The following is a 144,179-nucleotide window of genomic DNA, read 5'->3' as shown; positions in this document are numbered from 1 at the left end:
TTAGATTGAATCTAGACAAATTAAGAAATCAAGATACACATTTAGGATTCACATTGAAATTAGATCATAGGATGCATGTCTCGTAGTTAGCACATTAATAGAGAGTTGAATGAGCCATTTAAAATAAATTTAAAAGAGTTAGCTTTTGGAATCGAAGACCGATTATCGGACAAGAATGGTGCATGTGGTGGATAAATCCCCATACCTTCCATTTTTGTAACCAGGTAGCGAGTCTAGATTTCTGGTTAATTATGGGTCCTAGATCCCACATCTAGGTGGCGACTCTGTCAGTCTCTTTTGTGTGGAATTCGGATTGTCTTAGTGATCCCAAGTTCACATAAAAGATGAATTAAAATTAATAATAATAAGCACACGCCAATCGCGTGGGTACGAGAGACCAAGAGGGATCGTGGCGGCTCGCGCCCCACCCCTCTCCGGGATCGGGTCCCACACATGGCTACAGCACAGTCCTAGTACACTTATCAGTCTGTCTTGAGTCGAGATTTTCTTGACTCAGCTAGATTAGAATTAGGGCTGGTGCCCCTGGTTAGGATTTGTGTGTATGTGTATATACCTATATATACTGATTATGTATATTAGAGTTCTCCTCTTAGGTAGAGTTCCTTATTCATTTCAATTGGTTATATCCATTCCTTATTCAGATCTAGATCTAGTCAGTAACTTTTGACCGTCATTACCTTGGCCAGGTTTAGTCCTTGATCTGTAGATTATAGGGTTTGACCCGTTGTTGTATATTCTCACCTTTGGTCAATCCTTTAGTTGATTACCTTTTTCTGGTAACCGTTATTCACATACCTTTGGTTGAGCTGTGGGAATCCTTTGTATAACTGTTATGCTGCCGGATTTTATCCAGAATATTTTGAGCATGACCGCTATCTCTTAGAGTTAGGAAAGTCATGAGTTTACCTTACCTTACTTCCTTGTTTAGCGTCGTTATGCTGCCGGATTTTATCCAGAATATTTTTTAAGCATGACCGCTATTTTTTAGAGTTAGGAAAACCATGAGTTTACCTTACCTTGACCTCCTCGTATAGCCGTTATGCTGCTGGATTCTATCCAAAAACATGTTAAGCATGATTGCTATCCTTTGGAGTCAGTCTACTTTGTCTTGATTCCCATATATACATTGCTTAGTAGGATTAGATCCTTACCTGTTTTATCTTGAGATCTGGTCGATAGCTCGTTTGCTGTCCTTATGACCGTGATCTATCATTTCTGATCATATTGATCGTACAGTTGTTGATATCCATCATTCAGATTTTAGATCTGGTCCTTGACCCTACTTTTGTCATTCTTATGGCCATGGTCTATTATCTGAGCTATTGATTTTTCATTGATCCGTGGTTACCTATCATATATCTTTTACCCTTGGATCATATCGAAATCATTGATGGGAAATTTTGATCTTACCTGTATTCTTTGAGTGCATGATCATTGCTGAGATCAAAACTTATTTTGATTAGGGATGTTTATCGTTCCTGACTCTTTCATTCCCAAAAGAAGAGCAGTTATACTCAAATGAAACTTAAAGGTGTGGATTGAGAATTCATTGAAACCCTGTTGATGTAGGTCATATTATCACTGTCTATTTTTCTTTAACCTTCATAGACAGTATTTCTTTGATTTTCAGAATAAAATACCCTTTGGTGTGTTTCAAGATTACTCTTTTCTCTATTTGTTCAGAATCTTTATCCCATGACTATTGATCTAGTGTGTATGCTTCCAAGTCAAGAGTCTATGTTTAGCGAAAGACCATTCTTTCTAAAGACTGACCATTTCCAATCATACTTGATCCAGGCAGTCTAATGTTTTACCCACATTGTCAGCATAAGCCTTTGTTGCCCCATTTAACCCAGACATTGTGGAGTTGCCTTTTCTGGGATTCCTACTCTGGGATTGAACTTTATAGTTATTATTATCATGAGGAAAGGTGTATCATCTATAAACTTTCAGTGCCAATCTACTACCTTTGAAGAAGTGTCCTGTGTTTTTAGATTTTTCTTTCATTGAGTGTACATCAACTTTCTTCTCTCTAAGTTGAAAAAGTTCAGTTATGTAGATGTAAAAAAAAAAGAAGAAGAGAGAAGTGTCATATCTGTCAGTCTTTCTTATATAAAGTCAGTGTTCTGTTTTCTATCAGAACTGATGAAGAGCCCATTGAGGTGTGTCAAAAATCATCAATGTACTTACAGTCTTCAATTCAATAAAATTGTTGATTTCGTATCTTTGATACTTATGATTCACTCTTAGATCTAATGTTTAAATAACTAAAGACCCCCTCTTGGATGAGATTGCAGACAAAATTTCCCTCGAGATCTGAAAAGGTCAAACGAGAAGAAGAGCGTCTAGCATAGCCGCTTGAAGAAGAAATCGAAGCGCCATTGATAGTGGTATCGAAATCCGAAACTCGGGAAAGATGGATTGGCAAAACTTTATCTCCCGAGGTAGTCTTGCTTGATCCTCTAAGGATAAACCAGGGGAATGCCCTGTTGTTGAGCAAAGCAAGACTTCATCTGCTTTAGACATCCAGTTGAAGAGTGAAATTTTAAAGAGATAAGCATCAGATATCCTGTGGAGCTGATGAGATATTGAGAGAAGATTTTCAGACAAGGAGTTGTGGAACCTTGAGCATAAATTTAAGATTTTCAAGATGGGAGTGAAGCACAGTGGTTGAAGTTTTGCCTGGCATGCCGTCAAACTCCTAGAAATTTTTTTTTAAGTCTTTGAACCTTAAGCAAAAGAGCTTGTACATCAAATACATCAAGAGGCCATCATTGGACGTTTGAGCCTTAATAGCCAAAATCCTAATGTTTTAAAATCCATTTGTAAACCTTTTGGGCCAAAAGCAAAATTAAAACAACTTCTTTTCAAACACATTATAAACCCGGGGCATTTATGCACCCGAACTACGTCGGACCTGATCCCCAACTCTTCAGGGGTACGTAGGCAACCTGATTTATTCAGGTTCGGTCAAACCTTGGGATAAAATCCCTTTTAAAAATTTTGAAGCTAAATGCTAAACCATTCTTTGAAAAACCCCACAGTGAACTACGCGGATCTGATCCTCCATTTTTGGGGTACATAGGTAGTCTGGCTAGACCAGATTCGGTCCAAATCCTTAGAACCTTAGGTATTCAACCCTTTTGAACCCAAGCCCACCTAGAAAGTCCTTCTGGTGAAACAAGCAAAGGTTCGAGGCGAATGAAAAGAAAAACAGAAAGAAAAGAATGAGAGTCTGAAGACCCGTTAGGTTGAAAACCCGAAAGGGCGGCCTAGAGAAAGTGAAAGTCGTTTTTCTTGCTTAGTCAACAAGCAAAGAGATTGACTTATCAGAAAGTAAGGGTAGTGGTTTGCTGGGTTGAAATCTTGAAGAGACAATCTAGTCAGAGGCAAATACTTCCCATGAAAAGTTGAGTTGAATAGAAGCAGAAGGAGTTCCTCAGTTACGTAGAATTCCCAAGTTTGAGTGCAAGCAAAAGTTGAGACAAGTAGTCTTTTGACTGAAAGCTTGGAAAGCAAAAGTTGAGATAAGTAGTCTTTTAGACTGAAAGCTTGGAAAACAAAAGTTGAGATAGGTAGTCTTTTAGACTGAAAGCTTGGAAAGCAAAAGTTGAGATAAGTAGTCTTTTAGACTGAAAGCTTGGAAAGCAAAAGTTGAGATAAGTAGTCTTTTAGACTGAAATCTTGAAAAGCAAAAGTTGAGATAAGTAGTCTTTTAGACTGAAAGCTTGGAAAGCAAAAGTTGAGATAAATGGTCTTTTAGACTGAAAACTTGGAAGACATTAGTTTTGACTTCTTCCGAAAAGAGAAATCAAGGAGACCTAGAAACAATCACTACACAGGGCAGGATCTTGGAATCCGAATAGTGTCAGTGAGACTTACTTTGACACCTTTTTAAACTAGGGGCATTAAAACCGAGCAATCCGAAGGGGTATAACCATGGCGGATGTCCTGATGGAGGAAACTAGAGCCTCTTGGCATGGTTTTTGAGACTACTCTAAGAGTGGCTGACCTTACCATTTAAAAATAACACATTTTATCTAAGGGTGAATCAGAATTTAGTCAAGTCCTTTGAATAATTGTAAGTCTTCTTTGAAAGAGTCCCCAGGAGTCTATTCCTTGTTTATCATTGTTTTCTTTTAGAATCCAAAGTGTTTGGCACTAGAGCGAATGGGTGTACACCTTTTGAAATGTAAAGAAAAATCTAGAGTAAATCCTGGTTTAAGAATCAAAGAAGGGCAAGAGATTTGTTATTCAGACCTGCCTGAAGCATCAAAGCCTCAAGCAATGAGCAAAATGAAGAATTCTTATGTTCAGCCTTTGTGGAGATGGTTTTACCACTGTACCAAAGAAAGAACCCATGCAAACTCAAATTTTTTCTACTTACCTTGGTTTTGCTTTCTTAAGACCTTGTCATGGAAGCACATCATACTAGGGGCATCTTTTATGACTTGCGTCATAAAAGATATTACACAATGGTAACTGGGATATCTATTCTTAGCGAATAGAAACCAGAGAAGCTTGAACATACTCTTTGAGTTGAATTCCTTGATTAAGTTGTTTCTTTTGGAGTCAGTTTCAGAAACTTCAATTCCCAGCGGAGTATAGAATCTACTCCTGCATCCTTCAAACCTCATCATAATGCTTCTCACCTGTTAAAGAGAGTCAGCACCTAAAAATCTCATCAATCTATTTGAGTTTTGCTTTCAGCAAAGATCGTGCGCTCCTAGTTATTCTCGGTAAGAGATGACTGGCCCAGTAGTGAAATCGATTAAAGATGATAAATTCTTCATTCCTTTTGAAGGTTTTTAATAAGGATAGAAATTGATGGTTCCGTGTTCCACGATTTGGTTTTTCTTCCATGGTTTTAAAAAGTTTTCAATAAAGGAAGAAATTACTATATTCTGTGTTACACGGTTTGATATTTTCTTCCATTATATAAAAAAAAAACCTTTGGTTTGCACTTGTTTTGACAAAAATTTTTTAAAAAAAAGAAGCTCTTTGAGTGATTAGTATGTACTTATCTGATTTGTACTCTTTGAGAGTTTGGTTTTTGTTTACTTTGACAAAGTTTTAATTCGATGACAAAAACTCTTTCAGTGTTTTTAAGAAGTATGAAAATTACCGAACTTGTGTTACACGGTTTGGTCTTTTTGAAAGGTTTTAATAGGGGAAAATTTATGATCCTGTGTTACACGGATTGGTCTTTTCTTCCTTCTCCCGGGTATTTAGTACCCCGATGATTAGTAATGTAATGTCAAGTAGTGACTTACCTAATCATCGTTCCGCAATGTGCAGCTTCCTAACGTGTTAGTAGTCATGCGTATCTGTGAAGAGGTTTGTATGGGACTGTTTAGCAGGACATACGAATTTAGGTTTATGTGGAACTGTTTAGCAGAACCGCATGATCCGGAGTGATTCGCTACCTTGAAAGAGATGAGTCAGAGTTACTCGGATAGTTAAACAGATTTATTTTCAGCAATGATCTGTATAACTATCGCTAGGCTTGAGACTTAGTCTCGCCTTGGGTATTAGAAGTTTGAGTTTAGCTCGAATATTCGAATACCCTAATAATGGTCGAGTAAGTTTTAGATTGATCGACAAGGTAAATTACTGAACCTGTGTTACACGGTTTGGTCTTTTTGAAAGATTTTAACAGAATTGGAAATTACCGAACCTGTGTTACACGGTTTGGTCTTTTTGAAAGATTTTAACAGAGATAGAAATTACCGAACCTGTGTTACACGGTTTGGTCTTTTTGAAAGATTTTAACAGAATTGGAAATTACCGAACTTGTGTAACACGGTTTGGTCTTCTTGAAAGATTTTAACAGAAATAAAAATTACCGAAACTGTGTTACACGGTTTGGTCTTTTTTAAAGATTTTTAACAGAAATAGAAATTATCAAACCTGCGTTACGCGGTTTGATCTTTTTGAAAGATTTTAATTGGAAATAGAAATTATCAAAAATTTACTTTGCTTTCGGGCCAGTCAAAATGTGTTGTCTGTTCAGCTTTGCCATTCACGTGACAAGCACGCTCTGCCAAAGAGGGGCATCTGTAGACACCCCATTTTGACCGGACCCAAGTTCATTGTGTTCGAGCAAAACCCCATCCAATCACCAAGCTAAGATCTCAAATTGCATTACAAGTTAGGATCGAGTCTCACTAGGGTCCCCGCCAAATTTCGTCAAAATCCGAACAGATTTGTCAAATAAGACAGGCGATGTAGGAGGCGTAGTGTAAATCTAAAGGGGGAGTGAATCATCTACAAGGGGGCTGTCCTGGAGTAGAATAGATGAGTCAAAATTTATCATTTCCCTTTGATAAAGCCATCGGACGAAGGTTTGGAGAGGAGGAAAATCCATTTTCGTTTGAAAAGTCAGAGAGAAAATCTCAGATCCAGATCTGGATCTGAGATTTGCGAAAATTAGAGATGGTTTTTTTCTTGATTTTTCAAAGAAAAAAGGGGCAGAGGGAGGAAGAGAAAAGAGGGATTTTGCAGAGAGAAATCACGGAGGAAGAGAGAGAGGCTTGGCGATTTTCCTTTCTTCTTCACTCTCCTCCGGCCAGCCACCTCCGATCACCATCATCCCGGTCATCCATCTGCACCACCACTACCATCTCTGCAACCCCCACCTTCATTTCAAACAGTAAACCCTTCCTCCGACCACCTCCATTAAATCCGACCCCGAGCTCCACCTATCGCCATCACCATCTTGAGCCGCCACATCCACCACCATCAACCGCCATTAAAACCTCCATCTTGCTCTGATTCATTTTCCTTCTCCAAACCCACCTGGAAACCCAATCTCCGGCAATCGCAAACTATTCCGGCAAGGTCTGTTATCTTCTCCGGCCGTTCATTGTCTTTTCCATACATTACCCACCGGATCCCTCAAATCCCCTATTCACAACCACATCTTCCATCCTCCTCTTACCCATCCTTTGATTCCCCCGTCTGTTGGCCATGACTCTGCAAATCTGAAACCCTCTTCTCCGGCCATCTCGTCGTTGCTCCGGCAAGCGCGGCCTCCATCATCTCAGCCGCCACCATCGGAGGGATCTGAAAGAGGGGATTTCATTTTTCTTAGAAACAAAATCAAGGAAGAGAAAGAGAGAGTGTAGGTGAGGGTTTTATCTCCTTTTGTCCTCTCAGATTATTTTCGCCGGAGCTCCAGCGAAGCTCCAGCCGTGCTCCATTTTCTCCGGCTGATTTTGCTGGAATTTGATCTGCTCTCTGAGTACAGCATCAGAGGATTCCAGCGAGATAGAAAGGGAACTTGATTTTCACTTATTCCTGATAACATTTCCGCCCTTTCAGGTAATTCTCCCCCTCTATTCAGTACGTGATTCGAATGACAATTTTGTTTGTCATAGCAATGCCTGGCTTGCGAGGAATTCTTATGATCTTAATTTGAATTTCATTATCCGCAAAAATGTTAAGAGTTGGAGTTTAGATGTTCTTTGTGTTAGCAGTTTTGAAACTCCAGTTTTGGTTTTGTGGTTACTCTTGAGATCATTGTTTTTAACTCTTGAAAATACAATAATTCATTGGCATTATTTTTCTGTTTCTTAAAAATTGATCGTATTATAATTATGTTAATGTGTTTTGTGGGATGATTTGAATTCCTGTTTTATGTTTTAGCTTGTTTTCCTTTGTAATTTTAGTACTGGTAGATCACCTGTTGGATTGCCCAAAGCAATTTTAACAAAGGAAGTGTTCCCTAGCTCAGCACCTGTTTTAAAACCAAAATCAACCTCTCTGTTTGTAGAAACAGCCAGTATTGTCCAATTCCAGGTTATTCCCCTGTTACATTCAATCGTCTCCACTACTCAAACGTGATCTTCGTCGTATGTGTGTGTTGTGGAAAATAGTGATCCAATTGGTCAATGCTCTGTTTTTATGATCATAAGGGTACGATGTGATGCTATATTCTATTTTTATTTAGCTATGAGCTGTGTCTGATTAGAAGTTTAGAACTGTTGTCTTGTAAATCTTTATATTATACAATTGTGAGTTGCATTTGGTTAGGAGTTTGTAGTTTCAAGTAGCACTCTTCTCTTTTATTTGGTAGAATAGTTTAGTCTTCTGTTCGCCTTTAGATGTTATAGCCCTTGTTTATTACAAGACAAAGGGGAGATGAAGGCGATAGCCCAAGCCCATCTTTAGGGGACTCGCTCAATCCAAGTAGAGCTCCCCACTTTTGTTTAGTAGGCCTTCCCAACCTTTTGGATTTCTTTTAACCATTTTTTTTTAAAAGAACCCTTCTCTGGGCAATGATAAGGTTACTTGGAGCCCGTCTTTGTGTTTTGTGGCTCACCGTTTTTTTTGCACTTGAATCTGCGCAAGTTGATGCCCCCTGTTATGCACCAAAATTTATAAAAATCAGAAATATCATTGCATGCATTTATATAATTTGTTGAAAATTTAAGATTCTTCTTTTATGTTAAGTTTTGAGTTAGGTTCTGAAGATGAATGGACTGTTCAGGTGAGACTATCTTGAAAGCTTATCATACTTATGTTTTATTTAAATAAATTGTTTAATTGAAGAAGGAAATCAGATGACTACTCTATTCGATTTTATCGACATGAGTACTGTTTGATTTCAAGGCGGTTTGTAGAAATATTATATGTGTATGAAATCAGATGATTACTTTGGCATCATCTGATTTCGTTGGAGTCCCCGTATTGGGGTTTGTGGTTGGCTTTGAAGTGGTTGATATTGTTTTTACTTCATTAGGCTACCTAGCAGCTGGTCTGGGCTAATTAATGTTGTTTATCATGCTATGATTGCTATTATTACAGGTTGTGTACTCTTTAGTTATAAGTCTTTCTTTGCTTAGTACTTGATTTGTTTATATAAGAATTGAATGGAAATTTGAGATTGCCTAGTAGCTCTTTTCTGCTCTCTTGGTGGACTAACGCAGTCTTCTAGACTTCTTTAGATACTAGAACCTGTGCTAGGAGGCATATTCTGTCTCATTAGGAAATCCTCCTTTGGAGCAAGCCTCATTTTTAGCTTAACCTCAAGGAGGTTGCTTTGATTTTGATAAATGGTATACCCATAGGATGGCATGCCTTGCCTCATTTAGAGAGCCTTTGAATCATTCGTTTGTGTGGTGATGTTATCGGGGGAGTCTTTGACTCATTTGATCTTTATTGATGTTATTAGGGAGTCATCTGTCTTGGCTTTGTAAGTAATTAGCCTTTAGAAGGCCTGCTTGGCCTCATTTGTAGAATCCTCTCTGAGGTTGCACCTCAATTTGTACCTCTGTTAATTAGAGACCAATTTGGTCAATTAGTTCTCTTAGCCTTGCTTACCCCTTGCAAGGGCAATGATCAGGTTACTTGGAGCTCATCTTTGTGTGTGTTTGGGAGACCCGCCCGGTCTCATTCTCTCGCTAGTTCTCCTCTTTGTGCGTCGTTTGGTTTTTGGGAGAACACCCTACTCGGCTTGGCTTCATACTCCTACCCTTATGGGGTACTGGGCGCACATTTCTTGCACCCTAGGGCTAAGTAGCTGTCCTGCACGGCTAGGTGTTTTACCTCTGCCAAATGTGCAAATTCTTGTTCCTTTTCTTTTAGGGAGTCTCTGACTCATTTATCCTTTAGTTGGTGTTAGTGGAGTCTTTGACTCATGTTCCTTTTCTTTTAGGGAGTCTCTGACTCATTTATCCTTTAGTTGGTGTTAGTGGAGTCTTTGACTCATGTTCCTTTTCTTTTAGGGAGTCTCTGACTCATTTATCCTTTAGTTGGTGTTAGTGGAGTCTTTGACTCGTGTTTCCTTTTCTTTTAGAGAGTCTTTGACTCATCTATCCTTTAGTTGGTATTAGTGAAGTCTTTGACTCATGTTTCTTTCTCTTTTAGAGAGTCTTTGACTCGTCTATTTTTTAGTTGGTGTTAGTGAAGTCTTTGACACGTGTTTCCATTTCTTTTAGAGAGTCTTTGACTCATTTATCCTTTAGTTGGTGTTATTGGAGTCTTTGACTCGTGTTTCCATTTCTTTTAGAGAGTCCTTGACTCATTTATCCTTTTAGTTGGTATTGTTAGAGTCTTTAACTCATATTCCTTTTCTTTCAGAGAGTCTTTGACTCACTCGTCCTTTAGATAGCAGTATTAGAGAGTCTTTGACTCATTTCCCCTTTTTTCTATAGTTGTTTTTAGGAGCTTCTCTTTAGTGTTGTCCTTATTCTTGTTTGTTGGAGACTTGCCCAGTCTCATTGGAGCTTTACCTTCTGGGTCTTAGATCCTTTTGTCATCTTTGATAGTTAGCTTGCCTAGTTTAGGGGTTTCCCCTGTTTGCCCGAGGGTTTAGCCCTAGGGTTTTGCTTTGTGTGTTCCCTTAGGTCTTGGACCAAAAGGGTGAAATCAGAAATTAAAAATCTAAAAACATCAGAAATTCGAAATCTAAAAACATTTGAAAAGCTTTAAAACCCAAAAACATTAGAAATGCGAAACTCAAAAATATTGGAAAAACTTTAAAAACATCAAAAACATTAAAAAATATCAAAAATCTAAAGTGTTGAATGTTTTAGAGGTAGCAATTAGGAGAGTTCGTTTCGAACTACGTTGGCTTGATCCCTCTTCCACGAGGTACGTACTGCAGCTTGGGATTTACATCCCAAGTCCAGCCAAACTTTTTTTTTAAATAAATGTTTTAAACCTTCTTCAAAAACCTTTAAAATCTTGTTTTCAAAAGATCTTTCTCTAGAGTTAGGAATTTCTCCTAGATAGAGAGTTTTAGAGTTAGGGTTTTTCTTTTGATAGGTTGTTTGATTGTTTGTTTGCTGTGTGCTTATTTTAGAGTTAGGGGTCTGTCCTAGAGTTATAGGAGCGCCTCCGTCCGGTCAGTCGGCGATCCACATCGCCGAGTGATGACTAGAGTAGGATACGCTAGTCCACCTTTGGTTTTCCTTAGGAAATACAGCCTAGTTACACATAGGTTGTAGGAACCACCTGTATTAGCTTAGGGCTAATCTGCATTTAGTTAGGGCATATAGGGTGTCCTAAAATCCACAATTCACTGGAATTTAAATAATTGTATAAGAAACTTTAATAACTAGTCCGGTCTTTTAGATCGAGTCTAGGAAAGAGGTCTAGGTGTCTTAGTCATCCTAGTTTAGAATAGGCGCGAAGAACTACGTTGCCTTGATTCTCGTGGAGGCGGTGATACGTAGGCTTCTTTGGATGAATACCAGACCATCCGAGGACTCGGGCTAATAATTTAGAGTCTTAGGATTTGTTGTGTAGTTATTGTATGATTTGATATGTTTTATTATTTTTTTGTACTGATCCTATATCTTTAGCTGTAGCTTGCATGTGTTCGCACATCAGAACTTAGACACCTATTAGGCATGTCACTCGTAACCTAGTTATGCTTAGGTGACACATCTTTCACTTTATGTGTGCTCATTATTTGTATTCTCAGGAAATGCTTGCTTAGGTAGACGACTCCTGAGGATTGTTCCCATTTCACATGATTTTTACCCAAACTTCTTTGGAGTTAATAATAAATGGCATAAGAGACCAAGTGCTTGCACTCGGACGAATTGGGGGTGCTCTCAGACCTTCCCCATTCGTAACAAGGCACGAACCCATATATATTTCTGGTTATCCATTGCACAGAGGATTTGATTTTAGGGTTCCATGGCATATCCATGGATGGCGACTCTGAGTTTATTTAAGGTATGTCTCGGTTTCGAGCCTCGGTTCCGGATCAAGACATATCTCTTTCTTTTTACATCGCCACTCGTGCTATGCTATGAGGGTGGCATCCGTTTTGAGAGTTCCTTGGTAGAGCTCTCCACACACGTGGATGATCCAGAGGGTGTCAGGGACCCGTTCCCTCGCCGCCTACCTCGGATCGGGGTCCACACCAAGGGAGAGAGAGAGAGAGGGTCGGTTGAGAGAGAGCTATTTTGTTGGAGTTTTTTCCTATTTTTTCTCTTGCTTTTTTGTGAAACGACCAAGTTATCCCTACCCTTTGTATAAATTGCAACAATGCCACAATTATTCGCAAATGACAAATCTACCCCTCCTTGTAATGTAACACGAACAAATATATTCACCTCCCTTTATATCATTTCCAATGAATGATACGAGCCATCCATTTGACAGTCCATCATGTAAATTAATGTCACCTCTAAACCATTCCAATGAGATGATCTGAACCGTCCAATTAATGGGCTGATGTGTGAATTTCGGCTTTACCAATGGTTACACCCCTTGAATCATTTTCGTGGGCTGATCTGAACCATTCATTCGATGGGGCAAAATACAAAGTAGTTGTACCCACAAATCACTTCCATATCGCAGCCATAAGATAATCTTAACCGTCAAAATGATGGGACACATTTTTAATTGATCGAACCCCATCTCTTGGAACTAATATTTTCATAAAGAAAACTCAGTGGAAAATGATGGAAAATTCTTTAATCTTTGACCTTCTTAGCTCTATTTTCTATGAAAATTCAAGAATAACCCTGAAACACCAAAAATACACAAAATACCTTAGTAGTACCGCTCTAAATATAGAATATGATGTTTTTCCAACCTACAGTTCGCACACAAATGTGCTCATCAGATTCCCTCATAGTTAAGCTTTGTTAGTCCTTAAGCAAACAAAAAAAAGAAAAAAGAAAAACTAAAACTAAACGAAAATAACCTGACTCACTTTCGTAGGAATCATGATTGCACTTAGCACGTGCAACAAGCCTTTAAACAAAATTCTAGAAGTTATGTCTCGTGAGTGTTCGCAGTGAATATACACACAAAATTCCAAAAATTATCTTTTCAAAAACTTTCATTGCAAATTCTTAATATGGAATAAAGCCAAATACAATCCTTCCTCTTGCTTTAATATTTTACTCAAGATAGAAACTTTTAGAATACCCCCATACTTGATCTTTTTATCCCATTCTAAATTGTGAAGTTCGACATATATCTTAATCAAGGAATCATCCTTTATATTTTTCATACTTTTGTCCCCATAGATTGTATTCTAATGTCATCTATGTTACAAAAGAATTTGAATAAAAAATTTGACAGAAAATTGAACACTTACATGGTTCCGCCTTTCTTTCCTTTTTTCCATTATTTCTAAGAATTGAACTCAAGTATTCCTCTACTGCCGTTGGCGTGAATGACATGCAGGGCTTGCACCAGACACCCAACTTACTAAGCAGTGTTGGAATAATTTTTGCAATTTGGATATATCTTTAAGAAATTGATGCAATATGAGTTCAACCTTTATTTTAATCCGTGCAATGTCTTGACCTCTTCAGCTTTCTAGATGACCCTTGTAACGAGCTTTTGGTTAATTACTCTCAAACTAGATAGCTTTAAGGAACTAGGTATATAACACCCCTCGAACTTACTTGCTCGAGTAAAAAAAATGCTACCTCTCAAACTAGATAGCTTTAAGGAACTAGGTATAGAACACCCCTCGAACTTACTTGCTCGAGTAAAAAAAATGCTACAAGTCAAGACTAGATCAAAAAGTACTTTCTCTTTTTTTTCTTTTCCACCTATCTTTCATTTTTCACTGTAACATATAAAGGCCAAAATTCTAATATTGTCTCCTAATCAAATCTTTTATTAAATGATTACAAAAGAAATCAAACATATAAGTAGAAAGTGCTCTTTTTATTTTCTCAAATTTTAAAATTAAAATATAGACTAATTTTCTTTCTAAAAACGGGATAAAAATATATCTAGTTATTTCTTTATTTTGTAAAAATACTAAAAACAACAAAAAATGAAATATTCTACTTTAAACCATAAAAAGAAATTCACAATTAAGCTTTCCAATTATACTACGCCCCATACTAGAACCATGTAGTGTCCTCAATACATGCAAAAATAGAAACAAGGACAATGGAGAGAGGGGCATACCTTAAACTTTTAAGAAAGAGTTGAATGAAGAGGCTCATGGAGATCTATGACCTCTTCGATATTAGTAATTCAACAAAAGGCTTCAATCTTTGTCCATTCACTTTAAATGTCTCACCATTCTTCGGATTTAATACTTCAATTGCACCATGGGAGAAAACTTTGTTCACCAGACCATCCCAACGGGATCTTAACTTACCTGGAAAGATACCCAACCATGAATTTTAGACAAGAACTTTTTCACCTTCTTGAAATGTTTTCTTCAAAATATGCTTGTCATGAAAGGCTTTTGTCTTCTCTTTGTAGATTTTTGCATTCTCAAAAGCATCGTTACGTAACTCCTCAAACTCTGCAAGTTGAAGTCTTCTTTGCTTTCTTACCTCAGACAAATCAAAATTTAGTTTCTTAACAGCCCAAAAAGTTTTATGTTCTAATTCAACCGGGAGATGACATGCTTTTCCATACACAAGGCGGTAAGGAGACTGACCAAGATCAGTCTTAAATGCCGTCTTATGAGCCCACAAGGCATACACTAATCTAACAGACCAATCCTTGCGATTTGGATTAACTCTCTTCTCTAAAATTTGCTTAATTTGCCTATTCGAAACCTCCACTTAGCCACTCGTTTGAGGATGATAAGGGATAGCCAACTTATGAGTTATCCATATTTCTTCATAAGAGCCTCAAAAGGTCTATTGCAAAAATATTTTCCCCTATCACTATTGATGGCACGAGGTGTACCAAAGCGGGAAAATATGTTTTCTTTCAAGAACTTGACCACCACCTTGTGGTCATTGGATTTGCAAGCAATGATTTCAATCCACTTGGAAACGTAATCTACACCTAACAAAATATACAAATTCCCAAAAGAGTTGAGAAATGGACCGATAAAATCAGTACCCCACACATCAAAGATTTCTACCACTAAGATTGGGTTGAGGGGCATCATGTTCCTCTTTGTGACTCAACCTAAAGACTGACATGACCTACACGCTTTACAAAATTCAAAAGCATCCCTAAAAAGACTCGGCCAATAGAAACCACATTGCAAGACTTTATGGGTGATTTTCTTTGCACTAAAATGACCACCACATGCTTGATCATGACAAAAGGATAAAATCGATTGTTGCTCATGATTGGACACACATCGTCTGACAATTTGATCAGAACAAGTTTTGAACAAGTATGGTGAAATTAACAAGAGGGGGGTGAATTGGTTTTAACAATGATTTATATCTTTTTTTAAAACTTTAAGTATTAAACCTAATTTGATTTTTCTTCTCTTGATTAGATTTTGGTTAGTTCAAATAAGATCAAAACAAAATGAAATGCCAAACCAAAACAAGAATGAAAGTGGAAGACAAGGAAGGAACACACCGATGTATAGTGGTTCGGGCAAAGCCCTACTCCACTCTTCTTAAGATCGTCCTTAAGGATTTCCACTATGTGAGACCTCCACGATGCCCGGCTCCGAGGCGATTACACTTCCAAGGGGTATTAAATAAGGATGCCCTTGACACCTAGACACCTTTACACCGACTCTCCTTCTTCGCCGAGTTCTAAGCGATACTCCCTAGGGTATTAAAATAGGATGCCCAAACCACCTTTACAATGAATGGAAGATGAAATGCTTGGCTTCTCTTGAAAGCTTGATGCACGATGTAGTCCCCTTGAGTGCTCTCCACAATAGATTGCAAGTGAAAGCCCTAAATCCAAACTCAAAATGATTTGCAAGTGCAAGGCAAGTTTGGGGAGAAGAAAAATAAAATCTCAAGCCAAAGGAATTTGCAAGTTCTTTAAAATGCTTAAGGGTGTTTTTTAAATAGTTCAAGAGAGGAAGATAATCTTCTTGAATGTGTTTTTATAGCCTTTTGAAAAGATATGACCGTTTGGGGGTGTAAATATCAAAAACCAAATTTTAATTCAAAAACGAACGGCTCTTTTCTGTGCTGTCGCGACGTTCCCAGAACCATTCTCGGAGTTCCGAGACAAATTCTCGGAGTTCGGAGAGAACGGCCAGAATATGAAAAATACTACTGGACAATTTCTCGGAGTTCCGAGAAAATTTCTCAGAGTTTCGAGAGAATGGCAAGAAGTTGTAAAATACTACTGGACCATTTCTCGGAGTTCCGAGGGAACTCTCAGAGTTCCGAGCTCGGAGCTCCGAGAAGCCTAAAATCAGCATGACTTTTCTGTTTTTGTTGCTATTTGATTTTGGGCTTTTGGAACTCAATTCCTATGTCAATTTGGAATGTTTATGAGGGTCCCAACATGTTGGTCCACCACATAACCATTTACTTAACCATTTTAGTTCTTAAGTGGTTTTGGAAACTATTTAGAAAACCTTGCCTTGACTTAGAAATCTAAAGAGAAAAAGATGTACAACGAAATCTAGGTAACTCTCAACTTCTCTTTAGCCTTGGTCTTCAATTGGTCTTCCATTTTGTGTATGCTTGCTTAAGAGATAATGTGAGCTCCACTTAGCTCACTTGACTCTTGTGTGGTACACTTCAAGCATGACCATGTGGTGTGTTGGTTCCTTCAATGATCAACCTATCTTAACACAACACTTCAGGGCAAATTGATTAGTATTCAAGAACATAATCAATTATGTTTAGAATTATCAAAACAAGATAGGAGAGTAGACCCTTGGGCTTACAATCTCCCCCTTTTTGATGATGACAAACAAAATTGATTATGAGGTGTGTGTGGAGTGACATGATAGGCAAGTGAATGTAGGAACTCCCCCTCAATATATGTACAATGATAAACAATAACAATTAAAAGCATATAATGCATATAGGCAAGTGAATAGATAATCAATTTCAAACTTCACCCCCTTTTGTCATCGACAGAAAGGGCGAACTAAAATGTATAGCAAATAGGAGTGGATGAAGATTGAGTTAGGTACTCCCCCTAAATCAATGCTTATGGTATAAAATATGTAGCCAAGTAATGCACATATACCTGTTCATGATTGAGATGTTGACATATTGTCAAATTGTTAGATATTTTAATTAAGGTGAAGGTACCTCTCTATCTTAGCGAACTAAGAAGGCTAAGAGTACTAATTGAGTGATTTTTAAGATTAAGGTTTGACATCTCATTCATGCAGATACTACCAAACAGGGATGATATATATATACTTTATAGATAAGCTGGTGAAAGGCACAAAGTATTGATCTAGCAATTTCTTTGACTTGATCCGCACTCCAAATGTTCAAGGCACTTTGGATATAACATATTCTATCATCACTAAGGGGTTTTGTAAAGATATCAGCCAATTGTTCCTCAGTGTTGATATATTTTAAGCAAATATCCCCTTTTTGTGAGTGATCTCTAATGAAGTGGTGCCTAATCTCAATATGTTTGGTTCTAGAGTGTTATATGGGGTTCTTTGTTAAGTTTATAGCACTAGTATTGCCACATTGGATGATAATATATTTCATTTTAATTCCATAGTCCATTAATGTGCTTTTCATCCATAGGACTTGTGCACAGCAAGCTCCAGCTGCCACATATTCTGCTTCTGTTGTGGACAGAGCTACTGAATTTTGTTTCTTGCTAAACCATGAAACAAGTGATTTGCCCAAGAATTGACAAGTCCTACTAGTGCTTTTCCTATCCACTCTACATCCAGCAAAGTCTGCATCTGAATATCCAATGAGAGTGAAGGCAGTAGATCTTTCATACCGTAGTCCCAGACTTTGGGTTCCTTTTAAGTACTTGAAGATCTTCTTGACTGCCGGTAGGTGAGACTCCTTTGGATCAGATTGAAATCGAGCACAGAGACAGACAGTAAACATAATGTTTGGTCTGCTGGCTGTCAAATAGAATAGGTTACCTATCATACCCCTATACATCTTTTGGTCCACAGATTTGCCAAATTCATCATTTTCTAACTTAGCAGTTGTACTCATGGGAATTCTTGATGTCTTACTGCTATCCATACCATACTTCTTTAATAACTCCTTTGTATATTTTTCTTGATTTATAAATATCCCATTTTGATATTGTTTGATTTGGAGTCCTAAGAAGTAGGTTAACTCACCCATCATGCTCATTTCAAATTCATTTTTCATTAGAGTTGCAAATTCATCACACATTTTTTGATTAGTTGAGCCACAGATGGTGTCATCCACATAAATTTGGACAAGGAGGATATCTTGATTTTCTCTTTTGATAAATAATGTTTTATCCACCTTTCCCATCTCAAAACCTTTTTCCACTAGGAAGGTGCAAAGCCTCTCATACCAAGCTCTAGGAGCTTGCTTCAATCCATATAAAGCCCTATCAAGCTTGAAGACATGATTTGGATGTTTGTAGTCTTCAAAACCTGGAGGTTGCTCAATATACACTACCTCTTGGATATAGCCATTTAGGAAGGCACTTTTGACATCCATTTGATATAGTTTAAATCCTTTATGAGATGCATATGCCAAGAGTATCCTAATAGCTTCCATACGGGCAACAGGAGCAAATGTCTCATCATAGTCTATTGCTTCCTCCTGATTGTACCCATGGGCTACAAGCCTAGCTTTATTTCTAGTGATAATTCCATTTTCATCCATTTTGTTTCTATACACCCATCTTGTGCCAATGACTGGATGATCACTAGGCCTAGGCACTAGCCTCCACACTTTGTTCCTTTCGAATTGACTTAACTCTTCTTGCATAGCCATCAACCAATATTCATCCTTTTCTGCTTCCTTGATGGACTTAGGTTCTAATTCGGAAAGGAACGCCAAGTTGTTACTCACACTTCGATAGTATGATCTAGTTCTTACCGGCGATGTGGCATCACGTAAGATTTGAGATTCAGGATGATCTACTAATATTCTCCTATCCCTAGGTAATGAGTCATCATCTACACTCTCAACTTTCTCACTAGGTAATGTATTACTTGTAGATGCATGGGGAGGAGCATTTGTCTTAGGTAAGAGATGTTCAATAGGTTCATCCTCATCATGTGGCATTTCTTGAGGTGTTGGCTCTCTCTCATCAAATGTAACATGCATAGATTCTTCTACAACTAGGGTTCTTCTATTAAATACTCTATATGCCTTGCTATATGCAGAATACCTTAAGAATATGCCATCATCCGACTTCTTATCAAATTTGTGTAAGTTATCTTTAATGGTCAAGATGTAGCATTTACAACCAAACACTCTAAAGTAGCTTATATTTGGTTTCAAGTTTTTCCAAAGCTCATAAGGTGTTTTCTTAAAAATTGGCCTCATATATACCCTATTTATGATAAAGCAAGCGATGCTAACCGCCTCTGTCCAAAAGTATCTAGGAAGATCATTTTCATGTAACATGGTTCTAGCCATTTCTTGGAGGGTTCGGTTCTTTCTTTCTACAACCCCATTTTGTTGAGGTGTCCTAGGTGCCGAAAAGTTGTGTTTGATGCCATGTTCATTACAATAAGTGTCAAAGTGTACATTTTCAAATTCCGTTCCATGGTCACTCCTAATGTAAGATATGGCAATACCTTTCTCATTTTGGACTTGATTACACAACTTAATAAAATTTTCATAGGTTTCATCTTTATGTGCTAAAAATATGACCCATGTAAATTGTGAGTAGTCATCTACAACGACAAACACGTACCTCTTTCCACCAAGGCTACTTGTCTTCATTGGTCCAAAAAGATCCATATGAAGTAGTTGCAAGGGGTAAGTGGTATAGATCATATTTTTAGGGCCAAATGAGCTCTTCAATTGTTTGCCTAATTGACAAGTTCTACAAATGTGATCTTTGGTGTATTTGAACTTAGGCAATCCTCTAACAATGTCTTTTGAGGAGAGGGTTGAAATGAGATCCATTCCGGCATGACCCAACCTCCTATGCCATAACCAAGAATCTTCACTAATGGCATTAAGACAAGTTACATTTTGGAGTCTAAGATCATCTAGTCCAATAGTGTAAATGTTATTGTCTCTAGAACCTATGAATTGCACTTTTTCATCTATCTTATTCTTAACAATGCATTTGTCGGGGTTGAAGACTACTTCAAAACCATTGTCACACAATTGACTAATGCTAATAAGATTATGAGATAAGCCATCAACATAAAGTACATCATATATGGGAGAGGTAGAGTTACCTATGGTGCCTTCTCCTTTAACTTTTCCTTTCTTATCATCTCCAAAGGTAATATCTCCACCATCCTTGAGTGATAGGGATGCAAATTGAGTGAGGTCTCCGGTCATGTGTCTAGAGCATCCACTATCAAGGTACCATGTGTTCTTCTTGTTAAAGCTTTTAAGGCATACCTACATATGAATAGGCAAGTGAGATTCCTTAGGTATCCAAACTTTTCTAATCTTGCTAAGTTCATTTATTTTCACTTTAGAGTTCAATTTGATTTTATCTTGTTTAGCATACATGCAAGCAACCGTATAATGTCCTTCTAGACCACAATAAAAATAAGTTTTAGTACCACTAGAAGAAGCCTTTACAAATTTGTTTTTATAGTTTGATATTGTAGTATTCCATTTATGTCCAAGTCCACTTTTATCATGTGACAATCTTTGAATATTAACAAGCCTATCCAATTTTAGTGAACCATGCTCAAATTTTTCAAAACGTTTCTTTAACTCATCATATTCATGAGATAGTTTACTATTTTCATGCTTTAGCTTGTTGTTTTCAATAGATAGTTCTTGTCAATTTTCATTTAAAATTTTGATAGTAGCATTTAAATCATGAATTTCAACTTTATATTTTTCATTTTCATCATCTAAAAATTCATGATCTTTCTTTAACCAACCAAATTCTTTTGTTATGTTAGAAAGAGAATTTTCAAGTGATGTATTTTTATCAAGTTCAACTTCAAGTTCATCTTGTGTATTTTGCAAGGAATCAAGAACTTCTTTTAAAATAATGACATCATTTAAAGTGCTTACCTCTTGATTGTCATTTGTTGAGGCCATGAAGCAAACATTTTTTGCTATTAAGCAATCTTCTCCATCATTTGGTTCACCTTCACTTTCATTGTCCTCATCCCATGTGGCGGTCATTCCTTTCTTGCCTTCTCTTCTCTTGAAACGATTGTTTGAAGTAGGCTCATTGTTGAGTGGACAATCCGGGCGAATGTGTCCAAGTTTCTTGCATCCGTAGCATCGGGGTTGAGATGATCCGTCACCGACCTCTTCTTTCTTCTTGAATGGAGGATTGGTTCTTCTATTTTTCATGCCTCCCATATTCCTTTGCAAGAACTTGATCCTTCTTGTTAGGAGGGCTACCTCATCTTCCATGTCTTCATTTGCCTCTTCATCATCACCTAAATTGCAAGCAAAAGCAACACCTTTTCCTTTTTCAATTTTATTTTCAATTTCGAGTGCTTTTGTTTTGAAAATCATCTCATGGGTTATCAAGGACCCTATTAGTTCATCTAGGTTTAATGTGTTCATGTCCTTGGCTTCGGTGATTGCGGAGGTTTTGGATTCCCATGATAAAAGTAGGGATCTAAGGATTTTGGTCACTAAATCTCTATTTGAAAATTATTTTCTAAGTCTCCTTAGTCCATTTACTAGGTTAGTGAATCTAGTGTACATGTCGGCAATAGTTTCATCGGGTGTCATTTGAAAAAGTTCATATTGCCTAAATAGATGATTCATTTTAGATTCCTTAACTTGGTTAGTTCCCTCTTGTGTAACTTCTAAGGTGTCCCAAATTTTCTTAGCCGAATTCAAGTTTGAAACTCTATTGAATTCTCCGGGTGACAAAGCACAAATGAAAGAATTCATGGCTTTTGGCATTGTTGTTTGAGGCTTGTTGTTCGGCTTCGGTTCAATCATTTAGATTTCTAGTGGGTAAGGTGTATCCAAATGGCTCTCCACATTTGGTAATCTTGGGTTAAAAAGATTTTCATTTTGGTTTTTCAAAATCCATAATTTGTTCCATCAAAATAGGGTGGCTAGTGTTTGAGTATCCTTCATGGTGTTGAGGGTAGTTTGCCATTTTTAAAATCTTTTCTCTAGACCGGTTAGGATTTTAAATAAAGTAGAGACGAGGCTCTGATACCAATTGAAATTAACAAGGGGGGGGTTGAATTGGTTTTAACAATGATTTATACCTTTTTTAAAATTTAAGTATTAAACCTAATTTGATTTTTCTTCTCTTGATTAGATTTTGGTTAGTTCAAATAAGATCAAAACAAAATGAAATGCCAAACCAAAACAAGAATGAAAGTGCAAGACAAGGAAGGAACACACCGATGTATAGTGGTTCGGGCAAAGCCCTACTTCACTCTTCTTAAGGTCGTCTTTAAGGATTTCCACTATGTGAGACCTCTACGATGCCCGGCTCCGAGGCGATTACACTTCCAAGGAGTATTAAATGAGGATGCCCTTGACACCTTTACACCGACTCTCCTTCTTCGCCGAGTTCTAAGCGATACTCCCTAGGGTATTAAAATAGGATGCCCTAGCCACCCTTACAATGAATGGAAGATGAAATGCTTGGCTTCTCTTGAAAGCTTGATGCACGATGTAGTCCCCTTGAGTGCTCTCCACAATAGATTGCAAGTGAAAGCCCGAAATCCAAACTCAAAATGATTTGCAAGTGCAAGGCAAGTTTGGGAAGAAGAAAAACAAAATCTCAAGCCAAAGGAATTTGCAAGTTCTTTAAAATGCTTAAGGGTGTTGTTTTAAATAGTTCAAGAGAGGAAGATAATCCTCTTGAATGTGTTTTTATAGCCTTTTGAAAAGATATGACCGTTTGGAGGTGTAAATATCAAAAACCAAATTTGAATTCAAAAACCAACGGCTCTTTTCTATGTTGTCGCGACGTTCTCGGAGTTCCGAGAAATTCTCGGAGTTCCGAGACAAATTCTCGGAGTTCCGAGAGAACGGCCAGAATATGAAAAATACTACTTGACCATTTCTCGGAGTTCTGAGAAAATTTCTCGGAGTTCCGAGAGAATGACCAGAAGTTGTAAAATACTACTGGACCATTTCTCGGAGTTCCGAGCTCGGAGCTTTGAGAAAAATCTCAGAGTTCCGAGAAGCCTAAAATCAGCATGACTTTTCTATTTTTGTTGCTATTTGATTTTGAGCTTTTGGAACTCAATTCCTATGTCAATTTGGAATGTTTGCGAGGGTCCCAACATGTTGGTCCACCACATAACCATTTACTTAACCATTTAAGTTCTTAAGTGGTTTTGGAAACTATTTTGAAAACCTTGCCTTAACTTAGAAATCTAAAGAGAAAAAGATGTACAATGAAATCTAGGTAACTCTCAACTTCTCTTTAGCCTTGGTCTTCAATTGGTCTTCCATTTTGTGTATGCTTGCTTGAGAGATAATGTGAGCTCCACTTAGCTCCTTTGACTCTTGGTGGTACATCTTCAAGCATGACCATGTGGTGTGTTGGTTCCTTCAATGATCAACCTATCTTAACACAACACTTCAAGGCAACTTGATTAGTATTCAAGAACATAATCAATTATGTTTAGAATCATCAAAACAAGATAGGAGAGTAGACTCTTGGGCTTACATATGGGTCATCCCAAAAGAAATACTTTACCTGTGAGTGAAACCAGTATTTGTCTTGGTTGGACCAATGATCCGGTGTCGCACCTGTAACCAAGTAATTCACAATATCTGCGTACTATGGTTCATTCGAAATAGCCAACAATTGTTCATTAGGAAAATTTTCATTAATGGGCCCTTCGTCGTCCTTTGCATTAGGTAATCTAGACAAATGATCGGCAATGAAGTTTTCCGTACCATTTTTATCTCGAAATTCTAAATCAAACTCTTAAAGAAGTAAAACCCACCTAATGAGGTGAGCTTTCACATCTTTCTTTCCAACAAGATACTTGATTGCCGAATGATCGGTATAAATTATCACATGCGATCCAATCAAGTAGGACCGAAACTTCTTAAGTGCAAACACAACTGCTAGGAATTCTTTTTCAGTAGTGGTGTAGTTGAGTTGTGCATCATTGAGAGTCCTACTTGCATAATAGATTACATGCGGTAATTTATTAATTTGTTGGCCCAAAACTTCTTCTGCAAAGTCAGAAGCATCACATATAATTTCAAATGGTTCGGTCCAAATGCATGCTTGAATGATAGGAGTCGTAGTTAACTCATTTTTCAAACACTCAAACGAATCCAAACATTCTTTGGAAAACTCAAATTTTTTATCTTTTGCCAACAAATTGGTAAGATGCCTATCAATTTTAGAAAAATCTTTTATAAATCTCCGCATGGCCAAAAAATGATCGGATGTCCTTCACATTTTTTGGTGGTGGAAGATGGACAATGAGATCCACCTTGGCTTTATCAACCTTAGTTCCCTCTTTTGAAATCACATGGCCTAGAACTATGCCCTCTTTTACCATAAAATGACATTTTTCCCAATGAAGGACAAGGATCTTTTCCCTACTCCTTTCTAAGACCAAATTCAAGTGATGTAAACATTCGGCAAAGGTGGAGCCATAAATGGAAAAGCGTCTATAAAGACCTCTAAAAAGGTCTCCATCATATAAGAAAAGATACTCATCATGCATCTTTGGAAGGTTGCCGGTGCATTGCATAGCCCAAAAGGCATGCATCTATTAGCAAACGTTCCAAATGGGCATGTGAATGTCATTTTTTCTTGATCTTTGGGAATTTGATTAAAACCGAAATAACCATCTAGAAAACAATAGTACTCATAACCCGCTAACCTTTCTAACATTTGATCAATAAAAGGCAAAGGAAAGTGGTCCTTCCAAGTAGTGGCATTAAGCTTTCGGTAGTCAATACAAACCCGTCACCCCGTTTGAATTATAAGCTCATTGGTGGGCAGATTGTATAACGGTGACTCCCGACTTCTTAGGCACTACTTGGATGGGACTCACCCATTAGTTATCCGAGATGGGATATATGTGTGGATCCTGTCCAGAGATGGCCCACGAGGGTGTGTGTTGCGATGATAGCGCATTTGTCCGTTGATTTTTTAATAGGATAGCTTTTCTCGTAAATTTGACATAAAAATCCTAACTTACGAGAGAAGTCATGACTAGAGTCGCCACCTAGGTTAGGGCCTAGGACCAATAATTAACTCTGTTAACATGGTCTACGATTTAAATTCTAGGTAAGTTACCTAGTTACGAGAATGGAAGGTGTACCGCACGAAGTGTACTGCATCGATCTTGCCTAACGAAAGTCAGACTTCCACTTTTAAAAACTTCAATTGTTTAGGTTTAACTAAGGGGGGTGAATGTGAATTTTATTAACCTAAATGCATTCTAATTGTTTAGTCGTTCACAGTTTAGACTTATGCAGGCCAGGAGTTGTTCTTTTTTCCTAAATGCCAAGCAAGGATGCCTAAGTGTCTAGGTGAAGATTTTGATGTATTATGAGGGGATGAGATTAAGTTTTGTAAGCTCATGGGTTCCCATGGGTTAATCATTCATCTTACTTTCTTGTTTTGATGCTAGCAAACCAAATTAATTAGCATTTATGGATAATGTGTTGCGTTGAGGTGTTGTGTTATATACAGGATTTTCATGTCATAATCGCCATTACACAACTCTTCACAACACATGGCTTGTGGATCAAGGAGGAAAGGAACCAAGAGCTTGCACCTACATTGAAGAAATCCTCATTTGAAGATGTTCGAATCAAGAAGCTTAACATGAAGATCCCACAAGTTCCTACGCAAGTGTCAAGAAGGAGCTTGGAGTTGAACATGCCATGGTGACACCTCATGTACCTCAACATGCATTGAAGATTGGAGGACATGTCATAAGAGCCAAGACAAGGTCAAGATGTTCACTCAAGCCGAAGAAGTCCAAGAAAGTGCAAAGGAGCCAAGACATTCCAAGAAGACTCAAGGTTCTTATTTTTAGAATGTATTTGGAGTCCTCTTCATTTTATGTTTAAATGCACTTTCAAAAGGTTTTCAAATGGTTTTTATACTTAACATTTTACATCTTTGAAAACCATCAACACACCCAAAAATGAGTTTAAAAATCTTGAACTTAAGCCCCAAGACCATAGCCCAAAACCTTTGGATTTTAAAGTTAAAATGGAATTTCACTCAAGGCCGGTCGACCAGGCTAAGCCGGGCGACCGCGGGATGGAACCTAAAAATCCAAGCCATCTCAAATTTTATCGGGTCGGTCGACCGGGTTAAGCCAGGCGACCGCGGATGTGCTTCTGTTTCAAGCAGAACAATCCAATTTAGTCTAGGGCGGGTGACTGCCGTGGGTCGGTCGACCGGGATAGGTTTTTGAGCCAAACTTGTAGAGTAGACAGTTAGCCCTCGCCGGGAGACCGCCATGTGGCCGGTAGACCGCGACGGTAGGAAATTTGAAAATAGAATAGGGTGCCCGATAGGGGCGGACTGTCGCTGTAGCCCTGTCGACCGCCGCGGTCGAGCAAACTAGCCATTGGGGCATTTTCTGCTTGACTTTTCAAGCCAAATATTTATAGTTTTACCCCAAACGGTCATATTTTCAAATACACTATATATACATGATTAAAACCTATCTCTACAAGCTTTTAAACATTTGAGAAAGATCAAATCCCATTTCTCTTTGAGCTTCAAGTTTTAATTCAAAAGCAAAAACCTCTTTGAACATGTATTTCCACATTCTTTCAAGAGGCACTCCATAGAGCTTTTCTTTTGCTTATTTCTTTAGAGTGATTGTGAGCTTAAACTTTGTAATCAGCCTCTTAAGAGGCATTGAGAGTTCTTATTTTTATTTGTTCTTTATTGAGGGTCTTCTCTTCAGCTCGGAAAGAATTATGAAGAGGGTCTTCTCTTTGGCCCGTGAACAAAGGTGAAGACGATGGTCTCCTCTTCGGCCCAAGAAAGGTGAAGACGGCATATGAGGGTTTGTTCTCTTGCCAAAGGCTTCGTGCAGATGGGCTTCATTTTGGCCCTTGAGAATGAAAAAGCTTATTGTAAGGGCTTTGAGATTAGGCTTGAAATCTCACCATAGTGGAGTACCCAAGGAGCCAAACTTGGAAGAGTGGAGTAGGTCAAGTTGTGACCGAACCACTATAAATCTTGGTGTCCTCATTGTGGTGTGTATTGTCTCTCTCTTCCTTTCCTTCTCTTGCACGTGTGGTGATTGGTAATCTCTAACCTTACTTATGTTTACGCTTTAATTGAACAAGATTTAGTAAATGCCCTTGTGTTTAATGTTATAAATCCTAATTGCATTATGATTTCCATTTGGACAAGGGTTAGTGAATGTGCATGATTAGAATGTCTAAATTCTAGCTTTCATCGATATACATATTTGAACAAGGGTTAGACTAATTAGTGTTTAATTAAATGGATTAATTTTTAATCTCCCTTAATTAAGCCTAAAATTTCTAATTGACCAATTCACCCCCCCCCTCTTGGATTGTCGCACCTGTATTTCATTTGGTATCAGAGCCTAGGCTCTTAAAGATCATTAAAATTTACATGAGAAAAGATCTGTGACAATCCCTATGGATTTTGAGAAAGGTCGATCCACCCTAATTCCTCCATTCTTTGATGGAAAGAATTATGGTGCTTGGAAAGCACAAATGTTAGCCAATCTCAAATCCATAGATAACGACATTTTAGATGTCATTAAAGAGGAAATTTCTTTTTCAAGAAAATGCACTGAACGTGCTATGATTTTATTGTGTTGTGGTTTAACTCCAAATATTTTTACCAATATTTTAAATTGCATCAATGCAAAAGATATTTGGACTTCATTAGAAAACTGAAAGCCCAATGGTTTCCACCTTGGCATTCCCATCTTATTTTGATGATTCCAATACACAAGTGATTTATGATCACTAATGTGTTTGATTGTCTAAGTTGTAGATCACATTGGTGCTAAAGACAAGATTGCTTAGATTAAGGCCAAAGAAGCTCTCATTGGACCACATCATGAAGGCCAAAGACATCGAAGTCCAAGATGATTGAAGACTTGAAGAATCGCATTGAAGATAGAAGTCAATTTAGATTGTAAAAGATCCAATCTTAATTTAGATTTTAGAGGCATAAATTAAGTACTCTCACACACCCCTAAAATGTATAAGTGTTTGTACTTGTGGTGTTCTAACACTTTGGAACCTTCATAACAATCCCAAGATGGTGTAAAGTTGGAAGCCCAAAAACAAGAAGTGAAAATCTGCTCAACATAGGCTTCTCGGAACTCCGAGAGAATCCTCGGAGCTCCGAGAGATTCCTCGGAGCTCCGAGAAATGGTCCAGTAGACATTTTTTCAATTCTGTTTGTATTCCCGGAACTCCGAGATTTTTTCTCGGAACTCCGAGAACACTATAACGGTCGGATTTTTAGCCGTTGGGAATTTTCCAAGAATTACAACAATGCCACTGAACGGTCATATTTTGGTTTTCCTATAAATATGGGTATTCCTAACATACCAAACATGAATCCTAACACTCTTAAACTTTACTTGAACATTCAAAGAGTGAATCAAAGCTTATTTATGCCTCTCATCTTCTAAGATTAGGATTTGGATCTTAGGCTAAATTTGTACATCTTCTACTTCTTGTAAACCCTTGTGAGGGATTTTTTTGTTCTTTCTTTCTTATTCAAGAACTTTGTATTGGGCGAGTGTTCGGAGAAGCGTAGCCCACTCTCCGTGGTGAAGATCGCCACCAAGGTTAAAGGCGATTGGAATTGTAATCGGCATTGATCTTCGCCGAAGTTAAGAAGATCACTAGTGAAGCCATCAACGGGTTTGGTTGGTAGAGTCGAGTAGGCCTCGCGTTTTGAGGACCGAACCACTTTAAATCTCGGGTGCACTCTCTCTTAAACTCTAGCTCTTTATTTTGCATTGCACCTTTAGATTTAACTTGTGTGCTTGAATTTAATTCTTGATCTCTTAATCTTCTAAATATTGGGTTGAAGTTTTCAAAAGCTTAAAACTCGTTAGCAACCTAATTTTTCACTCCTCATTAGTTGCCAATTCGGGACCACCCTTGGATTCTCACTTGGTATCAGAGCAAAGGCTCTTAAAAGATTTTCTTTTCTATAAATCTTTGGTAAATTTTTCTTTAAAAATTTCAACAAGGGAAAGATCATAAGATCTTTGGCAACTTTCTATTTGTGAAATGGGAAATACAAATGGAACCGGACTTTCAGAGGGCCATTCCACAACTAGACCTCCCTTCTTTGATGGGTCCAACTATGGACATTGGAAGACAAGGATGCGCATCTATCTTCTTTCGATAGATGTGGAACTTGGGCACATTGTTGAAAATGGATACATGTTGCCTTCCAAACCATTTGAAGATTGGAATGTCGTAGAAAAAAGGCATGCAAATTTAAATTACAAAGCTATAAATTCTTTGTTTTGTGCCCTATCTATGGAGGAGTTTAATCGAGTTGCTCTTTTTGATTCCGCCAAGGTTATTTGGGATACACTTGCCGTTACCCATGAGGGAACATCTCAAGTTAAGGATTCCAAAATAAACTTGTTAAAGAGCAAATATGAAATGTTTAGAATGAGTCAAAATGAAAGCATTTCCGAAATGTATACCCGTTTTTCTAAAATTTCTAATGAACTAGCTAATCTTGGTAAATTTTATCCTACTGATGAGCTTGTGAGTAAGTTGCTTAGGTCACTTCCTCCACATTGGGATCCAAAAGTCACCGCCATACAAGAATCAAAGGATCTCAAGGCGCTAACTATGGAAGAGCTCTTAGGATCTCTCATCACCCATGAGATGCTCCTCACTAGGCGACAAGAGGAGAAGAAGCCAAAAGAGAAGGAAAAAGAAAGCCGATCTCTAGCTCTAAAGGTCTCCAAGATAAAAGCGGATAGTGATGAAGAAGAAGCTTTAAGAAAATTTAAAAGCTTATGGAGAAAAAAGCATAAGAAGGATAAAAAGAAGAAGAAAGAAGAAAGTGAAGTTGAGGAAGCTATAAGGTGTTACAATTGTAAGAAGACTGGACACAAAAGACCGGATTGTCCACTTCTCAAGTCATCTTCCTCAAAATACAAGGGAAAGAATGATTGGAAGAAGCATAAGGCTCTTGCCGCTGGTTGGGATGCGTTAAGCACGTCGGGCAAGAGTTCAAATGAAGGGGAAGATAAAAAAGATAATCTTTGCCTCATGGTATTCTCCCATGAAGTTGAGGTAAATTCTAACCCCTCTTGTTATTCATCAAGTAGTAATAGTGAAAAAATATCTTATGATGAATTATGCTCAACCTTGCATTCTCAAATTTCTAAAAATAAAGTTCAAAAGAAATCTATTTCAAAATTAGAAAATGAACTTAATTGTTTGAGAAATGAATCTTCTTCCAAATCTCAAGCTCAATTTGACAATTTTAAACTTGAGATTGAAACCCTTAAGGGTATGTTGGATGAGAAAACGTGCCAATTAGCACAATTTCTAAATATGGCAAGCTCTTCCAAATCTTATGAAGATGAATTTAATGATTCTTTAAATCAAATAACACATCTTCATAATGAAAATGAAAGATTAAGATTATGTCTCCATGGATTCCTAAATGGAGATAAAATAATTGACATAATCTTAAAGAAAGCTAGTCAAAGACCTAATCATGCACATTATGATAGGACTAGTTTATCTAACCCTCATGTTAGATGCCATTATTGTGGAATTAATGGTCATTGCCAATTTCAATGTGCATCTAAGATTAGGGATTATGGTGGAACCAAGAAATCTTGGGTTCCCAAAGCCCCCATATGATCATCTTCATATGTGCTTAGATTAGGGGCTTTTGCTTAATTTTGAATATCTTTTATGGTTAATTAAATATTCCCTCTTGTATTGAAATTATTTTTTTCCAATAGGGGGAGTTCAATGTTTATCTTTTTCCTTGAAAAAAGGGGAGCTTAAAATTGTAAATTTTATCCCTTTAAATTTTTACCCCATCTTTTTTATAGATGCTAAAGGGGGAGAGAATTTAGTATTAGGAAAAATATATGTGCTTTTTATTGGAAAATCTCTTGTGCTTGTCATCATAAAAAAGGGGGAGATTGTAAGCCCAATGGTTTCCACCTTGGCATTCCCATCTTATTTTGATGATTCCAATACACAAGTGATTTATGATCACTAATGTGTTTGATTGTCTAAGTTGTAGATCACATTGGTGCTAAAGACAAGATTGCTTGGATTAAGGCCAAAGAAGCTCTCATTGGACCACATCATGAAGGCCAAAGACATCGAAGTCCAAGATGATTGAAGACTTGAAGAATCGCATTGAAGATCGAAGTCAATTTAGATTGTAAAAGATCCAATCTTAATTTAGATTTTAGAGGCATAAATTAAGTACTCTCACACACCCCTAAAATGTATAAGTGTTTGTACTTGTGGTGTTCCAACACTTTGGAACCCTCATAACAATCCCAAGTTGGTGTAAAGTTGGAAGCCCAAAAATAAGAAGTGAAAATCTGCTCAACATAGGCTTCTCGGAACTCCGAGAGAATTCTCGGAGCTCCGAGCTCGGAACTCTGAGAGATTCCTCGGAGCTCCGAGAAATGGTCCAGTAGACATTTTTTCAATTCTGTTTGTATTCCCGGAACTTCGAGATTTTTTCTCGGAACTCCGAGAACACTATAACGGTCGGATTTTTAGCCATTGGGAATTTTCCAGGAATTACAACAATGCCACTGAACGGTCATATTTTGGTTTTCCTATAAATATGGGTATTCCTAACATACCAAACATGAATCCTAACATTCTTAAACTTTACTTGAACATTCAAAGAGTGAATCAAAGCTTATTTATGCCTCTCATCTTCTAAGATTAGGATTTGGATCATAGGCTAAATTTGTACATCTTCTACTTCTTGTAAACCCTTGTGAGGGATTTTTTTGTTCTTTCTTTCTTATTCAAGAACTTTGTATCGGGCGAGTGTTTGGAGAAGCGTAGTCCACTCTCCGTGGTGAAGATCGCCACCAAGGTTAAAGGCGGTTGGAATTGTAATCGGCATTGATCTTCGCCGAAGTTAAGAAGATCACTAGTGAAGCCATCAACGGGTTTGGTTGGTGGAGTGGAGTAGGCCTCGCGTTTTGATGACCGAACCACTTTAAATCTTGGGTGCATTCTCTCTTGAATTCTAGCTCTTTATTTTGCGTTGCACCTTTAGATTTAACTTGTGTGCTTGAATTTAATTCTTGATCTCTTAATCTTCTAAATATTGGGTTGAAGTTTTCAAAAGCTTAAAACTCGTTAGCAACCTAATTTTTCACTCCTCATTAATTGCCAATTCGGGACCACCCTTGGATTCTCAAAAATACTTTTGAGAAAAATATTTGTCTCTTTTCAAATGATAAAATTTCTGGTAAAAATGAGACTTTACAAAAATCTTTTGCATATGAAAATTCTTTCAAACATTCTATTTCCTATTTGAAAATTCAAATTGAAAGTCTGAAATTGAAAATAAATGAAAGTTTGGAAAGAATTGAGAAATTAAGTCAATTGAGCATATTTTTTATAAATAAGAATATTGACTTATTTCAAAAATGCAATGCCTTTGAAAAAGAAATTAAAAGCCTTGAAATCACAAATATTGAACTTGTTGAAAAATATAAACATGTTTGTGAAAATGAAGAACAACTGAATGAAGAACTCTCTAAAAAGAATCAAAGACTCTAAAAAGAAAAAGACACACTCTTCTAAGTCTTATGATTCTAATTGCTCCTCCTCAACCAATCATAATTATTGTGTTAGAGTTGGGCATCACAATTCTGAGTGTAAGCTTAAAATTGTGAAATCTAATAAGTTTGTTTGAATAAAAAAATGTACACTCCCACAAACAAACTTGGATGGAACCAAAGGGATTTGGGTTCCAAAAGAATCCCTTTAAACTAATTAGTGAATGAGTTAGTTTAGGGCTTGTGCTAAAATGTTTATATCATTCATTCATGCTAGATACTTTAAATTCATTGAATACATTTTGTATCTAGTTTCTTATGCTTAAATGATCACATCTTTTTATTTCTATAATCTAAGTATAATTCAATGATATATTGAAATCCAATAAGTGACTTGGCTTGGCAACCTAGAGGGGGGGCGAATATGATGTTTATAAAACTTTTGCCTTTTAAAAACTTTTACTAAAAGTTCACACTAGTTTTATCCCTTGTTTAATTAAGTTTGAAATGGTTGAAATTAAAACAACATTACAAATTAATGTAAGTTGAAAACCCTTGTTGATTAGCAAACTTCATTAAGTGATTTAATAGCCTAGTTAGTGTGGTTAAGATATTTAGGTTGATTATCAATGCTAACTACTCACTCAATTCCAATTAACAATGCAAGCACAAATAATCAAATAATCAAATAAGAGAGTGAGAGGGAGTGAGAGAAATACCAATCACACAAGTGACACAAAGATTTATAGTGGTTCGGCAAACGGCCTACTCTACTCTTCTCAAGGTCGCACTTCCACTCTTCTCAAGGTCGCACTTGAGAATTTTCACTATTGAGACCTCCACGGCGCCCGGCTCCGAGGCTTTTACAATCCAAGGGAATTAAATAAGGATGCCCTTCCACCTTTACAATGACTCTCCTTCTCTGCCGAGTTCTAAGCGCTTCACCCAAGGGAATTAAACACGGATGCCCTTGCCACCGATCTAATGAGGAAGAAGAAGAAAGCTTTGCCTATAAGTAGGCTACAATGCATAATGAAGCTTCTAATATACTCTCAATGAGAAACAAGTTTAAGCCTAAACCAATCTCAAATAATTTTCTCAAATCAAGGCACAATGAGTTTGGTTGGTGAGAGAAATTAACCCAAAAATAGTTCACAAATGATTTTCTAGGGTTTTTTGAAGTTGGACAATATTCATCACATCTTTTAGACCAATTAGATGGGTATATATAATGTCTCAACTTAATATGACTGTTTCAGGGGCAAAACAATTATTTTCAGGTCAAACATTCAATTAGCCGTTGGGCCTCCAATGGCTATAATATTTTGAGTTCGTAGTGTTCTCGGAGTTCCGAGAAAACAGCCGGAGTATAAAATTTTACTACCTGGACCATTTCTCGGAGTTCCGAGAAAATGTCCAGAGTATAATTTATATTCCTTGGAATATTTCTCGGAGTTCCGAGCTCGGAGCTCCGAGAAGCTTAATTTCAGCTGATTTTCTGTTTTTTAGTGCTGATTTTTTTTTGGCTTTTGCAACTCAATTTTATCATGTTTAAACGGAATGTCATTACGGTTCCACAATGATGGAACACCACATGGTCATTCATTAATCCAATTAGGCTCTAAGGGTGTGTTGTAATCTCTTTGGAAAATATTATTTTTCACTAGTTTTAGGGATTTTAAAACAATGTGCCTGACAAGAGAAAATGGAAGAGAGATAGGAATACTTTCTACCCTTTCTATCACTCTCTTCAACTCTTCTCTTGAGCTGAGATCTTCAATTGTTGAGCTTCCATGCTTAACATCTTCAAGTTGTAGTACAAGCTCCTTGGTTCTTTGCATTGGTTCTTAATTATTCAGGTTTGGCCTTTCTTGATCTTTTCCTTTCTAGCTTGATGCTTTGAGATGATGATGATGAGCTTCTCCTTGGTACCTCCAAGGCATTGGTTTGTCCAAGTATGCTTTAGTTTCTTTGTCCATTAGTAGGTTCATCTTCAAGCATAGGCCAATAAGGTGTGTTATAGTATGATTTGACTTGTGTAGGACCTGTCTAAAGCACAACACTCAAGGCAAAAGACCAGTTCGTAAACGACTAATCAATTTGCATTTGTTAATCATCAAAACAAGGTGATTGAATGAACCCCTGGGAAACCCTTGGGCTTACATATATTTTATCCTAGATTATAGTTTTGTGCTTATTAAATATCTTTTAGAAAAGCCTATCTAAGTGCAAATCACATTACTTGTGCACTTAGCATCCACAAAAAAATCCACGAAAGAAAATTCAAATGTGAAAATCATGTGTACTTCCATGAAAATTAACCATCCTTTTTGCCCTTGAGTTCAAATTGATCCTCCAAGTTCATTTCTTTCATTCTTGAACTCTATTTAGGACAATTTTGGCATCTACTAGATCTTTGAATATTCAACTTAGGAAGAATATCATTTCTAGCAAAATTGAGTGTTAAAAGTCATGTCTAAAGAAATCCACTTAACTCATTTCTTAGACATCTCATTTGCCCTAGGTGAGTAAGTATGTTTATTACTATGCACCTAGTTGTCCTTCTAACCAATTCTTATGTGCTTAATGATAATCATTAAATGCATAAGAAATCATGATGGGTTAAATTGATGTATTTTAAAAATAACTAAAATGAATATCCTCTCATGACTAAGATAAAATTATCTAGTCATAGTAGTTCTTTTCGGAATGCATGTCCCCAAGGTGTTCATCACTTGACATTCTCTAGAAGTCCTTGGATTATCCTCTACAGTCCTTGTTTGTGTAGAGAATTGAAAATGAGCCTAGATTCAATGTATGAAACTCAATTGAGTAAAATTGAAAATGTCATAAGAATTTAGTACCATTGTTATGCAGTTCCTCATTATAGTGGTTACCATGTAATACATAGTGATGGGAACACTTGTATCCCACACATCTTGGTTTTCCATGGGCCTTTTGCACTTTGTGCTTAAATGCCCTATTTTTATATGGTGGTTTGTGGATGTAGGCATAGATGTTTGGACCATGATTCTTGTATCCAAACATAGTAGACTATCCATGAAAGCTCTCACTTGCATGAGCCATGGATGTCTCTCTTAGACATGAGATTCTATTGATCCCTCTTATAATGTCTAAGTCCTATAAAATTGTGCTTAATTGATATTATATATATATTCTATAGTTTTTCCCTTGTATGCTACTGGGTACATGGTAAAGATGGTAAACTTAAATTTAAAAATCACTCAATTAGTACTTTTAGTCCTCTTACCTAGTAAGATGGAGAGTGTACACTCACTTTTAATTAAAACAGTAACTTCTTTAGCTTTTAGCCAGCATCTTAACCATAATAAGCCATATGTGCCGTATGTGTTATATATACATATATATTGCTTGCACATATTTAGGGGGAGCATGGTTTGCTAGGTTGTTACCTCTTTTGGTATCATATGGCTACCTATAGCAACCATGCTTTAGTGTCTATGTGGTTGGAGTGCCTTTTGGATTCATACATTGTATGAGTCACTTTCAAAGGGAGAGCTATACATGCTCAATGTCTGTCCATTCACCTTATCATATGATGTGTGATGTGCATCACATATGATAAGTACACTCATATGGAGCCACATTGCTTCATATGTGTTGTAGTTGGGTCTTGTCGTATTATTTAAATTTGAGATAATCTCTCATCTTTTGACAGGATCCCTTTGCTTGTACCTTGTGCCATATCTTCTCAGGCATTATACTTATCTTGGATAGACTTATATGTTTCTATCTCTGCCAATGATAAGTATCTTGTTTTAGAGTTTGAAAAATCTCTAGAACTCCTCTTCATAGAATAAAGATTGAGATGATCATCCTATCTCTTATGAAGTAATCTCTTATCATGTACTTTTGAATGAAAATATTTTATCATGAAAAGTTCCAATGGCTATGCTTTTACATTCTATCTAAGCCATTGTGTATTGTCAGGCCTTGCATTATAAGAATTATCAAAGGCCAATGACAATCTCTTCGAAGAGGGATGATTTAAAAATATTTTTGAGTTTGTCATGTCCCATCATCTCTTCTAAGATTTTAGCTTCGGAGGACCCCACTCGGATCATATGTCCTTCGTAGCTTGTCTTTGGTACTTGTCTCATTCCGTCGTGGCAGATGTAATAAGATGGTAGATGTACTCAATTTTTCTCTGTCTATCTCTACATTCTTCCACAGTGAAGGATGAATAGAGACTAAGAAAATTGAAGACTCTGTCTAAAGGCTGGCATGTACACTTCATGATCATCCTCTCAAGGATGACCCTCTGATGAAAGAGAAGAGTTAAAACAAGAACATAATCTCTCATCCGAAATTATTTGTCAAAAGATGCTCCCTTACATGGAAGAAAGGGTCAAGCATTGATCTAAGCGCTTCTAAATAATTCATCAGCAGAAGAGTGCCGGATAGAATAAAAGAAGTTCAGTTTTACTTCTTTCGAGAGATTTCCAAATACCATTTCTATCATTTCTTAAAGTGATAAAAGAAATGTGGTATTAATCTTCCATTTTGATCATGTACATTGAGCTTTATGGTTCTCATCTATTTATACATGATCTTTTCATTACCATGGATATGGTATTCACTATTTTATTTTTGTATCCATGTGTTTATTAGAACATCTTCTTAAACTCATATCATCTGTCTAATAATCATCCATTTATATTCAAAGTGTGATTGATTTATGAATGGAGCAATCCGAATGGTTAAAGGTGATTAATTGAATCAAGGGCCTATGTGGTTGGAACTCTAACATTTAGATTAGATGCACAAAGATAGGGACACCCCACTTGCAGTCACACTTGCATATCCCTACCTTTTTGTTGTTGCCAAAAGGGGGAGAATTTTGGGAATTGATTAGGTAGTCTATTTGTGTATGCATCATATGCTTTACATTCATGTATTATTCTTGTGCATATAGTGACGGGGAGCATTGCTTATTTGTTCTTATTTGTTTATGGTATTTAATGCTTATTCATATATTTGTTTAATATCTCCTGCCTCCCTAAACAATTTGTTTGCCATCATAAAAAAGGGGGAGAATGTAAGCCCAAGGGTTCTCATGGGTTAATCATTCATCTTACTTTCTTATTTTGATGCTAGCAAACCAAATTGATTAGCATTTATGGACTGATGTGTTGCTTTGAGATGTTGTGTTATATACAGAAAAATTATGTCATAATCGCCATTACACAACTCTTCACAACACATGGCTTGGGGATCAACGAGCAAAGGAACCAAGAGCTTGCACCTACATTGAAGACATCCTCATTTGAAGATGTTCGAATCAAGAAGCTCAACAAGATGATCCCACAAGTACCTAAGCAAGTGTCAAGAAGGAGCTTGGAGTTGAACATGCCATGGGACACCTCATGTACCTCAATATGCATTGAAGATTGGAGGACATGTTACAAGAGCCAAGACAAGGTCAAGATGTTCACTCAAGCTGAAGAAGTCCAAGAAAGTGCAAAAGAGCCAAAACATTCCAAGAAGACTCAAGGTTCTTATTTTTAGAATGTATTTGGAGTCCTCTTCATTTTATGTTTAAATGCACTTTCAAAAGGTTTTCAAATGGTTTTTATACTTAACATTTTAAATCTTTGAAAACCATAAACACACCCAAAAATGTGTTTGAAAACCTTGGACTTAAGCCCCAAGACCATAGCCCAAAAGCCTCTGGATTTTAATATTAAAATGGAATTTCACTCAGGGCCGGTCGACCGGGCTAAGCCGGGCGACCGCTGGATGTAACTTGAAAATCCAGGCCATCTCAAATTCTATAGGGCCGGTCGACCGGGTTAAGCCGGGCAACTGTGGATGCGGTTCTGTTTCAAACAGAATAATCCAATTTGGTCTAGCGCGGGCGACCGCCGTGGGTTGGTCGACTGGGATATGTTTTTGAGCCAAAGTTGTTGAGCAAACAGTTAGCCCTCGTCAGGCGACCGCCATGTGGCCGGTTGACCGCGACGGTAGGAAATTTGAAAATAGAATAGGGCGCCCGATAGGGGTGAACGACCGCTGTAGCCCAGTCGACCGCCACGGTCGAGCAAACTAGCCGTTGGGGCATTTTCTGCTTGACTTTTTCAAGCTAAATATTTACAGTTTTACCCCAAACGATCATAATTTCAAATACACTATATATACAAGATTAAAACCTATTTCTACAAGCTTTTGAACATTTGAGAAAGACCAAATCTCATTTCTTTTTTAGCTTCAAGTTTTAATTCAAAAGCAAAAACCTCTTTGAACATGTATTTCCACATTCTTTCAAGAGACACTCCATAGGACTTTTCTTTTGCTTATTTCTTGGGAGTGATTGTGAGCTTAAACTTTGTAATCAGCCTATTAAGAGGCATTGAGAGTTTTTATTTTTATTTGTTCTTTATTGAGGGTCTTCTCTTCGGCTCAGAAAGAATTGTGAAGAAGAGGGTCTTCTCTTCGGCCCGTGATTAAAGGTGAAGACGAGGTTCTCCTCTTCGGCCCAAGAAAGGTGAAGACGGCATATGAGGGTTTGTTCCCTTGCCGAAGGCTTCGTGCAGATGGGCTTCGCTTTGGCCCTTGAGAATGGAAAAGCTTATTGTAAGAGCTTCGAGATTAGGTTTGAAATCTCACCATAGTGGAGTACCCAAGGAACCAAACTTGGAAGAGTGGAGTAGGTCAAGTTGTGACCGAACCACTATAAATCTTGGTGTCCTCATTGTGGTGTGCATTGTCTCTCTCTCTCTTCCTTCCTTCTCTTGCACGTGTGGTGATTGGTAATCTCTAACCTTACTTATGTTTATGCTTTAATTGAACAAGGGTTAGTAAATGCCCTTGTGTTAAATGTTTTAAACCCTAATTGCATTATGATATCCATTTGAACAAGGGTTAGTGAATGTGCTTGATTATAATGTCTAAATCCTAGCTTTCATTGATATACATATTTGAACAAGGGCTAGACTAATTAGTGCTTAATTAAGTGGATTAATTTTTAATCTCCCTTAATTAAGCCTAAAATTTCTAATTGACCATTTCACCCCCCCTCTTGAATTGTCACACCTGTATTTCATTTGGTATCAGAGCCTAGGCTCTTAAAGGGATTTTTAAATCTTAAAAATCTACAAGAGAAAAGATTTTCGACAATCCCTATTGATTTTGAGAAAGGCCGATCCACCCTAATTCCTCAATTCTCTGGTGAAAATAATTATGGACCTTGAAAAGCACAAATGCTAGCCTATCTCAAATCCATAGATAATGACATTTTAGATGTCATTAAAGAGGGAATTTCTTTTTCAAGGAAATGCACTGAAGGTAATATGAAATTATTTTCCTTGAACTCAAATGTTATGATTTTATTGTGTTGTGGTTTAACTCTAAATATTTTTAACAATATTTCAAATTGCATCAATGTAAAAGATATTTGGAGTTCATTATAAGACAGTTTTGAGAAAAATATTTGTCTCTTTTGAAATGATAAAATTTCTGGTAAAAATGAGACTTTACAAAAATCTTTTGCATATGAAAATTCTTTCAAACATTCTATTTCCGATTTAAAAATTCAAATTGAAAGTCTGAAATTGGAAATAAATGAAAGTTTGAAAAGAATTGAGAAACTAAGTCAATTGAGCATATTTCTGATAAATAAAAATGTTAATTTATTTAAAATATGCAACACCTTTGAGAAAGAAATTAAAAGCCTTGAAATCACAAATATTGAACTTGTTGAAAAATATGAAGATGTTTCTGAAAATGAAGAACAAATGAATGAAGAACTCTCTAATAAGTATCAAAGACTTCAAGAAGAAAAAGATAAACACACTTCTAAGTCTTATGATTCTAATTGCTCCTCCTCTACCAATCATAATTACTGTGTTAGAGTTGGGCATCACAATTCTGAGTGTAAGCTTGGAATTGTGAAATCTAACAACTTTGTTTAGATAAGAAAAAGGTATACTTCCACAAACAAACTTGGATGGAACCAAAGGGATTTGGGTTAAAAGAATCCCTTTAAACTAATTAGTGAATGAGTTAGTTTAGGGCTTGTGCTAAAATGTTATCATTCATTCATGCTACATACTTTAAATTCATTGAATACATTTTGTATCTAGTTTCTTGTGCTTAAATGATCAAATTTTTTTATTTCTATAATCTAAGTATAATTCAATGATATATTTTATCCTGCATTATAGTTTCGTGCTTATTTAATATCTTTTAGAAAAGCCTATCTAAGTGCAAATCACATCACTTGTGCACTTAGCATCCACAAAAAGATTCACAATACAAAATTTAAATGTGAAAACCATATGTGTGCTTCCATGAAAATTAACTATCATTTTTGCCCTTGAGTTCAAATTGATCCTTCAAGTTTATTTCTTTCATTCTTGAACTCTATTTAGGACAATTTTGGCATTTGCTAGATCTTTGTATATTCAACTTAGAAAGAATATTATTTCTAGCAAAATTGAGTGTTAAAAGTCTTGTCTAAAGAAATCCACTCAACTCCTTTCTTAGACATCTTATTTGCCCTAGGTGAGGAAGTATGTTTATTACTATGCACCTAGTTGTCCTTCTAACCCATTCTTATGTGCTTAATGATAATCATTAAATGCATAAGAAATCTTGACGGGTTAAATTGATGTATTTTAAAAATGCCTAAAATGAATATCCTCTTATGACTAAGATAAAATTATCTAGTCATAGTAGTTTTTTTTGGAATGCATGTCTCCAAGGTGTTCAACACTTGACATTCTCTAGAAGTCTTTGGATTATTCTCTACAGTCCTGCATGAATATCTTTGTTTGTGTAGAGAATTGAAAATGAGCCTAGATTCAATGTATGAAACTCAATTGAATAAAATTAAAAATGTCATAGAAATCTAGTACCATTGTTGAGCAGTTCCTCATTGTAGTGGTTATCATGTAACACATAGTGATGGGAACACTTGTATCCCACACATCTTGGTTTTTCATGGGCCTTTTGCAGTTTGTGCTTAAATGCCCTATTTTTATATGGTGGTTTGTAGATGTAGACATAGATGTTTGGACCATGATTCTTGTGTCCAAACATAGTAGACTATCCATGAAAGCTCTCACTTGCATGAGCCATGAATATCTCTCTTAGACATGAGATTCTATTGATCCCTCTAATAATGTCTAAGTCTTATAGAATTGTGCTTAAGTGATATTATATATATATTCTATACTTTTTACCTTTTATCCTACTGGGTACATGGTAAAGATGGTAAATTTAAATTTAAAAATCACACAATTGGTACTCTTAGTCCTCTTACCTAGTAAGATGGAGAGTGTACACTCACTTTTAATTAAAACACTAATTTCTTTGGCTTTTAGCCAGCATCTTAACCATAATAAGCCATATGTGCCATGTGTGTTATATATACATATATATTAGTTGCACATATTTAGGAGGAGCATGGTTTTCTAGGTTGTCACCTCTTTTAGTATCATATGACTACCTATAGCAATCATGCTTTAGTGGCCCAAGGGTGGTTTGAAAATCATTCACCTTTAAATCCCTTGGTGTCTATGTGGTTGGACAGTCATTTATATTCATACAATATATGAGTCACTTTCAAAGGGAGAGCTATACATGCTCAATGTCTGTCCATTCATTTTATCATATGATGTGTGATGTGCATCACATATGATAAGTACACTCATATGGAGCCACATTGCTTCATATCTGTTGTAGTTGGGTCTTGTCCTATTATTTAAATTTGAGATTATCTCTCATCTATTGACAGGATCCCTTTGCCTGTGCCTCAGTGCCATATCTTTTCAGGCATTATACTTATCTTGGATAGACTTATATGTTTCTATCTCTGCCAATGATATGTATCTTGTTCTAGAGTTTGAAAAATCTCTAGAACGCCTCTTCATAGAATAGTGATTGAGATGATCATCCTATCTCCTATGAAGTAATCTCTTATCATGTACTGTAAGCCCAAGGGTCCTCATGGGTTCTCTCAATCACCTTATTTTGATGATTAACAAACACAAATTAATTAGTCCTTTATGGGCTAATTATTTGCCTCGAGTGTTGTGCTATAGACAGAAAATTCACAGGTCAATCCGGCTAGCACATATATCATTCCATGGCCTATGCTTGAAGATGAACGACATACAATGTCAAGGAGCTTGAACCAACTTGAAGGAGTGATCCATGCAAGAGACCAAGACTTGAAGATGAGCTTTAAAGTTGAAGATGTGAGTAATGAGTCTTGTGTTAGATTGTATAATTTAATCCCACTTAGGTATCCCATGTTGAGGCATAATCAAGTCACTAATAATGTCCCAACCAATATTAGAATATGAGAAAAAGACCCATGGACCAAAGACCTAGTGCGATAGATAGCTTAGAATTGTAAAGGATTTAAATCGGCACACTTAGACATAAATTTTGAGATTAGGGCATAAATCCTATCATAACTGATCCTAAAAATTTTTAAATATTTTTGAAAATATTTTTAACAGAAAGATCTCATCATTTCCGTTCAAATCGAGTATAAGAATGTCGAAATCCAACGAGAAACGAGTGATATATGAATTTTACAAAATCGGGTCTGAAATTTGGAAGATGCCAAAAACGCCGTGAAATAGATCCTTTGGGAAGTTGTCCAGAATTACAGAAATGCCCCTGTAACTGCTAGTTTTGGGTTTTCTCTATATACGGGTTCCCTAAGCATGTGAACTCATCTCTCTCATTCCTAAACTTGTTCTAAACATATTAAAGAGTGGAAAACACCTTTGTGCCTCAGTTTGGGAATATCTAAAGGGATTAGACCTAGGCTTATCTTTGTACATCTTTTGAGAGATCATTTGAGAGCTTTACATTGTATTAGCCTATCTAGAGGCAAGTGAGCAATATCCTTCTTCTCTTCATTGTATTTGGCAACAAAGGGCGCCGTATTTAAGACTTTTGGAGCTTGGATGCTCGAATTGTACAAGGCGAAAGGAACTCCGTATTTAAGTTTCTTGGAAGATAGTGGATACCTCAAGGAGAGCAAACTTGAGAAGCGTGGAGTAGGTCTTGGGTTTAAGACCGAACCACTATAAAAGCCTTTGTGTCCAAGCCTCTTGTCTCTTCCTCTCTACTCTTGTGGTAAGTGCTTAACTCTTGTGGTTGAACATTATTCTTAATTTTATTTTACTTGTATGAACCATCCACAAAATGTTTGTCAAAGGAACTAAAAAGAGAGTAGATGAACTAGGGTTCCACCAAGTGTTTGATAAAAGGCCTAAAAGAAACCATTCATCTTATTCCTTCATCTTGTTGTGGAATTTATAGTATATTTGTAATCTTTAATCACCCACGAAGTATTTTGATAAAAAGACTAAAAAGGAAATAATCAACTAGGATTTTCAAAAGTCACCTAACAAGTGCTTCTTAATAGGTCTAAAAGAGAATATTCATTTAAACTTTTGAAACTAATCTAACAAAAGTTTTTAAAGAGGATAAATTTTTAAAGATACCCAATTCACCCCCCCTCTTGGGTTGCCTATTGGGATTTCACTTGGTATCAGAGCTAAAGGCTCTTATATAGATTTTTGAACTTTCAAATTTCTTCAAGAGAAAAGATCTATATTGGCAACATAATGGCTTCTAGACTTTCTTGTTTTGATGGAACCAACTATGGATGTTGGTCGATCCATATGAGGTCTTATCTCAAGAGTCTAGATAGTGAATTATTGAAAGTGATTGATAATGGTTTTGTCTTAAACTCCAAATCTAAGAGAATTAGTGAACATGATAAAAGATTATATTGCTTGAACTCAAAAGCTATGAATGCCTTATGTTGTGCCTTATCTTCTCGTATGTTTAATAAAATAGCTAATTGTAAAAATGCCAAAGAAATATGGACCTCACTTGAAAGTATTGTTAATGTTAAATATTTTATGGCATTAGAAAACAACAATGAAGAAGATAATGACTTTGATATGGATGAGCCCCTTACAATTGATGAACTTCTTGATGGATGTGAGAAACTAAATAACGCCTTAAATCTTGAAGTCTCCAAGAATCAAAAACTTAAAAACTCTCTCAACTCAATTTCTAAGGAATTTGAAAACTTTGAAAATGACTATCAAAATTTGCTAAATGAATAAAAGAAGTTGATTGAAGATAACAATATTCTTGAAAAGAGAAATTTTGAATTAATGGAGGAACTCAAAATCTTGATGGAAAAAGAAGATGAAGTAAAAACATCCCCATCTCATTAAATAAATCACTTGAAAATGAAAATTGAAGAAATGAGAATGAAAAATAAAAATCTTTAGTTGGAAAATAAATTCCTACAAAAAATTAATGCTAAATATGTTTGTGTGCCTATGCATTTTTGTAATTGTTCATCTAGATCCTCATCTACCTATTCTTATGATTCATGTGATTATTGTGGTAGATTAGGTCATTACAAATCTATGTGTAGACTTAGGTTTGTAAAATCTTGCAAGTATGTGTGGATTAGAAAAGATGATCTATTTCATAGAACAAACTTGCATGGACCCAAGATGGTTTGAGTTCCAAAACTCTTTACTTGATCTATTTATGACTTAGTAGATGTAGGGATGTGCTTCAATGTTTATATCGTATGAAAACGGTTATTTGGATACGAAAATGTCTATCTTGCATGAATGCCATGTATCTATATTTTGTGCTTAAATGTATATTTTTGAAAATCCAAAGTCTATATGCTTAAAACTTGATTTGTATTACACTTTGACACATTGCACTAAATTGTTATATCTATTGGAAAAGGTTCCCTAGATATCTCACTTGATGTCTAGTTTATGTTTGAGCTAAAATTGTCAAATCCGATGGAATGTATACTTTTAGATACAATATGCTTGATTCCCATGTATCTAGTTAATCTTGAGCTTAAATGTCATATCCCTTGAGTTTATTTGGGTGTTAGATGTCACATTAATATTTCCTTGCATCTAGCCTCATAAGTGTTTTAAAGATCACATTTTTTTTAAAAGAAATAACTTATAGATACATTAGACTTATATTGTTTGATTCTTGTATATCTATATATACTACTCTAAGTGCACTCACTAAGACTTAGATCTTTTTTCACTTAGTAGTCATCCACATATAAAACCACAATAGAGTAGTTAATGTGAAAACCATGATTGATCTTACATGAATATCAACCTCTTCATTGCCCATGAGTTCAAGTTAAACCCATAAGAGTATATCTTTCATATTTGAACTCTAATTTGGATAAAAATGGCATTTGCTAAATTAGTATATACTGGAATTGATTTATTTATTTCTTCTAGCAAAATTATGTGCTTAAATGTCATGTTTAGGAAAATTATTTCAAATCCTTTCTTAGATAACTTTTTATGCCCTAGGTGAGAAAATGTGTTTGAAAATCTCTGTGCACCTAGTTATCATTTACACTATCACTAGACTTTCCTATTATACCTAAATGGTTATCATTATATGTAAAGTCTTTGATGAGGTGTAAGTATATGTATTTCCAAAGGTTTTGTTTGGATATTTTTTTATGACTAATGTGAATCTTGCTCTTTACAAGTAATATAAATTATTCATATAGTCTTGAAAATCATTTTTGGAATGCATATGTCCAAGGTGTTCACTTGATATTTATCCTTAGAGTCCTTGGATCCATCCCTAGATTCTTATAAAATATATTTTGTAGGAAAAATTAAAAATGGTCTAGATTCAATGTATTTAAGTAAAATTGAAAACATCTTGTGAATCTACTATCTTATTTGGGAATATTTCACCTTGGTGGTTGATACCCTATACCTTGTGATGGGAACATGTGTCTCCCACACATTTTGATTTTCCTATGGGTTAATGCACTTTGTGCCTAATGCCTTGTCTTTATATTGGTGGTTTGTGGATGTAAATGCAAATATTTGGACCATGCACCTTATATGTCATGTTCTTTATGTCAAAATATGGTAGACTATCCATGGATGTTTTGATATAAATTATATCTTCCTCATGATTACCCATAGTGGTATACTCTCACTCATGAGCCATAGATGTCTTTCTTAGACATTGTACTTTATTGTCCATTCTTCTATGTCTAAATCCTATAAAATTAATCCAAATTGGTATATTTAAATAATCTATAGTTATCACCCCTGGTTAGTAGTATCTACATAATTGAGATGTCAAATCTTAACCTTAAAAGCTACTCAATTGGTGCCCATAGCCCACTTTGACCAAAGGGGGAGTCGGTACCTTCACAATAATTAAAATACTTAATCAATTGGCCATGTGCCACCATCTCAATCATGAATAGGTATATGTATTTGTGTGATCTTCTTAGCTTGTTTGTATGCTATATACTTAGGGAAGAAAATTTGAAATTGTAGAAAATGATATCACACTTAGAGGGAGTATGAGCGAAAAATTGCAAATCTTTTGTGCTATGCTTGTTTATCATGATGAGCTAGACTGTGGCTATCATTTTGATCATGATAAACCGACACTTAAAGAGTAAGTGTCATTGTAGCCCACGGGTTGAGTCTAACTTGGTATCTTTTGGAAAATATATCCAAAAATCCTTGGAGTCTATGTGAGGACAACCCTTTGGATTCATGCATGCATTATTCTTTTTCAAAGGGGGAGTTTTAAAGATAATCTTGTCCTCTATGTCTTATCATATGATTCTAAATGTGTATATTACTTCTCATATGATAAGTACACTCATTTGGAGCATGGTTGCTCCATATGAGTTGTTTTGTATTTTGAGTTTAAGACAAGTAAGCCCATAGCCTAAATTTTAAGGTCATATCCTATTAGACTTACCATAGATCATCTATTTGATTTCATTTTGTATCATTTTGATATCAATATGTGGTAATTGTCATTACAAAGATAAGTTTCCATTCTAGTGGTCTACCTTGTGTATTCCCTAGAATCTCTTTCATAAGATCTTTCTTAGAGTTATTTATCTTAATTCCTATGATTAGACATCCTTATCATGTGTTTCTAAAGTTATTTAGTATATACAATCATGATAAGTTTTATTTTGGCCATGTATTCACTTTTACATTTTTAGCCTATTGTGTCATGTCATGCCTTGCTACTTAGGTTTCACCTAAGGCCAATGATAAATACAAAGGGGGAGAGCTAAATAGTCATATATTTATGTTCATATGGATCATTATGAGATGCTCAAATCATCAATTTTGACATTCCCCACATATTTGTGCTTAAACTTTCATATCTTTTACAAAAAAAGGGTTTCAATGATCAACTATTTGAATTTTGTACTAAAACTTTAATATCATTGTTGATCAACATTCATAGAAGCAAAAGACACTTGCTTATCACAATTTCTATGAATTTGAGTGGTGATCATGTGTGTTTTTACTTTTTCACTCAAATACCCATGATATACCTCACTGTCATGTCATGAATGTGCTAAAAGTTATTCTTACGCATGACAAAACAAAAGGGGAGTTCTTAACTTGTTCTATATCAATTCTTGCTTATCATGATAAGTTTCACCTCATATTATATCTACCTATCACATCATGATAAGATTCTATAAGGAATTCACAAAAAATGAGGCTTATCATGCTAAGTTTGACATTTACTCTATTTTCTTTTATGATAAGTATATTATAAGTTTTATAATGTCATACTATTCATGTTTGAATGGGCCATTGGGTGTATATGAATGTCTTTCATACTTTATATAGTACCACACACAAAACTGTGCTAAAACGTATTGTCTTTGATTTTTCCCAACATAGACTAGATTTCTATTTGATATTCTCTTTCTATGTTGTTATGCTCTTATTATGTGATCTACACTTCATTTATCTTGTATTTATGATAAGAAACTAGGGAGAGCATGTATTTTCATTGAAAATCTTTCATTATTTATGATTGTGCTTAATGGTTAATTCTTCCTTTTGCTTATGCCAAAAGGGGGAGAATTATCAAATTGATTAGATGTCCATAATCCATATGCATGTACGCTTAAACTTGTTAAAACTAACCTATGCATATGTTGAGGGGGAGTTGTTATGCTTATATTGTTTATCCAATCCTCATAAGAGGTTCCTCCCACCTCTGTAATCAATTTGGTTTGTCATCATAAAAAAGGGGGAGATTGTAAGCCCAAGGGTCCTCATGGGTTCTCTCAATCACCTTGTTTTGATGATTAACAAACACAAATTAATTAGTCCTTTATGGGCTAATTGTTTGCCTCGAGTGTTGTGCTATAGACAGAAAATTCACAAGTCAATCCGGCTAGCAGATACATCATTCCATGGCCTATGCTTGAAGATGAACTACATACAATGTCAAAGAGCTTGAACCAACTTGAATGAGTGATCTATGCAAGAGACCAAGACTTGAAGATGAGCTTTAAAGTTGAAGATGTGAGTAATGAGTCTTGTGTTAGATTGTATAATTTAATCCCACTTAGGTATCCCATGTTGAGGCATAATCAAGTCACTAATAAGGTCCCAACCAATATTAGAATATAAGAAAAAGACCCGTGGACCAAAGCCCTAGTGCGATAGATAGCTTAAAATTGTAAAGGATTCAAATCGGCACACTTAGCACTTAAATTTTGAGATCAGGACATAAATCCTATCATAACTGATCCTAAAATTTTTTAAATATTTTTGAAACTATTTTTAACAGAAAGATCTCATTGTTTCCTTTCAAATCGAGTATAAGAACGTCGAAATCCGACGAGAAACGAATGAGATATGAATTTTACAAAACCGGGTCTGAAATCTGGAAAATGCCAAAAATGCCCTGAAATAGATCCGTTGGAAAGTTGCCCAGAATTATAGAAATGCCCCTGTAACGGCTAGTTTTGGGTTTTCTCTATATATGGGTTCCCTGAGCATGTAAACTCATCTCTCTCATTCCTAAACTTGTTCTAAACATATTAGAGAGTGGAAAACACCTTTGTGCCTCAGTTTGGGAATATCTAAAGGGATTAGGCCTAGGCTTATCTTTGTACATCTTTTGAGATATCATTTGAGAGCTTTACATTGTATTAGCCTATCTAGAGGCAAGTGAGCAACATCCTTCTTCTCTTCATTGCATTTGGCAACAAAGGGCGCCGTATTTAAGACCCTCGGAGCTTGGACGCTCGAATTGTACAAAGCAAAAGGAACCTCATATTTAAGTTCCTTGGAAGATAGTGGATACCTCAAGGAGAGCAAACTTGAGAAGAGTGGAGTAGGTCTTAGGTTTAAGACCGAACCATTATAAAAGCCCTTATGTCAAAGCCTCTTGTCTCTTCCTCTCTACTCTTGTGGTAAGTGCTTAACTCTTGTGTTTGAACATTATTTCTTAATTTTATTTTACTTGTATGAACAATCCACAAAGTGTTTGTCAAAGGAACTAAAAAGAGAGTAGATGAACTAGGGTTCCACCATGTATTTGATAAAAGGCCTAAAAGAAACCATTCATCTTGTTGTGGGATTTATATTATATTTATAATCTTTAATCACCCACCAAGTATTTTGATAAAAAGACTAAAAAGGAAATATTCAACTAGGATTTTCAAAAGTCACATAACAAGTGCTTGTTAATAAGTCTAAGAGAGAATATTCATTTAAGCTTTTGAAACTAATCTAACAAAAGTTTTTAAAGAGGATAAATTTTTAAAGATACCCAATTCACCCCCCTCTTGGGTTGCCTATTGGGATTTCATGTACTTTTAAATGAAAATGTTTTATCATGATAAGTTCTAATGGCTATGCTTTTACAGTCTATCTAAGCCATTGTGTATTGTCAGGCTTTGCATTTTAAGAATTATCAAAGGCCAATGACAATCTCTTTGAAGAGGGATGATTTAAAAATATTTTTAAGTTTGTCATGTCCCATCATCTCTTCCAAGGTTTTAGCTTCGGAGGACCCCACTCAGATCATATGTCTTTCGTAGCTTGTCTTTGGTACTTCTCTCCTTCCGTCGTGCCAGATGTAATAAGATGATAGATGTACTCAATTTTCCTCTGTCTATCTCTACATTCTTCCACAGTGAAGGATGAACAGAGACTAAGGAAATTGAAGACTCTGTCTAAAGGCTGGCATGTACACTTCATGATCATCCTCTCAAGCATGACCCTTTGATGAAGGAGAATAGTTAAAATAAGTACCTAATCTCTCATCCGGAATGATTTGTCAAAAGATGCTCCCTTACATGGTAGAAATGGTTAAGCATTGATCTAAGCTCTTCTAAACATTCATCAGCAGAAGAGTGTCGGATAGAATAAAGAAGTTCAGTTTTACTTCTTTCGAGAGATTTCCAATTACCACTTTTATCATTTCTTAAAGTGATAAAGGAAATGTGGTATTAATCTTCCATTTTGATCATGTATATTGAGCTTTATGGTTCTCATCTATTTATACATGATCTTTTGATTGCCATGGATATGGTATTTACTATTTTATTTTTGTATCCATGTGTTTATTAGACCATCTTCTTAAACTCATATCCTCAGTATAATAATCATCCATTTATATTCAAAGTGTGATTGATTTATGAATGGAGCAATCCGAATGGTGAAAGGTGATTAATTGAATCAAGGGCTTATGTGCTTGGAACTCTAACATTTAGATTAGATGCACAAAGATAGGGAAGCTTTCACTTTGATATGTGTAAATCTCTATAAGTAAGAAACAAGTAATATCAAAAAGTTATATTATAGCTCAGAACATATCAATGCTCTGGAAAAGACTTGTCTGCTTATTGTCAAGAGATTCCCTACATGATGCAACCTGTGAACTTGAAAGGTTAAGTAATAGATCTGAGCATATCCTTGCTCAGGTAGATACTTATATGCTTCAAGAGTTGCAAATGAAGCCCAAATATTTTAATCATTCACCTGCTTAACCATTTTATCTCTCAAGCCCTTTCACATAGGTTTCACCTAGGGCTAATGACAAATAAATAGGGGAAGAGCCAAATGGTTACAAACTCATGTTTATATAGACCATTGTGATATGCTCACATAGTCTATTGCCCCCATAACTGTGCTTAACTTACATATCTTTTGAACAAAAAAACAATATGCTTATCATGCATTTTACTTTGTTTTATATTCTGATAAGCATTCTATGAGCTTTATTGTCAAATCATATACACTTTGAATAACTCTTATTAGTTATTCTTCATCTTGACACCCTACTTGCACTCACACTTGCATATCCCTACATTTTTACTATTGCCAAAATGGGGAGAATTTTGGGAATTGATTAGGTAGTCCATTTGTGTATGCACCATATGCTTTACATTCGTGTATTATTCTTGTGCATATAGTGAGGGGGAGCATTGCTTATTTATTTATTGTATTTAATGCTTATTCATATATTTGTTTAATATCTCCTACCTTCCTAATCAATTTGTTTGCCATCATAAAAAATGGGGAGAATGTAAGCCTAAGGGTTCCCATGGGTTAATCATTCATCTTACCTTCTTATTTTGATGCTGGCAAACCAAATTGATTAGCATTTATGGACTGATGTGTTACTTTGAGGTGTTGTGTTATATACAGAATTTTCATGTCATAATCGGCATTGCAAAACTCTTCACAACACATGGCTTGTGGATCAAGGAGCAAAGGAACCAAGAGCTTGCACCTACATTGAAGACATTCTCATTCGAAGATGTTCGAATCAAGAAGCTCAACATGAAGATCCCACAAGTTCCTAAGCAAGTGTCAAGAAGGAGCTTGGAGTTAAACATGCCATGGTGAGACCTCATGTACCTCAACATGCATTGAAGATTGGAGGACATGTCACAAGAGCTAAGACAAGGTCAAGATGTTCACTCAAGCCGAAGAAATCCAAGAAAGTACAAAGGCTCAAGGTTCTTATTTTTAGAATGTATTTGGAGTCCTCTTGATTTTATGTTTAAATACACTTTCAAAAGGTTTTCAAATTATTTTTATACTTAATATTTTACATCTTTGAAAACCATCAACACACCCAAAAATGTGTTTGAAAACCTTGGACTTAAGCCCCAAGACCATAGCCCAAAAGCCCCTGGATTTTAAAGTTAAAATGGAATTTCACTCAAGGCCGGTCGACCGGGATAAGCCGAGCGACGAAATGCAGGCTATCTCAAATTTTATCGGGCCGATCGACCGGGTTAAGCCGGGCGACGGCAGATGCGCTTCTGTTTCAAACAGAACAATCTAATTTGGTCTAGGGCGGGTGACCGCCGTGGGTCGGTCGACCGGGATAGTTTTTTGAGCCAAACTTGTTGAGCAAACAGTTAGCCCTCGCCGGGCGACCGCCATGTGGCTGGTCGACCGTGACGGTAAGAAATTTGAAAATAGAATAGGGCGCCCGATAGGGGCGGACGACAGCTGTAGCCCGGTCGAGCAAAGTAGCCGTTGGGGCATTTCTGCTTGACTTTTTGAAGCCAAATATTTACAGTTTTACCCAGAACAGTCATATTTTCAAATACACTATATGTACATGATTAAAACTTATCTCTACAAGCTTTTGAACATTTGAGAAAGATCAAATCTCATTTCTCTTTGAGCTTCAAGTTTTAATTCAAAAGCGAAAACCTCTTTGAACATGTACTTCCACATTCTTTCAAGAGGCACTCCATAGGGCTTTTCTTTTGCTTATTTCTTGGGTGTGATTGTAAGCTTAAACTTTGTAATCGGCCTATTAAGAGGTATTGGGGTTTTATTTTTATTTTTCTTTATTGAGGGTCTTCTCTTCGGCTCGGAAAGAATTGTGAAGAAGATGGTCTTCTCTTCTGCCCATGAACAAAGGTGAAGACGAGGGTCTCCTCTTCGGCCCAAGAAAGATGAAGACAACATATGAGGGTCTCCTCTTCAGGCTTCGTGCAGATGGGCTTCGCTTTGGCCCTTGAGAATGAAAAAACTTATTGTAAGAACTTCGAGAATAGGCTTGAAATCTCACCCTAGTGGAGTACCCAAGGAGCCAAACTTGGAAGAGTGGAGTAGGTCAAGTTGTGACCGAACCACTATAAATCTTAGTGTCCTCATTGTGGTGTGCATTGTCTCTCTCTCTCTCTCTTCCTTTCCTTCTCTTGAACATGTGGTGATTGATAATCTCTAACCGTACTTATGTTTATGCTTTAATTGAACAAGGGTTAGTAAATGTACTTGTGTTAAATGTTATAAACCCTAATTGCATTATAATATCTATTTGAACAAGGGTTAGTGAATGTGCATGATTAGAATGTCTAAATCCTAGCTTTCATTGATATACATATTTGAACAAGGGTTAGACTAATTAATGCTTAATTAAATGGATTAATTTTTAATCTCCCTTAATTAAGCCTAAAATTTCTAATTGACCAATTCACCCCCCCTCTTGGATTGTCACACCTGTATTTCAAGTTTGAGTTGGATTATTTGATTTGGGATTAATATGGCCTACAATACATGAACCTAGAACTAATGCAATGATCCTAAGTTGCATTTTTAGTGTGTTTGTGAAATTTAGGCTCTAAGAATGTTACTTTGGGAATCTAGAGTGCTCTCTAAGTTTTCCTATTCTTAGATTCTAGAACCTAGAGCTTCCAGGGATTATGATTTTCCTTTCATGTTTAGAATTCGTTGCATTCCAAGTTCATGAAACATCACTTAAACATGCGAATTCTAAGCAAACAATGAAGAAAGCAAGGTAGCAAACAATCATCACGTAAAACATTAGACATGCAGACTAATTAAGGGTGAACGGATGATCACAAGAATAAAATGGGAATGGGGAAATGGGAGAGGGTGTGAGGAAAAGGAAAAGATGGGCGAGGATGTGGCTGGACTTGGTGGTGCCAAGTTGCCTACGTACCCTGGTGGTGGGGATCAAGCTGTACGTAGTTCCAATTGAGAATTTGGATTGGGAGTTAGGTAGTGAGTTCTAGGGGAATGAACAAGGAACCAAAGGGGTTGGATTTGAGGATGAGCTTATAGGATTGAGAGGAATTGGAATGTAACTTGGATGGGATTAGGAACGAGTGACTTAGTTGGGTTATGGTAGAGATGACTCGGTTGTGGTGTAAAGGAGTACAACTCAATTGGGGTGCAAGGGGTATAATTTGATTTGAGTGGAAGAGGCATAATTCGGTGTAGGAACATGATTCGACTAGTATGAGTCAGTTAGTTGAAATGGGTCAATCCGGTTGAAGAGGTGCAACGTAGTTGGGCAAAAGGTGAGGTTAGACATGACTCGGTTGAGTTGCTTAGGTGTTCAATTTGGTTTGGAGTCTATGGACGCAACTCGGTTGGGATTTAGGGGTGCAATTTGATTTGGGGTATATGGATTCGACTCGGTTGGGGTTTATGTGAGTTGGGTTTGAATGAGTTTGGTTGGGGATGTACACTGTGAGGAGTGACTAGGCAGTGGGTTTGTGCATAGATTGTTGGGCATGGTCTAAATTATATGGATTTGGGCTTGATTATGAGATCTGATTGGCTAAGATGGGAGGTAGGAGTTGTTGTGTTCGGTGGGTGGGAATATGGATGCTATCATGTATGATGGAAGGGGTACGGGTGATGAGAATTTTATATGGTATACTGATGGGATTATTGAGGTGAGGTGTGATGGGATTAGCTAAGGTAACAGGATGGTCTGACTATGGGAGGGATGGAATACTTAATGAGATGAAGGGTAGGGGCATGGGTTTTAGATAATGGTTTGATTAGGCATGGGCATGTAAGGGATGGAGTGTACTGTTTATTGTTGGAGATGGGTCATGGGGTGACGCGGATCAGAGTAGGTCGGTTCGGGTTGCGGGTCGAATCTTGTCGGGTAGTGTTGGGACCGGGCTGAACCGGGTTGAGTCAGGGTTGGATAAGATCCGAATAGAATGGGGTGTGGTTAAGGTGTAGGTGCCCGAATGAATAAAGTATTGTGGTTACAATTAAAGAGCATGCGACACAGTTATGGGCATCGGCATTTACATTCGTTTAAACTGTTTTGGACAAGATTTGCACAGTGCATGTGATACATACATGCACGTGCAATACACACATGTGCATGCTCATGTAGATTCGTTTAAAACTTATACACATAGTGCAAATGGTGCATGGGGAAGTCTATGGATTTTTGGTTTTGGATATAACAAGGTTGGGGTTATGGTACATAGGATGGGTATGTTGAAACTTGGGTTCGACTTTGTAGGGTGCAAGTAGGGTTGACCTATGATTCGGTTAAGCCGGATAGGGTCCGTGTGGGGTTGGGCTTGGGGTTTGGGTGGGGTGCGGCAAGGGGCGCGGCTTGGGGTTTGGGTGGGGTGCGGCTAGGGGCGTGGCTTGGGTTGGGCTTGGGGTTGAATCGGGTTGGGTTGGGGCTGAGTTGGAACAAGCAGGTCTAGGTTGACTTGTTTAAAACAAGTTGGGTTGGGTCTTGGCTTGGCTCAGGTTAGGTTTGGGTTTGAATTTGAGTTGGCTTGGGGCAATTTTGGTTTGGACCGGGCTGGTCCGAGTTGGACAATGTTGGGTTCGGGCAGACTCGGGTTGGGTTAAGTAGGGGTTCAGATTGAATTGGACCGTGCGGATCCTGTATGGGTCGGACCGAGCGGGTCCGATTGGGTCATGTCCGAGTGGTGTGTACTGTTGTCAAAATGACTTAGATCAATTTAATTGATGCACATAGTACATATTGCAAAACTCATGGCTGCATGTATATGAATAGGGTGCACATGTAGTCGAACTGGTTGCATGAAAAATTGAATAGAATACATATGTGATCAGATTGGCTACATGCATGCAAGATCGAATTATGAAGTATATGTTGGGTATATAATATAACCCATGTATGTTCTAATATAAGCCCAATAGGTAATGGACCAGGTGTAGTGGGCCCATTTGGGCTGGAGCCCATTAACCTCTTATAATCCTAGTGTATCTCTATATATAGGGGCTGCAGGCAAAAAACTTGGTATTCCAAATTAGATACCTTGGGTGTAATGCTTTAAGCATCCTTGCTTAAACCCTAATTGCTCTAACAATCTTAAAGCATCCTTAATTTTTTTTTGGGTTTCTTACGGCCAAAAGCAAGTACGAAATCTTTCGTTTCTTTCTTGGATCGAGTTTTTTTTTTTCTTAGAAGTGCGATATTGGGTACCTCACGGAAAATCTCTCACCTGTGATTTTGGGGTTCCACGATTCTGCTTGGATCGAAATCCTTACTCCCTTTTTTGAAGGATTTCAAGATTCTTTGGAGGAAAATTTGCTCTGCGCGAGAATCGTGGGTTTCTTCTTCAAACCGATTCTGTTTCTTGGGTTTTGATTGGGAGATTTTTGAAGGAAAACCTGCTCTGCGCGAGAATCGTCCTCACCATCGGCAAGACCAGAAACCTCCGCTTCTCGCTATAACCCTCAAAATCGTGGGTTTCTTCTTCAAACCGATTCTGTTTCTTGGGTTTTGATTGGGAGATTTTTGAAGGAAAATCTGCTCTGCGCGAGAATCGTCCTCACCATCGGCAAGACCAGAAACCTCCGCTTCTCGCTCTAACCCTCAAAATCGTGGGTTTCTACTTCAAACCGATTCTATTTCTTGGGTTTTGATTGGGAGATTTTTGAAGGAAAATCTGCTCGAGCAAGAAGAGAGACAGATTTGGGCGTGGTTTTATTCCACACAGAGACAGATTTGGGCGTGGGTTGTTTTTCCCACAAGGACACGATTTGCTAGTGGTTTCGTCTCAATCCAAATTCTGTTTTGGGCGTGGGTGGTTGATTCTTTCACTCTCATCTTGGTGGTCGAAACCCATCCTTGCAGATACCCTCTTTTGCCGAATCCTTTGGGGTTGTTGGGTACTGACATCAAGCCGTTTGGAGCTGAATTCCGTTGGGGCTGATTCCATTGGTAATCGTTTCGCAATCGTTCTTCGCGGTTCGGTTCGATTCAGATTTTGGATTGGGTTCTCGCGATTTGCCAATCAGGTGCAATCTTTTCACTTTTTATTTCTTATAAATAATACTGTAAGCCCAAGGGTCTACTCTCCTATCTTGTTTTGATGATTCTAAACATAATTGATTGTGTTTTTGAATACTAATCAATTTGCTTTGAAGTGTTGTGTTTGAGATAGGATTGATCATTGAAGAAACCAACACACAACATGGTCATGCTTGGAGATATCCCATACAAGAGTCAAAGGAGCTAAGTGAAGCTCACCTCATCTCTCAAGCAAGCATACACAAGATGGAAGATCAATTGAAGACCAAGACTAAAGAGAAGTTGAAAGCTACATAGGTATCATTGTACATCCTTTCTCTTTAGATTTCCAAGTCAAGGCAAAGTGTTTTCAAAATGTTTTTCAAAGAACACTTAAGAACTTAAAATGGATTAGTGAATGCTTATGTGGTGGACCAACATGTTGGGACCCTCATAAACATTCCAAAATAATCATAGGAGATGAGTTCCAAAAGCCAAAAATCAAACAAGAAATAAAATCTCAAAATATGTGGATTTTTAGGCTTCTCGGAACTCCGAGATTTTTTTCTCGGAGCTCCGAGCTCGGAACTCCGAGAGTTCCCTCGGAACTCCGAGAAAAGGTCCAGTAGCGTCTGGACATTTTCTCGGAACTCCGAGAAATTTTCTCGGAACTCCGAGAAATGGTCCAGTAGAAAAATTCCATTTTCTGGCCGTTGTCTCGGAACTCCGAGAATGGTTCTCGGAACTCCGAGAACCTTGCGACAGCTCAAAAAAGAGCCGTTGGGTTTTGATTTAAAATTTGATTTTTGTTATCTACACCCCCAAACGGTCATATTTTGAGGAGCGACTATTTATACAATATCTAGAGGATTATTTCCTCTCTCTTGATTTTTGAAAAACCCTCTTAAGCACTCAAGCAAACTTGCAACCCTTTCAAGCTTAAGATTTTTGGTTTTTCCCAAACTTGCCTTTCACTTGTGAACCTATTGAGTTTGGATATTTTAGAGCTATCACTTGCAAATCCTTGTTGAAGAGCAATCAAGGAACTACAAAGGGCATCAAGCTTTCAAGAAGAAGCCAAGCTATCAATCCTTCATATCTTGTATAGGTGGCTAGGGTATTCCATTTTTAATTCCCTAGAGAGCAACCGCTTAGAACTCGGCGGAGAAGGAGAGTCTTTGTAAAGGTGTAAGGGCATCCTTGTTTAATATCCCTTGGAATTGTAACCGCCTCGGAGCCGGGCATCGTGGAGGTCTCCAATAGTGGAATCCCTCAAGTGCGACCTTGAGTAGAGTGGAGTAGGCCGTTGGCCGAACCACTATATATCGGTGTGTCATTTCTCACTCTTGCATTTCCATTATTGTTTGGCTTGGGATTTTCACTTTGTTTTTCAATTATATTTGCACTAACCAAATATTTAATTAAGTGAAGAAAAATTCCAATTAGGGTTCATAGGTAATTTTCAAAAAGGCCTAATATTGAGTTAAATTCAATTCACCCCCCCTCTTGAGTATTTCAATTGGTATCAAAGCCTCGTCTCTAATTCTTTTTAGAAAACCCTAACCGGTCTAGAGTAAAGATTCTAAAAATGGCAAACTACCCTCAACACCATGAAGGTTATTCAAATACTAGGCCACCCTATTTTGATGGAACAAACTATGGTTTTTGGAAAACCAAAATGAAAATCTTTTTAACCCAAGACTATCAAATGTGGAGAGCAATTAATAATGAATACATCTTACCCACAAGAAATTTAAATGATTGGACCGAAGCCGAACAACAAGCTTCGAATTATAATGCTAAAGCCATGAATTCTCTTATTTGTGCTCTATCTCCCGGAGAATTCAATAGAGTATCAAATTTGAATTCGGCTAAGGAAATTTGGGACACTTTAGAAGTCACCCATGAGGGAACGAATCAAGTAAAAGAATCTAAAATGAACCACCTTTTTCGGCAATACGAACTCTTTCAAATGACATCCGATGAAACAATTGCCGACATGTACACTAGATTCACCAATCTTGTAAATGGATTAAGGGGTCTTGGAAAACAATTTTCCAATAGAGATTTAGTGACTAAAATCCTTAGGTCCTTACCTTTGTCTTGGGAATCCAAAACCTCCGCAATCACCGAAGCCAAGGACATGAACACATTGAACCTAGATGAACTAATAGGGTCCTTGATCACCCATGAAATGATTTTCAAAACAAAAGCACCCGAAATCGAAACTAAAATCGAAAAAGGAAAAGGAATTGCTTTTGCTTGTAATGTAGGTGAAAATGAAGATGCAAAAGAAGACATGGAAGATAAAGTTGCCCTCCTAACAAGAAGGATAAAATTCTTGCAAAGGAACATGGGAGGGATGAGAAATAGAAGGACAAACCCTCCATTCAAGAAGAAAGAAGAACTCGGTGATGGATCAACTCAACCACGATGTTACGGTTGCAAGAAGCTTGGACACATTCGCCCGGATTGTCCACTCAACAATGAACCCACTTCAAACAACCGCTTCAAGAGAAGAGAAGGCAAGAAAGGAATGACCGCCACATGGGATGAGGAAATTGAAAGCGAAGGCGAACAAAATGATGGCGAAGATTGCTTGATAGCAAGGAACGTATGCTTCATGGCCTCAACAAATGACAACAATGAGGTAAACACTTTAAATGATGTTATTGTTTTAAAAGAAGTTCTTGATTCCCTACAAAATGCAAATGATGAACTTGAAATTCAATTTGATAAAATTGCATCACTTGAAAATTCTCTTGCTAACATGACAAAAGAATTTGGTTGGTTAAAAAAGGATCATGAATTTTTAGATGATAAGAATGAAAAATACAAAGTAGAAATTCATGAGTTAAATGCTTCTATCAAAATCTTAAATAAAAACCGACAAGAACTCTCAAATGAAAACAACAATCTAAAGCATGAAAATGGTAGATTATCTTTTGAGTATGATGAACTAAAGAAACTTTTTGAAAAATTTGAAAATAGTTCATTAAAATTGGATAGGCTTGTAAATCTTCAAAGAATGTCAAGTGACAAAAGTGGACTTGGACATAAATGGAACACCACAATATCCAACTATAAAACTAAACTTGAAAAGGTTTCTTCTAGCGGTACCAAAATTTGCTTTTATTGTGGTCTAGAAGGTCATTACAAGGTTGCTTGCTTACATGCTAAACAAGATAAGATTAAGTTGAACTCTAATGTGAAAACAAATGAACATAGCAAGATTAGGAAGATTTGGGTACCTAAGGGATCTCACTTGCCTATTCATATGTAGGTATGCCTTAAAAGCCATAACAAGAAGAACACATGGTACCTTGATAGTGGATGCTCTAGACATATGACCGGAGACCTTACTCAATTCGCGTCCCTATCGCTCAAGGATGGTGGAGACGTTACCTTTGGAGATGATAAGAAAGGAAAAGTCAAAGGTGAAGGCACCATAGGTAACTCTACCTCTCCCATACATGATGTACTATTTGTTGATGGCTTGTCCCATAATCTTATTAGCATTAGTCAATTATGTGATAATGGTTTTGAAGTTGTCTTCAATCCCGATAAATGCATTGTTAAAAATAAGATAAATGGAGAAGTAAAATTCATAGGGTCTAGAGACAATAACATTTATACAATTGGACTAGATGATCTTAGACTCCAAAATGTGACTTGTCTAAATGCCATTAGTGAGGATTCTTGGCTATGGCATAGGAGGTTGGGTCATGCCGGAATGGATCTCATTTCGACCCTCTCCTCAAAACAAAGTGTTAGAGGATTGCCTAAGTTCAAATTCATCAAGGATCACATTTATAGAACTTGTCAATTAGGAAAACAATTGAAAAGCTCTTTTGCACCTAAAAATATGATTTCAACTTCCTACCCCTTGGAGCTACTTCATATGGATCTTTTTGGACCAATGAAGACTAGTAGCCTAGGTGGAAAGAGGTACGTGTTTGTAGTTGTTGATGACTACTCACGATTCACATGGGTCATATTTCTAGGACATAAAGATGAAACTTATGAAAACTTTCTTACATTGTGCAATCAAATTCAAAATGAAAAAGGTATTGCCATCTCCCACATTAGAAGTGATCATGGAATTGAATTTGAAAATATACATTTTGACACTTATTGTAATGAACATGGCATAAAACATAATTTTTTCGCACCTAGAACACCTCAACAAAATGGAGTAGTAGAAAGAAAGAATCGAACTCTCCAAGAAATGGCTAGAACTATGTTGCATGAAAATGATCTCCCTAGATATTTTTGGGCGGAAGCGGTTAGCACCGCTTGCTATATCATAAACAGGGTATATCTAAGGCCAATTTCTAAGAAAACACCTTATGAGCTTTGGAAAAACTTGAAACCAAATATAAGCTATTTTAGAGTGTTCGGATGTAAATGCTTTATTTTAAACATCAAAGATAATCTACACAAATTTGATAGGAAATCGGATGATGGAATATTCTTAGGGTATTCTTCTCACAGCAAGGCATATAGAGTATTTAATAGGAGAACCCTAGTAGTAGAAGAATCCATGCATGTGACATTTGATGAAAGAGAGCCAACATCACAAGAAATGCCACATGATGAGGATGAACCCATTGAACATCTTTTTCCAAAATTGAGTGCTCCTCCTCATGCATCAACAAGTCATACATTACCTAGTGAGGAAGTAGAAAATGAAAATGATGACTCATTACCTAGGGATAGGAGAACATTGGTAGATCATCCTGAATCCCAAATTTTAGGTGATGCCACATTGCCAGTAAGAACTAGATCATACTATCGTAGTGTGAGTAACAATTTGGCGTTCCTATCCGAATTAGAACCAAAATCCATCAAGGAAGCTGAAAAGGATGAATATTGGTTGATGGCCATGCAAGAAGAGCTAAGTCAATTCGAAAGGAACAAAGTGTGGAGGCTAGTACCTAGACCTAGTGATCATCCAGTCATTGGCACGAGATGGGTGTATAGAAATAAATTGGATGAAAATGGAATTATCACTAGGAATAAAGCTAGGCTTGTAGCCCAAGGGTACAATCAGGAGGAAGGGATAGATTATGATGAGACATTTGCTCTTGTTGCCCGTATGGAGGCTATTAAGATACTTTTGGCATATGCATCTCATAAAGGATTTAAACTATATCAAATGGATGTCAAAAGTGCCTTCCTAAATGGCTATATCCAAGAGGAAGTGTATGTTGAGCAACCTCCAGGTTTTGAAGACTTCAAACATCCAAATCATGTCTTCAGGCTTGATAAAGCTTTATATGGATTAAAGCAAGCTCCTAGAGCTTGGTATGAGAGGCTTTGCACTTTCTTAGTTGAAAAGGGATTCGAGATGAGAAAGGTGGATAAAACCTTATTTATCAAAAGAGAAAATCATGATATCCTCCTTGTCCAAATCTATGTGGATGATACCATCTGTGGCTCAACTAATCAAAAATTGTGTGATGAATTTGCAACCTTAATGAAAAATGAATTTGAAATGAGCATGATGGGAGAGTTAACCTACTTCTTAGGACTCCAAATTAAACAATACAAAAATGGAATATTTTTAAATCAAGAAAAATATACAAAGGAGTTATTAAAGAAGTATGGCATGGATAGCAGTAAGACATCAAGAATTCCCATGAGTACTACTGCTAAGCTAGAAAAAGATGAATTTGGCAAATCTGTGGATCAGAAACTGTATAGGGGTATGATAGGTAGTTTGCTCTATTTGACAGCCAGCAGACCAGACATTATGTTTACTGTCTGTCTCTGTGCTCGATTTCAATCGGATCCTAAAGAATCTCACCTATCAGCAGTTAAGAAGATCTTCAAGTACTTAAGAGGAACCCAAAGTCTAGGACTGTGGTATGAAAGATCATCTTCCTTCACTCTCATCGGATATTCAGATGCAGACTTTGCAGGATGTAGAGTAGATAGGAAAAGCACTAGTGGGACTTGCCAATTCTTGGGTAAATCACTTGTTTCATGGTTTAGCAAGAAGCAAAATTCAGTAGCTCTGTCCACAACAGAAGCAGAATATGTGGCAGCTGGAGCTTGCTGTGCTCAAGTCCTATGGATGAAAAGCACATTGATGGACTATGCAATCAAAATGGAAAATATTCTCATCCAATGTGACAATACTAGTGCTATATGCTTAACAAAGAACCCCATACAACACTCAAGAACAAAACACATTGAGATTAGGCACCACTTCATCAGAGATCACTCACAAAAAGGGGATATTTGCTAAAAATATATCAACACTGAAGATCAATTAGCGGATATCTTTACAAAACCCTTTAGTGATGATAGAATTTGTTATATCCGAAGTGCCTTAAACATTTGGAGTGCGGATCAAATTAAAGAAATTGCCAAATAAATACTTTGTGCCTTTAACCAGCTTATTTATATAGTATTTATATATATAATCTTTGTTTGGTAGTATCTGCATGAATGAGATGTCAAACTTTTAATCTTAAAAATCACTCAATTGATATTCTTAGCCTTCTTAGTTTTTTCTAAGTTGGAGAGGTATCTTCACTTTAATTAAAATACCTAACATCTTGACATATGTCAACATCTCAATCATGAACAGGTATATGTGCATTACTTGGTTAAATATTTTTATACCATAAGCATTGATTTAGGGGGAGTTATCTACTCCTAAATTTATTTTTTTACACCCTTTCTGTCGATGACAAAAGGGGGAGAAGGTTTGAAATTGATTATCTATTCAAATTTACTATATGCACCTCATGCTTATAACTTGTATCATGTATATGTGTGCATATATTGAGGGGGAGTTCTAGTATTCAATTGCCTACTATGTCACTCCACACACACCTCATAATCAATTTTATTTGTCATCATCAAAAAGGGGGAGATTGTAAGCCCAAGGGTCTACTCTCCTATCTTGTTTTGATGATTCTAAACATAATTGATTGTGTTTTTGAATACTAATCAATTTGCTTTGAAGTGTTGTGTTTGAGATAGGATTGATCATTGAAGAAACCAACACACAACATGGTCATGCTTGGAGATATCCCATACAAGAGTCAAAGGAGCTAAGTGAAGCTCACCTCATCTCTCAAGCAAGCATACACAAGATGGAAGATCAATTGAAGACCAAGACTAAAGAGAAGTTGAAAGCTACATAGGTATCATTGTACATCCTTTCTCTTTAGATTTCCAAGTCAAGGCAAAGTGTTTTCAAAATATTTTTCAAAGAACACTTAAGAACTTAAAATGGATTAGTGAATGCTTATGTGGTGGACCAACATGTTGGGACCCTCATAAACATTCCAAAATAATCATAGGAGATGAGTTCCAAAAGCCAAAAATCAAACAAGAAATAAAATCTCAAAATATGTGGATTTTTAGGCTTCTCGGAACTCCGAGATTTTTTTCTCGGAGCTCCGAGCTCGGAACTCCGAGAGTTCCCTCGGAACTCCGAGAAAAGGTCCAGTAGCGTCTGGACATTTTCTCGGAACTCCGAGAAATGGTCCAGTAGAAAAATTCCATTTTCTGGCCGTTGTCTCGGAACTCCGAGAATATTTCTCGGAACTCCGAGAATGGTTCTCGGAACTCCGAGAACCTTGCGACAGCTCAAAAAAGAGCCGTTGGGTTTTGATTTAAAATTTGATTTTTGTTATCTACACCCCCAAACGGTCATATTTTGAGGAGAGACTATTTATACAATATCTAGAGGATTATTTCCTCTCTCTTGATTTTTTAAAAACCCTCTTAAGCACTCAAGCAAACTTGCAACCCTTTCAAGCTTAAGATTTTTGGTTTTTCCCAAACTTGCCTTTCACTTGTGAACCTATTGAGTTTGGATATTTTAGAGCTATCACTTGCAAATCCTTGTTGAAGAGCAATCAAGGAACTACAAAGGGCATCAAGCTTTCAAGAAGAAGCCAAGCTATCAATCCTTCATATCTTGTATAAGTGGCTAGGGTATTCCATTTTTAATTCCCTAGAGAGCAACCGCTTAGAACTCGGCGGAGAAGGAGAGTCTTTGTAAAGGTGTAAGGGCATCCTTGTTTAATATCCCTTGGAATTGTAACCGCCTCGGAGCCGGGCATCGTGGAGGTCTCCAATAGTGGAATCCCTCAAGTGCGACCTTGAGTAGAGTGGAGTAGGCCGTTGGCCGAACCACTATATATCGGTGTGTCATTTCTCACTCTTGCATTTCCATTATTGTTTGGCTTGGGATTTTCACTTTGTTTTTCAATTATATTTGCACTAACCAAATATTTAATTAAGTGAAGAAAAATTCCAATTAGGGTTCATAGGTAATTTTCAAAAAGGCCTAATATTGAGTTAAATTCAATTCACCCCCGCTCTTGAGTATTTCAAATACAATGGAAAAGAATGGTATGCCTTTTGAGATGGTCAAACTTCAATCCTTTGGTGGATCTGAGTTTAACTCATGGAAGCGAAAGACACTCAATTCGGTCTAAAATATATGAATTGTTTTTACACTGTTTTGAGTACCTTGGCTGAGACGGATGAAGAAGTTGATGAATCTCAATGGCTTAGAGATGAGGATTTCTGCAAAGACTACTTGTTGAATTGTCTTTCAGATCGTCTTGCAGAAACCTATAGTAAATTTAACATTGCTAAAGCAATATGGGACAACTTAGATGCTCAATTCAAGAAGGAGGAGGAATTGTCCAAGACGCATCTTGTGGACAAATTCATGGATTTCAAGTTTCAAGAAGACAAGGAAATCACTCCTCAAGTGAATGATCTAGAGAATTTGAGATCTAAGTTGCATAATGAAAAAATAGTTGTCTGTGATTCGTTTCTTGTGGGTGCAATTATATATAAGTTACCATCTGCATGGCATTCTTTCAAAACCGAGATGTATCGGAAAAAGGTGCAAGTGGGACTGGATGATCTCAAACGATTCATTCGAATCGAAAATGAGAATCGAGCTAGGAATAACTTGGAGATGGTTAGACAGCAACAGTCTGCTGCTAACGCGGTAACATATCCCAAGAAATTTTCTAGGAAGTCCAAGTCACCTAAAAGTGAACATCCCAAGTTGGAGGCCAAAAAGACTATCTTTCAGAAAAAGAAGGGCAAGTGCCACAACTGTGGGAAATGGGGTCACTTTGGTGCAGAGTGTAAACAACCTAAGAAGGCTAAATCTGACACACCACAAAAGGAAGCTCATATGATGGTGGGAAGTGCTACACCTAAGAGTTTTATTGCCATGTTAGGCAATGGTAAGGCCAGTACTTCTTCAGCCTGGTGGTTAGATACAGGAGCCACCTGCCATGTTTGCAACTCGAAGAAACTACTTACGGATGCTGTTGGCGTGAAAGAGACCGTTACAGTGGCTAGTGGAGCTGAGGCAAAGGTGACTCACACTGGAACTGCGCACCTAGTCCTTTCTTCAGGTAAAATACTAACTTTAAAAAATGTTAAAGTAGTTCCTGCTATTCAAAAGAATTTAATTTCTATTAATCTTTTAGACAATGCTGGCATGTGTTCATCTTTTTTGGGTGATAGAATAACTTTAACTGTTAACTCTTATTATTTTGGCTGTGCTTTCTTAATCGATGGTATGTATAGATTGAGTTTAGCAAATGAAACTGTTAGTCAGGTTAGTTCCACTTTGATTGATCCTAAGTTGTTACACACTAGATTGGGACATGTGAACTATAGGAAAATTGTCACACTTGCTAAAACTCATACTATACCTTTAGATACATCGATTAGATTTGACAGATGTGAAGTGTGTGCACAAACCAAGATCACTAGAAAACCTTTTCGTTCGGTTTCTAGGAGCACACAACTTCTTGAGTTAATACATTCTGACCTCTGTGACTTTAAAAGTTTCACTACTTGAGGTGGTCGGAAGTATTTAATCACTTTTATAGACGATTTTTCTAGATATTGTCATATTTATCTCCTAAAATTGAAAGATGAAACTTTTGATAAATTTAAAATTTTCAAGAATCGTGTTGAAAATCAATTGAACTTGAAAATTAAGCGATTTATGAGTGATAGAGGAGGAGAATACACTTTGACAGAGTTCAAGGAATTATGTGCCTCTCAGGGCATAATACTTGAAACTACTGCTCCTTACTCACCTCAATCTAATGGCATAACTGAACGTAAGAACCGGACGTTAACTGAAATGTTAAACTCTATGTTATTGACAGGTGGCATGCCTACTAGCTATTGGGGAGAAGCAGTTTTAACTGCAAATCACATCCTGAATAGAGTACTACACTCTAAGTTGCCCTCTACTCCTTATGAGTTATGGCATAAACATCCTTGTAGATATGACACTCTTAAGACTTGGGGCTGTATTGCTTATGTGAGGATACAAGACCCTAGAAGACCTAAGGTAGGACCTCGAACAAACACTTGTGTTTATCTAGGTGGTGCAGAAGATAGTGCTGTTGATCGGTTTTTGGATCTATCTACCAATTTAGTTATAGAATCTAGAGATACATTATTCTTTGAGAATAAATTTCTTAGAGATCATGGTTTGAACCTACCTGGCGATACTGAGATGGTTACAGACTCGAATGTAGAGTTTGAACAGAATACTTCTGACACCTGTCCTACACTGATTTCTACATCAGAACCTTTAAGAGTTTCTACAAGAGATAGAGTACCCAAGAACTTTAGTGAGGACTTTGTGACCTACCATGTAGAGAATGATCCATCAACCTATAAGGAAGCGATGAGATCTAGGGACTCTTTGTTATGGGCAGAAGCCATTGATGATGAAATGAGCTCTCTGTTACAAAATCAAACTTGGCAGCTAGTCGATTTGCCAAAAGGGGCTAAGACTGTGGGCTGTAAGTGGATTTTGAAGAAGAAACTTAATCCTGACGGATCCATAGCTCGGTATAAAGCACGTTTAGTAGCTAAGGGCTATACTCAAATCAGTGGGATAGACTACTTTGATGTTTACTCACCGGTCTGTCATTTGGCATCGATAAGAATTCTTCTTGCTTTGGCTTCTATTGAGAAGTATGTTGTGCATCAAATGGATGTAAAAACGGCTTTCCTTAATGGAGACCTCACGGAGGAAATCTACATGAACCAACCTGAAGGGTTTATCATGGAAGATTTCGAGAACAAAGTTTGTAAGTTACACAAATCTTTGTATGGTCTTAAACAAGCACCTAAATTGTGGCATCAAAAATTTGACAGGTAGTAAAGAGCTTTGGTTTTCAGACCAGTTACTCAGATAAATGCCTTTACTTTCGTTCTGTGTCGAATAAGGTTGCGATTATTTGCTTGTATGTAGACGATATGTTGATTCTTGGTTCCGATTTCTCTGTAGTGAGTGGCGTGAAAACCACTTTGGCTCAAGAATTTGACATGAAAGATCTTGGTGTGGTTGACACCATTCTTGGTATGAAAGTAAGTTTTGAAAGGCAAGGGATTACTCTTAGCCAAGCCCATTATATTGAAAAACTACTTTCTACATGGGGATACAGTGAGTGTAAACCGATTGAGACACCATTTGATTATACCAAGAAGCTGATCTCTAATGAAGGAGACAGTGTGAATCAGTTAGATTATTCTAAACTGATTGGTAGTCTCATGTATGCTATGAGTTGCACTAGGCCAGACATAGCCTTTACAGTTGGCATGCCGAGTCGTTTCACTAGTAATCCTGGCCATGAGCACTGTGATGCCCTTATGAGGCTGATGAGATACCTTAAGGGTACTCAAGGATATGCTCTATGTTATAATGGCCATCCTCCTATCCTGGAAGGGTATTCTGATGCCTCATGGGGCTCAGAATTAGGAGACAGTAAATCGGTTATGTTTTTACACTCGGTGGAGCCGCTGTTGCATGGAAGTCAAAGAGACAGACTTGTATTGCTCTGTCATCTATGGAATCGGAACTTTATGCTTTAGCTTCTGCAGGAGATGAAGCAGAGTGGATAAGAGATCTGATCCTGGACATTCCATTGACCCATTTAAAGATTAACTCTTTAAGTTTGTTCTGTGATAATCAAGCTACAATTACAATTGTGAAAAACTCACTCTTTAATGGTAAGAGGAGACATGTCAGGCTGAAACATGCCACGCTGAATTATCTTCTAGAACAAGGTATTATCACTTTGGTTGATGTGAGATCGAAGGATAATATGGCCGATGCTCTTACGAAGGGACTGAACAAAGATCGAATATTCAAAACTGCGGGGGAGATGGGGTTAAAGACTGTGTAGACGTGTCTTAACCTACATTCATATTATTTTGAATTTGTCGAATCTCCCTATCTTGGCCAAGATAAGCACTTGATATGTTTCAATGATGTTTACAGTTATCTTTATGTCATTCCACATTTGATGACATGTCCTTCTTGGGAAAGGTTGTTTCATTCCAAACTTGATGATACAGCTTAACTCAATTTGGATATGATGCCTGTAACATTCCAAATGGAAACATGGAATGGTTCTTTGTAAAGAAACTGTTTAGGTCTTGTTCTTGATTGAAACTTGACATTGATGCTTATTGATATTGATATTTATTTTTCAGCCATTATGAAATTGTACTAAGTTCTTCTGGTAGAACTAGATACTTTTAGTAAAATACACAAATGATTGGATTCATTTTTTAATGAAATTCATATTTGATAATTTACAGAAATTAGTGAAAATGGAGGAGATTGCCTCAATTTGGATCTTGATGAGGATGACTTACTTAATGAGTGAATCCTTATAGTGCAGTGGGAACTATTATTTTCTTTTCTGTTGATTAAATAGTTCACCTACATATGAAACTGCTTATGTTTGAGTTTAGATTATTTCTAAAACTCTTGGTTATGTTTTAAAGTATTTTGTTTTCAGTTGGATTACAAATCTTTATTGATATGGTGATATGGATGATTCAATAATTTTGTTTGGACATCACATTATCTATCTATTGGATTGTGCTATATGTAGAACATAGGAGGAGATTGTTGGGTATATAATATAACCCATGTATGTTCTAATATAAGCCCAATAGGTAATGGACCAGGTGTAGTGGGCCCATTTGGGCTGGAGCCCATTAACCTCTTATAACCCTAGTGTATCTCTATATATAGGGGCTGGAGGCAACAAACTTGGTATTCCAAATTAGATACCTTAGGTGTAATGCTTTAAGCATCCTTGCTTAAACTCTAATTGCTCTAACAGTATATGCACTTAGTACATGGATGTGGTTTTTGTAAGAGGCATGGGCTTTGGTTTGGAACGGACAATATGTAATCCTTGAATTTTTTATGCATGGGATCTAGCAACACATGCGTATCGGGCTCATGGGCTTGGAGATGAAAAATTAAAAATCAGAATAATGCATGAATTTAGATCTAGTATGTAATTTAATCCTATCATGAATTCTGATGCACAAACTAGCATGGCCTAACACGAAAAACACTGAGTACCTACCTCTTCTTGGATAGTTGGTATCGATCCTCTTTCTTGCACTCTTGCCGATTGGTGCAGACTGATTGGTATCGCCTTGAATGGATGGCGGAATTGAAATAGATGAAGGCGATGTGCTTTGCCAAAGATGAACAAGAGGGATGGACTGATGGTTTATAGGCTATGGCAGAACAAGGTTAGTTGGGGCTGAAATGTGGACGTGGTAAGTGTACTTCTGGAGATGGAATATGGTAGTTATGAATGTGGTCTATTCATATGGTGTCATGAGATAATGACTATGATGGGATGCGATGAAATGAAGATGATGGCGATGAATAGTCGGTTCGGTTAATGGGATGTAGGTCATGGGCTAAAGTTATGGCTAGGGAAGGAGAACGAGTGGTCGGTTATGGAGAGAGAGAGAGAGAGAGAGAGAGAGAGAGAGAGAGAGAGAGATTAATTATCTAGTGGCCCTTCTTGGGTTGCTTTTTCCTCCCCCCCCAAGAGAGGGTCGGATGGGTATATATAGGGGATGGGGAGACCAAAGTTGCTAAAGTAGGTGAAGGCAAGTGTAGGGAGTAGATTGATCTTTGTTTTTTGGAAATACATTTGATGGCTTGGATTAATAGCTTATATTCAAAGATATTCTATTGATACGCCCCTTCTAAATTTTAGATTTTAGCAACCCTTTCAATGGCTTGGATCAAAGACACTTGCTCAATGATATTTTAGTGCAGAGATAATGCTTTAATTATGAGCCTTGTAAAAAAGATAGAAATATTTTAAAGTGACAAGGGAATCTTTTGGATTTGGGAAACTGTAGACACCCCCATTTTGCTACGCTTTAAAAAGCAAAAGATTTGGTAGTATCATCGAGTTTTGAATTCGTATTCAGCATTAGATTAGGCATCCATGCATTTTAGGGTAGATTTCACCTCATTATGAGAGTTTTGAAGTTGATTCGCGATCCTGAAGGTCTCTAGGGGGTTCCTTTGGCCTCTGGAAGATGAAAGTTTAAGTTTCCAAGCAAATGAAAAAAACCTGCTATTTTTAGAATTTTCAGGGTTTCCCTCATTTTTGCCTATTTTGAACTGCAGGGGTATGTTGGTCATTCCCGATGTGTCTCATTTGACCCCCGAGTTATATTTGAGAAATCTTGAGTGATTTTACAAATTTTAAAAAAAGCTGCTATTTTTATAAACTCATGGGGCTTCCACATTTTCATCATCTTATGGATATTTCAATCATTTCTCATATGTCCAAAACCATCTCGAGGGTACGGCTGATGGATTAAGAGTAATTTCGTAAGATTTGGGAAACCTGCTAAATTTAGATCTCTCAAGATTTTCTCTTAGTCTTACACTTGGGGGTAATTTTAGACATTTCCAAACATATCATATTTAGTCCCTAAGTTGTGAGTCCGTTCATAAATTTTTGAAAATCTGCTTTTTTTAGAATTTCTCAAGGTTTTTCCCTAGTCTCGCCAAATTCTAGCACCTCGGGGTAATTTGGTCTTTTCCTGTGTAATTCTTTTGATCCCCGAAATATGTCTGAGAGATTATGAATGATTTCCTGAATTTTGAAAAACCTGCTAAATTTAGAATTTCTCAGGAGTTTCGCTTAATTTGGAAATTCTAAGTGTTGAGGGCATTTTGGGTATTTTCAGGGGGTACCAAATGATCCTGTTTGATATTGCTCATCAAAATGACTCAAATTTAAAAGTTTCTATTTTTGAAGTTTGATCACAAAGACTTTCCATTTTTAACATTTTCCTTTAGGGGTGAACCAATTTAAGGTTATTTTGGTCACATTTAGATGTGTAATTGTCAAATAGGGGCATTTTGATCCGAAAAATTATTTTCCCAAAAAAGATGGTTCGATCATGTGTGAGGGATGCACCATAAATGTCAAATGGGTTGGGTCCATATATAGAATGTTGAATTTAGAAAGATTTTATTGAATTTTTACGGAAAAACCCGAAACCCGTGTGAAATGGCCCATTGGGTTAAAGCCCGTAAAGATGGAGCTCATGTGTGTTCACCCATATGGGTCGACCACCATGGTGGGCGCCCCACATGGCTGACCCACATGAATTGAGCATCCAACCTTGATGATGTCACAATGGTGACATCATATTTGTTAAAAGAAAAATAAAAAGAATATTGTGACATCATATTTGTTAAAAGAAAAATAAAAAGAATAAAAAAAAAGAAAAGAAGGAAAGAAGAAAAAGATGAATGATTGCTTAAAAAAGGTTTTCTTCCAAAGAAGCAATGTGGAATAAAGAATAGCATGTCTTGATTGACAATAAATTAAGATTGGAATCTGTAGGCCCAAGGGTCTACTCTCCTATCTTGTTTTGATGATTCTAAACATAATTGATTGTGTTTTTGAATACTAATCAATTTGCTTTGAAGTGTTGTGTTTAAGATAGGATTGATAGTTGAAGAAACCAACACTCAACTTGGTCATGCTTAAAGGTGTACCAAACAAGAGCCAAAGGAGCTAAGTGTAGCTCACATCATCACTCAAGCAAGCATCCAAAGATGGAAGATCATTTGAAGACCAAAGCTAAAGAGGGATCGAAGATTGCATAGGTATCATTGTACATCCTTTCTCTTTAGATTTTCAAGTCAAGGCAAAACGTTTTCAAAGTGTTTTCAAATTGTTTTTCAAAGAACACTTAAGAACTTAAAATGGATTAGTGAATGGTTATGTGGTGGACCAACATGTTGGGACCCTCATAAACATTCCAAAATAATCATAGGAGTTGAGTTCCAAAAGCTAAAAATCAAACAAGCAATAAAAATAAAAAACTACAGATTTTTAGGCTTCTCGGAACTCTGAGCTCGGAACTCCGAGTGTTCCCTCGGAACTCTGAGAGTTCCCTCGGAACTCCGAGAAAAGGTCCAGTAGCGTTTGGACATTTCCTCGGAACTCCGAGAAATGGCCAGTAGAAATTTTATTTCTTCTGGCCGTTGTCTCGGAACTCCGAGAACCTTGCGACAGCTCAAAAAAGAGCCGTTGGGTTTTGATTTAAAATTTGATTTTTGTTATCTACACCCCCAAACGGTCATATTTTGGGGAGAGACTATTTATACAACATCTAGAGGATTATTTCCTCCCTCTTGATTTTTGAAAAACCCTCTTAAGCACTCAAGCAAACTTGCAACCCTTTCAAGCTTAAGATTTTTGGTTTTTCCCAAACTTGCCTTTCACTTGTGAACCTATTGAGTTTGGATATTTTAGAGCTATCACTTGCAAATCCTTGTTGAAGAGCAATCAAGGAACTACAAAGGGCATCAAGCTTTCAAGAAGAAGCCAAGCTATCAATCCTTCATTTCTTGTATAGGTGGCTAGGGCATTCCTTATTTTAATTCCCTAGAGAGCAACCGCTTAGAACTCGGCGGAGAAGGAGAGTCTTTGTAAAGGTGTAAGGGCATCCTTGTTTAATATCCCTTGGAATTGTAACCGCCTCGGAGCCGGGCATCGTGGAGGTCTCCAATAGTGGAATCCCTCAAGTGCGACCTTGAGTAGAGTGGAGTAGGCCGTTGGCCGAACCACTATATATCGGTGTGTCATTTCTCACTCTTGCATTTCCATTATTGTTTGATTTGGTATTTCACTTTGTTTTTTAAATTATATTTGCACTAACCAAATATTTAATTAAGTGAAAAAAAATTCCAATTAGGGTTCATAGGTAATTTTCAAAAGGCCTAATATTGAGTTAAATTCAATTCACCCCCCCTCTTGAGTATTTCAATTGGTATCAGAGCCTCGTCTCTAATTTTTAGAAAACCCTAACCGGTCTAGAGTAAAGATTCTAAAATGGCAAACTACCCTCAACACCATGAAGGTTATTCAAACACTAGGCCACCCTATTTTGATGGAACAAACTATGGTTTTTGGAAAACCAAAATGAAAATCTTTTTAACCCAAGACTATCAAATGTGGAGAGCAATTAATAATGAATACATCTTACCCACAAGAAATTTAAATGATTGGAGCCGAACAACAAGCTTCGAATTATAATGCCAAAGCCATGAATTCTCTTATTTGTGCTCTATCTCCCGGAGAATTCAATAGAGTATCAAATTTGAATTCGGCTAAGGAAATTTGGGACACTTTAGAAGTCACCCATGAGGGAACCAATCAAGTAAAAGAATCTAAAATGAACCATCGTTTTCGGCAATACGAACTCTTTCAAATGACACCCGATGAAACAATTGCCGACATGTACACTAAATTCACCAATCTTGTAAATGGATTAAGGGGTCTTGGAAAACAATTTTCCAATAGAGATTTAGTGACTAAAATCCTTAGGTCCTTACCTTTGTCTTGGGAATCCAAAACCTCCGCAATCACCGAAGCCAAGGACATGAACACATTGAACCTAGATGAACTAATAGGGTCCTTGATCACCCATGAAATGATTTTCAAAACAAAAGCACCCGAAATCGAAACTAAAATCGAAAAAGGAAAATGAATTGCTTTTGCTTGTAATGTAGGTGAAAATGAAGATGCAAAAGAAGACATGGAAGATGAAGTTGCCCTCCTAACAAGAAGGATCAAATTCTTGCAAAGGAACATGGGAGGGATGAGAAATAGAAGGACAAACCCTCCATTCAAGAAGAAAGAAGAACTCGGTGATGGATCTTCTCAACCACGATGTTACGGTTGCAAGAAGCTTGGACACATTCGCCCGGATTGTCCACTCAACAATGAACCCACTTCAAACAACCGCTTCAAGAGAAGAGAAGGCAAGAAAGGAATGACCGCCACGTGGGATGAAGAAATTGAAAGCGAAGGCGAACAAAATGATGGCGAAGATTGCTTGATAGCAAGGAACGTATGCTTCATGGCCTCAACAAACGACAACAATGAGGTAAACACTTTAAATGATGTTATTGTTTTAAAAGAAGTTCTTGATTCCCTACAAAATGCAAATGATGAACTTGAAATTCAATTTGATAAAATTGCATCACTTGAAAATTCTCTTGCTAACATGACAAAAGAATTTGGTTGGTTAAAAAAGGATCATGAATTTTTAGATGATAAGAATGAAAAATACAAAGTAGAAATTCATGAGTTAAATGCTTTTATCAAAATTTTGAATAAAAACCGACAAGAACTCTCAAATGAAAACAACAATCTAAAGCATGAAAATGGTAGATTATCTTTTGAGTATGATGAACTAAAGAAACTTTTTGAAAAATTTGAAAATAGTTCATTAAAATTGGATAGGCTTGTAAATCTTCAAAGAATGTCAAGTGACAAAAGTGGACTTGGACATAAATGGAACACCACAATATCCAACTATAAAACTAAACTTGAAAAGGTTTCTTCTAGCGGTACCAAAATTTGCTTTTATTGTGGTCTAGAAGGTCATTACAAGGTTGCTTGCTTACATGCTAAACAAGATAAGATTAAGTTGAACTCTAATGTGAAAACAAATGAACATAGCAAGATTAGGAAGATTTGGGTACCTAAGGGATCTCACTTGCCTATTCATATGTAGGTATGCCTTAAAAGCCATAACAAGAAGAACACATGGTACCTTGATAGTGGATGCTCTAGACATATGACCGGAGACCTTACTCAATTCGCATCCCTATCGCTCAAGGATGGTGGAGACGTTACCTTTGGAGATGATAAGAAAGGAAAAGTCAAAGGTGAAGGCACCATAGGTAACTCTACCTCTCCCATACATGATGTACTATTTGTTGATGGCTTGTCCCATAATCTTATTAGCATTAGTCAATTATGTGATAATGGTTTTGAAGTTGTCTTCAATCCCGATAAATGCATTGTTAAAAATAAGATAAATGGAGAAGTAAAATTCATAGGGTCTAGAGACAATAACATTTATACAATTGGACTAGATGATCTTAGACTCCAAAATGTGACTTGTCTAAATGCCATTAGTGAGGATTCTTGGCTATGGCATAGGAGGTTGGGTCACGCCGGAATGGATCTCATTTCGACCCTCTCCTCAAAAGAAAGTGTTAGAGGATTGCCTAAGTTCAAATACATCAAAGATCACATTTGTAGAACTTGTCAATTAGGAAAACAATTGAAAAGCTCATTTGCACCTAAAAATATGATTTCAACTTCCTACCCCTTGGAGCTACTTCATATGGATCTTTTTGGACCAATGAAGACTAGTAGCCTAGGTGGAAAGAGGTACGTGTTTGTAGTTGTGGATGACTACTCACGATTCACATGGGTCATATTTCTAGGACATAAAGATGAAACTTATGAAAACTTTCTTACATTGTGCAATCAAATTCAAATTGAAAAAGGTATTGCCATCTCCCACATTAGAAGTGATCATGGAACGGAATTTGAAAATTTACAATTTGACACTTATTGTAATGAACATGGTATAAAACATAATTTTTCCGCACCTAGAACACCTCAACAAAATGGAGTAGTAGAAAGAAAGAATCGAACTCTCCAAGAAATGGCTAGAACTATGTTGCATGAAAATGATCTCCCTAGATATTTTTGGGCGGAAGCGGTTAGCACCGCTTGCTATATTATAAACAGGGTATATTTAAGGCCAATTTCTAAGAAAACACCTTATGAGCTTTGGAAAAACTTGAAACCAAATATAAGCTATTTTAGAGTGTTTGGATGTAAATGCTTCATTTTAAACATTAAAGAAAATTTACACAAATTTGATAAGAAGTCGGATGATGGAGTATTCTTAGGGTATTCGTCACATAGCAAGGCATATAGAGTATTTAATCGAAGAACCCTAGTTGTAGAAGAATCCATGCATGTGACATTTGATGAAAGAGAGCCAACACCTCAAGAAATGCCACATGATGAGGATGAACCCATTGAACATCTTTTTCCAAAATTGAGTGCTCCTCCTCATGCATCAACAAGTCATACATTACCTAGTGAGGAAGTAGAAAATGAAAATGATGACTCATTGCCTAGGGATAGGAGAACATTGGTAGATCATCCTGAATCCCAAATTTTAGGTGATGCCACATTGCCAGTAAGAACTAGATCATACTATCGTAGTGTGAGTAACAATTTGGCGTTCCTATCCGAATTAGAACCAAAATCCATCAAGGAAGCTGAAAAGGATGAATATTGGTTGATGGCCATGCAAGAAGAGTTAAGTCAATTCGAAAGGAACAAAGTGTGGAGGCTAGTACCTAGACCTAGTGATCATCCAGTCATTGGCACGAGATGGGTGTATAGAAATAAATTGGATGAAAATGGAATTATCACTAGGAATAAAGCTAGGCTTGTAGCCCAAGGGTACAATCAGGAGGAAGGGATAGATTATGATGAGACATTTGCTCATGTTGCCCGTATGGAGGCTATTAGGATACTTTTGGCATATGCATCTCATAAAGGATTTAAACTATATCAAATGGATGTCAAAAGTGCCTTCCTAAATGGCTATATCCAAGAGGAAGTGTATGTTGAGCAACCTCCAGGTTTTGAAGACTTCAAACATCCAAATCATGTCTTCAGGCTTGATAAAGCTTTATATGGATTAAAGCAAGCTCCTAGAGCTTGGTATGAGAGGCTTTGCACTTTCTTAGTTGAAAAGGGATTCGAGATGGGAAAGGTGGATAAAACCTTGTTTATCAAAAGAGAAAATCATGATATCCTCCTTGTCCAAATCTATGTGGATGATACCATCTGTGGCTCAACTAATCAAAAATTGTGTGATGAATTTGCAACCTTAATGAAAAATGAATTTGAAATGAGCATGATGGGAGAATTAACCTACTTCTTAGGACTCCAAATTAAACAATACAAAAATGGAATATTTTTAAATCAAGAAAAATATACAAAGGAGTTATTAAAGAAGTATGGCATGGATAGCAGTAAGACATCAAGAATTCCCATGAGTACTTCTGCTAAGCTAGAAAAGGATGAATTTGGCAAATCTGTGGATCAGAAATTGTATAGGGGTATGATAGGTAGTTTGCTCTATTTGACAGCCAGCAGACCAGACATTATGTTTACTGTCTGTCTCTGTGCTCGATTTCAATCGGATCCTAAAGAATCTCACCTATCAGCAGTTAAGAAGATCTTCAAGTACTTAAGAGGAACCCAAAGTCTAGGACTGTGGTATGAAAGATCATCTTCCTTCACTCTCATCGGATATTCAGACGCAGACTTTGCTGGATGTAGAGTAGATAGAAAAAGCACTAGTGAGACTTGCCAATTCTTGGGTAAATCACTTGTTTCATGGTTTAGCAAGAAGCAAAATTCAGTAGCTCTGTCCACAACAGAAGCAGAATATGTGGCAGCTGGAGCTTGCTGTGCTCAAGTCCTATGGATGAAAAGCACATTGATGGACTATGCAATCAAAATGGAAAATATTCTCATCCAATGTGACAATACTAGTGCTATAAGCTTAACAAAGAACCCCATACAACACTCAAGAACAAAACATATTGAGATTAGGCACCACTTCATCAGAGATCACTCACAAAAAGGGGATATTTGCTTAAAATATATCAACACTGAAGATCAATTAGCGGATATCTTTACAAAACCCCTTAGTGATGATAGAATTTGTTATATCCGAAGTGCCTTAAACATATGGAGTGTGGATCAAATCAAAGAAATTGCCAAATAAATACTTTGTGCCTTTCACCAGCTTATCTATATAGTGTTTATATATATATCATCTTTGTTTGGTAGTATCTGCATGAATGAGATGTAAAATACTAATCTTAAAAATCACTCAATTGATACTCTTAGCCTTCTTAGTTTTCTAAGATGGAGAGGTATCTTCACTTTAATTAAAATACCTAACATTTTGACATATGTCAACATCTCGATCATGTACAGGTATATGTACATTACTTGGTTATATATTTTTATACCATAAGCATTGATTTAGGGGGAGTTATCCACTCCTAAATTTTTTTTACACCCTTTCTGTCGATGACAAAAGGGGGAGAAGTTTGAAATTGATTATCTATTCAATTGACTATATGCACCATTTGCTTATAACTTGTATCATTTATATGTGTGCATATATTGAGGGGGAGTTCCAGTATTCACTTGCCTACTATGTCACTCCACACACACCTCATAATCAATTTTGTTTGTCATCATCAAAAAGGGGGAGATTGTAAGCCCAAGGGTCTACTCTCCTATCTTGTTTTGATGATTCTAAACATAATTGATTGTGTTTTTGAATACTAATCAATTTGCTTTGAAGTGTTGTGTTTAAGATATGATTGATAGTTGAAGAAACCAACACTCAACTTGGTCATGCTTAAAGGTGTACCAAACAAGAGCCAAAGGAGCTAAGTGTAGCTCACATCATCACTCAAGCAAGCATCCAAAGATGGAAGATCATTTGAAGACCAAAGCTAAAGAGGGATCGAAGATTGCATAGGTATCATTGTACATCCTTTCTCTTTAGATTTTCAAGTCAAGGCAAAACGTTTTCAAAGTGTTTTCAAATTGTTTTTCAAAGAACACTTAAGAACTTAAAATGGATTAGTGAATGGTTATGTGGTGGACCAACATGTTGGGACCCTCATAAACATTCCAAAATAATCATAGGAGTTGAGTTCCAAAAGCTAAAAATCAAACAAGCAATAAAAATAAAAAACTGCAGATTTTTAGGCTTCTCGGAACTCCGAGATTTTTCTCGGAGCTCCGAGCTCGGAACTCCGAGAGTTCCCTCGGAACTCCGAGAAAAGGTCCAGTAGCGTCTGGACATTTCCTCGGAACTCCGAGAAAATTTCTCGGAACTCCGAGAAATGGTCCAGTAGAAATTTTATTTCTTCTGGCCGTTGTCTCGGAACTCCGAGAATATTTCTCGGAACTCCGAGAATTCTTGGAACTCCGAGAATGATTCTCGGAACTCCGAGAACCTTGCGACAGCTCAAAAAAGAGCCGTTGGGTTTTGATTTAAAATTTGATTTTTGTTATCTACACCCCCAAACGGTCATATTTTGGGGAGAGACTATTTATACAACATCTAGAGGATTATTTCCTCCCTCTTGATTTTTGAAAAACCCTCTTAAGCACTCAAGCAAACTTGCAACCCTTTCAAGCTTAAGATTTTTGGTTTTTCCCAAACTTGCCTTTCACTTGTGAACCTATTGAGTTTGGATATTTAAGAGCTATCACTTGCAAATCCTTGTTGAAGAGCAATCAAGGAACTACAAAGGGCATCAAGCTTTCAAGAAGAAGCCAAGCTATCAATCCTTCATTTCTTGTATAGGTGGCTAGGGCATTCCTTATTTTAATTCCCTAGAGAGCAACCGCTTAGAACTCGGCGGAGAAGGAGAGTCTTTGTAAAGGTGTAAGGGCATCCTTGTTTAATATCCCTTGGAATTGTAACCGCCTCGGAGCCGGGCATCGTGGAGGTCTCCAATAGTGGAATCCCTCAAGTGCGACCTTGAGTAGAGTGGAGTAGGCCATTGGCCGAACCACTATATATCGGTGTGTCATTTCTCACTCTTGCATTTCCATTATTGTTTGATTTGGTATTTCACTTTGTTTTTTAAATTATATTTGCACTAACCAAATATTTAATTAAGTGAAGAAAAATTCCAATTAGGGTTCATAGGTAATTTTCAAAAGGCCTAATATTGAGTTAAATTCAATTCACCCCCCCTCTTGAGTATTTCAGAATCAAATCCAATTTGGAAACAAGAAAGAAAGCAAGCAAGAGGGGGAAATTGGAAACAAGCCAAAAATGAGAGCTCTCACATTGGGAACTACTATTTCTCTCTTAACCCTAGCTTTTTTGTATAAAAATCAAAGCAAACAATCCTAAAAAAGATTGGAAAAAGATCAAAATTCGTTTTTTTCTCTCTCCTCCCAAGAAGAAGAAAAAAAAATCTCTTTTTTCTTGAAGTGTGATCTCTCTCTCAATAGCTTTTCACAAAAGGAATTCTTGAATTCCTTCTTCTTCTCCATGGCATCACACATTCAAGAATTATTGGAGTGTTCTTTGGTCTTTTTCATCATATAAAAGGGTGCGATAAAGCGTATACCTCGGATCTACGCACCCTAGAGACAAGGAGCGCGATCAACGGTAGGATCTTTATCTTTGTATTATCAAAAGTAGAAAACCATGCTAGGGTTTTACTTTTGATAGATCAAATCGATGAATTTTTTCTTGAAATTCCAATATGTTATAATATAGATTATGAGTTTTCAAAATCTAAAATTTGATCCAAAAATTAAATTTCTTCCATGTAATAATGATTTTCTTTCGTTTTTTATTCAATATGGATTTAAATCGGATTATCAAAGCAAGTGTTAGAAAACGTGGGTTTCTTTAAAAACTGATATTTTTTGGGATTTTTATAAAATAAAATACTATTGAAAACTTAATTTTCAATCACGGTTTGGCCGTTTTAATTTTCATTCTAATTTTCAAACAATAACCCCGAAAGGGGTTATTTCTTGATGAACGAATCCAAAAGTATATCAAACCATGTCCAAAATTTATAAAATCTTATTTCCAAACATTAGTTTTGATTTCCAGAATACCCAAAAAATTTTGGATTTTTTTGAATTTTTTTAATCCGGTTTTAAATTATTTTAAATTTCGGCCATTTTTAATAAATATCAAAAATATTTTAAAAATTAATGAAACTCTCCAGAATTAATTTTCAATAATAAATTGAATTTTTCATGAGATTTATTTTTTGAAAAAAGGTTTTTTTATTTGTTTTCTAATCGCTTTTTCGTTTTACGTGCCGTAATTCCTTTTCGTATTAAATTAGTAAATTTTTAAAATTTTTCTTTACAAACCAGTAACTTAGGTTACTGGAATGTTAAATAAAAATTTTAAATTGGTTTTGCAAAGTTTTAATATGGTTTTGTAATTTATTTTAATAAATGGGTTTCAATTTCTAGGAAACAAATTCCCCTTTTCTATTTAAAAATCGATTTTATGGAGGAGATTTAATTTTTAAGTTTTGAAATTTTGATAGAAAATTTTATAATCTATTATATATCTACTGAAATTTTTTATTTGATTTTAGGATACTATTAGGTTTGCTTTTTAAGTAATTCTTTGGTTTCATCCGATTTTTGTGTGAATTTCAATTGGCATCAAATTGTAATAAAAGTTAATGAAAGTCATACAATAGTCTAATCTCATGATTATCTTTATTCTATGAAAGTTTGGATTAATTTTAAATTGATATGCTATAAGTTGATATGTTAATCTATAATCTAATTTAAATTTTAGAAAATCAGAAATTGATATCAAATCTTAATAATAATTCATGAAAAGTTTCCAGTAAGCTATAATTATTCCTATCTTGTTACTGGAAAGGTTTCAACTGATTTGGAGTTTGATTACTTAGGGTTACTGTGTATTCCTAGCAATCTGGTCTTAATGATATTAAATCATAATTTAATAGCAAATCAATACAAAAGTCAGTAAAAATTACCAAAAAACCTTAAGTCTTCATCATAAATGGAATCCCTTGAAACAGAAACCTTAGGGTTCATAGATTGCCTTTGTAAATTGGCTATTCTGTGACAATTTAACTGCCGAGATCGCAACCGTAATCGTATACTAATTGCGATTAATCCTGCATAATTGGAGTGCGTAAATTATAGTATGATATTGGCTCCGAGGTCCACTGTCCACGGAAATCATGAGAAATATGCCAGGTAATAAGATACTATAATTTACGTGCTAAATTATACAAGGGTTGAGAGCACGATTCCCTTCCATGATTGTGATTCGAGGTCGAAACTTGCGAACCATAGAGCCTTTGGTATTCCTTAGATGTTTAGGAACCGAAAATCCTTGAAATATGAAATCATTAACTTCAGCAAATTGAATCAATTTACATCATGTCTTTCGGAACCGTTGGATTGCGGTTTCCATCGTAAGAACCATTAGAGCCCTATTTAGGAACATTTGCGTCATGTCGTGTCCTAGGTTTTAGGGAGTCCTAGAGTTAGGAGTCCAGCCTCATCACGGGCGTTTGCTATGGATAGAAATCGTGCCATAAATCTAGTTACTCTAGTCACCTCACTTTTCTCATAGGACAAGCCTAGTTACCTAGGATGTAGGTTCACCTGCATTAGTCTAAGGGACAACTTGCACTTAGATAGGATCATATATCATCTTAGGTGCACCGAACTACGTCGACTCTGATCCCAGTGAGGCTTGGGTACGTAGGCAGCTTGGATGCTTGATGGCATACCAATCACTAGTCGGCTCCACACATAAGTGGGGTTTTGTACATTAATCCTTAAATTAAAAGTAATTAAATCACTTAGGACTTTCCATGAAATTAGAATTTTAGGAGAACTTTCACTTAGATTGAATTCAAACAAATTAAGAAAATTAAGATACACATTTAGGAATTACATTGAAATTAGATCTTAGGATGCATGTCACATAGTTTGCACATTAATATAGAGTTAAATGAGCAATTTAAAAGAAATTTAAAAGAGTTAACTTTTGGAATTGAAGACCGATTATCGGGCAGGAATGGTGCATGTGGTGGTAACTCCCCATACCTTCCATTCTCGTAACCAGGTAACGAGTCTAGATTTCTGGTCAATTATAGGTCCTAGATCCCTCATCTAGGTGGCGACTCTGTCACTCTCTTTTGCGTGGAATTCGGATTGCCTTAGTGATCCCAAGTTCACGGAAAAGATGAATTAAATCACACCTCGCTAGGCTCGGCGGCTTACCCCTGCCCTTATGGGTACTGGGTTGCACGTTTGTTTGCACCATATGGCTTGGTTGCTGCCTGCTTGGTTGGGTAATTAAAATCAATAATAAAAAACACACGCCATTCGCGTGGGTACGAGAGACCAAGAGAGAGCATGGCGGCCCGCGCCCCCCCCCTCTCGCGGGATTGGGTCCCACAGAAACTAACTTTTCTCTACACAATACTTTACTAAAAAAACAACGTATGATCAAAAGGAAGCAACTTTTGTTTCTTTTAGCAAGACTGAAAAGTGACATGTGTCCCTTTAAATTGAGCAACTTTTGGATTTCTTTTTGTGGGAATCAACGAAGGAGTGAAAATTGGAAAAAAGGGGCACGAATATATTGTTTACATGTTTTTCCTTGAGTGGAGTAGAGAGAGAAAGAGAGGATAGAGAAAGAGAAGAACAATTGGAATTTCGTGAAATTTCTGTAGAATCGGCAACTAGTTTTTGAAAATTTCTTTTCAATTCTTGCTCCATGATTTTTTTCTGATTCTTTTAAGCCCAATATTGCCATATAAATACCAAATTTAAAGTTTTGACCAATGAGAGCCACCGATCTCTATCGGCAGATCGTTTTTTCAAAGATTGGGCAAATCGGTGATCCAAACGAACCAACCGACTCGATCAATTTTGGATCAACAGTTAAAATTATGAAACCATGATATTAACAACAATTGAGACATTATGTTATCGATGTTTTAATGGGATAATTTCGACGGATCGCGCTCATTCTGCCTTGATCCATGACTTTTTACTGAGTTTTTGCTCGATTAAGTGACCCAATGTTTCATCTGAATTTTAGGTCAACCTTGATTGATATTATTTTGGTTAAATGATCTCAAATTCTTGGTAAAGAAAGATGCTCAGGTTAAGATCTGCTCTCGATCTGACGATTTACGGAAATGGGGTCTCGGAATGGAATCAGGGCCCGGGCTGTGAAGTGACCGTAGCTTATTTTGTCCCGATTGATGATCCGTAAAGTTGGATCGAGATATTAATGACCTAAAACATATAAATCCATGATAGAGGGGCTCTCACATGGATTTAACACACTAAAGTCACCAATCAGGGTATTTTTCCAATTTTTCGGATCAAATCATCTTACCAGGTACATCTCTTTATCATTTTGGTTTCCAGGGAATGTGAGGATGCATATTTTACAAGTGAAATTCCACGTATCGATATATTAGGTTATTAAAGTGTAGGAAAATGAGGGTGTCTATAGATGCCCCTCTTTGGCAAAGGTTACTAGTAACCGCATGCCAAAGCTAAAGAGACATTCTCATTTTGCAAAACTTTGACTGACAATAGTCCCATTCAGATGGACGATGTGATGTAAGAATTTGTATTTCTATGGCAATTTTAATGAAATGTTCCAAACAAAACAACCCGATTCCCTCACTTCAATGCAATCCTAAATGCAGACTAATGCAGAATTTGTGTGATTTTTATTATTTTTTCATGCAACATGCTTTTCTATCCTAATGATGCAAAATGGGATGATAGAAGTGTGGCTGAAGATTACGGATGATTGAAAAAGATGATGATAGGAGACCTTGGTGTACTCAGACAAGGTTAGGGATGGAGTTTTGGTCCAAATGAATAGGGAATTCACCTGGAGGCCGAAATATGGTTCTTGTGGACGGATTGTCCACTCGGGGATATGAGGATTGATGATGGATTAATAGCCTGTCTGCGCAAGTGACTGTCTGCGGAAGTAGCCTGTCTGTCGAAAGACGAGGCCGGTAAGACTGGGGTCAGTGAGACAAAAGGGTCAGGATTTGGATTGGCGATTAGGTGCAACTCAGGTCAGATTTTGAGGTGCAAGTGGGTGCGGGTGCAACTTAAGTCAGATTTTGAGGTGCAGGTGCGTGCGGGTGCAACTCAGGTCAGATTTTGAGGTGCAAATGGGTGATGGGTGCAACTCAGGTTAGATTTTGAGGTGCAAATGGGTTATGGGTGCAACTCAGGTCTGATTTTGAGGTGCAGGTGGGTGCGGGTGCAACTCAGGTCAGATTTTGAAGTGTAGGTGGGTGCGGGTGCAACTCAGGTTAGATTTTGAAGTGAAAATGGGTGATGGGTGCAACTCAGGTCAGATTTTTGAGGTACAAATGGGTGATGGGTGCAACTCAGGTCAGATTTTGAGGTACAGGTGGGTGAGGGTGCAACTCAGGTTAGATTTTGAGGTGCAAATGGGTGATGGGTGCAACTTAGGTTAGATTTTGAGGTGCAAATGGGTGATGGGTGCAACTCAAGTCATATTTTGAGGTGCAGCTGGGTGCGGGTGCAACTCAGGTCAGATTTTGAGGTACAAGTGGGTGCGGGTGCAACTTAGGTCAGATTTTGAGGTGAAGGTGGGTGCAACTCAGGTCAGATTTTGAGGTGCAAATGGATGCAGGTGCAACTCAGGTCAGATTTTGAGGTGCAGCTGGGTGTGGGTGCAACTCAGGTCAGATTTTGAGGTGCAGGTGGGTGTGGGAGCGAGATTGGAGATAAAGAGAACTTGATTTGTCTGCGGAATTGACCTGTCTGCGGAAAAGGCCTGTCTGTTAATGAGACGTGGGCTAGCGGGACTAGGGGTCAGCGAGACGGAAATCAAAGAGGATTGGCCTAGATGGCCAGATGAAAATAGCTTGGATGTACTTAATCTCGAAAGATCTTGCAATGACTTAACTTGACTGATTATTTCTTGCTGCTGAGAAAAAAATGCAAAAATTGATTTTGCAAAAGTTTTCGAAAGAAACTTGAATTTTATTGAATTTTCTGTTGATGCAAGGGTACATTATTTTCAAGGAAACCACATCTGAAGTTCATTCAGTGCACCGGTAATATTTCTAGACTGTGAACCGCCCTGTCTGGATCGGGCTTTGATGGCTTTACTGATTCTGCTTTCATGTATCTGCCTTGTCTGGATTGAGATTTACTTGATCGGCTATTGTAATTGTTTCTGAGACTCATTCTCTTGAGTTTTAATGACTTATTGCATCAATTGGAGAAGGTTGATTCTTTCCTTCTTTTGTCGCAGTTTTGGGGGAAGAAGAATAAGGAAATAGATGTGCAAGTGCAGTGAAGATGATTTTTAGAAATTTTTCACTGGAGTATAACAAAGGGGGGGATGATCCGTGCTTCTGAGACTGATTTATATCGTTTTATTTGGCAGGTCAGGCCTTTCAAAGAATAATTTATCCATAGATAAATATTTGTACTTATTTTGCTAGTTCAGTAATACCCCTCAGATTATTACTAACTCCTTTTGGATTGTTTGGTTTCGTTTCCCCTAGTTACGAGAATGCAGAGTTGGCTTGCTCGACCTATTTGGATAGGAGAGCTGTTCTGAGATTTTCCTTCTTTGATCCTGTATCACCATGACCAAATCGCCCTTCTGGGTTTTTGATTTGGCAGACCGTATGCCCTAGCTTTTGCCTGAACCGCCCTTTCAGGTTTTCGATTCAGCGGGCTTGCACCTTAATTTTTGCCTAAGCTGACCTTTCGGGTTTTCAACTTAGCAGATGAATGACCTTAATTTTTGCCTAGACCGCCCTTGCGTGTTTTCAGCCTAGCAGGTCTGCAGACTCCCTTTTTCTTTCCTTTTTTTTTGGAACCTTAACACCGTCCACCAGAAGGACTTTATGGGTTGGATGGAGGTTATCAAAGAAATTTTTTCAAGGTTTTAACAAAATTTCGACCGAACCCAGATTGGCCAGGTTGCCTATGTACCCCAGTGTAGGGATCAGATTGCGCGTAGTTCTAGGAGGATAACTCTTTTTTTAAGCGACTGAACCTGGGTTGACCAGGCTGCCTACGTACCCCAGTGTAGGGATCAGGTCTTGCGTAGTTCAGGGTAGATGCCCCTAGTTTCAGGGTGGGAAAGAAATTTTTGGGCTCAAATGGTTTGCAAATGGGGTTTTTCTTTTAGTTTTTGGGTCATGATTTCTTGGATTTTGTTTTGCCAAAGGAGGCCTTCCGGTGTTCAAACATAAAACCTTTTTAATTGATCAAGGTTCGTTGGTTCTGTCATTATTTCACCATTCTCATCTCGGAGTCTGACGGTTTTTCCAAGTAAGATTCGATGCACAATGTATGGTCCTGACCAATTTGGTTTAAAATTGCCCCTAGGGTCAGAGGTAGGTGTTCGGTTTGCTTTCAACACCAAATCTCCTTCCTCTAATTCTCTTATTTTAACTTTCTTGTTAAAGGCTCTTGCTATTCTGCATTGGTAACCTTGTGTGTGGTATAAGGCTTTGAGTCGCTTTTGGTCCAACATGTTTAGCTCTTGATATCTGTCATTTGCCCATTCTGTCTCTGGTAATTGACTTTATAATAGTACTCGTAATGATGGTATGTGGATTTCAACAGGCAACACAGCCTCCATCCCATAGACTAGGGAATAAGGAGTAGCTCCGGTAGAGGTTCGATTGATGTTCTGTAGGCCCATTGAGCGTATGGAAGCTTGTTAGACCAATCTTTGTAAGTTTTTGACATTTTGCTGAGGATGGCCTTAATATTTTTATTTGCAGCTTCGACAGCTCCATTGGTCTGCAACCTATAGGGTGAGGATTTGTGGTGCTTGATTTTGAACTCCTGGCAGAGAGTAATCACTTCTTTCTTAAAATGGGAGCCGTTATCTGAGATCAATTCGTGTGGAACCCCATATCTGCAAATAATGTTGGTTCTGATGAACTTGGCAACCGATGCTGATGACAGTGAAGCATATGAGGCTACCTCGACCCATTTGGTAAAGTAATTAATGGCTACAAGGATGTTCTCATGTCCATTTGAGGATTTTGGTGAAATTTTTCCAATAATATCAATGCCCCACATCGAGAATGGCCAGGGCGATGTGAGAGAATGCAACTCTGAAGGTGGTACATGGATAAGATTGGCATGTACTTGACATTTATAACATTTCTTAACAAATGCAAAGCAGTCTGATTCCATTGTGGGCCAATAGTATCCAAGGCGCAAGGTTTTCCTAGTAAGCATTTTCCCATTCATGTGTGGGCCACAATCACATTCATGGGTTTCCTCAAGGATTCTAGCAGCCTGATCTTTTGTGATACATAAGAGTTGAATGCCATCAAAAGACCGACGATACAATTCATTTCCGCATATGACAAAATTAAAGGCTAATTTCTATAGGGTTCTTCTTTCTTTGCTGGAGGCTTCGGCGGGATGCCCCTGGCCTGAGATAAAGTTTTTGATATCTGTAAACCAGGGTTGGCCATCCAAACATCTGGTTGCTATTTGTATAACATCACAATGAGCAAGAACCCACTGTTCTTGGATTGTTATTGGCCTCATCTTCATTCCAACGGGTAAGTCTATCATGGAGGCTAATGTGGCCAAAGCATCTGCAAATTGATTCTTTACTCTGGGTAAGAAAGTAAATGTAATGTCTTTGAATTGATCCACAAGAACATCTAGGTATTCATGGTATGGGATGAGTCTATCCTCTCTGGTTTTCCACTTCCCTTTGGTTTGACAAATGACCAGCATCGAATCACCATATGCGTCAAGCTCATCAATGCCAAGGGCTAACGCTGCTTCTAATCCCACAATACATGCCTCATATTCTGCCATATTGTTGGTGCACTCGAATTGCAACTTAACAGCGAGAGGGATACGTTCATTTTGGGGTGAAACGAGCATTGCCCCTACTCCTTGCCCCTTTTGGTTGGAAGCATCGTCAAAGTATAAGGCCCACCTAGATTCATAGCACTCCTTCTCCATTGTCATAATTTGTTCATCTGGAAAGTCTGTTCTCAAGATACCAGTTTCCTTTATTGGGATCTCTGCTAATTGTTCAGCCACGGCCCTGCCTTTAACAGATTTCTAAGTGACATAGGTAATATCGAATTCTGAGAGCAACAACAACTATCTAGCGGTTCTCCCTGCTAGAGCAGGCTTTTCAAAAAGATATTTCAAAGGATCCATTCGAGACAAAAGTAACACTCTATGAGAGAGTAGGTGATGCCGAAGCCTTTGGGTGGCCCATACAAGCGCTAGACACGTTTTTTCTAAAGAAGTGTACTTTTGCTCGTATTCCAACATTTTCTTGCTCAAATAATAGACAGCTCTTTCATGCTTGGTTTCAGGATCTTGTTGAGCAAGCATACAACCCATAGCTGTATCAGTGATTGACAAATATAGCAGCAAAGGTTGCCCTGAAATTACTGGTGCAAGCACCGGTGGTTCAGATAGGCACTGTTTAATTTTGTCAAAGGCGTCTTGGCATTCTTCTGTCCATTCTTTAGATGTATTCTTCTTTAGCAGCTTGAATATGGTTTCACAGATGGAGGTTAGGTGAGCAACAAATCAGCTCAGAAATTGGATCATTCCCAGAAAGCCTTGGATTTCCTTCTCTGTCCTTGGAGGAGCTATTTGTTGAATTGCCTTAATCTTTTGAGGATCAACTTCTATCCCTCTTTGGCTAACTAGGAACCCTAACACTTTGCTGGATGTGACACCAAAAATGCATTTACTTGGATTGAGGCGAAGTCGGTATTTCAAGATTCTCTGGAAGAATTTTCTCAAGTTCCCCGGGTGATCTTCTCTTTCTTTTGCTTTGACAATCATGTCATCTATATATACCTCCACCTCTTTATGGATCATATCATGCAACAGGGTCGTGGGGACTCTTTGGTAAGTGGCTCCTGCATTTTTCAAACCAAATGGCATAACCCTATAGCAATAAGTGTCCCACTGTGTGATGAATGAGGTTTTGGTCATGTCTTTGGGTGCCATCTTGATTTGATTATAACCAGAGAAGCCATCCATAAAGGATAACAAGGCATGGTTGTGGGACCTGATCCCGCGAGAGGGGTGGGGCGCGAGCCGCCACGCTCTCTCTTGGTCTCTCGTACCCACGCGATTGGCGTGTGCATTTTATTATTGGTTTTAATTCATCTTTTATGTGAACTTGGGATCACTAAGGCAATCCGAATTCCACACAAAAGAGACTGACAGAGTCGCCACCTAGATGTGGGATCTAGGACCCATAATTAACCAGAAATCTAGACTCGCTACCTGGTTACAAGAATGGAAGGTATGGGGAGTTATCCACCACATGCACCATTCCTGCCCGATAATCGGTCTTCGATTCCAAAAGTTAACTCTTTTGAATTTATTTTAAATGGCTCATTCAACTCTCTGTTAATGTGCGAACTATGTGACATGCATCCTATGATCTAATTTCAATGTAGATCCTAAATGTGTATCTTGATTTCTTAATTTGTTTGAGTTCAATCTAAGTGAAAGTTCTCCTAAAATTCTAATTTCAGGAAAATCCTACATATTTTAATTAAGAATGTACAAGAAAATTAATATACAAAACACCACAATTTGTTGTAGTGCCGACTCGCGGTTGGTATGCCATCAGACATCCAAGCTGCCTACGTACCCAAGCCTCACTGGGATCAGAGTCGACGTAGTTCGGTGCACCTAAGCTAAGCTACTCATGCCTAACTCAACTAAGACACCGACCTAGACGGGATTGACTGTTTCAACAGTTTTAGGAGAAGTTATTTAATTCAAGTTGAGGATTTTATTATCCTAGGATTTCATCTAAGATGCTATATGATTCTTATCTAAATGCAAGTTGTTCCTTAGACTAATGCAGGTTAGCCTACATCCTAGTTTACTAGGCTTGTCCTAGGGAAAGATGGGGTGACTAGTGTGACTGGACCTATGGCACGGTTGCTATACATAGCAAACGTCCGTGATGAGGCTGGACTCTTAACTCTATGACTCCCTAAAACCTAAGACTACCTAAAACCTAGGACGCGACCTGACACAAGTGTTCCTAAATTGGGCTCTAATGGTTCTTATGACGGAAACCGTGATCCAACGGTTCCGAAAGACACGAAGCAAATCGTTCCAAGTTCTTGAGGTTAATTAATTTCAGATTTCAAGGATTTTCGGTTTCTGGATATTTAAGGAATACCAATGATTCTAGGGTTCACCAATTTCTGCCTCGAATGGCATCCAAGGAAGGGAATCGTGTGCTGTTTCCGTGTGCAATTTAATACTTAGGTTATAGCATCTTATTGCCTGGCATATCTCAGGATTTCCGTGGACAGTGAACCTCGGAGCCAACAACATGCTATAGCTTAAATATTCAAATTGCACAAGGAAAGAGCACACGATTCCCTTCCTTGGATGCCATTCGAGGCCGAAATTAGTGAACCCTAGAACCATTGGTATTCCTTAAATATTCAGAAACCGAAAATCCTTGAAATCTGAAATTAATTAACCTCAAGAACTTGAAACGATTTGCTTCGTGTCTTTCGGAACCGTTGGATCACGGTTTCCGTCATAAGAACCATTAGAGCCCAATTTAGGAACACTTGTGTCAGGTCGCGTCCTAGGTTTTAGGGAGTCTTAGGTTTTAGGGAGTCCTAGAGTTAGGAGTCCAGCCTCATCACGGACGTTTGCTATGTATAGCAACCGTGCCATAGGTCCAGTCACACTAGTCACCCCATCTTTCCCTAGGACAAGCCTAGTAAACTAGGATGTAGGCTAACCTGCATTAGTCTAAGGAACAACTTGCATTTAGATAAGAATCATATAGCATCTTAGATGAAATCCTAGGATAATAAAATCCTCAACTTGAATTAAATAACTTCTCCTAAAACTGTTGAAACAATCAATCCCGTCTAGGTCGGTGTCTTAGTTGAGTTAGGCATGAGTAGCTTAGCTTAGGTGCACCGAACTACGTCGACTCTGATCCCAGTGAGGCTTGGATACGTAGGCAGCTTGGATGTCTGATGGCATACCAACCGCGAGTCGGCACTACAACAAATTGTGGTGTTTTGTATATTAATTTTCTTGTACATTCTTAATTAAAATATGTAGGATTTTCCTGAAATTAGAATTTTAGGAGAACTTTCACTTAGATTGAACTTAAACAAATTAAGAAATCAAGATACACATTTAGGATCTACATTGAAATTAGATCATAGGATGCATGTCACATAGTTCGCACATTAATAGAGAGTTGAATGAGCCATTTAAAATAAATTCAAAAGAGTTAACTTTTGGAATCGAAGACCGATTATCGGGCAGGAATGGTGCATGTGGTGGATAACTCCCCATACCTTCCATTCTTGTTACCAGGTAGCGAGTTTAGATTTCTGGTTAATTATGGGTCATAGATCCCACATCTAGGTGGCGACTCTGTCAGTCTCTTTTGTGTGGAATTCGGATTGCCTTAGTGATCCCAAGTTCACATAAAAGATGAATTAAAACCAATAATAAAATGCACACGCCAATCGAGTGGGTACGAGAGACCAAGAGAGAGCGTGGCGGCTCGCGCCCCACCCCTCTCACGAGATCGGGTCCCACAGTTTGGCGACTCTGCTGAGGACCACCTAACTTCATCAAAATTTCAAAGGATAACTCATTTGAATTTAATTTAACTGGCTCATAAAAACTCTATCTCTTACATGCTTGTTAGATTAGTTTGTCTTGTTTTATTTTCTCATCACATTTTACTCAAACTTAATATAACAAAACCTGAAGGCATCATAGATTGTGCGAACTTATTGCACACACTTACATCACTTGCATCTAAACCCTTGCATCTCACATGCATACACATCCTATTTTAGGAACCCGGAGTGTTATCTAGCATGGTTGACTGGGATTTCATCACCTGGTGCCTCTGTGCTAGAGAAGCATTCCACCCTTAGCCTAGCACCTTTATGGTGCGTAAACGGATCTCTTGTTCACGTACTGATACGCCGGACACTGGTACAGTATATCGAACATGGATTCGCGCTAAGGGAACTCTTGGCCTTACCCTTAGATTAACCCACACATGCATGTAGTATACGAACACATGTGCATCACGTGTGTGAGCCTAGTTTAGGATATCCTACCCATTTGTGTCTAGATTAGGCCGTGGTCCATCTTCCAATGGCTAGGATCGGTCCTTAGGTACACAAACAAAGTCATGAGTCGAGATCCTCTCTCCACTCCGCTAGATTAGGATTAGGGTTTGATGCCTTCAGGTAACACTGTTAAAATGTGCGAAGATTAAAAACTTTCCCTTTGGGGTTAGGATATAAATCCCATTCATTTCCAAAGATCTCATAGGATTAGTCATTCATGATCTATCCGTTGAAAGCAATCCTATGCTATCTCATCCCATCTCTTGATCGTACGATTTTCAATCTTCTATCATGTGATTCGATCATGTATCCATACTTTCTTTGTACTGGCAGGAACTTATCCCAATTTCGTGTTCATGTAATCCTGATCATTCATTATCCCTTCTCTTGGCTTGCAGGCACCATGTCTACTCGTACAATTCTAGATTGGATCCGTGGTACATTAAGAGAATCCCATATTTATGCCATAAGTGAGCAAGAGAAAAATCTCTTCGGCTACGTGGCAACCATTAAGCTCGATTGGGGATTACTCTATGCCGCATCAGAGTGTTGGGATCCCGATCATCATGTCTTCCGTTTTGGCAACCTAGAAATGTGTCCCACCTTTGAAGAATTGTGTGCCTTATTGGAATATCCTGTGGATGGCCCTCTAGTGAAGCCATCCTGTGTTCCAGATTATCGTCCTTTGTTCCTTCGCTTGATGAATAATCCAGATGAATCCATGAACTCTTTCATCAAAGGCCAAGAAGTGTCCATGCAGCAACTGATTGAGATTTACCCTCCTGTTGGACACATTGGTGTTGTTGATATTCAAAAAGCCCGACGGCGCGCTTTGAGATTCTGCTCCTTTGCTAGGTTCCTCACTGTCCAGCCTTCTCGCTTTGCGTCAGCTATTCTTCTGGACCTCGTTGATCAAATGGATCGTGGCGCCAATCCAATTCCTACTATGCTTGCAGAAACCTTCAATGGATTGGATGATATGGCTCGTCTTCGTGCCAGCTCAGGTCCAGGCTCTTATGTTCGCTCCTTCATTGGTTCCTTCTCAGGATGTCCTGCATTACTTCAGGTGTGGTTATGCCACAAGCTAAAAATTGCAGCTCCTGTCCATTTCGATCATACGTTATACACCTTCAGTGAATGGCGTCATGATGTTTCTTTCGATCACAAAAACGATTGGGTTGAATGGTTAAATTCTCGCCAAGAAGATCAGATCTATTGGCAAATCCCTGGAATCCAAGAAGCCGTCTTCAACACTGGAGAGGCTAACTACGTTCGCCTTCTTGGTCTCAAAAAGACTTCCTTTTATGTTCCTGCCAGGATCCTGCGTCAGTATGGAAGGGAGCAATCTATTGTGCCTCCCCTTCGTCATTTTTATCCGCCTGAGGATCTCAAGCCCAAGGTTGTCAAAGCCGTTTCATCTGCTTGGGATGTCAGGATCATCAAACCTCTAAAAGAGTCAGCTGAGCAAGATTGTCGTCCAAAGAAGAAGTCTAAAAAGAATGCTTAGTTCCATGTTTAATCTTATCCGTTTATCTTTGAAAGAATGAACCCTGTACTCAAGCTTCAATGATTGATCAATAAAGTTCATCTTTCTCTCTCATTATCCTAGTCTATGCATGCATCATTGTTTACTTCTTTTCGTGATTTTAAAATGTGTCTTTCAAATATTACAGGGAAGTAAACATCATAGCTAACCCTACTACTCCTTGGGTTCGAGTCTCTTCGCGATTGGAGAGTAATTCTGTCTCTCCACCACCCTCTCTAAGAACCCCAGCATCTCCTTCTTTCCCGTCCTCACCCTCACCAATGGCAGACAACTAAGATGGTCTTCCACCCGCTGCTATTACCGATACTCTTACGTTGATTCTCCAACAGCTTCAAGAACTCAAAGAAGAGAACCGAGTTATCAAGGCTCAGCTTTCTGAGAAGTTGGGACCGTCGTTGTCCAAGGATAAAGGGCCTATGCACCAAGCAGCTACTTCAGCAACACCCGCCCAGCCAGTGTTCATCACTATCCCTGATAAAGCCGAAGAAGATTTGGAAAAAGAGCAGTATAGCGACGATCGCAGTAGGCCTTCTCAGTCCATGGTTAATAAGACTGTTATGGAGAAATTAGAAAGTCTTACCAGGAAAGTTCAGGACATCCAGTTTCAAGACCAGGGTGGCTTTAATCCAAGTGACCTCACACTGTTTCCCGAAATCCGCCTTCCTGCTAATTTTCAAATGCCAGATTTCGACAAATATGATGGTGTTGGTTGTCCAATCACACATTTGCAAATGTTCACCATCATGTGTCAGCCTCAAGGCTTATCTCCTGAACAAATGGCTCAATTGTTCCCAGTTTCCCTAACCAAGGTTGCTAGGAGATGGTTCATGGTCTTGGACAAGACTCGTTACAGGACATGGAAGGATATCGGCGAGCAATTCATCAGGCAGTTCAAATATGATGATGGGACAGAAATCACCAGAAAGCATTTAGAAAGGACCAAGCAAGATTCAAGGGAATCTTTTCTAATTTTTGTGAAGAGATGGAGAAGACTAGCAGCTCAGATGATGGAGCGCCCTTCTGAGGAAGAGCAGGTCCAGATAATCATGAAAAATATTTCCCCCCAGCTCCAGTATCACATGTCGTTGCAGTATTATCCGGACTTCAAACACTTTATCGTGGCAGGCACCCAAATAGAGGAGGCTATGGCTCAAGGTGTATTCAACCGAAGTAACCCGAATACCAGAGAATTCAGGAAGTCTCCATCGGCTGAAATAAATAACCTTTCCCGCTCCAAGCCTCAGCCTTCAAAACCTCAAAACCCCATGGTGATGGATTATACCCAACCTGCTGTCGCACCTCGGCCACAGGCCCAGACAGAATTTACCCCTCTCCCTCTTCCACCATCTGAGATACTCAAGGAGTGTCTAGCCTCAGGTCGCATAATCCTGCCCGACATTAGGGCTCTTCCTAATCCTTTACCAGCAAATTGGCGAACAGATCAACACTGCGAATACCATAGAAATTCCGGTCATCTCACTGATAATTGCATTGCCCTAAAGTTCAGAATTCAGAGGTTGCTCGACAACAAAGATCTTGTGTTCGAGCCAAAACCCGATAACCCATTACCTGGTTATGCAAACCCTGCTGCTGCTGTCAGTGCTATAACCATAGGGGGCCCAAAATTTGATCCTCTCACTCTTATCTGTGCCTTAGAACCTACCTTTGAAACGTCTGGGTCGGAACCTTTTGAAGAAGAAGAAGATACAGACAGTGAAGATGTTCTAGTAACTGCTATCCTGATATGAACCAGCCTTCGCCGAGCCTCCGAAGCTAGAAAGTTGCGGCAGTTAAAGTTTTAGTCGTTTACTATTTTATGTTGAAGTCAGTCATCATGGTCAGTACAATTGTTGAGTCCGGTTTTACAGTTCAAGGTTAATGCCTAGTCCAGGCAAGTTATCTTTTGCTTTTCTCTTTATTCAAAGTTGTGAATCCTGAGCATGTTCAGGATAGGTCATTAGATGTAATAGCTTTTTCTTTAAATAAAAATTTCAGTTCCAATAGTTCACTTGTGTCTGTTTCTTAAGTATGCTTCTGATCTTAAAGTAAGACTCCCTCCTCAAATGAGGACAAAATTGACGAAACTCCACTTGAGTCACAGCAATTACTTGAACAAGAGGAGGAGCGTCAATCCCAGTCTTTCAAAGATGAAATTGAAGTGGTAAACATTGGCACTGAAACTTTGATTCAGTGAATGCTGATTAAAAATACATTACCCTCTGAAGAGTGTGAAGAATTGATAAAATTGTTTCAAGAATAAGAAGATTGTCTAGAAAAGCTACAACCGATACCAGGGGAAAGACCCAGATAGAAGGTTCAAGAAAGAATGAAGTGAATATCACATGCTATACAAGGGGCATAGAGTGGAAACAACTTTCATATTTCCAATCAATGACCTTAGTTCTCAAACTCATAACATGAAGCCAACAAATTCAAGATAAGAAGTTCAAGAGCAAAGCATTGAAAAGTGATCATCAGATATCAAGAGTTACAAATCCATAGATGGAGGATGTCAAAGAACAAGTTTCGCTCTATGAAAGTCGAAAGCACATATCAGAATCTTGAAAGAAGAAGATCCATTATCTCTTACCTGGAAATGCCGTCAAACTCCGTGAAAAAAAAATGAGAGAAAAAAGAAAAAAGAAATAAATAATCACTACCAGAGGGACTCTAGTAACCTAGATCGATTCCCAATTTGAACATCGGAAGGCCTCCTTTGGCCGAATAAATCCCAAAATCTGAACCCAACGTCAAAAGAATACCGGTTTGCAAACCCTTCGAGCCTGAATGAAAGTTTCTTGAAAACCCATCAAACTCGGGGCATTCGCCCCGAACTACGCGAGACCTGATCCCTACACTGGGGTACGTAGGCAGCTCGGTTAAACTGAGTTCGGTCGATTCAAAAAAGGAAAAGAAATTCAATCCTTTCAGAAAAAAAAAGAGGGACAAGTTTCAAAAGAAGAGAAATCAATTATTCCAGAAAAAAAAGAAAAAGAAAAATCAATTAACCTTCAAACAAGTTATCTTCAAACTAGGGGCATTCGCCCTGAACTACACACGACCTGATTCCTATCTTGGGATATGTAGGCAACCTGTTCACAGGTTCGGTCGAAATCTTTGTTGAGCCTTAAGCCATTCTTTGAAAAGCCCTATCTTACCTATAAAGTCCTTCCGGTGTTCAGAACTAATGAGCTAGGTCCCGAGACATAATAAAAAAAATGATGAATAAGAAAAAGAACGGAGTTTGAAGATCTGCTAGACTGAAAACCTGAAAGGGCGGTCTAGGCAAAATTTAAGATTATTCCCCTGCTAAGTTGAAAACCCGAAAGGGCGGCTTAGGCAAAAGCTAAGGGGATAGCTTGCTGGATCGAAAACCTAGAAAGGTGGTTCAGGCAAAAATTAAGGCTAGCACGGTCCGCCAAGTTAAAAACCCCGAAGAGGTGACTTGGTCACGGTAAGAGAATCATTATAAGAAGGCTACAGCCGGTATCAAGACTGAAGATCAATTGAAGTTCAAGCAAATTCAAGTGACATCCTCAAAACTGGGGGCATTGAAGCTAAGCAATCTTAGGGGTCGTAATTAAATCCTTGAGGCATTACTGTTTTAAGGAAAAAGTCCAGTGTTTACCGATTGAAAAAAAAAACATTCCTTGAAAGGATAGACTTACCAAATAAAACGTTAATTAAGTCAGAAGCATTACTGTGTCTGTCAGTATAGTTAGTCAATCTTTGTCATTCTATGTTCACTCCTTCAGAGCTGCTCAATCCTTTGAGTAGTGCCTTTTATCTAAGTTTTCTCTTTAGAAAGAGTCAATCGTCGTTCTTATGTCCAAATGATGCAACTGTCTTGATGAAGGAGGCCCGGCCTCGGCAGCTCCCTGCGATCGTATGAAAGAGCTCGATAATCTAGTCAAGCAGCTTCATTTCAAAGAAGATCAGCTCAGAAAAATTCAGAAGTAGAAACATCAGAAAGCCCAGCTTCCGTAAAAGGTCGTACCCCAGGAAGGCACCTTAAGCTTGGAAGAGCCTCAGATGCAATGGTGGTTGAGCCAACTTCTCAAAAAGATGAACCAATAAAATTCAGAATCTCCTTCCAGTTAGTTAAATACTATCCTGGTCAAGAAATGTTTATCTAAACACCTGTCAAGAGGCAAATCTCACTTTTCCATGATTATATCCAAGAGAGCCGTTTTTCTAAATTACCAATTTCAAGTATCCTGTTCAAGGTTTCAGTTATCAAAATCCCCAGAAGACAAGACCAGCAGTCTCTTTGAGAAAAATCTTGTTGAAGTTTCATAAAGGTGTTCCTGATCCATTCTTGTTAGTAATGGTTCTTCGTTCCTAAGGTTTGCCGTTTCATCCTTCGGCAAAATCTTAGTTTCCAATATCTTTATCGGGCACGATCTATAATGTCCCCGATTTCATTAAGTTCAAAAAAATCTAAAATTCATCAAATCCAATCCTACGTCAGATTCAAGTTCATGAAAAATCTCTAAATTCTTCGAGCCCGTTTGTGAACGGTGCCTCTTTTCTCGAGGCCATTTGTGAATGGTCTCGTCTTCTCCTTGAGCCCGTTTGTGGACGATGCCTCATTTACCAAAAATAAAAAATTCATCAAATCCAATCCCCGATTCAAAAAATCCAATCCTACGTCAAATTCAAGTTCATGAAAAATCTCTAAATTCTTCGAGCCCGTTTGTGAATGGTGCCTCTTTTCTCGAGTCCATTTGTGAATGGTCTCGTCTTCTCCTTGAGCCCGTTTGTGAACGGTGCCTCATTTTCTGAGTCCATTTGTGAATGGTCTCATGTCCTCCTTGAGCCCGTTTGTGAACGGTGCCTCATTTCTCGAGTCCATTTGTGAATGGTCTTGTTTTCTCCTTGAGCCCGTTTGTGAACGGTGCCTCATTTTCTGAGTTCATTTGTGAATGGTCTCATGTCCTCCTTGAGCCCGTTTGTGGACGGTGCCTCATTTCTCAAAAAATCAAAAGTTCATTAAATCCAATCCCCGATTCAAAAAAAAAGAAAAAAAATAAAAATCCAATCCTACGTCAAATTCAAGTTCATGAAAAATCTCTAAATTCTTCGTTGTTGAATTCATCAATCAAAGCTATCTTGGTTCTTTGAGCCCGTTTGTGAACGGTGCCTCTTTTCTCGAGTCCATTTGTGAATGGTCTTGTCTTCCTTGAGCCCGTTTGTGAACGGTGCCTCATTTCTCGAGTCCATTTGTGAATGGTCTCGTCTTCTCCTTGAGCCCGTTTGTGAACGGTGCCTCATTTCTCGAGTCCATTTGTGAATGGTCTCGTCTTCTCCTTGAGCCCGTTTGTGAACGGTGCCTCATTTCTCGAGTCCATTCGTGAATGGTCTCGTCTTCTCCTTGAGCCCGTTTGTGAAAGGTGCCTCTTTTCTCGAGTCCATTTGTGAATGGTTTTCTATCCTCCTTGAGGCCGTTTGTGAACGGTGCCTCGTTGTCCGAGTCCATTTGGGAATGCTTCTTATCCTCGTTGAACCCGCTTGTGAGCGGCGTCTCATCTTCTTCTAAAAACAGTTTGAGAACGATCTTTGTCATTTCCCTTCAGAATCCATTCGAAAATGATATCTCATTCTCTAATTGCCCGTTTGTGAACGGCGCCGCATCGAGTTTTTTTTTATTTATTTTTTATTCCAATTCTAGGATTTCATCTAGGGTCTTACATTATATTAGGTTGCATTGTGTTTAGGGAGTCCTTTATTTATTAAAGCTACGCAAAATGGCACTGTCACTTTGGCTTTGGTATTCGATGACCACGACATCTCTACCAAAGAGGGGCATCTGTAGACACCCCATTTTGCTCTGCTTTAATCAACAAAGAAGTTAGTGTTCTTGTTATCAGTATTTTTCAGTGTTTTCTATTCCCGTGTCCGCCTCGTATGTTTTCTCGATCTTTTCGGTCATCTCGGTCATGTTCTGCATTTTTTTGCTAAGCGTTGAGAGGGGTTGTTCGCAAGAATCCAAGCAAGAGAGAATTTTGACCCGTTTGCTAGGCCCGTATTGAGCGCTTCTTATTAAAATGAGATCCCGCACTATGCCTTGCATTGATATTAACAAAGAATAATGAAGCATATGGGTTTTGAACTCACTTTGGACCCAATGAGCGAGATCAATTTCCACGATGGGTATAGTGTATTTGTGCGAATCTGGTGAGGGCCCGTTATTATGAAAAATTAAAACTTAAAATCGTGGCTCGTCGAATTGGACGATTTGGATCATCCCATGGAATAAATTTAAGGAGCGCGACCAATTTACATTTCGGCCCTCAATATTGGACGGTAGGGGCAGCTATTGGTTGAAGACTATGATTCGGTCATTTGAAGAAGATTCCCAAATTCGGTCAATGCCGATGGGGGCCCACTTCGAAATATATTTTACCCAACCAGTAGATCAAGGATCTAGGATCATTGAAGAAAGTGACTTACACTCTAAGTCTAGCCTTGTAGAGTGGTTGTGTTTGGATAAGACTAAATGGGCTCATACATTGTTTTTAATGTAGAAATGAATTTTGGCCTTGTGGGGCCCACATATCAAGATCGATTTGAAAGGAAGGGCCTACTGTGTGTTTTGACTATTTGGTAGAGGCCCACCATGCGTCCAACATGTGTGGACCCACCACATGAGTCCAACCATTTTCAAGAAGTTAAAAATATTGAATTTTGAGTTCGGTCAACTTGGAATAAAGGGGCATATCATTTTTGAAAATCATGGAATTTAATTCCAAAATGGAAATTTATTCAAACACAAGTGGAATAAGGGACCTACATGTTATTCTCCTTTCTAACACCAATGAGGCCATTGCAATAGCTTTCCTTTATCGACCGTATACCCTTCCGAGGAAGCTCCTATTTTCATTATGGGTTACCATCTTAAGCCTTCGAGGAAATCTTGCTATTTTAATGAGTACCGGTGCCTTGAAAATTTTCTAAAAAAGAAAAAAAAAAGAGAGAAAGCATCGGCTGTCCAAATTGGTAGCTCACTGGTTGTTCCAAAAATAAGCAATATTTATCTATTGCTTGGACGGTCAAGATGATCTCAATGAAATCAATAATTTCCATTCTCCTCTAAGTGTATTAATGGACATGCTAAACGGAGATCAAAGAAGTTGCCAAAGATGGTATCTATAGAAGCTAGTATCGGCAATTGCCAAAAAAAAATGGAATTTTTTTTTTACTCGGATGGGGAAGAAGGGGATATACGGCATATTCCCTTCGATGGGCAGCAGCAGCTTTTGGATTTTTTTTGAAAAGGAGAGAAAGACAGAGCATCGGCTCCCTCCCTCTCTCGGATTCTTCCTTTGTTTCTTTGATTCACATCTTTGCTAAAAAAAAAAAAACAAAAAATAAACAAACGTGAAAAAAACAGAGTATCTATATACTCTGTTTTTTTTGTCTCTCTCTCTCTCTCTCTCTGTCTCCCTCATCTCTCTCATCTCTCTCTCTCTCTCTCTCTCTCTCTCTCTCTCTCTCCCCATCTCTGATCCCTCTCAACAGAGTGCCGTATTTATCAATCCCAACCTCCTCCTTTCTCTTACTCTCTCTCTCTTTCTTTCTCTCAAACTCCCTCACTCCCTATCTTTCCATCTCACTCTCAACTTCTCACCATCTCAAAGTCTCACTCCCATTCTCACCCACGCTCAATAGAGCATCTATATTTCCATCTCCATTTCACTTTCACCCACCCCAAACAGCCCTCTACCTCTCCCTCAACTCTCCCTTTGCTCTCCACAGCCCACTCACTCTCATCTCTCACTCTCATCTCTTTCAACAGAGCAGCCACTCTCATTCTCGGATTCTCACTCTCTCTCAATCACTTTCACTCTCACACTCTCCCTCCCTATCTCTCTCTCTCTCTCAGCAGTGCGAAGAAACAAGAAAAAAGGAAAAAAAAAACAAAAGAAAGAAAGAAAGAGAAAGCAGAGCGGATCGAGCAGGGGCATAATTTTTTGGATTTTTTTTTGCTCTTGGACTCAGCAGAGATCTCGCCTACAGGTTAGTACACTATTCTTAGATTTTTCCCAGATGATTTGGCATTTTTTATGAATTTTGCATGGTTTTTAGCATTTAATTAAATTTAATTCAATATTAAATTTGTGAACTAAAAATCATGATCTACATGAGTGTTTCAAATCCGTTTCGTCCCAAAATTTAATACGATGTTCTACTTAAATAGAGTAAAATAACTATCGGATCGGATCGGACATTGGATCAACGGTTTTTTAGAATTTGAGTGAAGAGTAGAATTTTATTTAAAATATTGGCTGAGAAATTACGAAATTCGAAAAAATAGCCATCTCAGGATGATCTATTTTTTGGAATTTTAAATTTTTCTTGTGTTCATCACATCAGAACAAGGTTGGAGGATGTTTGCTGGAATCGTAATTTTCTCAAAAATCGTGTTTTAAAAATAGAAAACTGTTCAAAAATATCTTTTCGACGAAGAAAAATAAAATATATACTAAACGAATTCCACAATTAATGAAATTTCGTGGGAAAATAATATAATGCTGATACATTCTACCATGAATTTTTGAGAATTTTTGGATTTGGTTTGGTATATTATTTTATGCTTTCTTTGAAAATTATCAGATTTTGGGAGAATTTTTACAGAAATCAGATCACAGGTAAAATTCCCAAACATTTTTTACAGTAGTCTTATATTCTATATTTCTAGTTGCTGTAAAATTTTCAAGTGATTTAGATCTTGTTTCATATGGGATGTAGTGTTAATTCATAATCTGGTCTGAAAATTGAAAAATCCGAAAATGATAGTAAATAGTTTCTAAAATTCATGAAAATCTCAAAGCATGCTATATTTACTCATATCTTATTTCTTTAGAAATTTCATTGAATTTAGATTTCTATTTCTAGTAGTTATTATTTTTACAATCTGGTTAATTAATTGTTAAATCGAAATTAAATATGAGCTTAATGTAAAAATCTGTAAAAATCTTCCAGTAAGCTACATTTCATCATATCTTGCTTCTGTAGAAGTTTCAACTCATTTCGAATTCGTTTGCAACAGTTTCACTTGTAAAATCACTCATATGTTTAAAATTGATAAATTCATTGAAAATCCGAAGTTAATTGAAAATCATCTGAAAATCTCTAAAGAACCTTAAATCTCTGTCACATATTAACTCCTTAATCCATTAAAACAGAAATTTTAGGGTCTTTAGATTTTTCTGGAAAAATGGCCAGTGCATCCATAATCGTATCCCAATTGCACTCGATCTTTGACAATTTGAATATTTAAGCTATAGCATGTTGTTGGCTCCGAGGTTCACTGTCCACGGAAATCCTGAGATATGCCTGGCAATAAGATGCTATAACCTAAGTATTAAATTGCACAAGGAAAGAGCGCACGATTCCCTTCCTTGGATGCCATTCGAGGCCGAAATTGGTGAACCCTAGAACCATTGGTATTCCTTAAATATCCAGAAACCGAAAATCCTTGAAATCTGAAATTAATTAACCTCAAGAACTTGAAACGATTTGCTTCGTGTCTTTCGGAACCGTTGGATCACGGTTTCCGTCATAAGAACCATTAGAGCCCAATTTAGGAACACTTGTGTTAGGTCGCGTTCTAGGTTTTAGGGAGTTTTAGGTTTTAGGGAGTCCTAGAGTTAGGAGTCCAGCCTCATCACGGACGTTTGCTATGTATAGCAACCGTGCCATAGGTCCAGTCACACTAGTCACCCCATCTTTCCCTAGGACAAGCCTAGTAAACTAGGATGTAGGCTAACCTGCATTAGTCTAAGGAACAACTTGCATTTAGATAAGAATCATATAGCATCTTAGATGAAATCCTAGGATAATAAAATCCTCAACTTGAATTAAATAACTTCTCCTAAAACTGTTGAAACAGTCAATCCCGTCTAGGTCGGTGTCTTAGTTGAGTTAGGCATGAGTAGCTTAGCTTAGGTGCACCGAACTACGTCGACTCTGATCCCAGTGAGGCTTGGGTACGTAGGCAGCTTGGATGTCTGATGGCATACCAACCGCGAGTCGGCACTACAACAAATTGTGGTGTTTTGTATATTAATTTTCTTGTACATTCTTAATTAAAATATGTAGGATTTTCCTGAAATTAGAATTTTAGGAGAACTTTCACTTAAATTGAACTCAAACAAATTAAAAAATCAAGATACACATTTAGGATCTACATTGAAATTAGATCATAGGATGCATGTCACATAGTTCGTACATTAACAGAGAGTTGAATGAGCCATTTAAAATAAATTCAAAAGAGTTAACTTTTGGAATCGAAGACCGATTATCGGGCAGGAATGGTGCATGTGGTGGATAACTCCCCATACCTTCCATTCTTGTAACCAGGTTGCGAGTCTAGATTTCTGGTTAATTATGGGTCCTAGATCCCACATCTAGGTGGCGACTCTGTCAGTCTCTTTTGTGTGGAATTCGGATTGCCTTAGTGATCCCAAGTTCACATAAAAGATGAATTAAAACCAATAATAAAATGCACATGCCAATCGCGTGGGTACGAGAGACCAAGAGAGAGCGTGGCGGCTCGCGCCCCACCCCTCTCGCGGGATCGGGTCCCACAATGGTCAGCAGTATTGTCGACTAAGATGTCGATATGGGGTAAGGGAAAGTCATCTTTAGGGCTTGCTTTCTTCAAATCCCTAAAGTCCACACACATTCGCACTCTGCCATCTTTCTTAGGGACTGGTACAATGTTTGCTAGCCATTCAGGGTACTCTACCACTTGTAAGAATCCCACGTCGAGCTGTTTTGTTACTTCTTCTTTAATTTTAAGAACCCATTCCGGTTTCATTCTTCTTAGTTTCTGGTTTTTCGATTTTACCTCTGATACTAATGGAAGCTTATGCTGGATGATTTCCTCGCTTATTCCTGGCATATCCTCGTAAGACCAAGCAAAGACTTCTTTGAATTCTCGTAGAAGGTTCACTAGTTCCTCTGGAAGTTAATATTTTTCCGATTCGTATTTTCTTAACTAGCGCTTCAGTACCAATAGTTTTACTTCAATTTGTTCTTTTAAAGGCTGGGCTTGGCTCTCCTCCTCTTGTTTAAGCAGTTGCTGTAACTCAAGGGGAGGTTCGTCGGCCTCCTCATCAGAGGAAGGTTGTTCATTTTGATTATTATCATTATTAAAAGCACAAACATCAGAAGAAGACACAAGAGGATACTGAGAAATAGATTTCATTGAAGTGAAAGCAAGTACATTCTTATTGAAACTATCCTGAACAGGCTCAAGATTCACAATGGAAGTCAAAGCAGAAATAGAAACATCAAAATTTTCAGAAATGACAAATGGATAGGGGAGAAGATCAACACTCCAGTTAAAAAGGACACAATCAGCTGTGACGATGAAACTCTGAGGATCAGCATATGCAGAATCTTCTCCAATTGCTGTAACAGAAAGGCAATCTCCCAGGAAGAAAGAGTTCAGCAGGTTTGAAGCCAAGTAATCCTGCCGATCTTCCTCTGTATCTGTGGTCTCAGTTGGTTCTGCAAAGAGGGGCCCCAAGAGTCCTGGAGTGAGGTGGTCCTGGCAATCGATAGGGGGTTATGCAACGGCACTGATGAGAGGCTCTTCTGGTGCTTCAAGGTCATAGAAGATTTCAATCCCACAGAGAATCCTTCCTGTTTCTGGCTCAATCCACGGTTCGGCAAATCCGTGGTAGGGAGTGGTTTCTCCTTCTTTAATGAAGTACCCGTTCAGAGATAATGAGTATGAGGGTATTGAGATCACACCCCCATTTCTGCGAATTTCATTTCTTCTCATCATCTTATCTTTCATTTTGTTCTTCTCTTTGTTTGTAGGCTCCTATCCTAAGCCAAAAGTTCCCTCCATGGGTTCAACATCAGGCCACGACACCATGCCCTGTTGGTGCCATCCCAATCCCAGTCCAGGGAAAAATCCCTGTCCCTTCATCGGCAACTGAGGGGTTGAGGGTGCAAATGACGATGGGAAAAGTTTCTTTTGCCGCTTCTTCACAAGTGATCTGTGCAATTTCTAAGGAAAAACCATTCAGCATGATATCTTTTCTGGTGACAGGAAGTGACTTTTCTTTTGAAATTTGAGTGACTTCTAAATCTTCATCATCTCTGACGGTGATTATCTTGTTGTTCTTGATGAATTTTAGCTTCTGGTGAAGGCTTGAAGCAATGACCCCCTCTTTATGCAACCAAGGGCGACCTAACAACATATTGAATGAGGTTTTGATATCAAGGACCATGAAGTCCGCTTCGAACTTCTCACCTCCAAGAAGGATTTCTGCCGTAAGAATCCCAACGACATTTCTTCGGGTGTTATCATAAGCTAGGATTCCTTGTTGGGAAGGAGTGAAACTTTCGGGTCCAAAACTCAACATGATAGCTGTCTGAAGAGGGCAAACATTTAAAGCTGACCCATTATCATCTAGCACAGAGGGGATTCTCATGCCCTGGCAGACAATGGTAACATGGAAGGCATAGACGTGATCACGACCTTGAGATGGCAAATCCTGATCTATGAAGGTTATAGACTTAGCGGCACTGATCATGGCCACTAAGTCAGCCAATTGATCTGGGGATGTTTTAGTCGATACTTGTACTGCATTCAATTATTTGAGCACTGCCTCTCTATGCTAAGGGGAAACTGTTAGTAGACCCCACACTGTGATGTGGGCCTGAGTTTTCTTCAATTGTCTGACAATTTCATCATTCTCTTCAGCAATTTTCTTTCGGACGTGATCCTTCACTGCCTCCGTGGCTAAGGCTGCCGGGTTTTCAGCTCGGAGCTCTGGAGGCTTGAATACCCTACGTCCCCTCGTAAAATGCTGGACCTCATCACATTGAAGCTCAAAAGGATCAAGGTTATCATATTGAAAGATGAGGGGGGGTGGAGGTTTGGTTTCATGGGTTAGGACTAAGGGTGTAATTTCTGGTTCATCTACCCCTTCCCAAGGAATGTAGTAAGGCTCAGAACTAGCATCAATGGCACATATTAGGGTTGAGGGATCAAATTTAGGAACATCAAGGGTGATCATTCCTACTTGTGCGGGTGGGGGTACTGGATGGTTTGGGAGGGGGTTATTGGTGACATTGGGTTTAGGAGGAAATACTAGAAGATCATTCTCAAGCAAGTCTTGAATAACATGTTTAAGGGCTATATAGTGATCTGTAGTGTGCCCGGGACCTTGGTGGTACTCGCAATGCTCACGGGGATTGTAGTTTTTCGGCAGAGGGTCGGGTGGAGGGCGAGGGGCGGGCAATGTGATTTTTTCGCGGCCAGGCATTGTTTTAGAACCGCAGAGGGGGGACAGGTAAGGGGGTAAATTCTCTCTTTTACCGAATAGGAGGTTATGAGGGTCTTGGCTGGAGTCGAAAACCATCGCCTTCTGAGCTTGGCTGGATGAGGTAACATTATTGACTTCTTTATTCGGAGGGAAAGACTTCTTGTAATCACTTTTTGCTGGAACAGTCCTGGCCAAGATTCCCTTGTTCATGGCATCTTCAATCTGGGTCCCAGCATTGATGAAGAGATCAAAAGTAGGGCAGTATTGCAGATCGAGGGAAGGAGGTTATTCAGCACGATCTTGCACTGTTCTTTCTAGGTAGGGCGCTCCATCATTGAGCCTGCCAACTTCCTCCATCTTTTCACAAAAGTGATAAATGTTTCCTTAGGCTCTTGTTTAGTTGCCTCCAGATCACGGATAGTCACCTCAGACCCATCATCGTATGAAAAGTGCTTAATGAACTGCTCGGTGATCTCATTCCAGCTCTTAACCTTCATCTTATCTAAACCAAGATAACATTTAATTGCAGTATCAGTTAGCGAGATAGGAAAGTGTAAGCCCAAGGGTTCCCCATGGGTTCATTCAATCACCTTGTTTTGATGATTAACAAACGCAAATTGATTAGTCGTTTATGGACTAATCATCTGCCTTGAGTGTTGTGCTTTAGACAGGTCCTACACAAGTCAAATCATACTAGCACACACCTTGTTGGCCTATGCTTGAAGATGAACCAACCAATGGACAAAGGAGCTAGAGCATTCTTCGACAAATCACACCTTGGAGGATCCACCAAGGAGAAGCTCAACAAGCATTGAACATACAGAGAAGTTCATGAAGGCCAAAGCTGGAGGATCAAAAACCTAATGCAAAGGACCAAGGAGCTTGTACCACAACTTGAAGATGTCAAACATGGAAGCTCAACCATAGAAGATCCCAGCTCAAAAGAAGAGTTCAAGAGAGTGATAGAAATGGTAGAATGTATTCCTATCTCTCTTGCATATTTTCTTGTCAAGGCACATTGTTTAAACCCCTAAAAATATGTTTTTCAAAGAGACTAACACACCCTTTAAGGACTTAAATGGATAAGTGAATGGCCATGGTGGTGTACCAACATGTTGGGACCCATATGGCATTCAACACAAGAATGAACAAAACAGAGTTCCGAAGCAACAACCTGAACCAGCAACTAAATCCTATCAAAACTTATTTAAAACATTTTCAAATATTTTTGAAAATATTTTTAACAGATAGCTCTCATTTTTCTCATATCCAAGAGTATAAGAACATCGAAATCCGACGAGAAATGAGGAAGATATGAATTTTTCAAATGAAACAGTGTTTGCTGGAAATCCAGTCTCGGAACTCCGAGAACATTCTCGGAGCTCCGAGAAATGGTCCAGGTTCTAAAATTAAAAGCTCTGTTTGAATTCTCGGAACTCCGAGAAATGTTTTTCTTCAAAAAAATATAGCCGTTGTGGTGCAACGGCTAGTTGAATTTTTGACCCAGTTTTGACTGTTTACCCCCCAAACGGTCACATGGAGTTGGGACTTTATATATACCCATTCAAGGGTCCAAAACACATGAGGAACATTGTCCAACTCTAATAAACCCTAGAAATCCATTTGTGAATCATTTTTTGGGTTAATCTCTCACCAATCCTTCATTGTGCCTTGACCTTGGAAAAATACACTTGAGATTGGTTAGATTTAAACTTGTTTATCTTTGAGAGCATCCTTGGAGCTACAACTTGTAATCAAGCCTAGTAAGAGGCTAATACTTCTTCTTCTTCTTTATTCGATCGGTGGCAAGGGCATCCGTTGTTTTTAATTCCCTTGGGTGAAGCGCTTAGAACTCGACGGAGAAGGAGAGTCATTGTAAAGGTGGAAGGGCATCCTCATTTAATTCCCTTGGAATGTAAAAGCCTTGGAGCCGGGCATCGTGGAGGTCTTAATAGTGGAAATCCTCAAGTGCGACCTTGAGTAGAGTGGAGTAGGCCGTTGGCCGAACCACTATAAATCCTTGTGTCGCTTGCGTTGGTATTTCTCGATTTCTCACTCCCTTTATCACTCTCTTATTTGTGCTTGTCTTATTATTTAGAATTGAGTGAGTTAGCATTGCCATCTAACGTGAATATCTTTACATTGCTAGTTAGCCCACTAAATCTCCTAATTAAGTTGGTTGTTTAAACAATGGTTTTTAAGCTTATATACATTTGTGGAAATTGGTTAAGCTTAACTAATTCAACTTAATGAACCAAGGGATAAAACTAGGGTGAAATTAGAAAAAGTTTTCAAAAGGTAAAAGTTTTATAAACATCCTATTCACCCCCCCCTCTAGGTTGCCAAACCAAGTCACTACTTGGATTTCAGAAAGAGCTGGGCCATCTGTTCTGAATTCAAACCTTAGGACTGCGATTGTATGAAGAACATTTGCACATGAGCAGTAGGAGAACTAGTACCATTGTACTTGTCAAAATTTGGAATTTGGGAATTCGGTGGTAAACAGACATGAGGGAACAATGTTAGATCATCTGGGTTGAAAGTGCTTGATTCTCGGCTCTTAATCCCTTTGACTTCTTGGAGTAGCAACACAAATTTCTCAGCAAGGGACTTGTCTTCTGGGGTAGAGACTGGAGTGCAATTTTCCTGATCATATTGCTCTTGATCTTCAATGGTGAGAGGAGACAACTTGGGTTGTGGGTGAACCTCAGATGTGGTTGCTATAAACTTTTCTTTTGAAGCGGGAGTACCAAATTTTTCCTCCACTGATCTTTCATGATCTTATTTTCTTCACGAAGTAAGCTCATCTTACAGGTGAGTTTGATTAGCAATTCCTCAACACGAGGAGGCTGAAGGTTTTCAGTAGGTTCAGACATTGAAACGAGAGTGGGAGAAGATGGAGGCAAAAAATTCTCACAAGACGAGCGGAGACTCGGGTCCAAGTTGCTTTTGGATGATCAATGGTGAATTACCAAGACTCCTGACAAAGAAAAGATTTAAAGTTAGACCCAATAATGTTCTTGATTGAAAACATACATTGACTCATTTCACACACACATTTGAGATTGATAAATTCTTCATTGAAAAAGATGGTCTTATTTATTTGAAAATTGAAAGAATGCGACCAACGGATGGGTCAGGCATGAACCTCAAAATAGGATGCCCCTAGTTTGAAGGGAATGATATTTTAGGGGTTTTAAGGATGCATTCGAAGAAGACACCCCTAGTTTAAGGGGAGATGAAATCTTAAGCTAGGGTTATGAGATGAGTCCTTGAAAGGGAACCCTAATCTAAAGGATATCAACCCGCGATCAATGAATCGTTGATGAATGAGAGATGGGATTTTCTATATCTAAGAGCAACGAGATTATTATCCCAACCTCAAAGGCATTTTCTTTTTGTGCTTTACTTGGAGGGCGCAATTCCTAACCCCTAATCTGGTTCATGACTTTGTTCGTGTTCCTAAGACATCGGATGTAGCCTCAAGAGATCGGGTAACTATTCTAAAGATGGAAAATGATTTCCTAGTCTAGGCTCACATGCGTTAAGTACACATGTCCAATCTACATGAATGTGTGGGGTAATCTAGGGGTAAGGCCAAGAGTTCTCTTAGCGCGAATCTGTGTTCGATATACTCGAATTATTAGTTCTTCTTCGTGTAGATGATCAAACAACAATCAGGTTTGTCTTTTCAAACAAGATTACCAATTGTTCTTTACATATTATAAGAGATGAGAGCTTAGTTTCCACTTTTTGTTATTCACACAAGTTAGCGCACAACATCTTTTAGGTTCTCTTTTTGGGTTTCTGAGATTTTTGATTTTTTTGGTTTTTTGGTTCACATTCATCCCCTTTGATTATTACCTAAATGACTAAAGCTTTTAGAAGTTTAGATGTTAGGTAATCAGTCCTCAGCAGAGTCACCAATTTGTCGATCCCGTCCGGAGATGGCCCACGAGGGGTGTTGCGATGATAGCACCTTTGTCCGTTGATTTTTTATTATGATCGCTTTTCTCGTAAATTTGACAATAAAATCCTAACTTACGAGAGAAGTCATGACTAGAGGTGCCACCTAGGTTAGGGCCTAGGACCCATAATTAACTCTGTTAACTTGGTCTACGATTTAAATTCTGGGTAAGTTACATGGTTACAAGATCGGAAGGTGTACCGCACGAAGTGTACAACATCGATCTTGCCTGGCGAAAGTCAGACTTCCACTTTTAAAAGCTTTAATTGTTTAGGTTTAACTAAGGAGGGTGAATGTGAATTTTACTAACCTAAATGCATTCTAATTGTTTAGCCGTTCACAGTTTAGACTCATGCGGGCCAGGAGTTGTTCTTTTTGCCTAAATGCCTAGCTAGGATACCTAAGTGTCTAGGTGAAGATTTTGATGCATTATGAGGGGATGAGATTAAGTTTGAGTTGGATTATTTGATTTGGGAGTAATGTGGCCTACAATACATGAAACTAGAACAAATGCAATGATCCTAAGTTACATTTTCAGTGTGTTTCTGAAATTTAGGCCCTAAGAATGCTACTTTGGGAACCTAGAGTGCTCTCTAAGTTTTCCTATTCTTAGATTCTAGAACCTAGAGCTTTTAGGGATTATGATTTTAGATTATGATTTTCCTTTCATGTTTTCAATTCATTGCATTCCAAGTTCATGAAACATCACTTAAACATGCGAATTCCAAACAAACAATGAAGAAAGCAAGGTAGCAAACAATTATCATGTAAAACATTAGACATGCAGACTAATTAAGGGTGAACGGATGATTAGAAGAATAAAAGGGGAATGGGGAAATGGGAGAGGGTGTGAGGAAAAGCAAAAGATGGGGGAGGATGTGGTTGGACTTGGTGGTGCCAAGTTGCCTACGTACCCTGGTGGTGGGGATCAAGTCGTACGTAGTTCCAATTGAGAATTTGGATTGGGAGTTAGGTAGTGAGTTCTAGGGGAATGAACAAGGAACCAAAGGGGTTGGATTTGAGGATGAGCTTATAGGATTGAGAGGAATTGGAATGTAACTTGGATGGGATTAGGAACGAGTGACTTAATTGGGTTATGGTAGAGATGACTCGGTTGTGGTGTAAAGGAGTACAACTCAATTGGGGTGCAAGGGGTATAATTTGATTAGAGTGGAAGAGGCATAATTCGGTGTAGGAACATGATTCGACTAGTATGACTCAGTTCGTTGAAATGGGTCAACCCGGTTGAAGAGGTGCAACTTAGTTGGGCAAAAGGTGAGGTTAGACATGATTCAGTTGAGTCGCTTAGGTGTTCAATTTGGTTTGGAGTCTATGGACGCAACTCGGTTGGGATTTAGGGGTGCAGTTTGATTTGGGGTATATGGATTCGACTCGGTTGGGGTTTATGTGAGTTGGGTTTGAATGAGTTTGGTTTGGGGATGTACACTGTGAGTAGTGACTCGGCAGTGGGTTTGTGCATAGATTGTTGGGCATGGTCTAAATTATATGGATTTGGGCTTGATTATGAGATATGATTGGCTAAGATGGGAGGTGGGAGTTGTTGTGTTCGGTGGGTGAGAATATGGATGCTATCATGTATGATGGAAGGGGTATGGGTGATGAGAATTTTTTATGGTATACTGATGGGATTATTGAGGTGAGGTGTGATGGGATGAGCTATGGTAACAGGATGGTCACTATAGGAGGGATGGATAACTTAATGAGATGAAGGGTAGGGCCATGGGTTTTAGATAATGGTTTGATGAGGCATGGGCATGTAAGGGATGGAGTGTATTGTTTATTGTTGGAGATGCGTCATGGGGTGATGCGGATCAGAGTGTTGGAAAAAGTTGAGGGTAATGTTGTTGATAGAAAACAGAAACTTGTTGCTTCAAGACGTGATATCACTTTCCTTAAGACAAGATTCGCCCCCACTAGTAGTGTGCAAAGGGGATCCGCGAATTGCCTCCAAGATACAATGAAGCCTAGTAGGGAAGCCCTACTAATGTTTGATGACGCGTAGCACTAGCGGAATCAAACCCGAAATGCCCTTTCAAAAATTTCAAGCCTTAGAGAAATTCCTAGATACTGTTTCTGTAGAAAAACAGTATCTAGAACAGTAAACAAAAGAAGAACAGTATGCAGAAATACTTGGGGATTTTTCAGGAGTGTAGAAGAGAGTGTAAAGTCTGTCAGAATTGCTAATTCGTTTTTCTATATTGAAATGACTGAATTCTGCACATTTTGTAGACCACCTGGTGTCTTTTCAGTGTGAAAAACACCTCTACAGAGCACCTTTCCAGAATGTTTGAAATCTGACCGTTAGATCGCACCCATTGATATTGAACGGTCCTGATCGATCCTAGAGGTGACTGTTGGTTTGAGCAATCGTAATTCCTACGAAAGTGAGTTAGGATTTTATTATTTTTGTTTTAGTTGTGTTTTTGTTTTATTTTCTTTTTATTTGTTCGAGGACAAGCAAAAGTCAAGTATGGGGGAATTTGATGAACACATTTATGTGTGAATGGTAGTGATAGGAAACATGTATATTTTATCATTTAAAGCGGTACTATTAAGGTATTTTCTATGTTTTTGTTGTTTCAGGCTTAAATATGGAGTTTCATAGAAAATGGAGCTAAAGAGATGAAACTCCAAAGAATTTTCCATCAATTGAACGGTCTGGACCATTCTATGGAATAAATGGGTGGTACAAGCAATTTACACTGTGGCCACTTTTCATTATCGCCCATCATATATACGGCCTAGATCAACACAACATGGAAATGGTTGGGAAATGAGATTTTAGGACCCTACGAGTGGAAATGATATTTTGGGGTGCAACCTATTGCAATTATCCATTCTAAAGAGGTCGAATATATAGTTTCTATTTGGATTAAAGGGCTAGTGTCAACCAATGTAAATGATACTTTTCAATACAATCTCTGTGGGATCATCTAAATGGGCGGTATGGATTACCCGATAGAGGTGCAAGTCAACTTATATTGTGGCCCATTAAAATGAATGGATTGGATCACTCCATGGAATTAATCTAATGGGCATAATCTATTTGGGGACTTTCAAATGGGCGGTTGGGATTGTTCTATAAAGATTATTAGAAATTCAATGCAATCAATTTACACATTTATCAAATGGACGGTCAAGATCAACTTTGTGGATGAATTTCGAATAGCCCACACAATGGACGGCTAGGATCAACTTAAGAAAAAAGGAGGGACAAAATGTCTAGGATATATGCACGTGTGATGGGGTGAGCATGGCATATGGAGTTTCTAATTAATTAAAGAGGATAGCTGTGAGACCGGATCCCGCGAGAGGGTCGGGAGCGCGCGAGGCGCTACTCTCTCTCTTGGTCTCTCGTACCCACGCGAATGGCGTGTGCTTTTTATTATTAATTTTAATTACCCAACCAAGCAGGCAGCAACCAAGCCATAGGGTATAAACAAACGTGCAACCCAGTACCCATAAGGGCAGGGGTAAGCCACCGAGCCTAGCAAGGTGTGATTTAATTCATCTTTTCCGGGAACTTGGGATCACTAAGGCAATTCGAATTTCACACAAAAGAGAGTGACAGAGTCGCCACCTAGATGAGGGATCTATGACCCATAATTGACCAGAAATCTAGACTCGTTACCTGGTTACGAGAATGGAAGGTATAGGGAGTTACCACCACATGCACTATTCCTGCCCGATAATCGGTATTCAATTCCAAAAGTTAACTCGTTTGAATTTCTTTTAAATGGCTCATTTAACTCTATATTAATGTGCGAACTACATGACATGCATCCTAAGATCTAATTTCAGTGTAATTCCTAAATGTGTATCTTGATTTTCTTAATTTGTTTGAATTCAATCTAAGTGAAAGTTCTCCTAAAATTCTAATTTCATGGAAAGTCCTAAGTGATTTAATTACTTTTAATTGAAGGATTAATGTACAAAACCCCACCACTTATGTGTGGAGCCGACTCGGGCTTGGTATGCCACTCAAGTATCCAAGTTGCCTACGTATCCCAGCCTCACTGGAATTAGAGTCGATCGTAGTTCGGTGCACCTGAACTAAGCTACTTATACCTAACTTATCTAAGACACCGATCTAGACTGGATTGACTGTTTTACAGTTTAAGAGAAATTATTTAGTTCAAGTTGAGTAGATTTTATTATCCTAGGACTCCATCTAAGATGCTATATGGTCCTATCTAAGTGCAAGACATCCCTTTGACTAATGCAGGTGAACCTATATCCTAGGTAACTAGGCTTGTCCTATGGGAAAAAGGGGTGACTAGTGTAACTAGATCTATTGGCACGGTTGCTATCCATAGCAAACGACCGTGATGAGGCTGGACTCCTAACTCTAGGACTCCCTAAAACCTAGGACACAACGAGACGTAAGTGTTCCTAAGGGGCCCTAAAGGTTCCTACGATAGGAGACCGTAATCCAACGGCTCCTAAGACGCGGATGAGTTAATTCAATTTGTTGAACTTAATTATTTTCAATTTTTGAGAATTTTCGATTCCTAAACATCTAAGAAATACCAAAGGCTCTATGGTTCGCAAGTTTCGGCCTCGAATCGCAACCATGGAAGGGAATCGTGCTCTCAACCCTTGTATAATTTAGCACGTAAGTTGTAGTATCTTATTGCCTGGCATGTTTCTCAGGATTTCCGTGGACAGTGGACCTCGGAGCCAATATCATACTAAAATTTACGCACTCCAATTATGCTGGATCGATCGCAAATAGTATACGATTATGGTTACGATCTCGGCAGTTAAATTGTCACAGCATAGCCAATTTACAAAGGCAATCTATGAACCCTAAGGTTTCTATTTCAAAAAAGTCAGGGATTGAATTTATGATGAAAAGTTAAGATTTTTTGGAGATTTTTACTGACTTTTGTATTGATTTGCTATTAAATTGTGATTTAATATCATTCAGACCAGATTGCTAGGATTACACAGTAACCCTAAGCAATCGAACTCCAACTCAATTGAAACTTTTCCAATAACAAGATACGGATGATTGTGGCTTACTGGAAAAATTTCATGAATTATCATTAAGATTTAATATCAATTTCTAATTTTTTAAAATTCAAATCAGATTATAGATTAACACAGTAACCTATATCATATTGTGGGACCTGATCCCGCGAGAGGGGTGGGGCGCGCGCCGCCACGCTCTCTCTTGGTCTCTCGTACCCACGCGATTGGCGTGTGCTCTTTTATTATTAATTTTAATTCGTCTTTTATGTGAACTTGGGATCACTAAGGTAACCGAATTCCACACAAAAGAGAGTGACAGAGTCGCCACCTAGATGTGGGATCTAGGACCCATAATTAACCAGAAATCTAGACTCATTACCTGGTTACAAGAATGGAAGGTATGGGGAGTTATCCATCACATGCACCATTCCTGCCCGATAATCGGTCTTCAATTCCAAAAGTTAACTCTTTTGAATTTGTTTTAAATGGCTCATTTAACTCTAACTTAGTGTGCTAACTATGTGACATGCATCCTATGATCTAATTTCAATGCAGATCCTAAATGTGTATCTTGATTTCTTAATTTATTTGAATTCAATCTAAGTGAATGTTCTCCTAGAATTCTAATTTCATGGAAAGTCCTAAGTGATTTAATTAAGAATTTACAAGAAAATTGAAAATCCGATATAGGGGGTCCCAAGTTATAATAGAAATGGCAACTATGAGGAGGGAGAATACGGTTGTTTAAGAAAACTAGAATTTACCAATTTGAAAAACTTAAACCGATTAAGAGATAAAAAACAATATTTTAAGCATACAAGTTAAATCTAATGGTGCAATGCAAATGAAAGAGCAAAGAGATAGAAAGAGTGCACCCGAGATTTAAAGTGGTTCGGTCCTCAAACCCGAGGCCTACTCCACTCCACCAACCAAACCCGTTGATGGCTTCACTATTTGATCTTCTTAACCTTGGCGAAGATCGGTGCCAATTACAATTGCTTTAACCTTGGTGGCAATCCTCACCACGGAGAAAAAGGGCTCCGCTTCTCCGAATACTCGCCCGAATACAAATCTTGAAAGATGAGAGAAAGAACTAAAAAATCCCTTCACAGGGTTACAAAAGATGTACAATTGAGAGCCTATGATCCAAATCCTAGAGTTGGTGATGAGAGGCACAATTGAAGCTTGATTCACTCTTGGGTATTCAAATGAAGTTTAAGAGTGTTAGGATTGATGGTTTGTATGTTTAGAACACCCATATTTATAGGAAAAACAAAATATGACCGTTCAGTGGCATTACGGTAATTCTAGCAAAATTCCAAACGGCTCTTTTTCAGACCGTTGGAGTGTTCTCGGAGTTCCGAGAATAATTCTCGGAGTTCCGAGAAAAAATCTCGGAGTTCCGAGAAGCCTCACAGAAGTTGGAAAAAGTCTACTGGACCATTTCTCGGAGTTCCGAGAATAATTCTCGGAGTTCCGAGAATTCTCGGAGTTCCGAGAAAAACTCTCGGAGTTCCGAGAAGCCTATGCAGAGCAGATTTTCAATTCTGTTTTTGGGCTTCCAGTTCTCAACCAAGATGGGATTGCTATGAGGGTTCCAAGGTGTTGGAACTCCACAAATACAATCACTTGTGTATTTAGGGTGTGTGAGATTACTTTAATTATGCCTCTAAAAACCTAATCTAGGTTTGGATCAATTACATTAAAAAATGGTCTTCAATATTAATTTCTTCATGTCTTCAAGTCTTCATGACTTCTTGCTTGATGACTTTGGCCTTCCAATTAGTGGTCCAATGTGGGCTTCTTGGCCTTCAATCCAAGCATCCTTGATCTTACTTTATCAAGATCTACAACTTAGACAAACAAACACATTAGTGATAAATGATCACTTGTGTATTGGAATCATCAAAACAAGATGGGAATGCCAAGGTAAAAACCATTGGGCTTACAAAAATTAATATACAAAACCCCACAATTTGTTGTGGAGCCGACTCGTGATTGGTATGCCCTCAAGCATCCAAGTTGCCTACGTACCCAAGCCTCACTGGGATCAGAGTCGACGTAGTTCGGTGCACCTAAGCTAAGCTACTTATGCCTAACTCATCTAAGACACCGATCTAGACTGGATTGACTGTTTCAACAGTTTTAAAAGAAGTTGTTTAATTCAAGTTGAAGATTTTATTATCCTAGGATTTCATCTAAGATGCTATATGATCCTATCTAAGTGCAAGTTGTCCCTTAGACTAATGCAGGTTAACCTACATCCTAGGTAACTAGGCTTGTCCTAGGGAAAGATTGGGTGACTAGTGTAACTAGACCTATGGCACAGTTGCTATTCATAGCAAATGTCCGTGATGAGGCTGGACTCCTAACTCTAGGACTCCCTAAAACCTAGGACTCCCTAAAACCTAGGACACGACATGACGTAAGTGTTCCTAAATAGGGCTCTAATGGTTCTTATGACGGAAACCGTAATCCAACGGTTCCGAAAGACACGAGGTAAATCGACTCAAGTTCTTGAAGTTAATATATTTCAGATTTCAAAGATTTTCAGTTTCTAAACATTTAAGGAATACCAAAGGTTCTATGGTTCACCAATTTCGACCTCGAATAACATCCACAGAAGGGAATCGTGCGCTCTTTCCTTGTGCAATTTAATACTTAAGTTATAGCACCTTATTGCCTGGCATATCTCAGGATTTACATAGACAGTAAACCTAGGAGCCAATAACATGCTATAGCTTAAATATTCAAATTGTCAAAGATCGATTGCAATTGAGATACGATTATGGATGCACTGGCCATTTTACCAGAGAAATCTAAGAATCCTAAGATTTCTGTTTCAATAGATTAAGGAGTGAATATGTGACAGAAATTTAAGGTTCTTTAGAAATTTTCATAATGATTTTTAATTAATTTCAATATTTAGTGGATTTTATCAATTTCAGACCATATGAGTGATTTTACAAGTGAACTTGTTGCAAAAAAATTTGAAATAAACTGAAATTTCTACAGCAATAAGATGGAAATGTATGTAGCTTACTGGAAGAGTTTTACAGATTTTTATATTAAGCTCCTATTTATTTTTGATTTAATAACAATGAGATCAGATTGCAAAAATAACACAGAAACTAATAGAAATAGCAATCTAAATTCATTGAAATTTCTACGGTAATAAGGTATGAGTAAACATAGTATGCTGTGAGATTTTCATGAATTTTAGATACTAGTTACTATCAATTTCGGATTTTTTAATTTTTAGACCAGATTATGAATTTACACTACATCTCTTAGGAAACAAATTCCAAATCACTTGAAAATTTTACAGAAGCATGAGATATAGAATAAAAGACTACTGTTAATATTTTGAGAATTTTAATTGTGATTTGATGTCAGTCACAAATCTCACAAAATCTGATTATTTTCAAAGAAAGCATCAAATAATATACCAAATAAAATCCAAAAATCTTTAAAAAGTCATGGTAGAATGTATAAGCATCATATTATTTTCCCATTAAATTTCATTAATTTTGAAATCTATTTAGTATATTTTCCATTTTTCTTCTTCAAAAAGATGTTCTTGAAGAGTTTTTTATTTTTAAAACATGATTTTTGAAAAAATTACGACTTCTGAAAATGTCCTTTAACCTTGTTCTGATGTGATGAACACAAAAAAAATTTTAATATTTCAAAAAATAGATCATCCTGAGATTTCTATTTTTTCCAATTTCTTAATTTCTCAGTCATTATTTTAAATGAAATTCCATTCTTCACTCAAATTTTGGAAATCCTTTGATCCAATGTCCGATCCGATCCGATGGTTCTTTTAGTATATTTAAACAGATCAATGTATTAAATTTTGAGACGAATCGGACTTGAAACACTCATGTAGATCATGATTTTGAGCACACATATAATATTGAATTAAATTCAATTAAATGTTAAAATCATGCAAAAATATATAAAAAAATACCAAATAATCCTGGAAAAATCTGAGAATAGTGCACCCACCTATGATAGAGATCCTCGTCGAATCCAAAAGCCGACAAATCAAAAAAATCTCACCGACGTGCGATCCGCTCCGCTTTCTTTCTTTTTTTCTTTTTTCCTTTTTTTTTCTTTACCACTGTGAGAGTGCCGTTCCTCAGTTGAGTGTGAGAGTCGCAGTTAGGAGCAAGAGATAACAGAGAGAGTTGAGAGAGGTAGAGAGTGAGAGATATAGAGACTGAGAGATATAGAGACTGAGTTGAGAGAGTGAATAAGAGATTGACAGAGATCAAGAGAGAATAATAAAGAGAGATAAAGAGAGACCGAGAGAGAGTACTAGAGAGAACGAGAGGGAGGATGATAGAGAGAGAGACCGAGAGAGAGGATGATAGAGAGAGGTTGATAGAGAGGAGTAGAAAGATAGAGAAAAATATAGAGAATGAGTGAATGAGACAGAAATATGTAGACGAAGATAGTGAGATAGAAAAAAAACAATACTCTATTTTTGTTTCTTCTTTTTATTTTTATTTTCTATATGTTGGTGGGCTGATGAGGGTGAGATTAATAGAGAGAGACCGAGACAGAGGTTGAGTGAGAGAAGGACCGAGACAGAGGGTGAGTGAGAGAACAGACCGAGTAGTATGGAGAGCTTGAAAAACAGAGGCTATGAGAGGGAGAGGGAAACACAGAGGTTACGAGAGGGAGAGCAGAGGGAGACGTTAAGGTGAGGGAGAGACAGAGAGATAGGGTGAGGGAGAGACAGACAGAGAGATAGGGTGAGGGAAGACCGAGATAGATGGGGAGGGTAACACCGAGGGAGAGAGGGAGATGGAAACACCGGTACTCTATTTTTTTTCTTTTTTTCTTTTTTTTAAAAACAAAACCACTGCTTACTGTTGGGGGTAGGTGTAACACCGAAGGAGAGAAAGGAAAGTGATGGAGGGCTGCCGGCTGAGGAGAGAAAAAACAGAAGGTATTCGGAGATGACCCAGAACCGTGGAGAATGGTTTTTCTTTTTTTTTCCTGTGGAGAATTGGGTTATATTCTCTACTGGACTGGCAATTGCCGTAATTAGAGAAGGCTGCCACAATTAGAGTGTCATTGCTATCATTTTTTATAGAAATTGCCATTAAAAGACCCTTCGAAGTGGGCAAGAAAAGATTACCTCCATTTATTTCTTTTTTAGAGAGAGAGAAAAAACCATGTCTTGCCTCTCTTGGCAATGACACCCCTCACTTTCCTAATTAGCTATGAACGTTAAAGCAAGTGAGCAGTGTCATTATAGAATGAGGAAGCAAGTTTTTTAGAAACAATTCCAACAAGAGGGAACCAGCCTTCTATAGTAAAGAGTAAAAAAAACTAGGAATGTTTCCCAAGTGGGGTATATCCCACACTTGTGGTCCCTACATGCGTAATTTTACATTTTGCTCCCAATAACAACCGAACCACAAATTAGAATGGACTTTTGATTTTTGTATCCACGGGACCCATTTGCAAAAGCCGAATCTGGGGGAAGAACATAAGCGGGTCCGCACATGCTGGGTGCATGGGCTAGGGAAAATTATGGACCATCAATAGTAGGCCCCACAATGATAATGACCCTACCAGTGTTAAAACTTTTTATCATGGCGGCCCCATTCCAATTTGTCTGAATGTTTTACAGATATGGTGATGGGTCCACACCATGTTGGGCACATGGTGGACCCCATCCCATGGCTTAAAACACATGGGCACCTTCTCATAGAAATTAATGTTTCAGTGTTAATTCCAAATAAAGCCGAAATGCATTTTCCATGGAAAAATGTATGGTTCCATTGCTTGACCTAAGTTTAAGCAAGATGATAATGTGGGCCACACTTGCTTGATCCCATTCCATCTACATGTTCAAGGCGGGCCCACTCAATGGGTACAAATTCTCTCTTGTTTAGGTTTTTGTGAATAACCCTTCTCAACACTCATCGGAAAAATGCGAAACACGGCAGAAATGATCGACAAGATCGAGAAAACATAAGAGGCGGACACAAGAATGAAAAACGATGGAAAACGGATAGCAAAACACTAACTTCTTTGTTGATTAAAGCGGAGCAAAATGGGGGTGTCTACAGATGCCCTTCTTTGGTAGAGATGACGTAGTCATCGAATACCAAAGCAAAAGTGACAGTGCCATTTTGTGTAGCTTTGATCGACAAATGACTCCCTAGACACAATGCAACCTAACATAATGCAAGACCCTAGATGAAATCCTAGAATTTGAACATCTATCAAAATCATTTACTCTAAACACAATGAGATGGCAGTTTAGAATAACGGAGAATCGGATTTACTCTGGGTGCGAAAATCTTGCAATCCAGAACAAAAGATGATTATAATGCGGAGCCGTTTTCGAACGGGCAATGAAGGTATGGGATACCATTTTCAAAAAGATTTTTGGAGGGAAAAGAATACCGTTTTTGAACGGTTTCAAAGGAAATGAGATGCCATTTTCCAATGGTCTTAGAGGGGATAATGGATGACTTTTGAAAATATTTTTAAAGAAAACGAAGCATCATTTTTTTAACGGGCTTAGATAAAAAGTGATACCATATTTGTATGGGTTCAAATAGAACAGGACGCTGTAATTATACAGACCCAGAGGAAACGAGACACCGTATTTGTACGGTTTCCCAAAGAATGAGCAACCATATTTATATGGATCCCAAAGAGGACTAAGAGACCATTTTTTGAATAGCCTGAAAAAGGATGAGATACCGTACTTATACGACTCTCAAGAGAGTAAGAGACCATTTTCGAATGGACCTGGAGAGAATGAATCAACGTATTTATACGAATTCTACGGAAATGAGACATCACATTTATACGATGTTCAAAGAGAATAAAAGACCATAGTTGTATGGACTCGAAGAGAATCGAAATCTCCAATTGACAACTTTGGAAGCAAAGGATTTAATAACACTATGTAGCAAAGGATTTTCAAGGCACGAATTTGGGATGCCACTTCATTAGCAACCTGCCCCGGTTTGAGGCACTCTGACCTCCTTCTATTATTTTATCAGAGGTGAGCTTCAAAGATTTTTCGCCATTCGTGACAGTCCTGCTTTTTCCAAGTTTCTCAGAACTTGTTGCTGAACCTGTTTTCAGAATGATTGCACCCAACAACAATTCTTAAAATAGAATTTGTAAAAACTTTTTTTTATTTATTTATCAAACAATTAAAAACCACAGATACGTGCAATAAAATGATAAAGTGAGAAATATTACTCAAGTAATCCTGTGATGCTTCTGACTCATCAGTATTTTCATTTGGGTTAGGCTAGCTTCTTTTAAAGAATGTTTCTTCATTGATAAACATCTTCACTTATTTTTAAGACAGTGATACTTCATATATCTTTCTATCAACTTTCCGATTGCTAGAAATTAATGCCCCTAGTTTCGGAAATCGTTGTTATTTTTTGCCTGACCTACTGTGATTTCAGAGATCGATATAATTATTCAATCTTACCACGACCAAGTCCCCCTTTTTGGATTTTCAACTTGCCGGACCGCTCAGCCTTAACTTTTGCCTGAATCGTCTTTTCAGGTTTTCAACTCAGCAGGCCACCCCCTTAACTTTTGCCTAAGCCGCCCTTTCAGGTTTTCAACTTAGCAGGGGAATGATCCTAAATTTTGCCTATATCGCCTTTTCAGGTTTTCAATCTAGTGGATCTTCAAACTCCATTTCTTTTTTTTTCTTTTTTTTATTTTTTTATTTTTTTTATTTTTTTACTTGAACACCAAAAGGACTTTATAGGTGAGGTAGGGCTTTTCAAAGAATGGCTTAAGGTTTTGCGAGAATTTCGACCGAACCTGTGAACAGGTTGCCTACGTATCCCAGTGTAGGAATCAGGTCATGCGTAGTTTAGGGCGAATGCCCCTAGTTCGAAGGTATTTCAATTTTTCTTTTCTTTTTGCATGGATTTTTTTTTTCTTCTCTTTTTTTTTAACTTCTTTTTGGAATAATTGATTTTCTTCTTTTGAAACAACCGAACTCGGTTTGACCGAGCTGCCTACGTACCCCAGTGTAGGGATCAGGTCATGCGTAGTTCAGGGCGGATGCCCCTAGTATATTGGGTTTTGAAGGAAAATTTTATTTAGGCTCAAAAGGGGTTACAAAAGGTTATACATTTTTAAATTTTGGGTTATGAATTTGGGATTTATTCGGCCAAAAGACGGCCTTCCAGTGTTCAAGCATAGAACCTCTTGAGTTGATCAAGATTTGTTGGTTTCGGTAATATTTCTCCATTTAAATTACGGAGCTTGACGGCTTTTCCGGGTAAGATTTGGTCCACAATGTATGGTCCTGACCAATTTGGTTTGAACTTGCCCCTTGGGTCAAACACTGGTGCTCGATTCTCTTTCAGAACAAGATTGCCTTCTTCTAAATCTCTGACCTTAACCTTTTTATTAAAAGCCCGGGCTATTCTGCGCTGGTAACCCTGCACATGGTAAAGCGCTTTCAACCTCTTCTCATCTAGCATGTTCAACTCTTTATATCTGGCATCTGCCCATTCATTTTCTCGCAACTTAACCTCAGTCAATACTCGAAGCGAAGGTACACGGATCTCAACAGGTAGCACTGCTTCCATCCCGTAAACAAGAGAGTAAGGGGTTGCTCCAGTTGAAGCTCTAATTGATGTTCTGTAAGCCCACAAGGCGTACGGTAACTTATTCGACCAATCCTTATAAGTTTCTGACATTTTGCTAATGATAGTCTTAACATTTTTGTTTGCAGCTTCTACCGCTCCATTTGTGAAATACTCAAGAGGGGGGGTGAATTGAATTTAACTCAATATTAGGCCTTTTGAAAATTATCTATAAACCCTAATTGGAATTTTTCTTCACTTAAATAAATATTTGGTTAGTGCAAATATAATTGAAAGAACAAAGTGAAATGCCAAACCAAAACAATAATGGAAATGCAAGAGTGAGAAATTTGACACACCGATATATAGTGGTTCGGCCAACGGCCTACTCCACTCTACTCAAGGTCGCACTTGAGGGATTCCACTATAGGAGACCTCCACGATGCCCGGCTCCGAGGCGGTTACAATTCCAAGGGATATTAAACAAGGATGCCCTTACACCTTTACAAAGACTCTCCTTCTCCGCCGAGTTCTAAGCGGTTGCTCTCTAGGGAATTAAAAAAGGAATGCCCTAGCCACCTATACAAGATTTGAAAGAGAATAGCTTGGCTTCTTCTTGAAAGCTTGATGCTCTTTGTAGACCCTTGATTGCTCTTCAAAGATGGTGATTTGCAAGTGAAAGCACTACTATATCCAAACTCAAAAGATTCACAAGTGAAAGGCAAGTTTGGGATGAAAAACAAAAACTCAAGCTAAAATGGATTGCAAATGTTTTTGATGCTTAAGGATGTTTTTCAAAGATCAAGAGAGAGTGAAAAACTTCTCTACATGTTGTATATATAACCACACCAAAGAATATGACCGTTTGGGGGTGGACATATCAAAAACAAACAATTAATTTGAATCCCAACGGCTATTTTTTAGTCTGTCGCGAGGTTCTCGGAGTTCCGAGAACCATTCTCGAAGTTCCGAGAATTCTCGGAGTTCCGAGAAATATTCTCGGAGTTCCGAGACAACGGCCAGAAGAAATAAAATTTCTACTGGACCATTTCTCGGAGTTCCGAGAAATTGTCTCGGAGTTCCGAGAAAGTGTCCAGATGCTACTGGACCTTTTCTCGGAGTTCCGAGGGAACTCTCGGAGTTCCGAGCTCGGAGCTCCGAGAAAAATTCTCGGAGTTCCGAGAAGCCTAAAAATCCGCACTTTTTGATTTTTATTGCAAATTTGATTTTTAGCTTTTGGAACTCAACTCCTATGGTTATTTTGGAATGTTTATGAGGGTCCCAACATGTTGGTCCACCACATAACCATTCACTAATGCATTTTAAGTTCTTAAGTGTTCTTTGAAAAACAAGTTGAAAACACTTTGCCTTGACTTGGAAATCTAAAGAGAAAGGATGTACAATGATACCTATGCAATCTTCAACTTCTCTTTAGTCTTGGTCTTCAATTGATCTTCCATCTTGTGTATGCTTTGCTTGAGAGATGAGGTGAGCTTCACTTGGCTCCTTTGACTCTTGTATGGGATATCTCCAAGCATGACCATGTTGTGTGTTGGTTTCTTCAATGATCAATCCTATCTTAAACACAACACTTCAAAGCAAATTGATTAGTATTCAAAAACACAATCAATTATGTTTAGAATCATCAAAACAAGATAGGAGAGTAGACCCTTGGGCTTACAATCTCCCCCTTTTTGATGATGACAAACAAAATTGATTATGAGGTGTGTGTGGAGTGACATAGTAGGCAAGTGAATACTAGAACTCCCCCTCAATATATGCACACATATAAATGATACAAGTTATAAGCAAGTGGTGCATATAGTCAATTGAATAGATAATCAATTTCAAACTTCTCCCCCTTTTGTCATCGACAGAAAGGGTGTAAAAAAAATAGGAGTGGATAACTCCCCCTGAATCAATGCTTATGGTATAAAATTATATAACCAAGTAATGCACATATACCTGTTCATGATCGAGATGTTGACATATGTCAAGATGTTAGGTATTTTAATTAAAGTGAAGATACCTCTCCAACTTAGAAAAAACTAAGAAGGCTAAGAATATCAATTGAGTGATTTTTAAGATTAAAAATTTGACATCTCATTCATGCAGATACTACCAAACAAAGATTATATATATAAATACTATATAGATAAGCTGGTTAAAGGCACAAAGTATTTATTTGGCAATTTCTTTGATTTGATCCGCACTCCATATGTTTAAGGCACTTCGGATATAGCAAATTCTATCATCACTAAGGGGTTTTGTAAAGATATCCGCTAATTGTTCTTCAGTGTTGATATATTTTAAGCAAATATCCCCTTTTTGTGAGTGATCTCTGATGAAGTGGTGCCTAATCTCAATGTGTTTTGTTCTTGAGTGTTGTATGGGGTTCTTTGTTAAGCTTATAGCACTAGTATTGTCACATTGGATGAGAATATTTTCCATTTTGATTGCATAGTCCATCAATGTGCTTTTCATCCATAGGACTTGAGCACAGCAAGCTCCAGCTGCCACATATTCTGCTTCTGTTGTGGACAGAGCTACTGAATTTTGCTTCTTGCTAAACCATGAAACAAGTGATTTACCCAAGAATTGGCAAGTCCCACTAGTGCTTTTCCTATCTACTCTACATCCAGCAAAGTCTGCATCTGAATATCCGATGAGAGTGAAGGAAGATGATCTTTCATACCACAGTCCTAGACTTTGGGTTCCTTTTAAGTACTTGAAGATCTTCTTAACTGCCGATAGGTGAGATTCTTTAGGATCCGATTGAAACCGAGCACAGAGACAGACAGTAAACATAATGTCTGGTCTGCTGGCTGTCAAATAGAGCAAACTACCTATCATACCCCTATACAATTTCTGATCCACAGATTTGCCAAATTCATCTTTTTCTAGCTTAGCAGTAGTACTCATGGGAATTCTTGATGTCTTACTGCTATCCATGCCATACTTCTTTAATAACTCCTTTGTATATTTTTCTTGATTTAAAAATATTCCATTTTTGTATTGTTTAATTTGGAGTCCTAAGAAGTAGGTTAACTCTCCCATCATGCTCATTTCAAATTTATTTTTCATTAAGGTTGCAAATTCATCACACAATTTTTGATTAGTTGAGCCACAGATGGTATCATCCACATAGATTTGGACAAGGAGGATATCATGATTTTCTCTTTTGATAAATAAGGTTTTATCCACCTTTCCCATCTCGAATCCCTTTTCAACTAAGAAAGTGCAAAGCCTCTCATACCAAGCTCTAGGAGCTTGCTTTAATCCATATAAAGCTTTATCAAGCCTGAAGACATGATTTGGATGTTTGAAGTCTTCAAAACCTGGAGGTTGCTCAACATACACTTCCTCTTGGATATAGCCATTCAGGAAGGCACTTTTGACATCCATTTGATATAGTTTAAATCCTTTATGAGATGCATATGCCAAAAGTATCCTAATTGCCTCCATACGGGCAACAGGAGCAAATGTCTCATCATAATCTATCCCTTCCTCCTGATTGTACCCTTGGGCTACAAGCCTAGCTTTATTCCTAGTGATAATTCCATTTTCATCCAATTTATTTCTATACACCCATCTCGTGCCAATGACTGGATGATCACTAGGTCTAGGTACTAGCCTCCATACCTTGTTCCTTTCGAATTGACTCAACTCTTCTTGCATGGCCATCAACCAATATTCATCCTTTTCTGCTTCCTTGATGGATTTTGGTTCCAATTCGGATAGGAATGCCAAATTATTGCTCACACTACGATAGTATGATCTAGTTCTTACTGGCAATGTGGCATCACCTAAGATTTGGGATTCAGGATGATCAACCAATGTTCTCCTATCCCTAGGTAATGAGCCATCATCTTCATTTTCTACTTCCTCACTAGGTGGTGTATGACTAGTAGATGCATGAGGAGGAGCACTCAATTTTGGAAAAAGATGTTCAACGGGTTCATCCTCATCATGTGGCATTTCTTGAGGTGTTGGCTCTCTTTCATCAAATGTCACATGCATGGATTCTTCTACTACTAGGGTTCTCCTATTAAATACTCTATATGCTTTGCTATGAGAAGAATACCCTAAGAATATTCCATCATCCGACTTCTTATCAAATTTATGTAAATTATCTCTAATGTTCAAAATGAAGCATTTACATCCAAACACTCTAAAATAGCTTATATTTGGTTTCAAGTTTTTCCAAAGCTCATAAGGTGTTTTCTTAGAGATTGGCCTTAAGTATACCCTGTTTATGATATAGCAAGCGGTGCTAACCGCTTCCGCCCAAAAATATCTAGGGAGATCATTTTCATGCAACATTGTTCTAGCCATTTCTTGGAGAGTTCGATTCTTTCTTTCTACTACTCCATTTTGTTGAGGTGTTCTAGGTGCGGAAAAATTATGTTTAATGCCATGTTCATTACAGTAAGTGTCAAAGTGTACATTTTCAAATTCCGTTCCATGATCACTTCTAATGTGGGAGATGGCAACACCTTTTTCATTTTGAATTTGATTGCATAATGTTAGGAAGTTTTCATAAGTTTCATCTTTATGTCCTAGAAATATGACCCATGTGAATCGTGAGTAGTCATCAACAACTACAAACACGTACCTCTTTCCACCTAGGCTACTAGTCTTCATTGGTCCAAAAAGATCCATATGAAGTAGCTCCAAAGGGTAGGAAGTTGAAATCATATTTTTAGGTGCAAAAGAGCTTTTCAATTGTTTTCCTAATTGACAAGTTCTACAAATGTGATCCTTGATGAATTTGAACTTAGGCAATCCTCTAACACTTTCTTTTGAGGAGAGGGTCGAAATGAGATCCATTCCGGCATGACCCAACCTCCTATGCCATAGCCAAGAATCCTCACTAATGGCATTTAGACAAGTCACTTTTTGGAGTCTAAGATCATCTAGTCCAATTGTATAAATGTTATTGTCTCTAGACCCTATGAATTTTACTTCTCCATTTATCTTATTTTTAACAATGCATTTGTCGGGATTGAAGACAACTTCAAAACCATTATCACATAATTGACTAATGCTAATAAGATTATGGGACAAGCCATCAACAAAGAGTACATCATGTATGGGAGAGGTAGAGTTACCTATGGTGCCTTCACCTTTGACTTTTCCTTTCTTGTCATCTCCAAAGGTAACTTCTCCACCATCCTTGAGTGATAGGGATGCGAATTGAGTGAGATCTCCGGTCATGTGTCTAGAGCATCCACTATCAAGGTACCATGTGTTCCTCTTGTTGTGGCTTTTAAGGCATACCTACATAGGAATAGGCAAGTGAGATCCCTTAGGTACCCAAATCTTCCTAATCTTGCTATGTTCATTTGTTTTCACTTTAGAGTTCAATTTGATCTTATCTTGTTTAGCATGCAAGCAAGCAACTTTATAATGACCTAACAATCCACAATAAAAGCAAATTTTGGTACTACTAGAGGAGGTCTTTTCAAGTTTGTTTTTATAGTTAGATATTGTGGTATTCCATCTATGTCCAAGTCCACTTTTGTCACTTGACATTCTTTGAAGATTTACAAGTTTATCCAATTTTAATGAACTATTTTCAAATTTTTCAAAGAGTTTCTTGAGTTCATCATATTCAAAAGATAGTTTACCGTTTTCATGCTTTAGTTTGTTATTTTCAATAGAAAGATTTTGTCGATTTTCATTCAAAGTCTTAATGGTAGCATTTAGCTCATGAATCTCTACTTTGCATTTTTCATTTTCATTATCTAAGAATTCATGATCCTTTTTTAACCAACCAAATTCTTTTGTCATGTTAGCAAGAGAATTTTCAAGTGATGCAATTTTATCAAATTGAATTTCAAGTTCATCATTTGCACTTTGTAAGGAATCTAAAACTTCTTGTAAGATAATGACATCATTTAAAGTGTTTACCTCATTGTTGTCATTTGTTGAGGCCATGAAGCACAATTTTCTTGCTAATAGGCAATCTTCCCCATCATTTTGTTCGCCTTCGCTTTCAATCTCCTCATCCCATGTGGCGGACATTCCTTTCTTGCCTTCTCTTCTCTTGAAGCGGTTGTTTGAAGTAGGTTCATTGTTGAGTGGACAATCCGGGCGAATGTGTCCAAGCTTCTTGCAACCGTAACATCGGGGTTGAGAAGATCCATCACCAACTTCTTCTTTCTTCTTGAATGGAGGATTGGTCCTTCTATTTCTCATGCCTCCCATGTTTCTTTGCAAGAACTTGATCCTTCTTGTTAGGAGAGCTACTTCATCCTCGATGTCTTCCTTTGCATCTTCACTTTCACCTACATTACAAGCAAAAGCAATTCCTTTTCCTTTTTCGATTTTAGTTTCGATTTCGGGTGCTTTTGTTTTGAAAATCATTTCATGTGTGATCAAGGACCCTATAAGTTCATCTAGGTTCAAAGTGTTCATGTCCTTGGCTTCGGTGATTGCGGAGGTTTTGGATTCCCAAGACAAAGGTAGGGACCTAAGAATTTTAGTTACTAAATCTCTATTGGAAAATTGTTTTCCAAGTCCCCTTAATCCATTTACAAGGTTGGTGAATCTAGTGTACATGTCGGCAATTGTTTCATCGGGTGTCATTTGAAAAAGTTCGTATTGCCGAAAAATATGGTTCATTTTAGATTCTTTAACTTGATTGGTTCCTTCATGGGTGACTTCTAGAGTGTCCCAAATTTCCTTAGCCGAATTCAAATTTGATACTCTATTGAATTCTCCGGCAGATAGAGCACAAATGAGAGAATTCATGGCTTTGGCATTATAATTCGAAGCTTGTTGTTCGGCTTCGGTCCAATCATTTAAATTTCTTGTGGGTAGGATATATTCATTATTAATTGCTCTCCACATTTGATAGTCTTGAGTTAAAAAGATTTTCATTTTAGTTTTCCAAAAACCATAATTTGTACCATCAAAATAGGGTGGCCTAGTGTTTGAATAACCTTCATGATGTTGAGGGTAGTTTGCCATTTTTGAATCTTTACTCTAAACCGGTTAGGGTTTTCAAAAAAAATAGAGACGAGGCTCTGATACCAATTGAAATACTCAAGAGGGGGGGTGAATTGAATTTAACTCAATATTAGGCCTTTTGAAAATTATCTATAAACCCTAATTGGAATTTTTCTTCACTTAATTAAATATTTGGTTAGTGCAAATATAATTGAAAGAACAAAGTGAAATGCCAAACCAAAACAATAATGGAAATGCAAGAGTGAGAAATTTGACACACCGATATATAGTGGTTCGGCCAACGGCCTACTCCACTCTACTCAAGGTCGCACTTGAGGGATTCCACTATAGGAGACCTCCACGATGCCCGGCTCCGAGGCGGTTACAATTCCAAGGGATATTAAACAAGGATGCCCTTACACCTTTACAAAGACTCTCCTTCTCCGCCGAGTTCTAAGCGGTTGCTCTCTAGGGAATTAAAAAAGGAATGCCCTAGCCACCTATACAAGATTTGAAAGAGAATAGCTTGGCTTCTTCTTGAAAGCTTGATGCTCTTTGTAGACCCTTGATTGCTCTTCAAAGATGGTGATTTGCAAGTGAAAGCACTACTATATCCAAACTCAAAAGATTCACAAGTGAAAGGCAAGTTTGGGATGAAAAACAAAAACTCAAGCTAAAATGGATTGCAAATGTTTTTGATGCTTAAGGATGTTTTTCAAAGATCAAGAGAGAGTGAAAAACTTCTCTACATGTTGTATATATAACCACACCAAAGAATATGACCGTTTGGGGGTGGACATATCAAAAACCAACAATTAATTTGAATCCCAACGGCTATTTTTTAGTCTGTCGCGAGGTTCTCGGAGTTCCGAGAACCATTCTCGGAGTTCCGAGAATTCTCGGAGTTCCGAGAAATATTCTCGGAGTTCCGAGACAACGGCCAGAAGAAATAAAATTTCTACTGGACCATTTCTCGGAGTTCCGAGAAATTGTCTCGGAGTTCCGAGAAAGTGTCCAGATGCTACTGGACCTTTTCTCGGAGTTCCGAGGGAACTCTCGGAGTTCCGAGCTCGGAGCTCCGAGAAAAATTCTCGGAGTTCCGAGAAGCCTAAAAATCCGCACTTTTTGATTTTTATTGCAAATTTGATTTTTAGCTTTTGGAACTCAACTCCTATGGTTATTTTGGAATGTTTATGATGGTCCCAACATGTTGGTCCACCACATAACCATTCACTAATGCATTTTAAGTTCTTAAGTGTTCTTTGAAAAACAAGTTGAAAACACTTTGCCTTGACTTGGAAATCTAAAGAGAAAGGATGTACAATGATACCTATGCAATCTTCAACTTCTCTTTAGTCTTGGTCTTCAATTGATCTTCCATCTTGTGTATGCTTTGCTTGAGAGATGAGGTGAGCTTCACTTGGCTCCTTTGACTCTTGTATGGGATATCTCCAAGCATGACCATGTTGTGTGTTGGTTTCTTCAATGATCAATCCTATCTTAAACACAACACTTCAAAGCAAATTGATTAGTATTCAAAAACACAATCAATTATGTTTAGAATCATCAAAACAAGATAGGAGAGTAGACCCTTGGGCTTACAATTTGTCTGCGGCCGATAAGGTGAGAATTTATGATGCTTAATCTTGAACTCTTCGCAAAGAGTGATTACTTCTTTCTTGAAATGAGATCCGTTATCTGAGATAAGTTCATGGGGAATTCCATATCTGCATATGATATTGGTGCATATGAATTTAGCAACTGAATGTAAGCTTTGCATAGGAAGCGGCCTCAACCCACTTGGTGAAGTAGTCAATTGCAACGAGTATGTACTCGTGACCATTAGATGACCTAGGAGAAATCTAGCCTATGATGTCAATTCCCCATACCGAAAACGGCCAAGGAGAGGTAAGAGAATGCAATTCAGTGGGTGGTACATGGATGAGATTCGCATGTATCTGACATTTATAGCATTTCTTCACAAATGTGTGACAATCTGCTTCCAATGTTGGCCAATAGTACCCCAGACATAGGATCTTCCTTGCCAACATCTTCCCATTCATATGAGGCCCACACACCCCTTCATGAATATCTGCGAGAATTTCTTCTGCCTGATCTTCAGTGACACATAAGAGTTGAATTACGTCGAAAGACCGTCGATACAACTCCCCTCCACAAATGATAAAATTAGCTGCCAATCTCTGCAAAGTCCTTATTTCTTTATTCGACGCCTCATTGGGATGCCCCTGGCCTGAGATGTAGTTCTTTATGTCCGTATACCACGGCTTACCATCGGGACATCTTGCAGCTATTTCTATAGCATCAACATATGCAGGAGCCCATTGCTCCTGAACCGTGATGGGCCTCATCTTCATATTGTGAGGTATGTCAATCATAGAAGCTAACGTTGCTAAGGCATCAGCGAATCTATTTTTCAACCTTCGTAAATAACTGAAAGTGATGCACCGAAATTGTCGAGCAAGAACATCCAAGTATTCATGATATGGATGTAGCTTTTCTTCTTTGGTTCTCTACTCTCCTTGAGTTTGGCAAATGATTAGCTTCGAATCTCCATATACGTCAAGATTCTCTATGCCTAAGGCCAATGCGGCCTCAAGCCCAACAATGCATGCTTCATACTCTGCCATATTGTTGGTGCAATTAAATTGTAACTTAACAGCAAGGGGAACATGCTCATTTCGGGGTGACACAAGCAATGCCCCTACTCCTTGTCCTTATTGGTTTGCTGCTCCATTAAAATAGAGGGTCCAACCAGCTTCTGGATATTCATCTTCTACCATCATGATCTCTTCATCTGGGAACATCGGCTTGAAAGGCTGACTTTCTTCTCGGGGTGCTTCTGCCAATTGCTCAGCAATGGCTCGGCCCTTTACTGATTTTTGGGTTACATGGGTGATGTCAAACTCAGACAACAATAATAACCATCTGGCAGTCCTACCTGTCAGGGCTGGTTTTTCAAAGAGATATTTCAGAGGATCCATCCTTGACAAAAGCAGGACCTTAAGTGATAAAAGGTAATGCCTGAGTCGCTGAGTAGCCCAAACCAAGTCTAAGCAGGTTTTTTCTAGGACAGTGTACTTCTGTTCATACTCCAACATTTTCTTACTAAGATAATATACAGCCTTTTCATGCTTGGTTCCTGGATCTTGCTGTGCTAACATACAACCCATGGTGGTTTCTGTTACCGACAAGTAAAGCAACAATGGATGTCCCGGTATTACTGGTGCTACTATCGGTGGTTCAGCCAAACTTTGTTTTATCTTCTCAAAGGCCTGTTGACATTCCTTCGTCCATTCTTTGGAAGTATTTTTCTTTAGGAGCTTAAAGATAGGTTCACAAGTTGATGTCAGATGAGCGATGAATCGCCTTAGGAACTGTATCCTTCCTAAGAATCCCCGAATTTCCTTCTCGGTTTTAGGCGGCGGCCTCTCCTGGATAGCCTTAATCTTCTGAGGATCTACCTCTATGCCCCTTTGGCTCACCATGAATCCTAGCAATTTACCAGAGGTAACCCCGAATACACACTTGCTAGGATTTAGGCGAAGCTGGTATTTGAGTATTCTTTCAAAGAACTTCTTAAGGTTCGGGATATGATCTCTCCTTTCCTTGGCTTTTACAATCATATCATCGACATACACTTCGACTTCCCTATATATCATGTCATGGAGTAAGGCTGTAGCTGCTCTTTGGTATGTCGCACCAGCATTCTTGAGACCAAATGGCATTACCCGATAGCAATAGGTTCCCCATTGTGTAATGAACGAGGTTTTAGTCATGTCCTCGGGTGCCATCTTAATTTGATTGTAACCAGAGACACCATCCATGAAAGATAGTAATTCATGCCCGGCCGTATTGTCTACCAGGATATCGATATGTGGTAGAGGGAAATCATCTTTTGGACTTGCCTTGTTCAAATCCCTGAAATCTACACACATTCTCACATTTCCATCTTTCTTTGGTACAGGTACTATGTTTGCGAGCCATTCTGGATATTCCACTACTTGCAGAAACCCAGCATTCAACTGCTTGGTAACCTCTTCCTCTACTTTCAAGACCCACTCGGGCTTCATTCTCCTTAGCTTCTGCTTTTTAGGTTTAATTCATAGTAACAAAGGTAGCTTGTGCTGAACAATGTCTTCACTCAACCCGGGCATATCTTTGTAGGTCCAGGTAAAAACTTCTTTATATTCCTTAAGTAGGTTTATTAATTCATCACGCTCTTCAGGAGATAGAGTATTTCCAATTTGTATTACCTGTATTAAATCTTCTGTTCCGATGTTTATAATTTCGATTTCATCTTTAAGAGGCTGGGCTCGGCGCTCCTCCTCTTGTTTGAGCATATGCTGCAATTCAAGGGGAGTTTCGTCAATCCCTTCTTCCTCGTCTGAGGAGGGAGTGTTATCATTATTAAAGTCAGAAGCAAACACAGAGACATACTGAGAATCAGATTTCATTGACTAGAAAGAAATTACATCATTATCATTGGACTCATCCTGAACAGGCTCAGGATTCACATTATAAATAAAATCAGAAAATGACTCGCCTGGACTAGGCACTGACACGGATTTAATCGACTTGACTGGACTCGACTTAGCAATAAAATAAGTAGGAAAAGCATCAGAACTCCAGTTTGAAAGGTTTTCTGTTGCAGGTGCAATCTGACTCTGAGGTTCAGTAAAGGTATCATTGCTCTGAATAACCGCTACTAGCACATCTTCACAGTCTGTTTCTTCTTGCTCTTCAGAATGGTCTAAAACTGGCAACTCCTGCAAAGCAACATCAGGCACATCTTCTTCAAACAAGGACCCCAACATATCTGGTTCTAGGTAGACTAACCAGTCCTCAACAGTTTTCTCAACATAATATACCGGCAGTTCTGTTTCTGGGAGAGCAAGGCCACTGAATATTTCAAAACCAGGTATCATGATTCCTGTCACTGAGTCATACCATGGTTCGGAGAACCCATAGTATGGAGAAGTCTCGCCTTCTTTGATAAAGTGACCATTCATCGATAAGGAATATGGAGCCATTGGGAGTACCCTTCCGTTGCGGCGGATTTCTTCCTTCAACTTCAATAATTCTTCCATGGCTTCTTCCTCCTCCTCAGTAGGTACATATCCAAGACCGAAAATTCCATGGTTTGCTTTGATTGGGCGCCAGTGAGATGTCTTGCTTGGATCACGGCCCAAATTCATACCAGGAAAGTAATTCATTTTTCTCATTATTTTGGCAACCGCAGGACTGATAGCAAAAGGTAAACACAACTCCTCCCGAGAGGCCTCTTCATAGGAAATAGCAGCAACGTCGAACGCGAAACCATTCAAGTTATAATCTTCTGCTTCTGCAACTGCAAGGATCAGAGTTTCTCTTGTTATCTGTCCTATTTCTGGCTCTTCGTCACCTCTGACAGTGAACAACTTCCCATCTTTGATGAACTTCAATTTTTGATGAAGGGTTGAAGCAACAGCACCTTCCTTATGCAACCAGGGACGTCCCAGTATAAATTTTTGATTAAGATTAGATATCAATTTTTGATTTTTCAAAATTCAAATCAGATTATAGATTAACACAGTGTGGACCCCGATCCGAGAGAGGCGGAGGGGGACGAGCCCTCACGCTAACAGTCTCAGGATCATCCACGTGAATGGAGAGCTCTACCAAGGAACTCTCGAAAGAAGTGCCTCTCACAGCATGAGTGGCGATATAAAAGGTGAGATACCTCTCGATTCGGGGACTAACCTAGATTCGAGGCGTACCTTAAACAAAGAAGAGTCGCCATCCAAGGAAGTGGGCCAAGGATCCCATACTATGCTCTGTTGCAACGGATAACCAGAGATTATAAAAAGAGGGTTCGTGCCTGGTTACGAATTTGGAAGGTCTAAAGAGCACCTCATCCGCTCAAGTGTAAACACCTGGTCTCTTATGCCATTTATTTAATGATTTTGAAGAGTTTGGGCAAAAGTCATATGAAATGAGAATCAATATCTCCGAGAAGACGTCTATCTAATCATGCATGTCTCGGAAATGAATAATAATCACACATAAAAGAAATGAAATAAGTGTCACCTAGTAGTAGCTAGATTCTGAGTGACAAGCCTAAAGAGCTAGGTTATGAGTGTCATACCTAATTGGTGTCTGAGTTCTGATGTACAAACGCATGCATGCTGCAGCTAAAGGTATAGGATCTGTACATGAAAGTAAGAAAACACAGGAAAACACACAACACAATTCAATTCAATTCATGACTGGACAAAATGAGTCCTAACTCTAATGCGACCTGACTCGGACCAAGATGGCCGTCCATCCCAGCTGCTCTACGTATCCCGGCCTCGGGAAGAATCGGAGTCAACGTAGTTCGATGCCCTATTCTAAACTACTATGCCTAACCATCTAGAACTGCTATCCTAGACTCGATTCCACTAGACTCGACTGATTTTTAAAGCTTTTTGTACAATTGCTTAAATTCATGTGAGTTGTAATTTTTAGGACTTTATATGCCCTAACTAATGCAAGTTGGTTAGCCTTAAGCTAATGCAGGTGGGCCCTACATCTTATGTGTATCTAGGCTGTGCAACCTAATGAAAATCATGGGCTGACTATATGCTTCCTAGTCTAGCCATCGGTTCGACTAAGTGTCTAACCGATCAACTTGAGGCCTCCTAACTCTAGGGACACTCACGCGACGAGACACACCATATCAACAAATCAGGACAGACTCCTAACTCTAAAACAACCTAAATAGCTAGGACAGACTCCTAACTCTAAGGGAAGATCTTTCTTTTTTTGAAAAGATTTTGCAGAAGTTTTGTATTTTTGGAAAGTTTAAAATGTTTATTTTCTAAAGGTTTGGCTGGACTTGGGATGTGAATCCCAAGCTGCACTACGTACCCTGTTGAAAGGGATCAAGCCAACGTAGTTCGGAATGATTTTCCTAACTACTCCTAAGTAACTCAAGATTTTTGAGAATTTTGGTTTTTAGATGTTTTTGAATTTTCAAGTGTTTTTGTAATGTTTTTTGACACAAGAGGACAGAATCCTATCATCATAAGGGGAGGACAGACTCCTGATGTCCCGCAAAGGTTGGACAGCATCCTATGCTTTGCGGGGGAAAAAGACAGAATAACAACTCTGCAAGGGTTGGACAGCATCCTATACCTTGCAGGAGCGGATAAAAATCACACGATTTGGTGATAGGTTGGAAAGAATCTTAACCCCTATGATGATAGGACAGGCTCCTGAAAGATTGACTCTCTAGCTAAGGACAGACTCCTATGCTAATGACTTTGAGAAGGGCTCTAATGAGACATGACATGTCTCCTAAAACAAAAGGATAAGTAGGGCCAATGAGACAAAGCCTGTCTCCAAAAGGTTTGAATTTTTCTACATGAGACATACCATGTCTCCTCCATACTCAAGATGACTCTTTTATTACCTTTATAATGAAAAGGCTCCTAATGCTTAAGGGGATCCAAAAGACTGGGTAAGTCTTGAAAATAAATGAGGGGACGGCTACTTTGGACTAAGCGAGTCCTCTATGGATGGGCTTGGGCTAGCGCCTTCATCGCCCTGGCAATGAAGGGAAGAACATATAATTAAGAACATTTCTAAAAGACTAAGTCTCCTAAAAGAATGAAAAAGAAAATAAAATAAAATAAAGACTTATGTATTATGAAAATTTAGAAAAGACCTAAAGATGTAAATATAAACTTCCTTATCTTTAAAGACAATTTTCTTTTAAAAATAGAGCAACAATTTACCATATTTAACTATTTATCACTAAAGGTGATGACTTTAATTGAATAAAGGAATCATCTACACACATATTAAGCCGAAAAAATTACATAAACTGAGCTGCATTACTATATTAAATAACAGTATCAAATCATCATGACTTTGACCAATCCAACACAATATCCTGCTTTATTCTTTACTCAGTTGATTCTAAAATCAATTCTAATTTATTCCACTAGACTATTCGAACAATTTAGAATAACAACAATATGAACATCAGCTCTAATTCACATATCATGATACTTAAACTAGCTTAATGCGATAATAATGCTAAAATGAAAACTAATTTTGGTTCTTTCTCTTCCCTTTTGTATTCTAATTGAGACTATGACTTTGCGCATGATGTGCTATGTGACATTTTTCACAAAATATACTTATCATTCAACTGCTCACCATTAAGTCACTCTTAACTACTTCCAACTCCCTGTAAATGACTTGAACTCATGTGGAAATTCAAAGAATCCTTAAATATAATGAACTACTTCAACCTAAAAGAAAATTTCATTTTCATTAATTCTGTTGGAGATTAAATTCCTAAATTTATAATATAGAAAATAAAGCATTCTACTATGAAAAACTACACATATAATACTAGTAAATACAGGTAATGAACATTTATAAACCAATGACTGATTTTGGTAGGTATACAACTCAATAACAAACTATTGCAGCTCAATGAACGAACCAAACTTTTAGTGCTTGTAAAATATATACCATAGTGATCAAATGAATTTCTCTAAATTAGTAGCATTTTATAAATGTCCACAAACATACTTAGGTCAACACTTCTATATTTGTTTTTCTTCCTTCTCCAATGACTAAAGAGTGCTTAAAATAAAGAGAAAAATCTAAATCAATGAAGAGATTGAGCTGGAGGGGTAGTGGAACTGCAAATATCAAGGGTATGGGGGCTGCCATTATTAAAGAGATGGGGGCTGCCATTATTAAGGAGATGGGGGCTGCCATTAAATGTGAAGAATGTGAGGGCTGCTAATTATAACAAGGGCATGGAGACCATTATCAAGGGTACAGGGGCTGTTAATATCAAGGGTATGGGACTGTTAATATCAAGGGTATATGGGCTGTTAATATCAATGTGGAAATAGCTGCCAAACTCAAGGGAGTGAAAAGGCTGTCTTTATCAAAAGAAAGGTGTGGGCTGTCATTATGAAGATAGTTTGAGCTGCTGTTAATAAAGTGTGATTAGAATCAATGAGTGAAAAGACAAGACATAAATAGAATAGTAAACTCCCATGCTAATATGGAAGATAAACTGGGCTAGGTAATTATTTGACAGAATAACAACAGGGGACATATGGGATGAGAAAAGAAAAGAAAAAATAAAATTACGAGGGGTATTGTCATGAATACTTGATATAGAATTAATAACTTAAATATTAATGACCAGTCAAGCTCGAGAAATACTACAGCAGCTCGAAGTTTTGGTTTCAAATCTTAGTGAAGGGGATAAGATAGATGATGAATAGGGATGGTTAAATTTATGCAATAGTAAAATCCTATTCTCCATAAATATGAGGAAATTCGCTGTATGCTCATAAAAAATAAGAAAATTTCAACAAAGTAAATGACAATTACTACATCATAACAATCACTTCTAGCCTTATTTTTGCTCTCTTAACTCAAATGATCTTTTAAGATCCTTCCAAGATATTGAAGAAATAAACCAGTGTAAGAAAGTCTAGCAAGGTACGATAATTCTAACATTAGGCTCCATTCATGTTTGCTTATGAATAAAAGGGTGACCACCAGGACATCATTTTTATCCTCAGAAAGTCACGCAAACAAATTTCTAAATTGCAACAGGTTTAATAGGAAAATAATTCCATGACCAATCAAATTTATAGACCTTGACATAGGGAACAACTAATATGAACACTACCCTTTGGTAGATAAATAGAACTTGACTTATCGATTGACAATTTATAGTCATGAGATATATCTTCAAAGCATATTAGAATCCATTGCAAAAAGAGAAAACAGGCTGGTCATGGCAATAGAAGCAATCATTACTTATCAGACAACGACAATACATGTTAATTCTGATGCCATAATCAAACTATTAGACTGATAAGTGTTGTTCACATAAATATAAGAAAGCCTTGTACAGATATAATTTTAAGGTAGTGTGGATAGTAGGTGAGTAGAGTATTTTCCACATAACAGAAAGAGATTCCATTATATTTCTAAAAAAAAAAAATTATACAAGCATCAATTAACAACCAATGCTCTGTCTATCCCTAACAAAAAATTCTATGGACATGCATCAAAACCATTACTATTGTCAAAATAATCATTTTATTCACAGCTTTTCCCTTAAAATTCCAAAAGAATACTGAAATCATAATGCACTCCGAATAATATAAAGAAAGAGCTAATCATATGTTTCCAAATCAGTTTCTCGCTTATAATTCAATTTCTCTTTCTTTTTTTTTTACTCCCACACACAGTTAATATCAACATAAAAATGAAACTCTAAAACAGATAATTAAACTCTATGTTTATAAAAATTGGATGAGAATTCAACTTGAGACAAACTTTTCCATGTCTAAAATCTGTCACTAAAAAAAAAATTGAGTA

This window comes from Tasmannia lanceolata, unplaced genomic scaffold (genome assembly GCF_043159265.1).
Source record: "Tasmannia lanceolata isolate RefF3 unplaced genomic scaffold, GAP_Taslan_0.1 ptg000018l, whole genome shotgun sequence".
In the NCBI taxonomy this organism is placed as follows: domain Eukaryota; kingdom Viridiplantae; phylum Streptophyta; class Magnoliopsida; order Canellales; family Winteraceae; genus Tasmannia; species Tasmannia lanceolata.
This window is presented reverse-complemented; position numbering follows the sequence as displayed.